The 121,896-nt window shown below is 45.7% G+C and overlaps 1 protein-coding gene across 1 annotated transcript; it reads left to right on the top strand.

The window, feature by feature from the left end:
• Positions 1-279: 279 nt before the first annotated feature.
• LOC137353176 (inositol-trisphosphate 3-kinase A-like) lies at positions 280-106,008 on the top strand. Its single transcript, XM_068019223.1, has 9 exons — positions 280-376; positions 647-753; positions 16,606-17,070; positions 67,398-67,497; positions 68,869-69,085; positions 73,115-73,319; positions 74,084-74,185; positions 74,378-74,449; positions 104,736-106,008. The coding sequence occupies exons 1-9, from the start codon at positions 280-282 to the stop codon at positions 104,949-104,951; spliced, it is 1,581 nt and encodes a 526-aa protein (XP_067875324.1). The 3' UTR covers positions 104,952-106,008.
• Positions 106,009-121,896: the final 15,888 nt, after the last annotated feature.

Below are 121,896 nucleotides of genomic sequence, written 5' to 3'. Positions count from 1 at the left end.
ACTGTTGCAATGTAGGAAAAGCGGCATCAAATTGTGCATAGCAAGCTCTCATAACCACAACTTGATAATGAGCGGAATATGATTTTTTAAAAAATGATTTTGGTTGAGGGATGAATATTGATCAGGGCACCAGGGAGAACTGCCCTGCCTTTCTTCAAAATAGTGCCATGTTCACCTGAGAGGACGGATGGGCCCTCTATTTAACTCCTCATCCGAAAAACAGCACCTCCAACAGTGCAGCACTCCTTTTGAAGAGGTGACGAACGTAGTGGAAGGGAAATGTCTATGGATGTTGTTTATATGGACTTCCAGAAGGCATTTGATAAAGTCCCTCATAAGAGACTGTCAGCTAAAGCTGAAGCTCATGGAATTGAAGGCAAATTATTGACCTGGTGAGGAAATTGTTTGAGTCGCAGGAGGGAGAGAGTAGGGAAAATGGGCAGGTACTCAAATAGGCAGGTTTCACAGGATCTGTGTTGGGGCCTCAGCTATTTATTGTATTAACGATTTAGACAGAGGGTCAGAAAGCCACATATCCAAATTTGACAATGACACTGAGATAGGCGGCATTGTAAGCAGTGTAAATGGAACACGACAAACAGATATTGATAAATGAAGTGAATGTGTGAAATTGATTTCAATGTAGACAAATGTGAAGTCATCAACTTTAGACCTAAAAAGGATAGAATGGGGGACCTTCTAAATGGTGAAAAGCTAGAAACAGTGGAGGTCCACAGAGACTCGGAGGACCAGGTAAATAGATCATTAAAATGTTACGAATGGAATGCTGGCCTTTATATCCAGAGGACTGAAATGCCAGGGAGTAGAGGTCAGCTATTCAAAGCCCTGATTAGATCACATCTGGACTTACTGTGAGCAGTTCTGGTCACCACACCTTGGCCTTGGAGGGAGTGCAGTGTCGATTTACTAGAATGATATCTGGACTCCAAGAGTTAAATTACAAGGGGAATGTCAGAGGGGATTGTGAATACACAACATGGTATGAGATTAAAAGAAGGGATGGGGTCAGAGGGAAGTGAAGGGGAAGGGAGATCTGGAAGGGGGTTGGTACCCATGAGCTGTTGGAGCTTGCGTTCCTCAACACCTAGAGGAAGGGAAAAAGTTTTTTGTTAATGCATCGGATAAGATAGAGGATGAAATGAAACTGCGGAGCAGGACAGCTTTGAGACACAGTGAGTAGGCGTTGCTGAGAGAGAGGGCGAGTGTGTACATGTGGCAATGCATAGCACTGAGTGTGGATCTCAGGATGCAGCGAGTTCAGCAGGCTGAGAAACGTTGTATATCTTGGAGATACCTGTAATCCTGGGTGGATTCGAAACACGAAGGATGGAAGGATGGGTTCTGATGAAAGGTGACAGACCTGAAACATTAAATTTGTTTCTTTCCAACACTTTCTGTTTTTATTCCCGATTTCCAGCAACCGCAGTGTTTTGCCTTGATTAAATTACGAGAGTTGTATTCCCTTGAATTTAGAAGGTTAAGTTTTCAAGGAATTAAGGGGAACAAATAGGGTAGTTAGAGGAAAAATTATTTCTGCTAGTTGGGAAGTCTGCGACTAGGGGGCCATAGTTGACAAATTAGAGTCAGATTTTTCAGGAGCAAAATTAGGAAACACTTTTACACACAGAAGGTGGTAGAGGTTTGGAACTACCTTTCGCAAATGGCAATTAATGCTAGATCAATTGTTAATTTTAACCCTGTGATTGATAGATTTTTGTTATTCTAAAGTATTAAGGGATGTGGGGAAAAGGCAGGCATGTGGAGGTCGGTCACAGATCAGCCATCATCTCAATGAATGGCAGAACAGGCTCAAGGGGCTGAATGGACTCTTCCTGTTCCTATGTTGCACAGAGAGTGTCTGAGGAACTAAAGCTGGGTGCGGAGAGAGGGAAACATGAAGGATTGACAACAAATGAGAAAACTGCAACAATATCCTGAAAGTCGCTTGAAAGAAGAGAAAAAAGAGCCAGGAAGCAGGCTGAAAACAAAGGCACAAATCACCCACTAATATTGTTCTGACTGGGGTGCGAGACGGAACTTGGGGGAGGGGGGGGGGTTAAGTGGAGAGGTGGGGGGGGGGGCCTTGCTGGGTCCTTCCCACCTTATACAGAGTGCATTCTTGCACATTATGAGGGGTTTTGAATAAATAAGGAGAGGCTGTTTACACAAGGCTGGAGGGTCAGTAACCGAAGGGCACAGATTTAAGTTCATTGGCAAAGTGAGTTGTTATGATCTGGAATGCACTGCCTGAAAGGCCAATGAAAGACAGATTCAATAGTGACATTCAAAAGGAAATTCAAAAGGGGAAAATTTGCAGGGCTGTTGGGAAAAAGCAGGCAAGTGGGACAAACTGGACAGCATTTCAAAGGGGTAGTACTGGCATGATGGGTGGAGGAGTCATTAGTTAGTTGGTAGAAGAGCAAGGAGCAGTGATGGTGAAGGGTAGAGTGGATGCGGAGGTGAGGGAGGGAACTACACATGGAGGAGAAGGGGATCAGACGGGAGCTGCTGAGTGTCACAGATTCCCGCAACTTCCACCCCAAAATGTAGTCTGCTAACGTTGGTGGCTCTTTCCTGTATTATAACCACACACCCCCATCTCTCCACCCGCCCCCATCCTACCCCCCCCCACCCCACCATTCCCCATTCCAAAACCCCATCTCCCACCCTCCCCTATACCACCCCCCATTTCTCCACCCTCCCCCATCCCACCCCCACCATCTCCCCACCCTCCCCCATCTCTGACCACTGCCTCCCAACACCCAACTTCCCACCTCTCCCCCATCTCCCCCATCTCCCACAAGCTTCCCCATCTCCCACCCTCCCCAATCTCACTACAGCCACCCATCTCCCCACCACTGTTTTTCCCGCCCCACTTCTCCCCAGCTTCCACTATCTCCCTCCATACCATACCTCTAACAAACGGGAAAGAAAAGACAGAAAGAAAGAGAAACACAACAACAACTTTACATTTATGTAGTGCCTCTAATGTAGCTTAATGTTATCAGACAAAATTTGTCACTGAGCCACATAAGGAGATATCAGGATAGTTGGCCAAATGGTTGGTCAAAGAGGTAGGTTTTAAGGAGCATCTTAAAGGAGGAGAGAGAGAGGTGGAGAGGTTTAGGGAGGGAATTCCAGAGCTTAGGGCCAAGGCAGCTGAAGGCACGGTCGCCAATATTGGGGCGATGAACATCGTTGATGCTCAAAAGGTCAGAATTGGAGGAGCGCAGAGATCACGGAGGGTTGTGGGGCTGGAGGAGATTACAGAGATAGGGAGGGGCAAGGCCTTGGAGGCATTTGAAAACAAGGATGGGAATTTTAAAATCGAGGCGTTGCCAGGTCAGAAGCCAATGTAGCTCAACGAGCATGGGGGTGATGGGTGAACGGGACTTGTGCGAGTTGGGGCATGGACAGCAGAGTTTCAGATGATCTCACGTTTAGGGAGTGTGGAAGGTGTAAGGCCGGCCAGGAAAATATTGGAATAGACAGAGAGAGATGAAGAGAGAGAGGCTGAGAGAGAAAAACAGAGAGAGAAAGAGAGAGAGAGACCATTGTTACGACCCGGTGAGGAAAGTGTCAAGGGGTCCTCTCAGCCTTCACCTGGTCTTACCGTAACAGGGTTTATTTTTAAACACAATGTTTAGTGAATCCTTGTTCACCGCTTTCCAATTATAAGGCAAAGAAACCAACACCAAACAGGTTTTCTTAGGTTTAAAGAAGAAAAGTTGAAATTTATTAAACTCGAACTGAAACTCTAATTCAGTTGATGCCTACAGATACACGATGGGCCCACGCTATCATGCGTACACGATACACACATGCAAATAGAGACAGAAAAGAGCAGAAGGAAAATAAGGTGGAAAAATTTGACTGAAGAGTTTTTGTTACGGTTCTTCGAGCTCACTGTAGAGTCCTTGATTGGAGGTAGATCTTGCTTTTCAGTGGGGCACGGTATTCTTCTTAAACCTTGTTCGCTGTAGGAGACTTTTCTCTCTTGGGGTTCATGTGTCTTCAATGGATTCAGAGGTTTGTGAGAAAGAGATGGGAGCAGACAGGAGAGATTTTCTCAGTCCAGGAGCAAATAGTCCTTCTGAATTCAAACTCTTTGTGGCCAGTTCAAAAGAAAACCCTGGAACAGCCAGTTATTCATGTGACCAGCTGGTTTAACCAATCCTGCCCCTTTTGGATTGTATCCTTCTTAGCAGGCCCTGGAATGCGCTTCCTCACCTTCGATGTCTGTTAGTATGTAAATGTTTTTTTCCAGCCACGGCTGATCTGGTTAACAAGTCATTTCCTCGCTCCAGTAATGGTTAAAAATCAATGTTCATGACAAAATTGATGTGCCTCATTCTTGGCAGGCCTAGCATGACACCATATTCTTCAATTTACTCCATGTCAGAGTGTGACAGTTTCACAAGATTGCAGGCAGATAATCCTGGGAATCTCTGGATCCTGAACGTACCCAGGATTAGTGAATGAATTATGAAGGGATATTGGCAGGAGATATAAGATTCCCAGTGTCCATCATTGTCTGTTCCTATGCATTGTCAAGATCCACTAATAGAGATCAGAATCGGGTAGACTCATGTAATCATGATAGAGTCAGAGTTATATAGTACAGATAGAGGCTCTTCGGCCCATCGTGTCCATGCCAGCCATCTAGCACCACCTATCTATTCTAATCTCATTTTCCAGCACTTGGCCCATAGCCTTGTATGCTATGGCGTTTCAAGTGCTCATCTAAATACTTCTTAAATGTTGTGAGTGTTCCTGCCTCTACCACTCCTTCTGTCAGTGCGTTTCAGATTCCAACCACCCTCTGGGTGAAAATTGTTTTCCTCAAATCCCCTCTAAACCTCCTGCCCTTACTTTAAATCTATGCCCCCTGGTTATTGACACCTCCGCTAAGGGAAAAGGTTTCTTCAGATCTATCCTATCAATGCCCCTCATAATTTTGTATACCTCAATCAGGTCCCCCCTCAACCTTCTCTGCTCCAAGGAAAACAACCCACGTGTATCCAGTCTCTCTTCATAGCTGAAATGCTCCAGCCCAGGCAACATCCTGGTGAATCTCCTCTGCACCCTCTCCAGTCCAATCACATCCTTTCTATAGCGCGATGACCAGAACTGTACACAGTACTCCAGCTGTGGCCTAACTAGCATTTTATACAGCTCCATCATAACATCCCTTCTCTTATATTCGATATCTCTCGAGATAAGGAGGCCCAAAAGATCATAACATCCCTTCTCTTATATTCTATGCCTCGGCTAATAAAGGCAAGCATCCCATATGCCTTCCTCACCACCTCATCTACCTGTGCTGCTGCCTTCAGTGATCTATTGTCAAGTACACCAAAGTCCCTCTGACCCTCTGTACTTCCTAGGGTCCTACCATTCATTGTATATTCCCTTGCCTTGTTAGTCCTCCCAAAGTGCATCACCTCACACTTCTCAGGATTAAATTCCATTTGCCACTGCTCTGCCCATCTATATCATCCTGTAATCTAAGGCTTTCCTCCTCACTATTTACGACACCACCAATTTTGCTGTCATCTGCGAACTTACTGATCATACCTCCTATATTCATGTCTAAATCATTAATGTACACTACAACAGCAAGGGTCCCAGTAACGAACCCTGCGGTACACCCCTGGTCACAGGCTTCCAATCGCAAAAAACACCTTCGACCATTGTCCTCTGCCTCCTGCCACTAAGCCAATTTTGGATCCAGTATGCCAAAATGCCCTGGATCCCATGGGCTCTTACCTTCTTGACCAATCTCCCATGCGGGACCTTATCAAAAGCCTTACTGAAGTCCATGTAGACTACATCAACTGCTTTACCCTCATCTACACATCTAGTCACCTCCTTGAAAAATGAAATCAAATTTGTTAGATATGAGGGGAGGCGGTGGCGTAGTGATATTGTCACTGGACTGGTAACCCAGAGACCCAGGGTATTGTTCTGGGGACATGGGTTCAAATCCCACCACAGCAGAAGGTGGAATTTGAATTCAATTAATAAATCTGGAATTAAAAAGCTAGTCTAATGATGGCCATGAAACCATTGTCGATTGTTGTAAAAACCCATCTGGTTCACAAATGTCCTTTAGGGAAGGAAATCTGCTGTCCTTACCTGGTCTGGCCTACATGTGACTCCAGACCCACAGCAATGTGGTTAACTCTTAAATGCCCTCTGAAATGGCCCAGCAAGCCACTCAGTTGTATCTAACCGCTATGAAGTCAATAAAAAGGAATGAAACCGGACGGACCACCCGGCATCGACCTAGGCACTGGAAAAACGACAACGGCAAAACCCAGCACTGTCGACCCTTCAAAGTCCTCCTTACTAACATCTGGGGCCTTATGCCAAAGTTGGGAGAGCCGTCCCACAAACTAGTCTAGCAACAGCCTGACATAGTCATACTCACGAATCATACCTTACAGACAATGTCCCACACACTGCCATTAACATCCCCGGGTATGTCCTGTCCCACCGGCAGGACAGACCCAGCAGAGGTGGTGGCACAGTGGTATACAGTAGGGAGGGAGTTGCCCTGGGAGTCCTCAACATCGACTCTGGACCCCATGAAGTCTCATGGCATCAAGTCAAATATGGACAAGGAATCCTCCTGCTGATTACCACCTACCATCCTCCCTCAGCTGATGAGTCAGTACTCATCCATGTTGAACAGCACTTGGAGGAAGCACTGTGCTAATTGGGATAGATTTCGAGCAGATCTAGCAATGCAAAACTGGGCATCCATGAGGCGCTGTGGGCCATCAGCAGCAGCAGAATTGTACTCGACCACAATCTGTAACCTCATGGCCCGGCATATCTCCCACTCTACCATTACCAACAAGCCAGGAGACCAACCCTGGTTCAATGAAGAGTGCAGGAGGGCATGCCAGGAGCAGCACCAGGCATACCTCAAAATGAGGTGTCAGCCTGGTGAAGCTACAACACAGGACTATCTGCGCGTACCAAACTGCGTAAGCAGCATGCGATAGACAGAGCTAAGCGATCCCATAACCAACGGATCAGACCTAAGCTCTGCAGTCCTGCCACATCCAGCCGTGAATGGTCGTGGACAATTAAACAACTAACTGGAGGAGGTGGCTCCACAAATATCCCCATCCTCAATGATGGGGGAGCCCAGCACATCAGTGCGAAAGATAAGGCTGAAGCATTTGCAACAATCTTCAGCCAGAAGTGCAGAGTTGATGATCCATCTCGGCCTCCTCCTGAAGTCCCCAGCATCACAAATGCCAGACTTCAGCCAATTCGATTCACTCCACGTGATATCAAGAAACGACTGAAGGCACTGGATACTGCAAAGGCTATGGGCCCTGACAATATTCCAGAAATAGTACTGAAGACCTGTGCTCCAGAACTTGCCGCGCCCCTAGTCAAGCTGTTCCAGTACAGCTACAACCCTGCATCCACCCTGCAATGTGGAAAATTGCCCAGGTATGTCCTGTACACAAAAAGCAGGACAAGTCCAACCTGGCCAATTACCACCCCATCAGCCTACTCTCAATCATCAGTAAAGTGATGGAAGGTGTCATCAACAGTTCCATCAAGCAGCACTTGCTTAGCAATAACCTGCACAGTGCCGCTCAGTTTGGGTTCCGCCAGGGCCACTCAGCTCCTGGCCTCATTACAGCCTTGGCTCAAACATGGACAAAAGAGCTGAACTCAAGAGGTGAGGTGAGAGTGACTGCCCTCGACATCAAGGCAGCATTTGACGGAGTATGGCTTCAAGGAGCCCAGCAAAACCGAGGTCATTGGGAATGAGGGGGAAAACCCTCCGCTGGCTGGAGTCATACCTAGCGCAAAGGAAGATGGTTGTGGTTGTTGGAGGTCAATCATCTGAGCTCCAGAACATCACTGCAGGAATTCCTCAGGGTAGTGTCCCAGGCCCAGCCATCTTCAGCTGCTTCATCAATGACCTTCCTTCAATCATCAGGTCAGAAGTGGGGATGTTCGCTGATGATTGCACAATGTTCAGCACCATTCATGACTCCTCAGATACTGAAGCAGTCCATGTAGAAATGCAGCAAGACCTGGACAATATCCAGGCTTGGGCTGATAAGTGGCAAGTAACATTCGCGTCACACAAGTGCCAGGCAATGACCATCTCCAACAAGAGAGAATCTAACCATCTCCCCATGACATTCAATGGCATTACCATCTCTGAATCCCCCACTATCAACATCCTAGAGGCTACCATTAACCAGAAACTGAAATGGAGTAGCCATATAAATACCTTGGCTACAAGAGCAGGTCAGAGGCTAGGAATCCTGCAGTCAGTAACTAACCTCCTGACTCCCCAAAGCCTGTCCATCATTGACAAAGCACAAGTCAGGAGTGAGATGGAATACTCTCCACTTGCCTGGATGGGTGCAGCTTCAACAACACTCAAGAAGCTCGACACCATCCAGGACAAAGCAGCCCGCTTGATTGGCACCTCATCTACAAACATTCGCTCCCTCCACGACCGACGCACAGTGGCAGCAGTGTGTACCATCTACATGATGCACTGCAGCAATGCACCAAGGCTTCTTAGGCAGCACCTTCCAAACCCGTGACCTCTACCAACTAGAAGGACAAGGGCAGCAAAGACATGGGAACACCACCACCTGCAAGTTCCCCTCCAAGTCACACACCATCCTGACTTGGAACTATATCGCCGTTCCTTCACTGTCGCTGGGACAAAATCCTGGAACTCCCGTCCTAACAGCACTGTGAGGGTACCTACCCCAAATGGACTGCAACGGTTCAAGAAGGCAGCTCACCACCACCTTCTGAAGGGATTAGGGATGGGCAATAAATGCTGGCCTAGCCAGCGATGCCCACATCCCATAAATGAATTTTAAAAAACGATCTCCCCCTGACAAAACCATGCTGACTATCCTTGATTAATCCCTGCCTCTCCAAATGGAGATTAATCCTGACCCTCAGATTTTTTTCCAATAGTTTCCCTACCACTGATGTTAGACTCACCGGCCTGCAATTACCTGGTTTGTCCCTGCTACCTTCTTGAATAATGGTACCACATTAGCTGTCCTCCAGTCCTCTGGCACCTCTCCTGTGGCCAGAGAGGATTTGAAAATTTGTGTCAGAGCCCCTGCAATCTCCTCGCTTGCCTCACATAGCAGCCTGGGATACATCTCATCTGGGCCTGGGGTTTTAAGCCCGCTAAAACCGTTAATAACTCCTCCCTTTCAATGCTAATTTGTTCAAGTACATCTCAATCTCCCTCCCTGATCTCTACACCTACATCGTCCTTCTCTATAATGAACACAGATGAAAAGTAATCATTTAAGATCTCACCTACTTCCGCTGGCTCCACACACACTTTGGTCCCTCATGGGCCCTACTCTTTCCCTGGTTATCCTCTTGCCCTTAATATACTTATAAAACGCCTTGGGATTTTCCTTTACCTTGCCCGCCTGTGTTTTCTCATGCCCCCTCTTCGCTCTCCTAATTACTTTTTTAAGTAACGCCCTACACATTCTATACTCCTCTAGGGCCTCCGCTGTTTTCAGCCCTCCGAATCTGCCATAAGGCTCCTTTTTTTCCTTATCCAATCCTCTCTATCCCATGACATCCCTGGACTTGTTGGTCCCACCCTTCACCTTTATGGGAAGATGTTGGCCCTGAACTCTCACTATTTCCTTTTTGAATGACTCCCACTGGTCTGATGTAGTCTTTGCTACAAGTAGCTGCTCTCAGTTCACTTTGGGCAGATCCTGTTTTATCATATTGAAATCGGCCTTTCCCCAATTCAGTACCTTTATTTCCGGTCCACCTTTGTCCTTTTCCATAACTACCTTAAATCTTACAGAGTTATGGTCACTATCCCCGAAATGCTCCCCCACTGACACTTCTACCACTTGTCTGGCTTCATTCCCTAGGATTAGGTCCAGTACTGCCCCTTCTCTTGTTGGACTTTCTACGTACTGGCTCAAAAAGCTCATCTGGATGCACTTTACGAATTCCACCCCCTTTAAGCCTTTTGCGCCAAGACTATCCCAGTTAATACTGGGGAAGTTGAAATCTCCTATTATTATTATCCTATTATTTTTACATTTCTCTGAGATTTGCCTACATATCTGCTCCTCTATCTCTCCCTGACTGTTTGGAAGCCTGTAGTACGCTCCCAGCCAAGTGATTGCCCTCTTTTTGTTTTTAAGTTCTACCCATATGGCCTCATTTGAGGAACCTTCTAAGATATCATCCCTCCTTACTGCAGTAATTGACTCCTTGATCAGTAGTGCAATGCCACCTCCTCTTTCACCCTCCCCCCCCAGTCATGCCTGAAGATTCAATACCCTGGAATATTGAACTGCCAGTCCTGCCCCTCCCTCAACCTTGTCTCTGTGATTGCAATAATATCATTCCCATGTGTTAATCAACGCCCTCAATTCATCTGACTTACTTGTAAGACTCCTTACGTCAAAATAGATGCAATCTAGCCTTGCATTGTTCGCTTGTGCCTTAACAGGTCTATATTTGCTCTGCTTTCCAGACTGACTTCATTTCGCTTCTTTATTTGGCTGTGCATCACCCCCTCCTGTATCCCATCCTCCTGCCAAGTTAGTTTAAACCCTCCCCAACAGAACTAGCAAACTTCCCTGCAAGGATGTTGGTCCTGTTCCGGTTCAGGTGCAACCCGTCCGACTTGTACAGGTCCCACCTGTGCCTGAAACAGACCCAGTGATCCAGGAAACTAAAGCCCTCCCTCCTGCACCATGTCTTCAGCCACGCATTCATCTGCTCTATCCTCCTGTTTCTATCCTCACTAGCACGTGGCACCGGGAGTAATCCAGAGATTACAACCTTTGAGGTCCTGCTTTTTAATCTGCTACCTAGCTTCCTAAATTCTTGTTACAGGACCTTGTCCCTTTTTCTACCTATGTCGTTGGTACCAATGTGTACCACGACCTCTGACTGTTTACCCTCCCTCTTCAGAATGTCTTGCAGCCGCTCTGTGACATCCTTGACCCGAGCACCAGGGATCACACTTCCTATCGTCTATTAATCTAATTACGCTTCCTGCTGTCGTCATTTCAAGTGTTGAATCATTCAAGAGGCATTTTTTAATTGTTTTACTCCTCTGTGTCTGACTTATTCACTGCAACTAATAATGGGCAAGGTCACCTCACACACGAGGTGACAAACTCCACTGTACTGACTAACGCTTCCATTTACGTCTTTGTCCCCTTTTCTTTAATATATTTTGCCCTTAACCCCTACCTCCCCAGGTCCCAGCCACCAACAACCAGTTCCTGACTCTCAGCCTCCAGCCCCCATTCCCTGACCCTCAGCACCCAGCTCTCCATCAAGGCTACTTAATCTGACTCACAGGCTATGGAATAACGGGCACACCTCACCCTCAGACAGGGAGCTGGAATAATGGTAGCCCCGTCCATCACTATCAGACAGGAAGCTGGGATAACAAGGGTTGGTTGGGTTGGGGGTAGCGGGGTGGTGTGTGTGGAGAGCCCTCACTCCCAGGAGTCTAATTCAAGGCAACTCTGACTGACAAGGAGAGGAGCTCACTTTCTATTTCTTATTCTTAACCTGTATTCCCATGTTGTAGTCGCTCCCACAAGAGGAAACATCTTCCTGCTGTAGAGTCATAGAGTCATAGAGTTATACAGCACAGAAACAGGCCCTTCGGCCCATCGTGTCCGTGCTGGCCATCAAGCACTTATCTATCCTAATCCCATTTTCCGGCACTTGGGCAGTAGCCTTGTATGCTATGGCGTTTCAAGTGCTCATCTAAATACTTCTTCAATGTTGTGAGAGTTCCTGCCTCTACCACCCCTTCAGGCAGTGGTATATTCCAAATTCCAACCACTCTCTGGGTGAAATTTTTTTTCCTCAAATCCCCTCTAAACCTCCTGTCCCTACCTTAAATCTATGCCCCCTGGTTACTGACCTCTCCGCTAAGGGAAAAAGTTTCTTCCTATCTAACCTATCAATGCCCCTCATAATTTTGTATACCTCAATCAGTTCCTCCCTCAGCCTGCTCTGCTCTAAGGAAAACAACCCTAGCCTATCCAGTCTCTCTCCATAGCTGAAATGCTCTAGCCCAGGCAACATCCTGGTGAATCTCCTCTGCACCCTCTCCAGTGCAATCACATCCTTCCTGTAGTGTGGTGACCAGAACTGTACAAAGTACTCCAGCTGTGGCCTAACAAGTGTTTTATACAGCTGCATCATAACCTCCCTGCTCCTATATTCTATGCCTCAGCTAATAAAGGCAAGTATCCCATATGCCTTCCTAACCACCTCATCTACCTGTGCTGCTGCCTTCAGTGATCTATGGACAAGGTCCCTCTGACCCTCTGTACTTCCTAGGGTCCTACCACCCACTGTATATTCCCTTGCCTTGTTAGTCCTCCCAAAATGCATCACCTCAGACTTCTCAGGATTAAATTCCATTTGCCACTGCTCTGCCCATCTTACCAGCCCATCTATATTTTCCTGTAATCTAAGGCTTTCCTCCTCACTATTTACGACACCACCAATTTTGGTGTCATCTGCGAACTTACTGATCATATCTCCTATATTCACATCTAAATCATTAACGTACACTACAAACAGCAAGGGCCCCAGCACCGATCCCTGTGGTACACCACTGGTCACAGGCTTCCAATCACAAAAACAACCCTCGACCATCACCCTCTGCCTCTTGCCACTAAGCCAATTTTGGATCCAATTTGCCAAATTACCCTGGATTCCATGGGCTTTTACCTTCTTAACCAATCTCCCATATGGGACCTTATCAAAAGCCTTACTGAAGTCCATGTAGACTACATCAACTGCTTTACCCTCATCTACACACCTAGTCACCTCCTCGAAAAATTCAATCAAATGTTTCGACATGATCTCCCCCTGACAAAGCTATGCTAACTATCCTTGGTTAATCCCTGCCTCTCCAAGTGGAGATTAATCCTGTCCCTCAGAATTTTTTCCAATAGTATATATAATAATATTAGACTCTATCAAGTCCCCTCTGGACCATGACCCCACCACCGAACATCAAGCCACCGTCCAAAGGACTGTCACTGACCTCATCTCCTCTGGAGATCTTCCCTCTACAGCTTCCAACCTCATAGTCCCGCAGCCCCGAACAGCCCGCTTCTACCTCCTTCCCAAAATCCACAAACGGGACTGTCCCGGCAGACCCATTGTGTCAGCCTGCTCCTGCCCCACTGAGCTTATTTCTTCCTATCTAGACTCTATCTTTTTTCTGCTGGTCCAGTCTCTTCCCACCTACATCCGTGACTCTTCTGACGCCCTACTTCATTTTGACAATTTCCAGTTTCCTGGTCCCAACCGCCTCCTCTTCACTCTGGACGTCCAATTGCTCCATCTCTTCACTCTGGACCTCCATCCCCCACCAGGATGGTTTGAGGGCTCTCCGCTTCTTCCTGGAACAGAGGCCCAACCAGTCCCCATCCACCACCACCCTCCTCCGCCTGGCTGAACTTGTTCTCACATTGAACAACTTCTCCTTCAACTCCACGCACTTCCTTCAAGTAAAAGGTGTCGCTATGGGTACCCGCATGGGTCCTAGTTATGCCTGTCTTTTTGTGGGATATGTCGAGCATTCTTTGTTCCAGTCCTACTCAGGCCCCCTCCCCCAACTCTTTTTTCGGTACATTGATGACTGTATCGGTGCCGTTTCCTGCGCCCGCCCCGAACTGGAAAACTTTATCAACTTTGCTTCCAATTTCCACCCTTCTCTCACCTTTAAATGGTCCATCTCTGACACTTCCCTTCCCTTCCTCGACTTCTCTGTCTCCATCTCTGGGGATAGGTTGTCTACTGATATCCATTATAAGCCCACCGACTCCCACAGCTACCTTGACTACACTTCTTCACACCCTACCTCCTGTAAGGACTCCATTCCATTCTCCCAGTTTCTCCGTCTCCGACGCATCTGCTCTGATGATGCTACCTTCCATGACGGTGCTTCTGATATGACCTCCTTTTTCCTCAACCGAGGATTTCCCCCCACTGTGGTTGACAGGGCCCTCAACCGTGTCCGGCCCATTCCCCGCACCTCTACCCTCACCCCTTCCCCTCCCTCCCAGAACTGTGACAGGGTTCCCCTTGTCCTCACTTTCCACCCCATCAGCCTCCATATCCAAAGGATCATCCTCCGCCACCTCCAGCGTGATGCCACGACCAGTCGCATCTTCCCCTCCCTTCCCCTGTCAGCATTCCGAAGGGATCGTTCCCTCCGCGACACCCTGGTCCACTCCTCCATTACCCCCACCACCTGGTCCTCGTCCCATGGCACCTTCCCCTGCAATCGCAGGAGGTGTAATACCTGCCCATTTACCTCCTCTCTCCTCACTATCCCAGGCCCCAAACACTCCTTTCAGGTGAAGTAGCGATTTACTTGTACTTCTTTCAATGTAGTATACTGTATTCGCTGCTCACAGTGTGGTCTCCTCTACATTGGGGAGACCAAGCGCAGACTGGGTGACCGCTTTGCGGAACATCTCCGCTCAGTCCGCAAGCAGGACCCTGAGCTTCCGGTTGCTTGCCATTTCAACACCCCCCTGCTCTCATGCTCACATCTCTGTCCTGGGATTGCTGCAGTGTTCCAATGAACATCAACGCAAGCTCGAGGAACAGCATCTCATCTACCGATTAGGCACACTATAGCCTGTCGAACTGAACATTGAGTTCAATAATCTCAGAGCATGACAGCCCCCCATTTTACTTTCATTTTTAGTTATTTTTTCTTCTTTTTTTTTAACATTTTTTTTTACAATCTTTTTTTTTGCATTTATTTCATTTCATCTTAGTTTGTTCAGTTGTCTTACCCACTGTTTTTTTTTCAGGTTTGCACTTGCTGCTGTTCAATATTCAGTGCATTAACACCTAATCTGTACTAATGCGTGGTCTTTCAACACACCATTAACATATTGTTTGCCTTTGCTCCGTGACCTTTTGGTCAGCCATGTGGCCTTGTCCAATCGACACCTTCTCCTTTGTTATCTCTTGCCCCACCCCCACCTCACTTGCTTATAACCTGTGACTTTTCTAATATTTGTCAGTTCCGAAGAAGGGTCACTGACCCAAAACGTTAACTCTGCTTCTCTTTCCACAGATGCTGCCAGACCTGCTGAGTGATTCCAGCATTTCTTGTTTTTATCCCCTCAGGATCTTATATGTTTCAATAAGATTATCTCTCATTCTAATGGACACCTGGCAGTAGCAAGCAATCAAAATCCTGATTGAAGAAGGAAAGAAAATGGAGCAGAGAAGGAAGCAGCAGATTGATTGACCAGAGGCTTGGGATTGCATAGCATTATGCTTGATATACAGGAAAAAGACAGAATCGCAAGGAGGCAGCCAACTGTGTAACAGCCCCGACAACCAATTTTATCTGCAACACCTGTGGAAGAGTCTGTAACTCTAGAATTGGCCTTTATAGCCACTCCAGGCACTGCTTCACAAACCACTGACCATCTCCAGGCACTTACCCATTGTCTCTCGAGACAAGCAAGCCAAAGAAGACAACAAGGAAACAAGCCATTCAGCCCTACCAGTCTTTGCCAGCATTTATGCTCCACTTGAGCCTCTTCCCAACTTTCCTCAAATAAATCTATCATCGTGACCCTCTATTTCCTTCTCCATCATATGCTTGTCTAGCTTCCCCTTATATGCATCTGCACTATTCCCTATAATTACAGCAGTTGGAGGGGGAGCTGACAGGCTGATTGCCAGGAGGAGGAGCTGACAGGCTGATTGACAGGAGGAGGAGCTGATTGACAGGAGGAGGAGCTGACAGGCTGATTGACAAAAGGGGTAGAGGGAGGAGCTGACAGACTGAGAGGAGGAGGAAGAGCTGATAGGCTGATTGACAAAAGGGGTAGGGGGAGGAGCTGACAGACTGACAAATGGAGTAGGGGGGAGCTGACTGACTGATTGCGAGGAGGAGGAGCTGACAGGCTGATTGACAGGAAGTGGAGTTGCCCGACTGATTAACAGAAGCAGTGGGAAGAAGAGCTGACAGGCAGAGTGACAGGAGGAGCTGATAGGCTGATTGCCAGGAGGAGGAGCTGTCATGCTGATTGACAGGAGGAGGAGCTGACAGGCTGATTGACAGGAGGAGGAGGAGCTGACAGGATGATTGACAGGAGGTGGAGGAGGAGGAGCTGACAAACTGATTGACAGGAGATGGAGGAGGAGGAGCTGTCATGCTGATTGACAGGAGGAGGAGCTGACAGGCTGATTGACAGGAGGAGGAGGAGCTGAGGCTGATTGACAGGAGGAGGAGGAGCTGACAGGATGATTGACAGGAGGTGGAGGAGGAGGAGCTGACAAACTGATTGACAGGAGATGGAGGAGGAAGAGCTGAGGCTGATTGACAGGAGGTGGAAGAGGAGGGGCTGACAGGCTGATTGACAGGAAGGGAGGAGGAGGAGCTGACAGGCTGATTGACAGGAGGCAGTGAGCTTCTGTGACCTAACGGAAAAGCGGTGAAGGGGCGGGGCCCCTTGTTGATTGACGGTTTTTTAAAAGAGGCTGGGCCGGTGACGTCAGGGCCCGTGTTGGTCCCGCCCCCTTCTGGAGGAATCTGGAAAGCGGCGGCAGCAGCGGGCGGCGGTAGACAGCCCGGGGTGTCCGCCTGAGGAGCGGCGCCGCTCGGGCCCTTGCGATGCGGGGAGTCGGAGTTTGATGAAAAGTCCCGAGAGCGCGATCGGCCCGGGCCAGGCCGAGGCGGCCGGTATCTGCAGGCCCATCCCGCAGCTGATTGTGACCCAACACGACTCACTGCTCGGCCGCGAGCGGGCAGCCGAGGAGCAGCCGGACGAGGAATCCCGATCCTCGGACAGCGGCTGCGGCGGCTCCCCGGCCCCCTCGCTGCTGCTCCGCAAGCTCTCGGGCTCTTCGCTCTCCTCCGCCGGCCTCTCCTCGTCTTTCGAGGAGTCCGAGGACGATTTCAGCCCCTGCAGCGACGCCGAGATCCAGCAGCCGCAGCACCTGAGCCTGGAGGACGGCCTCGGGGTAAGTGTAACTGGGGTCGGGGGTGGAGGAGTGAGAGTGAGGGGAGGAGGATTGGTCCGGGCATTCACCCCCCCCCCCACCCGGCAACCATCACCCCCCTCCCCACCCGGCAACCATCACCCCCCTCCCCACCCGGCAACCATCACCCCCCTCCCCACCCGGCAACCATCACCCCCCTCCCCACCCGGTAACCATCACCCCACTCTTCCCCCCCCCCCTCCCCACCCGGCAACCATCACCCCCCTCTTCCCCCCCTCCCACCCGGCAACCATCACCCCCTCCCACCCGGCAACCATCACCCCCTCCCACCCGGCAACCATCACCCCCTCCCACCCGGCAACCATCACCCCCTCCCACCCGGCAACCATCACCCCCTCCCACCCGGCAACCATCACCCCCTCCCACCCGGCAACCATCACCCCCTCCCACCCGGCAACCATCACCCCCTCCCACCCGGCAACCATCACCCCCTCCCACCCGGCAACCATCACCCCCTCCCACCCGGCAACCATCACCCCCTCCCACCCGGCAACCATCACCCCCTCCCACCCGGCAACCATCACCCCCTCCCACCCGGCAATCATCACCCCCTCCCACCCGGCAATCATCACCCCCTCCCACCCGGCAATCATCACCCCCTCCCACCCGGCAATCATCACCCCCTCCCCCCCCCCCCTCCCACCCGGCAATCATCACCCCCTCCCCCCCCCCCCTCCCACCCGGCAATCATCACCCCCTCCCCCCCCCCCCTCCCACCCGGCAATCATCACCCCCTCCCCCCCCCCCCACCCACCCGGCAATCATCACCCCCACCCGGCAATCATCACCCCCACCCGGCAATCACCCCCCCCACCCGGCAACCATCACCCCCCTCCTCTCCACCTCCACCTCCCACCCGGCAATCATCACCCACCCCCCCTTCCCCCTCCCACCCGGCAATCATCACCCACCCGGCAACCATCACCCCCCCTCCCGGCAACCATCACCCCCTCTCCCAGCCCCATCCCTCTGGCAATCGCACCCACCCCCCAGCCATCACTCCCTCCCATATTAGTTCTCCCACTGATAACCCACCTCGCCCCCCACCCCCCGATTCGCTGTCCCCGTAATGCCCTGGTTCTTCCCCACCCCCCCTGCCAATCCCCATCATTTGCTGTCTTCCCCTCCCCCCCCCCCCCCCCCCCACCATTTCCCCAAGCCCCCAGGAACCCTCCCATCCAGGCCTCCTGCCCCAGTCTGAGGTTAGGAGTAACCCCTCAGTTGAATGCTTTGTTTCTGAAGATTAGATGCCGGGGTCAGGCATGGAGGGGTGATGTAGCCATGCTTGGTGTGGGGGAGGTATGGGGGTGATGGGGTCATGGCAGGGGCCGAGGGGTTGACAGACCTGCAGGAGGAGGCAGAGGGGGTGATGGGGTCACGGCAGGGGCCGAGGGGTTGACAGACCTGCAGGAGGAGGCAGAGGGGGTGATGGGGTCACGGCAGGGGCCGAGGGGTTGTCAACTTGCAGGAAGAGGCAGAGAGGTGATGGGAAGAGGAGTTCAGGATACAGGTACGATGTACCTTCAGGAGCGCAGCTATCAGGCTGGTCTGGTTGGTTGGTTGTGTGCTGTGTAAGTTAATGTTGAAGGCATGGGCTCTTAGTCTGGACTGAAATGATTGCTTTTCTGTTTTCTTGGTTTTCGTTTCTGATTTCCAACAGTTTGCTGCTTTTTTAATTTGAACTGTACATTTTAATTTTCTGTGTTAGATTAATATGGTTATTAAATGTTATTTAAATCATAAATCTCTTGTACTATGCCATGTTCTATTGCTGATAAAGGGAATTGTTCTAGTTTTGAGCATTTGCTGCTGTTCAGCTCTGTGTACTTGTGACCTGCTGTTATTTATGCCAAACTATACTGATTGGAAATATTTTATTTATTTCATGCTGTGCATAGTCAGCAATATTGTTCTAATGTTTTTGTTCTGTGGCTATAGGTCTATTTTTGGCACAGACCAAATACTTAGAGGGAAGGGTTCAGTAGTCCCGTTCGCCTTTCAGTGTTTATCACAGAGTGCAGCACTGTTAACGGCCGTGGGTGGTGTTGCATTGAGACAAGCTGCTTGTATACATTTTACGTTATCTGGCTCTTGTTGGTATACTGATGCTAATTCCCTCCTGGACCTCCAAGGGATTGTTGCTCATGTGTGGCACCAGAATGTTTTACCATGGATGCATCAGAGCTAAACCCGATCAATTCCTCTCCTGACCCAGTAGGATTTAGTCATTAATGAGCAGGGCCTGGAGCACTGGCTGGTTATTTTAACCTTCCCTTCCCTAACTCAGGAATGCTGAAGGCAATTGCAGTAGTCCAGCTGAGGTCAACGAACCAAGAACAGACTGGGAATTAAAACTGGGTCAGTGTTGCACTGAATGTCTTCAAGCATTTCCCACTTAGCATCCTCTGTAAACATGAGCTCATTCAAATCTCTGCCCTTGTCTTAACGCACAGCAGGTCCCGTTCGCCATTCACTGTGTTCGCTGACCTACACTGGCTGCTAGTTTGGCAACACCTCAATTTTAAAATTCTCATCCTTTTTTCAGCTCCCTCCATGGCATCCCTATCTCTCAAATCTCCTCCAGCCCTACACAATCCTCAGATTTTTACTCTGCACCAATTCTGGCCTCTTGCGGATCTTTGATTTTAATTGCTCTACTATTGACAGCCGTGCTTTCAGCTGTCAAGGCCTTAAGCTCTGGAATTCCCTCCCTAAACCCCTCTACCTGGTTCCACTCCTTTAAGATGCTCCTTAAAACCTGCCTTTCTGACCAAGCTTTTGGTCATCTGTCTTAACATCTCCTTATGTGGCTTGGTGTCATATTATGTTTGATTACACTGCTGTGGAACTGCTTGAGATGCTTTATTACGTGCTGGATAGTTGCGTGTTGTTGTCAGCTTGACTCAGTTAGTAACACTCTCATCTGTCAGCCAGAAGGTTCAAGTCCCACTCCAGAAACTTGAGCACATAATCTAGGCTGACATTCCAGTGCAGTACTGAGGGAGTGAGATGCTGAACTGAAGATACCACAACACTGTTAAAGTAGGGCAGGGGAGTTCTCCCAAGTCAAGGCCAATATTTATCCTTCAACCAATATCACTTTAAGAAGAAACAATTGATCTGGTCATTATGACATTGCTGCTTGTGGGAGATTGCTAAGCGCAATTTGGCTGCTGCATATCCTGCATTAAAGCAGTGACTACACTCCGAAAGTACCTCATTGGCTGTGAAGCGCTCTGAAGTGTCTTAAGGATGTGAAAGGCACTACAAAAATGCAATGTCAACTGACTGTGGTGGAGGAAAGACGTGTGTGTTTATTCTGACTGGATTGTGGGATTATAAAGATTTGGGTGTGTGTGAATAATATCTTCCATGTAGCAACCAGGAGCATTATCTCTAAAATCATGCTTGGTGTAATTACTTGGACTTTATCTCTTGTTGTAACTCCTTGAAAAAAATCCATAGTGATTAAGCAAGAAAAGTGAACAAAATAGCTACGTTTGTACATTTTACACAGGGTAGCGATATTCCTGGAGATTGAGGACACTGTGTCACTGTCCTCCACACGTGTAAATGCTGGCAACACTCGGCAGATCAAGCAGCATGTATATAGAGAGAGAGGAAGAGTTAATGTATCATGTCGGTGATTGTTACTGTGACTAGCTCGGCACCTGCAGATGAATGTATTGTATTATGAAAGCCTCGTGTGTGCGTGTGCATATTATATATATCTGTGGCTAGGTCTGATGTTTGTGTTGTGACCAGGTTGCTGTGATTAAGCTCAGTGTGAGCAGTGTTGTAACCGACAACCCGCCGGCACTGCTATTAATAAATCGTGTGCTTGGGCTGAGACTCCCAAAGGAATTCCAGAAATCTGAGTAATTACTGTTTAACTGATGGTAGTTTCAGAAAAGAAACCTCCCTTTTGTCATGAGATGACTTGGAGGAATGGAACACTTTTTTTTTAACATTGAGTAATGCGGGAGACTAGACTAAGCTACAATGAAGCGATTTGATACTATTCCTGGTGGATAATCACTGCATTTGAGTATTCGTGAGGTAAAGGTGAAGAGAGTTGTATTTATATTGGGCTTCACCAATCCACACAGTCAGGCTTGTTTTGGTGCAGTTAATGATATTTAGGATAATGTTCTGAGCCAATAACACACGACTAACGGCAAGAGAAATCACCAGTGCTTTGTTGCTGAATTTGTAAAAAATTCTTTGATAGGATGTGGGTGTCGTTGGCAATGCCAGCATTTGTTGCCCATCCCTAATTGCCCTCACAGCTGAATGGCTTGCTAGCCCCATTTCAGAGGGCAGATAAGAGTCAGCCACATTGCTGTGGGTCTGGAGTCACATATCAGCTAGATTGGGTAATGGCAGCAGATTTCCTTCCCTAAAGGACATTAGTGAACGAGATGGGTTTTTATGACAATTGATAGTCTCAGTAATGGTTCCATGAAACTAGCTTTCAATTCCAGATTTTTTTTTGTTAATTAATTGAATTTAAATTCCACCAGCTGCCGTGGTGGGATTTGAACCCATGTTCCCAGGGCATGAGCCTGGGCCTCATTATTATTAGTTCAGTTACATTACTACTATGCCACTGCCTCTCCCTAATCAGAAACACTGAGGACACTATGGGAACAAAAACCCCTTCTCCTCCCACCCTCACCCCTCACCCCAGCCAACATCGCAGGTACTAAGAGTTACATAGAAATTATATCACAGAAATAGGCTGTTCAGCCCAACCAGTCTGTGCTAGTGTTTAACCCTCACACCAGCAGTGTCCTAATCCCACCTTCTTTCCTCCCTTCTAACCAGTTTTCTCTCCTCCCCCTAATTCCATGCTCCTAATCTTCTCCAATTGTCTCCAGGGTGACCCCTTGACTATGACTTGCTGAGAGTCCCTGTACTGTCACTGGAGTTCCCTGCCAGAATCGTGACAGGGTTCCCCTTGTCCTCACTTTTCATCCCACCATCCTCCATATCCAAAGGATCATCCTCCGCCATTTTCGCCACCTCCAGCATGATGCCACTACCAGTCGCATCTTCCCCTCCCTTCACCTGTCAGCATTCCGAAGGGATCGTTCCCTCCGCGACACCCTGGTCCACTCCTCCATTACCCCCACCACCTCGTCCCCGTCCCAGGGCACCTTCCCTTGCAATCGCAGGAGGTGTAATACCTGCCCATTTACCTCCTCTCTCCTCACTATCCCAGGCCCCAAACACTCCTTTCAGGTGAAGCAGCGATTTACTTGTACTTCTTTCAATGTAGTATACTGTATTCGCTGCTCACAGTGTGGTCTCCTCTACATTGGGGAGACCAAGCGCAGACTGGGTGACCGCTTTGCGGAGCATCTCCGCTCAGTCCGCAAGCAGGACCCTGAGCTTCCGGTTGCTTGCCATTTCAACACTCCCCCCTGCTCTCATGCTCACATCTCTGTTCCTGGGATTGCTGCAGTGTTCCAGTGAACATCAACGCAAGCTCGAGGAACAGCATCTCATCTACCGACTAGGCACACTACAGCCTGCCGGACTGAACATAGAGTTCAATAATTTCAGAGCATGACAGCCCCCCATTTTACTTTCATTTTTAGTCATTTTTAGTCTTTTTTTTTTACATTCCTTTTTACAATCTTTTTTTGCATTTATTTCATTTCATCTTAGTTTGTTCAGTTTGCTTACCCACTGTTTTTTTCAGGTTGTTTTTCTTCAGGTTTGCACTTGCTGCTGTTCAATATTCAGTATATTCACACCTAATCTGTACTAATGCTTTGTCTTTCAACACAGCATTAACATATTGTTTGCCTTTGCTCCGTGACCTTTTGGTCAGCGATGTGGCCTGGTCCAATCTGCACCTTCTCCTTTGTTATCTCTTGCCCAACCCCCACCTCACTTGTTTATAATCTGTGACTTTTCTAATATTTGTCAGTTCCGAAGAAGGCTCGCTGACCCGAAACGTTAACTCTGCTTCTCTTTCCACAGATGCTGCCAGACCTGCTGAGTGATTCCAGCATTTCTTGTTTTTGTCCCTGCCCACCATGTTCACCTCCTCACAAGACTTGATTGTGTTTGCCAAGCATGATCTTGCTTTCTGAAATTGATATTGGCTGCTTCTAATCTCTTCATTTATATATTTGATCAATCAATTTTTAATTCAAGATTTCAAAACATTCCATACAACAGACGTTAGACTAACTGGCCTGCAATTACCTGGATTACCCACCAGTGCTGTATCCCAGTGTTGTACAGTGACAGACCTGTACCCACCAGTGCTGTATCCCAGTGTTATACAGTGACAGACCTGTACCCACCAGTACTGTATCCCAGTGTTATACAGTGACAGACCTGTACCCACCAGTACTGTATCCCAGTGTTATACAGTGACAGACCTGTACCCACCAGTACTGTATCCCAATGTTATACAGTGACAGACCTGTACCCACCAGTACTGTATCCCAGTGTTTCCTTTGGCTGTAGATATTACAGTCCCTACCTCTTAAAACAGCCCCGATTAAAATGGGCAGTCGCATATATCGGCCAAAACGTGATGACCATTATCCATTTCAATGTTGCAGCTGATAGTGTCTTAAGTGCTTCATTTATTTTGGGCAGTAACAATTGTACATACTTACTTTTTAACACCTAGTCAAGGAGCGAACACCTTGTTAATATTCAATTTGCTTTTTCTGTACTTCAGCCCTTCTGAACCTTGTAAGATGGTGTGGTATTATGGTTTCTACCAGACGCTGACTCCAGTTTAATTGTTGCATTGTATGCAGTCTTGTTTAGTTTATTCAGTGATGATCTACAACATTCTTGTTCATTTCCTCTAATAGGGCTGCCCTGTTATGCCAGCCATTGGGTATAGCGGGCAAATGCATTTGTTGGCATGTGAGTGCTTATGCAGTGGGGACTATACACTGGCCTCTCTAATCCTCTGTCTCCCAGATGCATTCAAAAGGGCCCAGAAAAATGATTTCTTGGTCCTCTGCTATTTCTTCCCCCATTTTCCTTGGCATCCCTATTTGTATTGTCTCAGGACCCAGCATTTTGTAACTAACTTCTCTAATTCTATCTTTTATTTCTTAGAATATCTCTCGACTCACTTTTATCCAATTCAGGATTTACCACTTCCCAAACTCCTTTGTAAACACTGAAGTGAAGGACTTGTTAAATATCTCTGCCAAGTTCTGATTATCCACAATGAACTCACTCACCTCTACCAGTGGTCCCACCTCACTTCCAGCAAATCCACTTTTACTGATGTATTTGTTTACTGTTTGTATACTGCTTTTAATACCTTTGATTCTGCCCTCATACTTTCCCCTTGCTTTTCTTATACTTTCTTGAAATGCTTAATTGCTCATTCACCTATTTAATTATTTTTCATCTTGCCTACAGGCCCTTCTATGCCCTCTTTGTTGACCTGAAAGTAATATCAGTTTACCCAGGGAAAAGTGCCACCAAAGTCTCTACCCATCAGTACTGTATCCCAGTGTTGCACTGTGACAGACCTGTATTCACAGTGGAGCTACCCCAATGTTATACAGTGATAGACCTGTATCCCAGTGTTATACAGTGACGGACCTGTACCTACCACTATGGAAGGATAAAATCTGCACTGCAGTCCTGGATCTGTGTGAGCTGCAGCTCAGATGTGGTGAAAGGCACAACCCAGTCTTGGTTCCATTGCTTCCAGTTTACCTGCATTCTTAGCTGTTCTCGCACATTGGAATGTAAAGTTTGGCTGTTTTATGCAGCTAGCATGACATGTTGTAACTCAGAGATTCTTCCTTCATTTGGAAATAACTGACGCAACTCCCTCAGCCTTGCCCTGTGCTTTGTGGTTATGACAGATGATATTTCATAACCCATCATGGTCTACCTTTCTGCAGATAAATTATATCTCCTGTTATATTTGCAACATAGGGAAGCAGCGAGGACCAGAAAAGGCTCTGCAGCCCATTATACCTGTCCAAAAATTGAATCCTGCTCCCTCTGCCAATTGCATTCCCAGACAGGATATTGTGTCCGGTCTAGTCGCCCCTGTAATGTTAATTTCCTTCCCTCTGCAGATGCTGGCTATTTCAGCATTTTGATTTTTGCTTATGTTCCAAAGTCCCTTTTTTATTGTTTTTTTGGAAAATTGAAGCTGTTCAGCCTGGTTTTAGATTATGACCATCATGAAATGGATTGCTTCCCCCGTCTTAATCTGCTGCTGAAGTCTCTGGAGTGTGGACTTAAACCCACAACCTTCTGACTCTGAGATGAGACTGCTTCTCACCGAACTGCAACTGATTTTAATTTTTGAGCAAATTAAGGCACATGATATTAAAGGGAATATAACTGTGAATAGATTGTGGGGGGGAGGGGGGACAGAAAGCGATGATTAGCAGGAAAGAGATGTTTTGGATAGGTAGGGCAGTGGTGTGTCCCAGGTATTTGTCCTGAGACCTCTTGTTATTAATTTATGTAACTGATTTGGGCACATGAATGAGGTGGAATAATAAACAGAGGAGTGATGCCAAAAGATGTGGGTTAGCAGAGTGGGTAGATGCAGGGAAGGGAGCAGTTAATATTAAATATAAAATCAAGGAAATGATGTGGAGTTTGTGCAAAACATTGGTTAGGCCCCAGTTGGAATATTGCATACAATTCTGGGCATCTCCTTACAGGAAGAATATTGTTATGACCAGGTGAGAAAGAGGTCTAGGGTTCCATTTCACCCTTCACCTGGTCTTACTGTAACAGGGTTTAATTTTAAACACAGTGTTTTGAGCTTCCCCTTGGTGAATCCTTGTTCACTGCTTTCCAATTATAAGGCAAAGAAACTAGCACAAACAGGCTTTCTTAGGTTTAAAGAAGAAAAGTTGAAATTTATTGAGCTTAAACTCTAATTCAGTTAATACCTACGGATACACGACGCGCCCACGCTAACATGCATACGTGATACACACATGCGGATAGGGACAGAAAGAGCAGAAGGAAAAATAAAGTAGAAAAGTTTGAGGCAATATTTGAAGAGGGTTTTTTTGTTACTGTGCTTCGAGCTTGCTGTAAAGTCCTTGATTGTAGGTAGATCTTGTTCTTTGTTGGGGCCCAGTATTCTTCCTAAACCTTGTTCACTGTAGGAGACTTTTCTCTCTCGGGGTTCATGTGTCTTTAGTGGGTTTTGGAGTTCCGTGAGAAAGAGATTGGAACAGGCAGGAGAGGCTGTGGCGAGCAGCCAGGAGAGGTCTTTTCAAACCAGGAGCAAACAACTTTCTGCCCACACTGTTAGTACAAATTCAAAAAACTCCAGTTGCCCAGCAGGGTAGTCATGTGACTAGCTGGTTTGACCATGTCCGTTTGTGTATTCGGCCATCTTAGCAGTCAACCTGGAATGTGAGCTCCCCCACCTTCAATGTCTGGTGATCTAAAGTCCATTGTGGGTTGAATGTCAGGGAATGGCTGCTTTGGCCTTCCAAACACTGCCTGTTAATATGCTAATGTATTTTCCAGCCACGGCTGATCTGTTCAACAAGTCCTCCCCTCACTCCAGTAACAGTTTAAAATCAATGTTCATGACAAAATTAATGTGCCTCATTCTTGGCAGGTGGGGGGCCTAGCATGACACTATCAAGCCATTGAAAGGATGGCAGTGATGATTCACTCAGGTGATCCTAGGGACAAGAGGTTTTAGTTAGGAAGGAATGACTCAGAAAGTTAAGGGTTTCTTTTCTCACTGGAGCAGAGAACGGGATGGGAGATTGAGAGAAATTTCAGCAATTACGGAAATTTGAGAAGGAAATTGAGGTTAAACGAGTGGGCACATGGAATTGGGATTAACACCAACGTGGACTGGTTGTGCTGGAGGCCTATTTCTGTGTTGTAATTCTATGTATTCTATAGCAAAAGATTGTTTCTATTGGTTGGTAACAGAAACTTGCAATTATACAGTGTTTTTAATGTAGTAAAAACATCACAAGGTGCTTCACAGAAATGTTCTGAAACAAAATTTGATAGTGACAGTTTATTTTTCTTTCATGGGATGTCAGCGTCGCTGGCAAGGCCAGCATTTGTTGCCCATCTCCAGTAACAGGACAGGAGCTTAGTCAAAGAGATAGACATGAAGAAGTAACTTGAAGGAGGAGATAGAGGTTTATGGAGGGAATTGCAAAGCTTTGGGCCTAGGCAGCTGAAAGCACGGCCACATTGGTGGAGCAATTAAATTTGGGATGTGAAAGAGGCCAGAATTAGAGAAGCGCAGAGATTGTGGAGGATTGTGGGGCTGGAGGAGGTTACAGAGATCGGGAGGAGTGACCAAATGGAAGGATTTGAAAACAAGGATGTGCATTTTTAAATTGAGGCAATTCAGTATCGGGGGACATCAGCTGAGGGTTAACAGCAGTTGACTAAAGAAAGAACGTGGAAGAATTTATTTCTCCCTAGGTTATTTGGACATGGGTTAGAGATTCTTCTTGGTGATCTTTCGTTTTTGTGGCCAGCTGCACAACAGAGCAGTGCAATAGCATGACACGAGGTAGCATAGTTATGTTGCTGGACTGGTAACCTGGAGGCTTGGACTGGCAGTCTGGAGGCCTGAGTTCAAATCCCACCACAGCAGCTGGGTAATTAAAACTTATTTAATGAAATAAAGATCTAATAAAATAATATCAGTAATGGAGACCATGAAACTACCAGATTATCATTAAAACCCATTTGGTTCACACCGTCCTTACCTGGTTGGGTCTATGACTCCAGACCCACAGCAATGTTGACTCTTAACTGTGCTCTTAAATAGCCGAGCAGGCCACTCGTTTGTGATCAAGAAGGCGGCTCATCAGCGTCTTCTCGAGAGCAATTTCGGATGGGCAATAAATTTTGGCCTTACCAACAATGACCCCCATTCCATGAATGAATAAAAAGAAATTAGATCTGTCTCTGGATCAGGGGACATTCACGCATTATTTTGACTGAAACCAATTATGAAGAAATAGAAGCAAATCTTAGACTTGAAGGAGGGGGAGAAGATAGGAACTGAAATAGAAATGGTTAAATCTGAGCACTATTGAGAGTTAAATTGTGGAGTTAAATTCAGACTGCACTGTGAGCACTGCACCCAGTTCTGGGCAGACTGCACAGTGAGCACTGTTCTGGGCACAGTTCTGGTCAGCAAGAAACAAAAGAAATTCATGTACTGGAGGGCGACTAATAAGAGGCCCAAGGCTTGCTATGAGAAATAATTGGAGAAATTTTCAGGTCGAGGGACAGATTTTGTAGAGGAATGAAAAAGGTCTGATGCCCTTCACACTTTGAGTGCCCCCCTCCTCTCCATTCCCTCGCTCCCTCTCTGAGTGCCCCCTTCTCTCTTAGTGTGCTCTCTCTCTCTCTCTCTGTTCCCCTCTCTCTCTTTTCTCCCCCCCCCCCCCTGATTGCACCCCCTCTCTCTCTCACTGAGTGCCTCTCTCTGTCCCTCCCCTCCTCCATCTCTCCCTCTCTCTGCCCACTCCCCCCCTCCCTCTCTTTCTCTCCCTCTTTCTTCCCACTCCTCCTTCTCTCTGTCTGGCCCATCGCGTGTGCACACGTGCTGTCTCTCTCTCTGGCTCAAATCTCTGTGCCCCGCCCAGATCTGTACACAACACTATGGATTTTTGGGTGAGACATCCTTCTATTCTGGTCCTGCACTGATTCACACACTTGGATGATTAAATAAAATGAGCGTGGAAATATCCGCTGGAAATGCTGATTCAGGGATTGGGAGGAAGTACTTTATCTCGTGTTGGTCCAGTCATTTCCTGTCTGAACAAGGCAATGTGGATAGAATCGTGATCAGAGATACAGAGCAGGAATGTTCTCCTTTTAGCTGTATAATTTTTTTTGGAAAACATGCACCTTCAGAGCTGGCTGCTGCTTAACTGCTGGGTTAGTAATGGTACCATCATAGACTGCATCCTCAGGATGTTCCACGCTTAGGACACAGAGGCCCAATTTCAATTGAAGCTCATTCCTACATACCACACACGACTCTCCCCCCTCCCCCAGGAGATGTGAAAAAGAACAGACACATTGCTCATTCAGGAACATGTGAGAAAACTTCCTCTCGAACCCTCAAGGTTGAATAGGCAAACCCCAAGAGGCCCCAAAACCCTTTGATCATTACCCACAATCCGCTGGGATTTCATAGCTTCTGGAAAGGCCAGAAGGAATCAGTTTTCATCACAATTCGGGGAAGCTGATCCACTAGATCGTCACCCATTGGACAAAAATAAACCTTCCACATCCATATTCACATTTTCCACCCCCCCCCTACATGGATGGCTCCTTGTTCTACATGGCCCCACTACCTCAAAAAATGAAGACTTAAAAGAAAAACAGACTGGCATTTCTATAGCACCTTTTGTGATCTCAGGATGTCCCAAAGTGCTTTACAGCCAACGAAGCACTTTGAAGTGTAGTCACTGTTGTAATGTAGGAAACACAGCAGCCAATCTGCACACAGCAAGCTCCCACAAACAGCACTTGGATAATGACCAGATAATGTTCTTTTATTAGTGATGATGATTGAGGGATAAACATTGGATGCCTGCTCTTCGAATACTGTCATGGGATCTTTTACATCCACGTGAGAGGGCAGATGGGGCCTCAGTTTAACATCACATCTGAAAGTTGGCCCACTAACAGTGCAGCACTCCCTCAGTACTGGAAGTGTCGAGCTGGATTATGTGCTCAAGTCTCCAGAGTGGAATTGAACAAAGAATCTTCTGGTTCATTCGAAGTGCCACCCACTGAGCACCGCCTGATACAAATTGTCCACCTGAATATTATTGAAGTCCTCAATAAAAGACCTAAATCATCCCTCCGAAGTATAAACCTGTCCAGCAAATCAAGACACAACAGCTGTCTCCATGGCCAGGTGTCTGAACAGTGTACAATGCATTTGGTGCCACAGTATATTCCTGTGTGCTATCTTCTGGGTGGAGACAGGATTAGCCTCTGAAGGTTGAATAGGCAAACCCCATGAGGCCCCAAATCTAGTTGTGCTGCCTTCTATGGTCGAATATCCTGCTGACACTTGATCTTGGGTTGTCCATGAAGACGTGGGAGGGCTGCCTGTAGAACTGTACACAGCAGGAGCTAGAGTTATACCATCCAGAGAGGAGGAAGAAATCTGGAAAAATACATCCCCGGAGCGTCAGGTACTTCACAATAATACCCCCTATTCACCTAGGGAATTTCCACCCATCCTTAGTTTATTACTGGGCCGATCCTGGTCCTCTGACTCCTGTATCCATTTGGTGCTGTTTTCCCATTTACACTGACAGTCTGTCATCATATCGGCACCCTCAGTCCCACCAATATACTGATAGTATTGCTCGTGCTGATTTGCTTCTATATCCTGAATCCTGAACAGCTTCCTTTCACTTTCGATACCTCCTAGTGTATGACTATTCTGCTACTTAAAATCGTGGAATGAGACAGCACAGAAGGAGGCCATTCAGTCCATTGTGCCTGTACCAGCTTGTTGAAAGAGCTATCCAAATAATCCCAGTTCCCTCCAACCCACCACTCTTTCCCCCCCCCCCCCCCCCCCCCCCCCCCCTACTGTGGTGACCATTCTCCCTGTCACAGCGATGGGGCCTGGGCCAACCAATCGTTCTCCCACACACGGCAATGGGCCTGGGCCGATCATTCTCCCACAGAGTTAGTTGCAGTTTTGTCTTTGTGGGCTGTTGTAAACTGGCAGTCAGAGACTCCCCTGTTGGGAGAGCGAGCCTGCAGGTCCCATTGTAAATGGGCCCTCTGTCTGGAAGCAGGGTAACCCTGCTGTCTGATCTCAATCTCCCGACCCCTCTTGTTGGATAGGGGAAGGAAACCAAAAGGTGAATGAAACAGCAAAGCCACTAACAGCTGTCATTGCTGTTGCTGATAGTGTTTTTTAAAATTATGCCGTTAATATTCCAGGGTGTTTATCTGGCTCTCTCTTATTGTTAAAGTGAATTGTGCAGACTCTTGGCGTTTGTTTTTGACTGTGGTGCCTTCAGAATCTTTGTTCTGTGGTTTGTATACTCTTGCACATGTGTTTCCCTTTATTGTGTGATTTTCTGGAGTGTGTTGTGACTGTGCCATTGCTGCCCATGGCTTTGGGGAGCGTTTTGCTTGTGATAGTATTGTCGGTGCTGTGCGTTGTTGGACTGCTTTTTCGTCCAAATTTGGTTGTAACAATGCAAGACCAGGTCTTTATTGAGATACTATACTCACGATTCTCATGCTCATATGTAGTAATTCACTCACACTTAGACATTTTTACCTTAGATCACTGCATTCCATGTGTACCATCGTATTGAACCAATGATATACACAAGTAATAACAAATGACAAACACGCGTTCTATTCCAGAAAACCAAGCAATGAAAGGTAGAACTATAGCCAGTCGTTACACACTTTAATAAGCTCTTGCAGACGTACACTACCTAACCCAACAACCTCAGTTTAGGTCTGTTCCTATTTATAGGAACACAAGTAAATCCCCATTTGATACCTATCACCTGTATACAGTTAAATACAATTAATATACATTTAACATGGACTCAAAAGTGCACTTAGCCCTTCTCAATCTCTTCCAATCATTTAATTACAATGCTTGTGTTGCCCTCCTAAAATCTGCCCTATTTGCCATAAACACAACTGACCTAGCTGACATATCCCATATGGCTGCAGGACTTTCACACATTACATCACCCGCCTTATTTGTGATAGCCTTGCCTTAAACCCCCTTACACAGTACATAACTTACAATCTCATGCTCGCTACAGAACTTGTTTTAACTCCGGTGCTGGCCCCACAGCCTGCCCAGGTCATTGAGGTGCTTGGGTAGTGTGGACTGTCATTCCCATGTGCGTGTTTGAACTAGTCAGAACTAATGGTACCTGTGGCTACATCAGTCACACTTCAGAGAATGGCTGAAAGCGCAGCTGTGAAGTTGGGGGGTTGAACCAGGGCTCTGAGTGGACTGGAGGAGCTTCATGTTGGGACTTGTTCACTCACTGTTTTCTCTGCAGCTCATAATTAAGTCAGAAAACCTTTCTGAAATGTGTGTATGGTGTGTGTGAGGGTGAGTGTGTTTGTGCGTAAGTGTGTTTAGCACGCGATTGTGTTTATGTGCATGTTGCACATGAGAGTGTGATTGTACGTGCACACACGAGTGTGTGTGATTATGTGTGCAATTTTATCCTTTTTGTTAAAATCTAGTCTGGGTGGACCCCTGTCTTCCACCTTCGTTAGCCCAGTGCTTTATGGATCCTTTAAGCTGCAACTTGTGGCACTGAGGAGCAAGAAGAAACTTAATCAACTGTGTGAGAAAATTGGACTTGCACCTGCAGAAGTCAACAGAAACACTCTGACTTCCAAAGAAGCTGGATAATGTTTTATTGGTTATAGAGGGGCCTAGCTCTGAGCGGCAGGAACAATGCTGGGTTAAAATATCTTTGTTCTGTTGATGGCTGATTGTTTATGGGATGCTCATTATTGAGGACAGCCAGTGTCCGTTTGTCTGTGGTGTGGGTTCCTCCTCCCATCAACACCCCCCCCCCCCCCCCCCGCCTCATACTGTGGGGACAGCCAGTGTGAATGCAGAGCTGTCTCTGGTGATTGAGCCAATCTTGGATTTGGGCTAGATGAAAGGGAAGTTTGTCATTTTCTGACCCCACTCTCTGCTCAAGGACAAGACAGTCTGTCTGTATGTGGATCGGGGGAGTTTTATGGAGTGAGCAACAGGTTCTTGATTAAAAATGTCATCCCTGGGTTTATAAAAGGCTTCTGTTTATTTAATTTATATAAAGTCTGTGTTTTCACAAAGTGTACTTTAGGAGATTAGACGAAGGATTAAACTTCCGGATGTTGCTGCGCGTAAGCCAGGAGAAAAATCATAGCGGCATGATAAATAGTTTTTTCATTTTCTCTTGATTAGTTCTAAAAATATTGGAGAATGGAAAAAGCCTCCAGGAATATGTCCAAGCAGAGTTGGCAACCCTTCTCCTGCCGTGCTTGTGACGTTTCCCATGACTATGGCCATGCGGGATAGTGCGAGTTCACTGAGGCAGGATTAAATGCAGAATTGGGATAAGGGCTGAGTGCAGTGGGAAGCCCCATTGAACTGTGTGCAGCCAGCGTGCTGGGCACCTGATGCCCTTGCCGAGGCTTCCACTGCAGAGAGGCTGAGGTCCCTGTTGCTTTTGTTCCCCTCGTGGTTCAGTAATGTCAAAGGTCTCAGCTTTAATTCAGTTGATTGTTGAGTTTGCACGTCTTGGGTAGGACAGCTTTTGGTTTGCCATAATTTGCCTCAGCACCTCTAGCTGAGGGAGGGGAGAAATCGGCCAGGGTACTGCTCAGTGCTCCCTCCTGGATGGTGTCCTGTATGAAGTTTGCCTGTGCTGTCCACCGTTCCCCCCTGAACTGTTTGTCAAAACTCACTGCGCAGTGTGATGTACTGAAGGCTCCCTAAACCCCCAGCAATAGTTACAGTCTGCATGATAAGGTGGTGGTAAAAAGAAGAGATCTGATCTTAAACTCAGTGCGTAAATAGGGCTGGAATTTTATTGGTGCCTCTGTTTTGTGACTTTTGCAGCATGTGACGTGAATGCAGTGCTCTGTTGAAGTCATGCAATTGCATAGAATTTAAAGCATAGAAACAGGTCATTTGCTTGGTGTTGGTAAACTTCTGTGGAGTTCTGCAGCAATGCACCACATCACGATACGGGGCCAGTTTACCCTTCACCCTGGGACAGTACAGACCTGCCACACTATGCCCGTTGCCTTCAAGATAACAGACCCACAAACGGGGACATGGAGATCCTGTGCAAGGAAGCAAGTCAGAGCAAAGGATCAGTTATGATAGAGTTGAGCACCCTCCACATTGAATGTACCAGTACCCTGTTATCTGTATAAAAAGGGTGCGTTAGGATAGTGGCTCTGGGAGTAGGCTCTCAACTCCAAGGTTGAGAGTTCAGATTCCACCAAGGCAATTTGTGAAATTAAATTCTATGAATTAACCATCATCTTCTCAAGGGCAACTGTAGGGTGGGGGAGGGGAAAGAGGACAAGAAATATTGGCCATCCCAGTGACGCCCACATCCTGAGAATGAATTAAAAAAAACCTTTTCATATGGGGCCAGTTTCCATCAGTCTGCTGTTGGCACCCAGCTCCTCCTCCCCCACCACTGCCTGTGGCTCCATAAACCAACAAAGTCATGGGTGAGCCAGAACCTTCTCAATGAGACATTGGAAAAAGTGTAGCCGTCTCATTTGGCTGCCACCGAAAACTCTACCTTTGTCCCAATCCCATCCCTCTCCCCTGGCTGGATTCAGCTTGTGAAAATAGTCAGTCATAAATTCAATAAGTAATTCAGGAGAAACTTCTTTATTCAGAGCGTGGCTAGAATGTGGAACTCGCTACCACAAGAAGTAGTTAAGGCTAATAGTATAGATGCATTTAAGGGGAAGCTAGATAAAATACGTGAGGGAGAAAGGAATAGGAGGATATGTTGCTGGAGTGTATGAAGATGGGTGGGATCCTGATCTCAGTTTTAAACTCCATTTTACAAAGTATTTACGGTGCAGTAAAAGGCCAGTTGATCGAGCAGGACCATCCTAGTGTTTATGCTTCACATGAGCATCCTTCCGCCTGTCTTTATCTCACTCCAGCAACATATCTTCCTGTTCCTTTCTCCCTTGCGTGTTTCATCTAGCTTCCCCTTAAATGCATCTATACCATTCGCCTTAACCACTTCTTGTGGTAGTGAGTTCCACATTCTAGCCGCGTCCTGGATAAAGGAATTTCTCATGAATTACTCATTGAATTTATGAGTGACTATCTTTATATTTCTGACCCCTTGTTCTGATTTTGTCCACAAGTGGAAAAATCTCCTCTGTCTACCCAATCAAAAATTCTTTGAAAATATGAAGGACCTCTATCACATCATTCCTCAGCCTTCTCTTTTCTAGAGAAAAGCACCCCAGACTATTCAAACTTACCCCTCAGTTTCTGTATCATTTCAGTGAATCTTTTTTTTGTACCTTCTCCAGTGCTTTCTATAATTTAGAGACCAGAACTGCGAACTCCTTCATGTACTCCACCCTGACATGGTCTGTCCAGATGTCATCCCCTCTTCCATTTCCTATTGCTCTGCTCATCAACCTGTTGAACTTCTTTCCCCTCACTTTCTTTCCACATGTTGAAATCTCCCACTCGCCCATATTTCATCCTCCGATGCACCAAATTCAATATCCTCATTCTTGTCTACACACACCTCCATGTCTGTGCCTCATTTGACCTCAAGCCTTTATTCCCAGGCCAAGTTCCTCCTGTCTCCTCCAGTGCCCCCTCACCCCCCGCCAGCTTCTCATCACCATGGAGTCTTCAGCTGTCTTACTTCTGCTGGCTTGAACTTTCCATCCTTGCTGATCCCCAGGACCGAGTACTTCTTTCCCTACCTTCTAAAAGCTTGCTGAAAGCCCATTGTGTTGCCTCACCTGGCAGTCTTGTCTGACACTTGTTATAATGCCTGGTGTCTCTATTCCATAAGTGAAGTAGAAATGTAAGCTGTTGATTTGTACTGCTTCCTTGTGGTAAGTCGTATTTTACTGCTTTGCCCCGATCGCATTCTGCCTGTGTACAGAATAAGGAGTATATTACCTCTTTACTCCTGAGAACAGCGATGTACAAAAGCGATTAAAATCGTGATAGTGGGGAAGTTTAATTAGCCTAATATAAACCTAATAGTATAAAAAGCACAGAGGGAGAAGAGTTTCTGAAGAGTGTTCAGGACAGTTTTCTTGATCAGTATATTTCCGGCCCAATGAGGAAGGAGGCATTGCTGAATCTGGTTCTGGGGAATGAGGTGGATCGAGTGTCAGTATATGAAAATTCGGGCAACAGTAATCATAGTATCATAAGATTTAAATTAGCTATGGCATCCTATGTGACTGTGACAAAGTTAAACTTTCCCTCATTCATCTTGACCTCTCCGCGGCCTTTGACGTGGTTGACCACACCATCCTCCTCCGAAGCTTCCCCACTGTCGTACAGCTGGGTGGGACTGCTCTCACCTGGTTTCATTCTTATCTAACTAATCAGAAAGAGAGAATCTCTTACACTGGCTTCTCTTCCTGCTCCTGCACTGTTATCTCTGGTGTCCTTCTAGGATCTATCCTTGGCCCCCTCCTATTTTCATTTACATGTTGCCCCTTGATGACATCATCCGAAAGACAGAGTTAGTTTTCACTGTACACTGACAACACCCAGCTCTCTCAACTCCTCCACTGTTGCTAAACTATCAGACTGCTTATCTGACATCCAGTACTGGATGAGCAGAAATTTCCTCCAATTAAATATTAGGAAGACTGAAGCCATCGTTTTCCGCCCAGCTCCAAATGCCATTACTGAGCTACTGACTCCATCCGTCTCCCTGCAACACTGAGATTAAGCCAGTCTATTTGCAACCTTGGTGTAACATTTGACCCAAGGCGCAGCTTCTGACCTCGTATTGTTGCCATCACTAAGACCGCCTCTTTCCACCTCTGTAACATCACCCAACTTCACCCCTGTCTTGGCCCATCTACTGAAACTCTCATTCATGCCTTTGTTATCTCTAGACTTGACTATTCCAATGCATTCCTGGCTGGTCTCCCACATTCTAGCCTCCGTTAACTTCAGTTCATCCAGAACTCTGCTGCCCATGTCTTATCTTTCACCAAGTCTGGTTCCCCGTCACTCCTGTGATCGTCGACCTACATTGTCTCCCATTCAAGCAGCATCTTGATTTTAAATTTCCCATTCTTGTTTTCAAATTCCTCCATGGCCTGGCCTCTCTATTTCTGTAATCTCCTCCAGCTCCACAACCCTCAGATATCTACGCTCCTCTTATTCTGGCCTGTTGAGCATCCCTGATTTTTTTCGCTCCACCATTGGTGGCTGCACCTTCAGTTGCTTAGGCTCCAAGCTCTTGCATGCTCTCCCTATACCTTTCTGCCTCTCTACCTTGCTTTCCTCCTTTAAGGCACTGCTTAAAACCTACCTCTTTGACCAAACTTTTGGTTATCTGACCTCATATTGTCTTATGTGGCTCGGTGTCATATCATGTTTTATATAGCGCCTTGGGATGTTTTATTACATTAAAAACACTATATAAACATAAGTAGTTGTAGTTATGGAAACTGACCAGGCAGAATCCAGAGTAAAAATACTTAATTAGACGAGGGCCAGTTTGAGTGGGTCACAACAGATCTGGCCCAGGTAAATTGGAATCAAAGATTGGAAGGCAAAACTGTAATACAACAAGGGGCTGCCTTTAAGGAGGAGGTGATTCAAATGCAGTCGAGGTAGTTTTTCACGATAGGGAAAGGTCGGACAACCAAAGCCAGAGGTCCCTGGATGACCAGAGAGAGATATGAAGCAGGAAGCAGCAAAAGGTGCATATGACAGATGTCAGGTTGATAATACAAGTGAGAATGAGGCTGAATGTATAGTGGAGGGGAAGTGAAAAAGGAAATAGAAGCAAACAGAAAGTATCAGAAGAGACTGGCAGCTAATATAAAAGGAATCCAAATGTCATTAGGCATATAAATAATAAAAGGGTAGTAGGAGGAGGAGGGGTGGGACCAAAAATGGTTAAGTACATGGAGGCATGACTGTGGTACTAAATTAATACTTTGCATCTGTCTTTACCAAGGAAAATAATGTTGCTGAAGTCATGGTGAAAGAGGATGTAGTTGAGACACTGGATGGGCTAAAAATTGATAGAGGAGTTATTAGTTCCTCAGGGTAGTCCTAGGCCCAACCATCTTCAGCTGCTTTATCAGTGACCTTCCCTCCATCATTAGGTCAGAGATGGGGATGTGCGCTAATGATTGGACAATGTTCAGCACCATTCGTGACTCCTTAGATACAGAGGCAGTCTGCGCCCATATGCAGCAAGACCTGGACAACATCCAGGCTTGGACTGATAAGTGGCAAGTTATATTTGTGCGGCACAAATGCCAGGCAATGACTATCTCCAACAAGAGAGAATCCAACCATCTCCCCATGGTATTCAATGGCATTACCATCGCTGAATCCCTCACTATCAACATCCTGGGGGGTTACCATTGACCAGAAACTGAACTGGAGCTGTCATACAAGTTCTGTGGCTACAAGAGCCGGTCAGAGGCTGGGAATTCTGCAGCGAGTAATTCGCCTCCTCTCTCCCCAATGCCTGTTCATCTACAAAGCACAAGTCAGGAGTGTGATGAATACTCTCCACTTGCCTGACTGAGTGCAGCTCCAACAACACTCAAGAAGCTCAACACCATCCAGGATGAAGCAGCCTGCTTTATTCGCACCCCATACACCACCTTCAATCCCTTCACTACCAATGCACAGTGGCAGAGTGTGTACCGTCTACAAGATGCACTGCAACAGTTCACCAAAGTTCCTTTGACCGCACCTTCCAAACCTGCAACCTCTACCACCTAGAAGGACAAGGGCAGCAGATGCATGTGAACATTACCATCTGCAAGTTCCCCTCCAAGCCACACACCATCCTCAGTTGGAACTATATCACCATTCCTTGTCGCTGGGTCAAAATCCTGGAACTCCCTAACACCACTGTGGGTGTACCCGAACCTGATAGTCTGCAGTGGTCCAAGAAGTCGGCTCACCACCACCTTCTGATGGGCAATAAATGCTGGCCTTGCCAGTGATGCCCAGATCCCGTGAAAGAATTTTTTAAAAAATTAGAAAGGCTGTCTGTACTTTAAAGTTGATCAGTCACCAGGATCGGGTGGGATGTACCTGAGGATACTCGGAGCACTAAAGGTGGAAACTGAGGAAGTACTAGCTATAATTTTCCAATCCTCCTTGGATACAGGGGTGCTGCCAGAGGACTGGAGAATTGCAAATGTCACACACTTGTTCGTAAAAGGGTGTAAGGATAAACCCAGCAACTACTGAGCAGTCAGTTTAACCATGAGTGGATTAATTAAGGAAAACCAGCATGGAATTGTTAAAGGCAAGTAATGTTTAACTTGATTTAAATTTTTTGATTAGGTAATAGCGAGCATTGATGACAGTAAATGCTGTTGATGTGTATTTGGACTTCCAAAAGGTGTTTGATAAAGTGCCACATAGGCTTGTCAGAAAAACTGAAGCCCATGGAATAAAAGGGACAGTGGCAGCATGGATACAAGTTGGCTGAGTGATGGAAAACAATAGTGCTGAATGGTTGTTTTTCAGACTGATTATACAGTGGTGTTCCCCATGGATCGGTGCTAGGGCCCCTGCTTTTATTGATGTGTATTAATGACCTGGATTTTGGTGTACAGGGCACGATTGCAAAATTTGCAGATGGCATAAAACTTGAAAGTATTATGAACTATGAGGGGGATAGTGATGGACTTCAAGTGGCCATAGACAGGCTGGTGGAATGAATGGATGAAATTTAATGCAGAGAAGTGTGAAGTAATACATATTGGTCATAAGAACAAGGAGAGGCAGTATAAAACAAATGGTACAATTCTAAAGGCGGTGGAGGAACAGGGAGACCTGGGGGTATATGTGCATATGTCATTGAATGTGGCAGGGCAGTTGGAGAAAGTGGTTAAAAAGGTATACAGGATCACCAGAAAGGAAATAATGATGAATCTTTATAAAACATTGGTTTAGCCTCATCTGGAGTACTGTGTCCAATTCTGGGCACTAGACTTTTGGAAGGATGTGAAGGCTTTAGAGGGTGAAGAAAAAATTTACGAGTGGTTCGGACGTTGAGGGGCTTCAGTTAGGCAGATACGTTGGAGAAGCTGGGGCTGTTTGCCTTAGAAGAAAAGGTTGAGATGAGATTTGATGGAAGTTCAAAATCATGAGGGGTCTAGACAGAGAAACTGTTCCCATTGGCAGAAGGATCGAGAACCAGGGGACACCGATTTGAGGCCTTCAAAAGGGATAATCGTCTGAAGAAAAAAATTGCAGGATTGTGGAGAAAGGGTGGAGGAGTAGAATGAGCTGAGTTGCTCTTGCAGAGAGTTGACACAGATACAACAGGCCAAATAGTCTCCTCTTATGTTGTAGCCATTCTATGATTCGTATAACACTATATGCAAAATAATGACTTTATTATCCCTTTACTTCTGAGAGCACTGTCCCCTTGTACAGAATAGGGAGCACATTACCTCGTTGCTCCTGATAACACTGTCCCTGCATACAGATTAAGTATATTGCCTCTGAACAGGATTTGTTGTCTGCAAGAGGAGCTGCTTGAAGATAATGATTTAGTAATTCTGCCTCTCATGGTCCTTTGTACCTTTAGATCAACTTGTCACAGAAACCACAACATTGTTGGCGTGTAATGGAAACTTTTTTTTGTGCAGGTAGCTAGTTGCCAGGCAACCAGGTTACGTCACCTTGCCTTTGTGGAGTGCAGGACCACATGAGGGTGTTGCAGGAAACTGCCAGAGGAGGAGAGTAGGCTGTGAGCTGAGCTGCTCTGTTGAGGCTTTCTGTGTGGCTATCTTAGGGTTGAATGGGGCAGCAAGAATCTGCCTGGGTAAGAGGAATCTTTGTCAATGCTGCAAGCAGGTGACTGTCCATCACCTGGGTCTCCGTGTGCTTCAGAGGCCGTGAAGGTGAGTTGTGCTTTTCCCAGAACACAAAATCCATATTTTCCTGCCACCGTAATAGCTTCATGCTCAGTTTAGCCTGAAGCATTGCTTTTACTTACTAATTTATCCCCAGTTAATTTAGGCAGACTCGATGCTTCATTTGTATTTATATATTCATGGGTCTATTACAACCCTCTATACCTTTTTTCGGAGGGAAGATGAGTGGAAAGGCTGAGGTACAGCTGGCCATGAACAAAGTGCATCTATTCACTGGGCTGCTGTAGTTATGCACCGTGTCTCTGTGTCTAAGTCTTATTCTTTTCCAGAGGTGTGCAGCCTGTTAGACTACCATGATTTTACATTTGCAGGATTGCAGTCAGAAAACTCTGTTATGTGTAACTGGTAATCACACAACTTAATAAATGCCCTGGACAGGGACAATTGGAGCTGTTGCCCCAGGTACAGGAAGCATTGATTTTTGAATGCTGTGTCACAGTAATACCTCTTTGCATTAATGTCAAAATACAAGTGAAAGTATTAATTACTCCATTCACTAACTTGGCTGAATTTCTGTTATTGAGCCAGGGTAGCAATTACTCACAATATACGGAGTTCTTATTTATCCAGCTGGGTAAAGGTTACTCACTGTGTAACTGTACAGTCACTGTTTATTCAGCAGGTAAGGATTACTGTGTAACAGTACAGAGTTTCTGTTTATTCAGCAGGTTAAGATTACTGTGTAACTGCGCAGAGTTTGTTATTGAGCGGGGGAAGGGTTACTTACTGCGTAACTACAGAATTCTGTTCAGTGTAAAGTTGATCTACAAAGTTTCAATTTTTCCTTACCTGCATCCTGGAGATGAGCTCTTGGTTGTCTAATATTTGTCAGTTCCGAAGAAGGGTCACTGACCCGAAACGTTAACTCTGCTTCTCTTTCCACAGATGCTGCCAGACCTGCTGAGTGAATCCAGCATTTCTTGTTTTTGTTTCAGATTTCCAGCATCCGCAGTATTTTGCTTTTATTATCTTGGTTGTCCCTGTTTGTTTTGTTTGCCAGGTTATATTCACTCAAAGTCAGATTGCTTCAGGGCTGTTGAAAGGATTTTTGTCTAAGTTGCTGCTCAAACCAGTTCTTATCCTTTGCCTGGGCCCATACCTGATTGTCAGGTCGTGTAATTATTCCTGAAATGTATATGGATATTGTTCTTGTGATGGGGGATGGAATGGAGGGCCCAGCCTGGCATGGATTCCTGAGGTACTCCACCTCATCATCAATGTGTTTGAGGCATGACCTAGCATTATGACACTGGAATAGGACAGGTGTAGTGTCCCGCTCACTCTGTGTAGTAATTGACTTCATGTGTTTGAAATTACATTTTCAATCTCAGACCTCTTTGCAAGCATGTCACATGCAGGGAAATAAAAGCAAAATACTGCGATTGCTGGAAATCTGAAATAAAAACAAGAAATGCTGGAACAACTCAGCATGTCTGGCAGCATCTGTGAAAAGAGAAGCAGAGTTAACGTTTCGGGTCAGTGACCCTTCTTCGGAACAATCCTGCAGTACCTTCACTGATAGGAGAGTGCAATCACATTGTGACAAGTTTTCATAGGCAGTTTCCATTTTAACTGAGGGCATAGGAATTTATAATGGCAATATAAAAGAGGTAACATTTCAGCTCAGTGACCTTTTATCAGAACTGAAAGACTTAGAAGTTCAACAGTTAAGCAAATACAGGGAAGTGAGGCAGGGGAGGAAAGAACAAAAAGGAAGGTCTGAAAAGGTGGAAAGCAGGAGAGATTAAATGACAAAAGGAATGATGGTGTAAAGCAAAAGAGGGTGATAATGGGACAAGTAAAGAAACAAAAGATGTGTCTGAGGCATAAATGGGAATAGCAGAATCTTTCCTGACTTTTTAAAAAAAAAAGGCAGCATTGGTTACGATCTGAAATTGCTGATTAATGGTTGTAAAGTGCCGAGTGGAAAGATGAGGTGCTGTCCTCAGAGCTTGCATTGAGCTTCATTGGAATAGTGTAGGAGGTTGAGGTCAGAGAGGAATGGAGAATTAAAGTGACTCCCTGTGTACAATGGGAAAATTAAAATCCAACATTTTTTCACAATCTCAAACCCATGAAACGTTGAAATTCCGGAAGGCTGCATCTCGACAATGAAGTTCTTTATTTTCAACTTGCGCTCTACTGTTTCAATGGACAGAAAGGACAGTTGTTTGTAAGGAAATTGGCTTTCGTTGGAAGGTTTAATCACGTGGTTTGGTCACACAGGGAGGACACTTAGAAATGGCTGCTTCTCAACCTCCTGTTTTCTTATCGCTTTTTGAAAACTTGGAACACTTCTGAAAACAGAGCTCTTGGATTCTGTTGCCAACCTTAATTCTGTAAAGTTTCTCTGGGAGTTTGAAGTGTGCCTGGGCAGTGACTGTGTGCGTGTGTTATGCCTTCGTGTAGCCAATAACTGTGCAGATTGTTCACCACTGCCTGGGGGGCTGGGAGTTTCACCGATAGTAATCTTAGTTTCCAGCCGGATTCACATTTCAAAGCAGCCATTGGAACAATTGCAGGCTGGAAATAGAACCTTTTACTGCAATAATGGGAGGGATGGGTTTAACAACACAGGTCCTGACTATGCTTTTTTTTTAATTTTCAAAATATTCATATTTTATTCATTAAAAAAACTGTAAAAATACATTACAAAACAGTTCCAAAAAGCATAAAGTCAAACAATACAAAGAGTGCAAAGGAGATCAGTTTCCTTCAATACAGGCAGGTCCTGACGATGCTCTCAGAATGTCAATAAGGGAGGACTTAAAAGTGTGAGGTTCTGCCAGAGTGCGAGCTGGCACTGGTAGGGTAAGATTGCAGCAGGCCCACATTTGGGTATAAAGGTTTAGTTTTTCATATGGTATGCATAATTTATGGAACCTGAGTGCAGTGACTGGCCTATGCCGAAGGAGTGGGCAGGTACTGAGGGTCTCACACAAACACTATAATTGGTCTCGGTACCCTGCTTTAGGAAGGGAAGTTCAGCCAGTGTTCCCATTCTTGCTCAGTGACCCCTACTGGAAAGCAAGTGTGTGTATAAGTGTATAAATTGGGTGAGGACAGAATTAGGTTCAGCAATAAGGCTTTCTTCCACCCCCCATGGTTGAATAGCCTGTTGTTCCGTCTTGAGATGCTGTAAAATCTGTCAGTGCCCGTAGAACTGTAGCACAGTAGGACTCCACACCTTTCGTAGAGGACGGGAGGAGGTTGAAGCGATTCCAGAATGATTAAAATAGGTAAATTCTTGCTGCCTGTTTTTGTTTTTATTTGATTTATTTTGGTCAATCTGCCCTCACCCGCAAGTGATGTTCGAGTTGATGAACGGAGCACTTTCTATCAGGGACTGACACTGTAAGATCTGGCTTGGCACAAGTTAGATGCAAGAGAAATCTTCTTTTAAACTTTCAAACTGTTACCTGACCCCAGGTCTCCCAAGAGGATGAGACGTTAAACTGACTCTTTCTGCCCCTCAGCTGGATGCAGAAGATCCTGTGGCACTATTTTGAAGAGAGCAGGGGAGGTCTCCCCAGTCTCCTGGGCCAAAGTTTATCCCTCAACCAACATCATTAAATCAGATCATCTGGTCCTTATCAAAGTGCTATTTGCGGGATCTTGCTGCATGTAAATTGGCTGTTGCGTTTCCGACATTATGCAAGTGACTACGCTTCAAATGTACTTCACTGGCTGTAAAGTGTTTGGGTTGCCCTGGGGTTATAAAAGGCTCGATGGAAATGCAGGTCTTTCTAGCTGGGCTAGAGCCGTGCACCAGAGATGCAGGGAGAGTTCATGTTGTCTGTCTGACCAGTGTCTGCCACAATGCAGGAGATTTCATTGATGTCTTTTGCCTCTTTTAAATTACAGAGCAAGAGCACACAAAGGTGGGCGAGGGTGGTGCTAGTAACCTGGCGTGATTCCCTGCCACGGGCTATCAATTATCATTTGAAGAAGTTAACTTCTCTGAGTTTGTCCATTTTGCACATACATTTGCAGGGCTACAGGGAAAGAGCGGGGCGTGGGATGAAGTGGACAGCTGCACCGAAGAGCTGTCACAGGCCCATTGGGCAATATGATCTCCTGTGTTGGCTGATTCTGTGATCAGGGTCCGGGGAGTTTGAGGGTAAATGTTTCAAAATTCAACCTGTGACTTTGGAAAACAAATTTTTTTGACTTCTAGTTGGTGGGTTAACTAAAATGTCAATGACTCTTACTTTCAGGGCTGATCTGTAGGAGTGTTTGTGTGTGTGGCACGGGCATAGTGAGTCTCTGGTTGCACTATGTACATGGCAAGTTGTTCTTCACCCCCGCCCCAGTTCATGTCTTCAGAAGTGTGTGGAAACTTTCTCCAGGGTGTTTCAGCTCGCTGCTTAAGCTCTATTTCTTGGTAGATTTTGTGCGTGGCTGGGTAGGAAACTCAGTGAATCGAATGTTCCACAAGTGAAGGAAAGCTGCAGCCCTCCTCAGCACTGCAATAAATTCTACCAGTCCCTCCTGCACAAGTGGAATATAGGGTTTGTTTCAATGTACTGATTTGCATGCATTTTTCATGTGATTTTGGTTGTTTTTAAAATATAAATAAACCCAAATTCCAGATTGAGGTTTAGCCTGAGATCCTGCTGTTTTACTCCCTAGCATGGTTTGGTTGGTGTGAGGTTAAGCTTTAAAATAATCAGCAGCTTTCCCTGTGCCTGGACAGTGGTAGGTAAGTGGAACTGGTGCCATGATGCGCATTGATTTGGCAATTATAAGTGCCAGTTATTGGGAAAAGTATAGTATGGGAGTGTGATGGTGATTATGCACTAGTTGTTGGACAGAAAAGGTAGAGAGAACATTTTAATTGGATATTCAGGTTGTGGTATTAACTGGGATTCATTCACCTGTCTCATATATCGAGGAGCAGGCTGAAACTGAGGTGGTTGGATTGGTGCATGGTATATAATGTATGTCTCTGTACATAAAAGCTTGTAAGTGTATAAAGACTAGGCTGCAGTATGATCCTTCACCACCTGGCTATCTGAGTTGTAATAGAGCATGTGTGAAGTTATTATTAAAGTGTACTGATTGTGAGAGCTGGTTATCTGGAGTATGACGTACACAGCAATGAAGTTGGCATTTGTCATTAGGATATGGCAGGACAGGTTGTTCGAGTTCCTGGTGTGACAATTTTTGGTACAAATTTAAATGCGCAACGCTCCATTAAAATTAGAAAATGTTACAGGACAGGAACAGGTCGTTCGGATCATCGGTTCTGCTCTGCTGTCTTTCTGCACCTGAGCCTCTGAGCCTAATCGCGCTATCCTGCTGTTCCCATTCACTTGAAAGTAATTTTTCTGTTCTCCCTTCAAGTAGTTTATGTACTTAGTGTAAACAACAGTTTGTGCCAGAGAATTCCACATTGTAAGAGCCATCTATGTAATAAAGAAAACACAGCACTATTTCAAAGACTGCTAGTATTAGGCTTTCCTTCTGTCCCAGTAATGGCCCAGCAAGGTCTATGGTTCAATATCTGGTCTGTGTTGAGTTAGCCAGAATTGGCCCAAGTGTTCCTAAGCTCGGGGAAGGGGAAAGTGACGAGGGTACCTTGCCGCTTTGAAAGAGCTTTGGTTGAGAAATTAGCTTCTTGGACATCAAAGGGATAGTGTGGGTAGAGAAGTGGATGAGGTCAAAACTGCTAAGATTTGAGTTAAAAGGATATGTCTCAGATTGGCAGTGGATGACTAGTGAGTTACTCCAGGGGTCTATCTGAGGACCACATGTATAAATGATCTGCACCTCGACAAAAAGGGGTGGCTATCAGAGTTTGCTGATTGTGCCAAACACAGGAGCAGCAGCAAACTGCCAGGGAAAAGTCCAAAGATTACAGAAGGACACAAATCAGCTGGGAGAACGGACAGACAAATTGCAGATGCAGTTTAATATACACGAATGCGAGGCAATCCATTGTGGGGTTGGGATGGGTATGGTCAGGAATAAGCCAATGAAATACATCTTGAATTATAAAGTTCTCTGCATTCAAGAAAAGAAATCTATGTAGGCAGCTAAATCCTTAGTTTAAAAAAAATGCTTCTAACATGAGCAATAGGATTTTGAAATTTATATCTACCAAGATATTAGCTGATGGTACGAAGACTAGGGAACACAGATTTGAGGTTTTGGGCAAGAGATGCAGGGGGGAATGTAAGGAGGAAAAAGATTAATATGGAAGATAAGGGCTCATGGTGTTGGGGGTAATTGGTGTGGATAGAGGATTGGTTAACAGACAGGAAACAGTGGGCATAAATGGGGCATTTTAAAGTTGGCAGGCAGTGAATAGTGGGGCACCACAAGGATCAGTACTGGGACCTCAGCTATTTACACTTTGAGTTCACTGAAGAGACGGAGAGTAATATATCTAAGTTTGCTGATGGAGTATAATGTGGGAAAATGCAAAGTTGTCCATTTTGGCAGGAAGAATAAAAAAGAAGCATATTATCTAAATGGTGAGATATTGCGGAGCTCTGAGATGCAGAGGGATCTGGATGTCCTAGTGCATGAATTGCAAAACGTTAGTGCGCAGGTACAGCATGTAATTAAGAAAGCTAATAGAATGTTATTGTTTATTGCGAGGGGAATTGAATACAAAAGTAGGGAGATTATGCTTCAGCTATACAGGGCATTGGTGAGATCACATCTGGAGTACTGTGTACAGTACTGGTCTCTTTATTTAAGGAAGCATGTAAATGTGTTGGAAGCAGTTAAAAGGTTTACTAGACTGATACCTGGAGTAGGTAGACTATCTTGAGGAAAGATCGGACAGGCTAGACTTCTATCTGCTGGAATTTAGAAGAGTAAGAAGTGACTTGATTGAAACATATAAGTTCCTGAGGGGACAGAGTGGATGGAGAAAGGATGTTTCCCCTTGTGGGAGAATCTAGAACTAGGGGGTCACTGTTTAAAACTAAGGGGTCACCCATTTAAGACAGAGATGAGGAGAAATTTTTTTCTGAGTCGTGAGTCTTTGGAACTCTCTTTCTCAAAAGGTGGTGAATACAGAGTCTTAGAATATGTTTGAGGCAGAGGTAGATAGATTCTTGATAAGCAAGTGGGTGAAAGGTTGTCAGGGTTAGGTGGTAATGTGGAGAAATCAGTTCAGCCGTGAACTTATTGATGGCGGAGCAGGCTCGAGAGGCGGAGTGGCCTATTCCTCCTAATTCTTATGTACAAAGCTCGGTGGAAAGGTAAGTTGTGGGGAGGACATACAGAGGCTGCAAAAAGATATAGACAGGTTAAGTGAGTGGGCAACAAGATGGCAAATGGAGTATAATGTGGGGGGGGGGGGGGGAAAGAGTGTGAAGTCGTTCACTTTGGTCATAAAAATCGAAAAGCAGAATTTTTTTTTTTAAAAAGGTGTGAAACTGGTAAGTGTTGATGTTCAGAGAGACTTTGGGGTACTCGTACAAGGAACACACAAAGTTAACATGCAGGTGCAGCAAGCTGTTAGGAAGGCAAATGGCATATTGGCCTTTATTTCAAGGGGATTGGAGTACAAGAGTAAAGAAGTCATACTAAAATTGTACAGGGCTTTGGTGAGACTGCACCTGGAATACTGTGCAGTTTTGGTCTCCACATTTAAGAAAGGATATACTTGCACTGGAGGCAGTGCAGCGAAGATTTACTAAATTGGTCCCTGGGATGAGGGGGTTGTCCTATGATGAGAGGCTGAGTAAATTGGGCCTACATTCTCTGGAGTTTAGAAGAATGAGAGGCGATCTAATTGAGACATGCAGGTTTCTGAAAGGGCTTGATAAGGTAGAAGCTGAGAGATTGTTCCCACTGGTCAGGGAATGTAGAACATGGGGACACAGTTTCAGGATAAGGGGCCGATCATTCAGGATTGAGATGAGGAGAAATTACTTCACTCAAAGGGTCGTGAATCTCTGGAATTCTCTACCCCAGAGGGTTGTGGATGCTCCATCGTTGAATACATTTAAGGTTGGGGTAGATAGATTTTTGGCCTCGCAGGGACTTGAGGGGAGCAGGCAGAAAAGTGGAATTGAAGCCCAAGATCAGCCATGATCATATTGAATGGCAGAGCAGGATTGATGGGCCATATGGTCTACTTATGCTCCTATTTCTCGTGTTCTTGTACACAGCAAGTTGTAATGACCTGGAACTTGCTGCCTACGAGGGTGGTGGAAGTGGAAACGATGAATGATTTCAAAAGGAAATTGGATGGGCACTAGAGGGAAATAAATCTGCGGGGCTACGGGCGTACAGCGGGGGATTGGGAGCAATTAGATTGCTCTACAGAGAGCCGACATGGATTCAATGAGCCATATGACAACATCCTGTGCCAAAATGTCTCTGACTCTAAAACAATGTTTTGATGTTTTGATCAGGCTGTATCATGAACACTGCACGAGAGATGAACTATTCCTGGAGAAAGTAGAGTTACCAGGGATGAAAGGTCTTGGCTATAAAGAGACGAGCAGCTAGAATTGTACTTTCACAAACGCAAGATTGGGGCATTTAACAGAGGTGTTCACATTGGTAAAGGAATGGATGAAGAAACAGTATTTCCATTGGTCGGGAAATGGAAGGCAGGCCTGGAGATGACCAACTAGATATATGAAGGTGGAGGACAGGAGATACAGTTTCACCGTCATCAGAATGTAGAATGCTTTGCTGCAATTGCTGGACGGTTTAAAATAGAGTACAGTGGGGGGAAGGTACTGGGAATTACTGAAAAGGGAAATTGAGACTGAGAAATCAGCCCTTGAGATGAGGCTAAATGTGCTGCAGGTAAGAAGGGCTGAATGGCCCTTTCTTGGGTCCTGCCTGTTTCCCCAGTGATGTTCGTGACCACCCCCAACCCTGATGCAATGTGTATGTGAAAATGAAGTAAGAATAGGATCAGCCTCTGAGCTTCTGCAAACACCACCACCTTGCTTGAGATCCTGCTGACACTCCATGTAGTGTGTCACGATGGCCACCCGAGTGTTACCCGAGGTACCAGAGGTGCTGTAGGAAGGATCAACACCTTCAGGAGAGGCTTTTTTTGGGCATCCCTGCTGACACTTATTGGGGAGGAGTTATAGCCAGCAGTGCAAGGAGCAAATTTTGTTGTCTGCGCATGTGAGGTAAGTGCTCAGTATCTCGCAGGCAATGAGCATTGTACACTGTTAGTACTTGGATTACAGTGGCACATGGGAGTTCCCTATGCAAGTACCCAGCACTACAATATTCTGTACCTTCGGCACTGGTGGTGAGTCTTCAGTTTGCTGTTACAATGGACTGAAGTTGATAAGTAAAGGTCTGGCACCGGTGGTTGCCGTGGTTGGAGTACTTTGAGGTTGTGAACTGAGTATTGCACAAGTGTATGGCAAGCACTGAAGTAAATAGGCTTTCTGCTGCATGACGGTGGGATATGACGTATGAACTTTGAATGGAGCCAATGCTTGCTGTATCTTCTAGCAAATCAGCAATAGTTAATCTGTTAGCAAGTTAACAGTTAGAAGGCAGGTCAGGTGGATCCTTTTACCCAAAGGGTGATCAAGTTGTGGAGGAAGTTCCCAATACCTTGGTGATAGTTGTGGCTCTGTGGGTAGCACTTTTGCCTCTAAGTCAGAAGATTTTGAGTTCAAGTTGCAGTCTAGAGGCTTGAGCACCAACCACAATCTATGCAGACATTTCAGTGTTGTACTGAGTGAGTGCTGCACTGTTTGGAGGTGCCGTCTTTCAGCTGAGACATTAAACTGAGGCTCCGTCTGGCCTCTTGGGCAGCCGTAAAAGATCCCAGGCACTATATTGAAGAAGAGCGGGGGCATTCTCCCCTGTGTCCCTGCCAATGTTTATCCCTCAACCAACATCAAAGACAGATCATCTGGTTACTTGTGTCATTGCTATTTATGGAATCTTGCTGTGCGCAAATTCGCTGCCTCATTGTCTGCCTTACATTAATGACTGCACTTCAAAATGGACTTCATTACATAGTTAGTCCAGGGTCATATTGTCAATGACTTTTCCACACCTCAGTCTCCTCACCCAGTGCAGCAAAGGTAACTAAACTCCCTAAAGCCCAGCTGTTGGTTCCTCCCTGTTCACTCCCCAGGCCTCCCATCACCAGCCTAGCTGGGCATTCCTGCCTGCTGCTGTTTTCTAGTTCTCTTCTTCCTCTGCAGCCTCCCCTCGCTTCAAAACTCATCTTCTCTTGTGATCCAAGTTTTGCAGGGTCACATCTGTGGATCCAGATGTGTCTTGTGAGTATATGTTCGTTAACTCTCCAAATCTGTTTCCTAGCCTCACTTTATTCCCTCTTGGGCAACAAATGTTCATCAGATGCTGATGGCTTTTCAGCACCTTAACCATTTTCCCTGTGTGAGGCATCATTCTCAGTGAGTGCTGGCATGCTATTCAGCTACACTGGCATCACAGCTGAGCTCGATCCTTATTTCAGCTAGTGTCAACACACTACCCAGTGAGAGCCGCTGGTTAATGAACAGGAGCGGAGGTCAGTTGTAGATCCTTGATTGCTGCCTACCATCTCTCTAAATATTACACAGAATTTACAGCACAGAAATAGGCCATTCGGGCCAACAGGCCCATGCCGGTATATATGTTGCAAATGAGCTCCCTACTTCAACTATTTCTATCAGTGTATTCCTCTACTCCTTTCCTCCTCATGTGTTTATCTAGCTTCTTCTTAAATACATATGTGCTATTCACCTCAACTACTGCTTGTGGTAGCAAGTTCTACATTCTATCCACTCTCTGGTTAAAGAAGTTTCCCCTGAATTCCTTATTGGATTTATTAGTAACTATCTTGTATTTATGGCTCCTAGTTTTGGACTGTGCCGCAAGTGGAAATGTCTTCTGTCTGCCCTATCAAACTCCATTTTAAAGACCTTTCTCAGGTGACCTCCCAGCCTGCTCTTTGAGAGCGTATGGCCTCCATCTGTTCAGTCTTTACTGATAGGAATAACCTCTCGCTACTGCAAAATATTTATATGAAACTCTAATGAGCAAAAGATTGTGTAGAGAGAATAGAATTTCTCTCTCTCTCTCTTTTCCCCCCCGCCTCCGATCCTTTATCGAAAATATAGACTAATGTTTGTCCACAGAGTGGGTGTGAGATTCCAGGAGAACTGTAGGTTCTGACTTGAGGTTTTATAATTCCAGTTGAAGTATTGAAACTTGATCGGGTTGTATGACTGAAAATGCTGGAAATACGCAACAGTGTGAAACTGAACTCATCCAACTCGAGGGGAAATTGTGCTTTTCTTTTTATGTGTTGAGTATTGTGACTGGTATAGACTGCTTCAGAAAGGGACAGACGAGAAGAGAAATGCATGGATGATGCTTCTGTCACATTCATAGAAAGCCTGGTCGCCCTCTCCCCCATATTGTGTTGTACGCTCTAGTTTTTATGGTAGTGTCTCTCTCTCTATCGTATTGTATGCTGTGGGTTTTACAGCATTCTCCCTCTTTCCCCATTTTGTGCTGTCGACTTGAGGTAGCTATTGTGCAGGGAGTAATTGACAGCTGTTGATGCTGCAAGTGTTACAATTACTGTCTTTTAACTGGTTGGATTGCATGGGACATTGAAAGAAGGTGTTATTACCTTTTGAACTACAGCAGACTCGTGACTGAAACTGCAGCAAAGTCTCCCCATAAAAGCAGGATTATTTTTCCAGCAAAATGCAGAGTGGAGGCTAGTTACATAATGCACCTTATTTATGTAAAATTAATCCGTCATTTACAGTAGTGATTGGGAGATCTGGTAGGAGCTCGCACTATCTGCAGCCCCTCCCCTCTGTTATTCTATTGTGACCATTCATACATCCTTCAGACGTATCTTTTCCTTTTTAATAAAAACAGAAAATGCTGGAAATACTCCACAGGTCTGGCAGCGTCTGTGGAGAGAGAAACAGAGTTAACGTTTCAGGTAGATGACCCTTCAGAACATCATCTATCTCTCTCATTATCATCTCCTTTTGCCTCGCACTAGTATAACGTCTGTAATTTAATAACCTCTACCCAATTCTCTATGTCTAATTATTCTGTCCACTTTTCTCTAACTTGGTACCTGTTTATAAACTCTTCATCTGCAACATCTTCCAGTTGTGACAAAAGGTTATTGATCAGCAACATGAATACTGTTTATCTTTCCTCAGAATCTGCCTGAGCATCTGTAATATTTTATTTTTTACTCTGTCGCCATGTTGGCCCCAGAGATTTTCTCTCTGTGCTGGGATTTATTCGCTCCTTTTGTTTTTCCGGCTCATTCCGTCTCCTTAAACAAGCCCAATGGAACGGGCATTACAGATTTTCTGTCATTCATTTTGTTTATAACTTTTTCAGGAAGGGTGTAGGAATATGATGGCTGCAAATGGAAATTCCCAGAAATACAAATGCTGCCTTATTTGAGTCCTTTTAATTTTTTTCAGTTTACCTCTCCCATTCTCAGCCCCCTTCAAGCCCCCTTTCTTGCTCTGACTACTGTAACTTTCTAATTCTTGGACTCCTTTAAGTTTGTGATTACTCTCCTGAGCTGTTATAATGTAATAGCTGTAATTTAGCTGTAAGTATGCTTGCTAGACCAGGCTCTCTTCAGCCCACTGACAGGATGCCAAGGTTTTTCCTCTTGCGTAGTTTTCAGTAACCAGCAGTTGGGAGTGCTGTGTGTTGGAGTCATATTTTCTTCTTAAAACAAATAAGTTCAGGGCATAAACTTCAGCAAGTAGTCTTGATTGGATAGAGTAGTTTATGAGCTTGAAATTGAAGTGCCCAGGTAATACAACACTCTGATAGGCCAGTGTTAGAATTGCCTTCTGTGTTGCTGAGACCTGGAGGTTCTGAGTTCAGTTCCTGTTCCGATCTTAGTTCGATACTACGATTGACCTTAGTGGGTGGGTTTGAGGTGAGGGGGAGGGTGCGCAAGAGTATTGGCCAGAATCTTTGCTCGAGATTTGTGATCTAGTGATGCCAGCTGGAATGTGTGTATGGGTGGGCACTGAGTTTAGTGTCTGCAGTGCTCCTAAAGTGGAATAGGCTGCCAATACTTCACTTGCATCGGCTTGCACACAAAGATTGAGCACTTAGCTGAGGTGAAAAAGGTAACTGGCATCACTTGACTGGGCAGGTAGAGGTTATGGTCAACGTAAATCCGGGTCAACTTGATATTGGAAATTGTTTTGCATTTGTGGGAGAACAGGATGTGATCGATTAACTGTTGGGCCTGTCCTCATGTCTGTTGTGCAAATAACGTGATGCTCATTGCATAACAGGAAGTAGCACTCTGTACAGATAGGCTGATTGGGCCGAGCCACTTGCCTGGTCTGCAGTAACACACAGGCACTTCCACTAGCATTTTCTTAGTGTGACTGTGGACGGATTGAGAGACAGTGTGTGTGGTTCACAACTGTACCCTGGATGGGTGAAACCACCAATGGCTGTCCTACACATCCCATAATCCTCCAGACATGCACCAGTGTGAGGGACTGCTGCATTGTTGGAGGTGCCGCCCTTTTACAGGGACATTAAGTCGAATTTCTGTCTGCCTCTTCAGGTAGACAGTAAAGATCCCGTGGCGCTGTTTTGAAAAAGAGTAGGCGGGTTGTACCTCGTGTCCTGGTCAGTATTTATCCCTCAGCCACCATCATCAACACAGATTATCTGGTTATTATCATTATTATGTTTGTGGGAGCTTGATGTGCACAAATTGGCTGATGTGTTTTTTACAATACAGCAGTGACTGCACTACAAAAAGTACTTCATTGGCTGTAAATGCTTTGGGGCGCCCTGAGGTTGTGAAAGTTGCTGTATGAATGTTTGTCTGTTTTTCTGCCATTGTCTTTCAGTGGGGCGGCAGAGCCGAGGAAATTATTTCTGAGAAAGGACGAGCTTATTGTCATTATAGCTGACTAAATGACTGTAAATAGGATCTAGAATAACAACTTCTTCAGTCATAAAGCAATTATCAGTCCTGTGATTTGAATTGGGCACGTTTAAAAAAGAAATTGTACAAGTTCTAAGTCAAAAGGAGTTTTGTTTCGCTGTGTATGTAGCGTGCCAATGTGTGCAGTGCCAAGTACTGACTGCTGTCTTGTGTAATGGGCCGGTAACTTGGACCTAGGTGCAGTCCTTTTGTTTAATATTCAGTTGGAGGGTAGAATTATCGAATCTGTGCTATTGAACTTTTTCTGAGTAATCCTCTCAGTAGCGAAGCTCACCATGCTTTATAGAAACTAGAAACTTTGAATAATTTGCCTTGAAGAGATAAAGTAATTGTGTTTGTCAAGAACTTTCCCATTGAGCGGCAGAGGCATCTCAGGCAGCTGCCACCGCCATCTCTGGCAGTCTGGGTAAAGTTGAGAATGCAGCAGATGCTCTGGCCAGACAGGTCTGGTCCATGAGGCTTGATTGAAACTCAGTTCCCTTGTCCTGTCTGGGAAGTGAAGTGTGAGTAAAAACAAACAACCGAGTCAAGGTTACTTTCTGACATCGTCATCAGTCATGAGCTACTGTAGGCGTCAATGTGCTGTCTCACACGTATTGGGGGGAGTGTCTTAGTGACGTTCCCAGAGACATGGGATAAAGCCAGGATTCTGAGATTGCAGCATTAACTAAGGAGACACTCCTAGTAGCAGCAACTATCTTAGTAGCATTCTCTGTTTTTCATTTGTATTGATTGTGATCTGTGGTTGCTGATTTTATTCCCCTTCTATACATTATTGGTCTTGCCTCAGTACGTTCACTGCTCAAATACTCAGCTCTTGTGGACGAAGCTTCAGGGATTTGAGATCACTTGTAATTGTTGAAACCAGTTTCGCCTGTCAAATCACGGTGAGTAGTATGGAGCAGATTGCAGCTTTACTGCTGAATGGTTTTAATCAGACTGTTGGCCACACAGAGCAGGAATGCTCAGTGTTCTTGAGGGCGGCTGCAAACGGTACGGTCACTAGTCGAATTTTGGTCAGTGCAGCTGGTTAACACTTCGTCCTATTGAAAGTGTTGCAACTGAAAGCACCTGTCAAGTTGGGGGTTGTTGAATTATTTATTCTCGGGTCGTGGCCATTGTTAGTAAGGTATAATTTAATGCCCGTCTGCTGTGGCATTCGGAAGGTGATGGGCCTGCTTGAGCGGTGGTTCTACGACTGAATCATATGCTAGACTACTTCAGAGGGCAGTGAGAATCTTCCATGTCCTGTGGGACTGGAAGCACTACATAAGGGGGATAGGATCCCTTCCTTGAAGGACAGTTTGGGTTTGCACAAGTTTTCATGCTCATTTTTACTTTACTCCTGCTGCCACCCCACAAATGATCAGGTTTTGATTGCAATCTATTGCGTAGGATTTTGATAGTAAATAAGGAGAAACTGTTTCCGCTGGCAGGAGGATCAGTAAGTAGAGGACACAGAGTTAAGGTATTTGGCAAAGGAGCCAGAGGGAAGATGAGAACAATTTTTTTTTTTACACAGCGAGTTCTTGTGATCTGGAATGCTCTGCCTGAAAGGGTGGTGGAAGCAGAATCAATAGTAACTTTCAAACAGGAATTGGATAAGTATTTCAAAGGGAGAAATTTGCAGGGCTATGAGGAAAGAGCAAGGGAGTGGGATGAATGGGACAGCTCTTTCAAAGAGCCAGCCCAGGCATGATGGGCTGAATGGCCTCCTTCTGTGCTGTATTAATCTATGATTCTGTTGAATTTAATTTCACTGCTTGGTGGGATTTGAACTCATCACCTCAAATGTGAGGTAAGGCATTTTGGAAGGTCTAATACAGGTGGGAAGTAAATGGCAGAACCCTTAGGAGTATTGACAGGCAGAGAGATCTGGGCGTACAGGTCCACAGATCACTGAAAGTGGCAACGCAGGTGGATAAGTAGTCAAGAAGGCATACAGCATGCTTGCCTTCATCGGTCGGGGCATGGAGTATAAAAATTGGCAAGTCATGATGCAGCTGTACAGAACCTTGGTTAGGCCACACTTGGAATATTGTGGCGAAATTCTGGTCGCCACACTACCAGAAGGATGTGGAGGCTTTGGGTACAGAAGAGGTTTACCAGGATGTTGCCTGGTCTGGAGGGTATTAGCTATGAGGAGAGGTTGGATTAACTCGGATTGTTTTCACTGGAACAACGGAGGTGGAGGGGCGACATGATAGAGGTTTGCAAAGTTATGAGTGGCATGGACAGAGTGGATACAGAAGCTTTTTCCCAGGGTGGAAAAGTCAGTTACTAGGTGACATAGGTTTAAGGTGCGAGGGGCAAAGTTTAGAGGGGATGTGCGAGGCAAGTTTTTTGCACAGAGGGTGGTGAGTGCCTGGAACTTGCTGCCGGGGGAGGTGGTGGAAGCAGGTACGATAGTGACGTTTAAGAGGCATCCTGACAAACACTTGCATAGGACGGGAATAGAGGGATACGGACCCCGGAAGTGCAGAAGGTTTTAGTTTAGACCGGCCCCAAGATCGGCACAGGCTTGGAGGGCTGAATGGCCTGTTCCTGTACTGTACTGTTCTTTGTTCTTTATTCAGAGTTGCTGGTTCAGTACCATAACCTAAATGTACTCTTTTTACGTGGATAATGGGATACTGATGCAAAAGCAAAATACTGCGGATGATGGAAATTTGGTGCGTTCAGTGTGGAGATTGTGCAACTCTGTTGTAACTGATACCCATTATTTTGTAGTCCTTTTGTTCCGACGTGTGTCCTGTTGGTGAATCTGTTACCTTCAAGGCAGTGGGAACAGTGTGGACAGGTCTGTCCTGCCAACGGAGTTTGGGGGAAAGAGGGCAACTGTCCCCTGTAGCCTGTCCACTGTGTTGCTGCTGGATTTTATAGCAGATTCCCTACCAATGGCAGGAATGTCTCAATGTTATTCTCAAGTCGTCGTTCTGTTGAATTGTAGCCTTTCACTTGCATCAGCTTGTTTGCTATGGTGGGTGTAGGATTTTGCAGTGAATGTAAGGAGAGGGAGTCTGACTGCTCTGTTGGTCTGATGGGTGCTGGAGGCAGGGTTCCAAAGAACCCGCTTCCCCTACCCTGTTTGTTCTCGTCATTTCTACATTGAATATGATCTGGCCCATATGTTGCAACAAAGCAGAATCAGGAGGGTGAGGGGGTGGTGGTGGTGGTGGAAAGCAGCAAGGTCATCCTGAGATGTGCTCAACTCACTGAAAGCCTTGCTTTGTATTCTCATCCTGTGCGTTTATATTGCAGCATTGTGAATATTCTTTTAGGAGGGGCCTATTTACATGGATTTGAAAGCAAAAGCGTTTTCAGGTCTCCAGGCTGTCACTGACAAAGTAGATGACTCTGATGAATATCTCTGCCATTGCATTCTGCTCTTCTCTGTCGCTCTAGCTTTTGCCAAGTATCTCAGAGTTCCATAACCTTCTCCAGCCCTACAACCCTCAGATATCTGTGCTTCTCCAATTCTGGCCTCTTGCACATCCCAAATTTTAATTGCCCCACCATTGGCTGCCATGCCTTCAGCTCCCTGGGCCCTAAGGTATGGAATTCCCTCCCTAAACCTCTCCGCCCCTCTTTCCTGCTTTATGATGTTTCTTAAAAGCTAACTCCTTGATCAAGCTTTTGGCTGTCTTCCCTGATAGCTGCTTATGGGACTTGGTGTCAAATTTTGCTTGCTAATAGTCCCTGCGAAGTGACCTGGGATGTTTTACTATGTTAAAGGTGCTATGTAAATGCAGGTTTTTGTTGAGGACAACTCCCAGAACAAAGAAATTGCCAGCTGCTGAACTTGGAAGTTTATAAATCCTAGTTTAATGTTGTCAATCAGTGGCTCGTCCAACGTGACTCTGTGTCTCTGTATGCACTCGGCGACCTGGCAGCGAACGGGGTTTTATCAGCCCGACAGCACTGCTCCTGAAGGACTTTTTAAATCCATGTGCTCGGTCACAGCTGTGTAGATTGAAAGTAAAGTCTTCTCTGTATATGTGGTTTTTGCCAGATTTGCTGCAACTTTTGCTGTGTCTACTGTGTCACAAAAATGCTTGAGAGATCCGCAGAAACCACAATTGGGTGGTTACAATTGTAATGGAAAAGATGTGTCATCACTCTGGCTGCAGGCAAGCTGCAGCAGGGCTGAACCGGTGCACCGCCTGTGCATGCAGGATGATAACAGGGCGAGAGATGGGCTCAGCATCACACCAGATATGGCCTGAAGTGCCCGTGCACCCCCCCCCACCCCCCCGCCCCCAAACATGGAGCTTATGTAGTGCAACATCATCCTGTCCTCACTCAGTGCCCAGGATACAGGAGAGAAAGGTCATTTGACCTGTGTTACCTTATCCATCCAGTTAACCTAAGAGTCTTTCTCCCTCTAGCCCCAATTCCATCCCGATATATCCCACTGTTCCTTATCTGTCCACAGTTTCCTCTGCATTGCTCGACATGAAGTTCATTCCACTTGTTCATTCAGCACTGGTCATTATATAGTGATGAGCAGCACCCTAACCTCCTTCCTCGCCCCCCCCCCCCCCCCCCCCCCCTCTGCCCACCTCACCTCACCTCACCTCTCTTTCCCTCTTCCTCTGTTTCCTTCAGCACGCCCATTGCTCTCCCTCTTTTACTCCTTGCTCTCACTGGCCTACACTGGTTCCTGGTTAAGCAATGCCTCGATTTTAAAATTCTCCATTTTTGTTTTCAAATTTCCCCATGGCGTCACCCCTCCCTATCTCTGTAATCTCCTCCAGCCTCACAACTCTCTAACATTATCCACATTGCTCTAATTCTGGCCTCCTGAGCACCCCCAACTTTAATTGCTGCACCATTGGTGGCCTCGCTTTCAGCTGCCAAGGCCCTAAGCTCTGGAATTCCCCCGCTAAAACGCTCTGCCTCTCTTTCTGCCTTTAGGGTGCTCCCTAAAACATTCCTCTGACCAAGCTTTGGATCAGCTGCCCTAATATCTCCTTATGTGGCTTGCTGTCAAATTTCTGTTTGATCACGCTTTGGGATATCTTGCTATGCTAAAGGTGCTATATAAATAAAAGTTGTTGGGATGATCTTGTCTGTGTGGCCTAGCTACAAACGTCCCCTTAGTTGAGTTACCAGGGAGCAATAAGTGCCTGACTCATACAGCCTCCTTGGAACAAGGTTGTCCACAGTGAGAGTGGTGTATCAGAGGGAGAAAGCTGCTGCCTGAGATACAGATAAAGCAGCATAACGCCCAACAAAGGAATGCTGTACTGATCAACATGTTCCAGTTCACTGCTCATCTACTCAACACGAGAGCAGTCTCGAATCCTAAAGGCCCAATGTCGTCTGCATGAAATATTCCTTCTGTACTGCGCAATGTCACTGATGGAACTCCTGCAATCTGAAGTCTATTCACACGATGAAACATGCGATGTGTTGGGTTCCAGCGGACATCGCAAGGGCTAGTATCCAGCCATACGTGTAGAGGTGTCAGTGTTAAAATATACAGCATCCAAATCGATAAACATTTAGCTAAAGGACAGAAAACAGCAAGTCATGGTAAATGGTTGTTTTCAGATTGGAGGATGGCAGACAGTGGTGTTCTCCAAATGGTCAGTGTTGGGATCAGTGCTTTTTTTGCTATATATAAATGACTTGGATCTCTGAATACCGAGCAGAATTTCAAAATTTGTCATTGATAGCAAATTTGGAGAAGTGGCAAACAGTGAGGATGATATGAACCGCCTGCAACAGGACATATAGGCTAGCAAAAGGGGCAGATGGAATTTTAATATACACAAGTGTAAGATGATGCATTTTGGCTGAAGGGGTAGGGTGAGATTGTATTTAAATGTGTAGTTCTAAAGAGTGTGCAGGAACAAAGGGGGAACATGTGCATCGATCGTTGAATGTGGCAGGACATATTGAGAAAGTGATTAACAAAGCATATGGGATCCTGGACTTTGTGAATAGACGCAGATCGTACAAAAGCAGGGAAGGTATACTATATATACTTTATAAAGCTCTGTTTAGGCCCCGAGTTGAGTACAGTTTTGGTCACCGCACATGGAAAGATCTGAGAGCGCTCGAGAGGGTGCCGAGGAGATTACCAGAATGGTTCCAGGGATGGGGAATTTTAGCTACAAGGTTGGGTTGGAAAAGCTGGGTTTATTCAAAGGAGATTGAGGGAAGGTTTGATAGAGGTATACAAGATTACGACAGGCTTAGATAAGTTAGGAAAATCTGTTCCCGTCAACTGATGGTTCAAGAACCAGGGGACACAGAATGAAGGTTTTTGGGCAAGAGATGCAGGGGAATGTGAGGAACTTTTTTGCGCAGTGTGTGATAATGACCTGGAACTCGCTGCCCACGAGGGTGGTGGAAGTGGAGAAAATGATTTCAAAAGGAAATTGGATCAGTACTTGAAGGAAATTAACTTGCAGGACTGCGAGGATCGAACAGGGGAGTGTGACTGAGTGTATAGCTCAGTGGAGAGCTGGCATGGACTCCATGGGATGAATGGCCTCCTTCTATGCCATAAATGATTATGAATTTTAATATAGTAAAATGTCCCAAGGTGCTTCACAGAAATGTTATCAAACAAGATTTGACAGAGCCTTATAAAGCAATATTAGGTCAGGTGACCAAAGGCTTGGTCAAAGAGGTAGGTTTTAAGGAGTGTCATAAATGAGGGCGGAGAGGTTTAGGGAGGGACTTCCAGAGCTTGGAGTCCAGGCAACTGAAAGCATGGTCACTAGTGGTCAATCTTCATATAAGGCTTCAAAAGGTCATTTGTTCACTCAGCATCCCAGCAAAGCTCAATTTTTAATTCGATCAGCACCCATGCATGCATTTCCCAAGGTCACGGCATAACTGTCAAAAAAAAACACTATATGCCAAATGTGAAATATTAATTCATCGTTTGGAAACTTACATCAGACATTTAATGGAGAAAACCTACAGTTATTTATTTTTTTTAAACTGACAACCAAGATGGCCTGCAATATGCATCTGAAATACCTCACATTCCAGAACATTGAATTGGTGACACAAGTCTAACAAGATGCCCAGCCAGGAAAACGATTTGGCTAATTGAGTAGGTTATTCAGATCATGCTGGTTAGCAGGATATGCAAAGCCATCTTGAGGCATTCATGAGTGGAGATGCCCTTCCAGGGGATAAACACTGACAGTACCACCTGAGCGAGGTTTTAGGCTTCTGGACTTTGGACTTCATTAAAAACAAAGGGGATTGAAAGAACCATGTGACTGTCTTGCCAGGCTGTGTAAAACTGGAAGTTTTGTTAAACACAAAGACAAGCAGCAACAGCGAAGGCTCGTTCTCTGTCGCTTGCTCTCGAGAAAGCATTAAGTTGGCAAACCGTCGGCTACAGTGAACTGTCCAAGTTTACAGATTTTTTAAAAATTCATTCATGGGATGTTGGAGTTGCTGGCTATGCCAGCATTTATTGCCCATCACTAATTGCCCTTGAGAAGATGGTGGTGAGCCTCCTCCTTGAACCACTGCAGTTCTTTGGGTGTACCTACCCCCACAAGTGCTGTTAGGGAGGGAGTTCCAGGATTTTTAATCAGTGACAGTGAAGGAACGATGATATGGTTCCAAGTCAGGATGGTGTGTGGCTTGGAGGGGAACTTGCAGGTGGTGGTGTTCCCATGCACCTGCTGACCTTGTCCTTCTAGGTGGTAGAGGTCGCAGGTTTGGAAGGTGCTTTCTCAGGAGCCTTGGTGCGCTGATGCATTGCATCTTGTAGATGGTACACACTGCTGCTACTGTGCGTCAGTGGAAGAAGTGAAAGTTTGTAGATGGGGTGACATTCAAACGGGCTGCTTTGTCCTGAATGGTGTCGAGCTTCTTGAGTGTTGTTGGAGCTGCACCCATCCAGGCAAGTGGAGAGTATTCCATCACACTCCTGACTTGTGCCTTGTAGATGGTGGACAGGCTTTGGGGAGTCAGGAGGTGAGTTACTCGCTGCAAGATTCCTAGCCTCTGACCTACTCTTGTAGCCGTGGTATTTATATGGCTACTCCAGTTCAGTTTCTGGTCAGTGGTAACCCCCAGGATGTTGATAGTGGGGGATTCAGCGATGGTAATGCCATTGAACATCAAGGGGAGATGGTTAGATATTCTCTCGTTTGAGATAGTCATTGCCTGGCACTTGTGTGGCTCGAATGTTACTTGCCACTTATCAACCCAAGCCTGGATATTGTCCAGGCCTTGCTGCATTTCTACATGGACTGCTTCAGTATCAGAGGAGTCCAGCTCTTTTGTCCATGTTTGGACCAAGGCTGTAATGAGATTAGGAGCTGAGTGGTCCTGGAGGAACCCAAACTGACCGTCACTGAGCAGGTTATTGCTGAGCAAGTGCCACTTGATCGCGCTGTCTACGACACCTATCACTTTGCTGATGTTCGAGAGTATGGGGCGATAATTGGCTGGCTTGGATTAGTCCTGCTTTTTGTGTACAGGGCATACCTGGGCAATTTTCCACATTGTCGGGTAGCTGCACTGGAACAGCTTGGCTAGGGGTGCGGCAGGTTCTGGAACACAAGTCTTCAGTACTATTGCCAGAATGTTGTCAGGGCCCATAGCCTTTGCAGTATTCAGTGCCTTTAGTCGTTGCTTGTTATCATGTGGAGTGAATCAAATTGGCTAGAGACTGGCATCTGTGATGCTGGGGACTTCGGGAGGAGGGCGAGATGGATCATCCACTTGGCACTTGAAGGTTGTTGCAAATACTTCAGCCTTATCTTTTGCACTTATGTGCTGGGCTTCCCATCATTGAGGATGGGGATATTTGTGGCGCCATCTCTTCCAGTTAGTTAATATAAAAGCAAAATACAGCAGATGCTGGAAATCTGAAATAAAAACAGAAAAATACTGGAAATACTCAGCAGATCTGGCAGCATTTGTGGAGAGAGAAGCAGAGTTAACTTTTCAGGTCAGTGACCTTAAACATTAACTCTGCTTCTCTCTCAATAGATGCTGCCAGACCTGTTGAATAGTTCAGGCATTTTTTTGTTTTTATTCTTCCTGTTAGTTGTTTAATTGTCCACCACCATTCACGACTGGATGTGGTAGGACTGCAGAGCATAGATCTGATCCGTTCGTTGTGGGATCGCTTAGCTCTGTCTATCGCATGCTGCTTACGCTGTTTGGCACACAAGTAGTCCTGGGTTATAGCTTCACCAGGTTGACACCTCATTTTGAGGTATGCCTGGTGATGACCTCGCATGCCCTCCTGCACTCATCATTGAACCAGGGTTGGTCTCCTGGCTTGACGGTAATGGTAGAGTGGGGGATATGCCGGGCCATGAGGTTACAGATTGTGGTTGAGTATAATTCTGCTGCTGCTGATGGCCCACAGTGCCTGATTGATGCCCATTTTGAGTTGCTAGAACTGTTTGAAGTATATCCCATTTAGCCTGGCGGTAGTGTCACACAACATGATGGAGGGTATCCTCAATGTGAAGAAGGGACTTTGTCTCCACAAGGACTGTGTGGTGGTCACTCCTACCAATACTGTCCTGGACAGATGCATCTGCGACAGGCAGATTGGTGAGGACAAGGTCAAGTATGTTTTTCCCTCTTGGCTCCCTTACCACCTGATGCAGACCCGGTCTAGCAGATATGTCCTTTTGGGCTCGGTCAGTAATGGTACTACTGAGCCACTCGGTGATGGACATTGAAGTCCCCCGCCCAGAGTACATTTTGTGCCCTTGCCACCCTCAGTGCTTCCTCCAAGTGGTGTTCAACATGGAGGAGTACTAATTCATCACCTGAGGGAGGGCGGTAGGTGGTAATCAGCAGGATGTTTCCTTGCCCATGTTTGACCTGATGCCATGAGACTTCATGGGGTCTGGAGTCAATGTTGAGGACTCCCAGGGCAACTCCCTCTCGACTGTATACCACTGTGCTGCCACCTCTGCTGGGTCTGTCCTGCCGGTGGGATAGTGGGGATGTTGAAGGCGGCGTCTGGGGCATTGTCTGTAAGATATGAGGAATGAAACCAGCCAGACCACCAGCATCGACCTAGGCACTGGAAACACAACGGCAAACCTGGCCCTGCAAAGTCCTCCTTACTACATCTGGGGGCTTGTGCCAAAGTTGGGAGAGCTGTCCCGCAGAGTAGTCAAGCAGCAGCCTGATATAGTCATACTCACAGATTGCTACAGAGACCAGGGAAAGAGAGCCACCTACAAGACTGCCTGCAAGAAAACCTTGAGCCAAGCGGACCAGCCACAGAGTGCACTTTAACCAGCCAAAGACTTCAAGAATACAACTCCAGTTAGAAGACCACCAAATCATCCAACCTCAGACGGTGTATTTAACTTTTATTTATTCTGGACTTTAATCCAACCAAAAATCCTACTTTCCGCATTGGTGTGTGTCTGTGTGTGTGTGCCTCCTGTGAATGTTTAGCATATTTTCTAATTATTTTTAAATCGGGTTTAGATTGTTGAGTATAATAAACTTACTTCTTGTTTCAACTAAAGAACACCTGTCTGATTGGTTCTTTCACAATTGCATTAAAGGTAAAAGATAAAACACTCACTGAGGTGGTAAGTGCAACCAACCACTATTTAAAAAGGAACAAACCCTGTTGTGGTCAAATAATAGGAAGAGCAAGAGGGGCGACTGTGACCCCTCCTCACCTAGCCGTAACAATAACAAAGGGGAGGGGTGTGAGACCCCGAACTAGGATCAAACACGCAGTAAGACATTGGCTCATTCTGTTCCACCAATAGGAATGCTGTCAAAATTTAACAAAGCATCTTTGGAGAAATGATGGTGGGACTTAATAAAGGAAATTCAGTTAATGTTGTGTACCTGAATTTTTCAGTCATTGGCTGAAGTGCAGCATGGGGGTGGGGGGGAGGTGGTTTGCTGATGCACATGGTATTACAGAGAGTGGCAGGAATAGGAGCTAGTTAAAGGACATTTGGAGTCATGGTTAATGGATATCTTTTGGACTGGGGGGGGTGGGTGGTTACCTGAAATTTGCTGGTCAGTGTTTGAATTAGGATCAATGTTGACTCTTCCCAGTTTGTGTAAATGATCTGAGCTCAGATATTAGGTCAACAGTATCAACATGTGCAAGTGGTGCAAAAATAGTGAGAGATTTTAACTGGGAAGGTTGGCGGGGGGGGGGGGTCGCGCGTTGGTATGGTGGAGTCAGGTGGGGATTAGTAGGTTGCACAGATAGATGGAATTTACTACAGAGGTATGTGTGTGAGGCTGTCTGTACTGGTGTGAGAGGGGCTGGCCACATTGGGTGGGTGAATGAGACTTTATTATTCGGGACACTTGTGCATGAGGGAGACTGACCTGGCAGAAGACAGCGTCACATTGAAAAGCAGGCATAGTGTTGTTTCCAGAAGTGCCTGGGTGAGGCAATGCTGATGGAAGGTTTGTGGTGCTGGGATGACATGCATGGCAACTATTCAGGCGAAACGGGCAGCACAGATCAGTGATAGTCACCGGAACTTGAATGCATGCAGTTACATAACAAACACTTCCTGCTTGGCGTCTTGCACTGAGGAGACCGACTGTCTTGAGGAAAGCTGCCTGTATTTGGCTTTACAGTAATGAAGTTGCGGTTTGTGTGTTATTCTCTGGGGTTAGAAGTAGCCAGATAAATTAACGTTAGTTCAGAACACAAGGGAATGCTACGATTGTCAGATGTAGATCTTGGCCGTAAGTGTCCTCAAAAAAAAAAGCTGAGATATTCAGTCTATAAACACTCAGTTTGCCAACTTCTGCTGTCAAATGATGGTGAGGGCACTGTTCAAGGCTCCTGTCTTTCCTGCTATTTGTGTAGCCCTGGTTTGTAATTTGTTTCACTTTTTTCAACTGAAAGACAGACTTTGAACTACCATTCTCTGAATTACTCGCCGAGTAACATGACCACTGCATTATCACTAGATCGACTTAAGGTTCTGGTAAAGACTGAGTTCGATGCTCCAGTGCAGGAGGAGAGGATTGTATTTGGAGTTTAAGGAAGTTTCAGTGGCGCATTAAACTCAGCAGTGTCAATAAAAGACACAGAGGGAGGGGACTGTCTGTCACTGGTGATTATGGTAGATCGAATAGTTAATAGTCCAAGGTTTTTACAGGGACAAAGTCCCATTCTTGTTTTCAAATCCCTCCATGGCCTCACCCCTCCCTATCTCTGAAATCATTTCTAGCCTACAACCCTCCAAGGTCTCTGTGCTCATCTAATTCTGGCCTCTTGTGCATCCCCAATTTTAATTGCTGCACCATTGGTGGCTGTGCCTTCAGTTACCTAGTCTCTAAGCCCTCCTCCTTTCTACTTCGTTATTCTCTTTTAAGATACCCCTTAAAACCAACCTGTTTGACCAACCTTTTGGCCATTTGTTCCAGTATATCTTTATATAGCTTGGAGTCAAATTTTGTTTGATAATCGCATCTGTCAAGCATCGTGGGACGTTTTTACTAAAAGCACTATATAAGTACAATTTGTTGTTGTAAGTTCACACATTGTTTTCTGCTTTAGCTGTGGGTCGGTGGGGTGCAGTGGTCACTGGTTTGGGATGAGGTAAGGGACGTCATTGGTTTGGGATTGGAACAGAGGGGCTTCGATGGTTTGTTTGGTGGCGGGGGGGGTGTCATTCTGGTGATTGTGATGTTTTTTGTTAAATGGAACTTTCTTTTGCAGAACAAGTCGTGGAAGAAGCTGAAGACCATGGTGCACTGGTCCCCGTTTGTTGTCTCCTTCAAGAAGCGCTATCCATGGGTGCAGTTAGCGGGACACGCAGGTAACCCATCCTGGTCACTCTCTGTCACTGTGCAGCTCACTGGCCCAGGAAAATGGCTAGCAATGAGAGAAGGCAGCCCAGGCTCTTCTGATAGCTCGCTGGACAAATGTGCTCTCTGGAGTGGTGCTGAATCAGCAAACAGTCAAGATACTTCATGTCCAGTTTGTGTGATCACAGCCTGTGTGCCACTAGGAGGGATGGATTGGGAGGAATTTGAGCGGTGGGGGCCTTATCATTATCAACTGACTCCTGTTGGAGAGTCTGCATGTATGTGGCAGAATCAGACTGCTGTGATGCACTCTGTGGTTGAATTGCCTGGCATTGCTCCATTCAGCTTGCACATGAAGCATGCCCACTTGGGTGTAGAAGAGGACAGCAGGCACTGTGTAAATGTCCCCAGTAAGAGGGAGTGCTCTTGCTAGAGGAAGGGGAAAATAATGATGGATGGGACTGACTGCAGTAAGATTCAGTCCCATTTCTCTTAATAGTGTCCTGTGACTTGGACGCAGCCAGGCTCAGTCTCTTCATCTTTCCCATGTATTAGCCAGGGTGTCCTGTAGAGTAAGCTGACCAATGCATTTATCTATATGTTTATGTCCATCCTAGAGTAGTGAAGTGATACACAGGCACACATCCTGCACCTTGCAGTAATGTCTCCTCGAGGAGCTGCTGTGCAGTTAGGATTTCTCTTTAATGAAGGTCTTTTTCTCGTGCTAGTTGCCATAAAAGGAAAACTAGCAATTTGACATTGCTTTTCACCACCTCAGGACATCCCAAAGTGCTTTACAGCCAATGAATACAGCAGTTTTGACATGCAAGAAACAAGGCCGGCTGTTTGTGCACAGCAAGATCCCACAAGCAGCAGTGTGATCGTTACTAGATAATCTGTTTATCAGTGATGTTGTTTGAGGGATAAATATTGACCAGGGAGAACTCCCCTGTTTGTCTTCGAAAGATGGGGTGGGCAGACAGGGCGTCAGTTTAATGTCTGATCCAAAAGATGGCACCTCCGACAGCGCAGCACTCCCTCAGTACTGCACTGGAATGTCAACCTAGATCTTGTGCTCAAGTCTCTAGAGTGGAGTTTGAACCTATTGACTCTAAGATGAAAGTGCTACACACTGAGCCATGGCTGGCATGAGTCCAGTTGTATTTAACTGGTAGTTACCATCCCTTGAGGGTGGGCGAGAGGCACAGTAACAGACTCCTTCCCCCCCCTTCAAGTAATGTCACTCACTGCTGCTCAGACCCTGTCTGGTAGAGGAGGATGGTGGTGCAGTAGTGGGGGGAGGTCGGGTGTGCAATGGGTTGCAGCAGAAGTGTGAGCTAAGGGTGAACAGTGGTTCTCACTAAGCTACCTCTTTGTTTCAGGTAACTTTAAAGCTGGAGATTATGGGAAGATCCTAAAGAAGTACTGTGAGTGTGAGCATCAGTGCTTGGAGTCTCTGATGAAGGATCCTTTGCTGCGTCCTTATGTGCCAGGCTATTATGGAGTGGTGGACAAAGATGGAGACAGCTACAACCAGATGGATGACCTCTTGTCAGAGTTTGACTCCCCCTCAATCATGGACTGTAAGATGGGGGTGAGGTAAGTTGGCCTGTTAATGCTACGAATGGGCCTTGAAAAAGACAGTGCAAGCTGGCAGTGAATGGAGTGCTGTGTCCTATTGCTGTAACCTCCTCCAGCTCTGCAACCCCCTGTGATCTCTGTAACCTCCTCCAGCCCTGCAACCCTCTGCGATCTCTCTAACCTCCTCCAGCCCTGCAACCCTCTGCGATCTCTCTAACCTCCTCCAGCCCTGCAACCCTCTGCGATCTCTCTAACCTCCTCCAGCCCTGCAACCCTCTGCGATCTCTCTAACCTCCTCCAGCCCTGCAACCCTCTGCGATCTCTCTAACCTCCTCCAGCCCTGCAACCCTCTGCGATCTCTCTAACCTCCTCCAGCCCTGCAACCCTCTGCGATCTCTCTAACCTCCTCCAGACCTGCAACCCTCTGCGATCTCTCTAACCTCCTCCAGCCCTGCAACCCTCTGCGATCTCTCTAACCTCCTCCAGCCCTGCAACCCTCTGCGATCTCTCTAACCTCCTCCAGCCCTGCAACCCTCTGCGATCTCTCTAACCTCCTCCAGCCCTGCAACCCTCTGCGATCTCTCTAACCTCCTCCAGCCCTGCAACCCTCTGCGATCTCTCTAACCTCCTCCTCCAGCCCTGCAACCCTCTGCGATCTCTCTAACCTCCTCCAGCCCTGCAACCCTCTGCGATCTCTCTAACCTCCTCCAGCCCTGCAACCCTCTGCGATCTCTCTAACCTCCTCTATCCATGCAACCTTCTGCGATCTCTGTAACCTCCTCCAGCCCTGCAACCCTCTGCGATCTCTCTAACCTCCTGTATCCATGCAACCCTCTGCGATCTCTCTAACCTCCTCCAGCCCTGCAACCCTCTGCGATCTCTCTAACCTCCTCCAGCCCTGCAACCCTCTGCGATCTCTCTAACCTCCTCCAGCCCTGCAACCCTCTGCGATCTCTCTAACCTCCTCCAGCCCTGCAACCCTCTGCGATCTCTCTAACCTCCTCCAGCCCTGCAACCCTCTGCGATCTCTCTAACCTCCTGTATCCATGCAACCCTCTGCGATCTCTGTAACCTCCTCCAGCCCTGCAACCCTCTGCGATCTCTGTAACCTCCTCCATCCGTGCAACCCTCTGCGATCTCTGTAACCTCCTCCAGCCCTGCAACCCTCTGCGATCTCTGTAACCTCCTCCATCCGTGCAACCCTCTGCGATCTCTGTAACCTCCTCCAGCCCTGCAACCCTCTGCGATCTCTGTAACCTCCTCTATCCGTGCAGTCCTCTGCGATCTCTGTAACCTCCTCTATCTGTGCAGTCCTCTGCGATCTCTGTAACCTCCTCTATCCGTGCAGTCCTCTGCGATCTCTGTAACCTCCTCTATCCGTGCAGTCCTCTGCGATCTCTGTAACCTCCTCTAGCCCTGCAGTCCTCTGCGATCTCTGTAACCTCCTCTAGCCCTGCAGTCCTCTGCGATCTCTGTAACCTCCTCTAGCCCTGCAGTCCTCTGCGATCTCTGTAACCTCCTCTAGCCCTGCAGTCCTCTGCGATCTCTGTAACCTCCTCTAGCCCTGCAGTCCTCTGCGATCTCTGTAACCTCCTCTAGCCCTGCAGTCCTCTGCGATCTCTCTAACCTCCTCTAGCCCTGCAGTCCTCTGCGATCTCTCTAACCTCCTCTATCCCTGCAGTCCTCTGCAATCTCTGTTATCTCCTTCAGTTCTGGCCTCTTGAGCGTCCCCAGTTTTAATTACTCTACCATTGGCGGCTGTGTTTTCAGCAGCTGAGGCCCCAAGCTCCAGAGTTCTCTCCCTAAACCTCTCCACCTTTCTACCTCACTTTCCTCCTTTTAAGATGCTCTTTAAAACCTAGCTCTTTGACCATCTGCCCTAATATCTCGTTATGTGGCTCGGTGCTTTATAAAACTCCTGTGAAGCGCATTGGAATGTTTTATTACATTAAAAGTGCAATATAAATACAAGTTGTTGCTCTGTCTCAGAATGTAACATCCTGATCTGTTGATGCATCATAGCAGGGCCTTGATTGTTGAGCTTGCATGGATGTCAGTTAAGATGGTAATTGGAAGTAGTTACTGTTTATGACCCATCCAGAGCACACACAATCCAGGTTTGATCTCCTGTCTACACAGTTACTGATCTCAAGCCAAGCAGTTGCGATTTGTCTGAGTGCCCTTGGGTTAGAGTGGCAAGTCGGTCACTATCCCGCATGTCCTGCTGAAAAATGCGTGCTTTGATGTAGGGTGAGGACTAGTTGTGATTTCCCCTGTGGGCAAATAACCTATCAGCTCTAGCTGTCAAAGTGCACATGTGAAGAATGCCCACTTGGGGGAAGTGTGGGCGGGTAATTGCTGCACAAGGGATACATATGTCAGTGAGACTGCTTTCAGGAAAGGAAGAGAACTGTCCTCTCTGATACCAACTCTCTACAAAGTTTTCAAATTCCTGTTTCCTTCCTCTTCTGCCTCCCCCTCTGTATTCCTTTATTCCAGCCTTGGTAATTGCAGACAAATTGTGCTGGATACCAAGTGTGCAAGAGCCTGTGACAGCATCAAGCCACGTTTTCTTTAACTGCAGAGCAGAGGGCTGCAGCCTGCTGGCTGTGAATACCAGACCAGAATGCAGATAGGTGGTTTGCAAAACACCCTCAAACTTTCCACTTAGCTTGCATTTCCGGGCACTGTGTGTTCTCTCAAACCGTCACTTAATCCTTAATTAGTAAACTGCCCAATTCCCTGTCTTTGCCAGATCCTGTTTCCCAAATCCTCAGTGTGTGAGGTGCATTGTGTGATGCTATGGTTAGCTGCAGCTGCACATCCTGTGTTACCTACCTAGGTGTGATTTCCACCCCTCCCCACATCCTTCCTGACCTCTTACAGTGTGTTGTGTTTACCCAGTTATAGCACGATGTACCATAACAAGCCCATCACAATCAATCCTTTGTTGTAGTAGTCAGAAATATTCCAGTTATGAACTTTAACTAACTCCAGCTCGCCTTGTGTGCCAGCCCCTCACTCGTGGCCTTTTACTCTTAACGTTTCCCCTGATTGATTCTTGCTGGATCTTGTTTGCATGGTCGCTGACTAACCTCAGGCCCCTATTGTACGTGGCCACCCTTAGTGCAAGATCACTTGTGGACTATTTAGTTGAGGGTCAAAATATTCCCGTGGCCTGACCCTGTTCTCCCAGTTGATGTCTCCTACCCTGTCTTCTCACTAGCGTCCCAAGCTCACCCTACACACTTTGTACCTCATCCAGCATTGCCTGCACCACATTGAGGCCATTATCTCCTGTCCTCCCCATCTTGCATCCTCCTCTATTATCTGATCTTTTGGCCCTCCCTATTATGACCTCTCTCATTCATTGATGGCAGAATAGTCAGCTGCTGCAGCCTGCTCCCTCTTCAATGCTTTTTGTTTTACTGCTTCTCTCCTGACTTGATATGAAAACTACCTGAAGGCACCCATCTGCTGGACCTTGCTCTTGATCATCTCACCCAATTCTGGTTGCTGCTGCAGGCCTGTCTCCTCTTCGTACCTGAGGAGGTTTAGCATGTTAGAGATGTTGCCTGGATGCATGTCGTGCAGCTGTCAGATCTGCAACAATAATGCACATTATATAACACCTTTAACAAAGTAAAACTACCCAAGGTGTTTCACAGAGCGTAATGTGTCAAAATTTGACACTGAGCTACATACGATATTAGGACAGATAACTAAAAACTTCACAAAGTGGTAGGTTTTAAGCAGTGTCATAAAGGCGGTAAAGAGATTTAGGATGGCAATTCCGGAGCTTTGTGCCTTTTCAAACTGAAAGCATCTCTGCCAATGGTGGAGTGTTGGAAATTAGGGAAGGGGAAGAGTCTGGAATTGGAACAGTTCAGAGACTTTATCGGAGCTGGAAGTTAGAGATTGGGAGGGGCGAGGGATTTGAACAGGAGAGCGGGTACAATAACCGTCTCTGCGAATCACTGTTGGTTTTTAATGCATGCTTAGTCCTTTGTATTTCTCTAACACTGGATTCCAAATTTCCTTTTGAAGGACGTACCTTGAGGAGGAGCTGACTAAAGCTCGTGAGAAGCCCAAACTGCGAAAAGACATGTATGAGAAGATGATCGCGGTGGATCCAAACGCACCCACGCAGGAGGAGCATGAGCAGAAGGCCGTTTTAAAGCCACGTTACATGCAGTGGCGGGAGACACTCAGCTCGACTGCAACACTGGGGTTCAGGATAGAGGGCATCAGGGTGAGTGGCGAGCTCTATGTGCCAGTCAACCAACTAGAAAGAAACTATCAAAGGAACGTAGGAACTGGAGTAGGCCATTTATCCTCTCGAGCCTGTTCAACCATGGTTGATCTGCAACCTAACTCCATATACCCACCTTTGCCTCATATCCCATTATACCTTTTGTTAACAAAAACCTGTCTATCATTTTTTTAAATTAACAATTGATCTGGCATCGACTGCCATTTGCAGAAGAGAGCGCCAAACTTGTGTATGGAAGTGTTTCCTAATTTTCCTCCGGAAAGTTTTGGCTCTAATTTGTAGACTATGCCCTTTAGTCCTAGACACCTCAACCAGCATAAATAGTTTCTATCAACCCTATCTGTTCCCCTTAATATCTTGAAAACTTTGATCAAATTACCCCTTGACCTTCTAATTCCTGGGAATATAATCCCAATTTGTGTAATCCCTCCTGGTTATTTAACCCTTGGAGTCCAGGTATGATTCTGGTGAATCTATGCTGCATTCCCTCCAAGGCCAATATATCCTTCCTAAGGTGGGGTGCTCAAAACTGAGCATAGAACTGTTAACAGTCCAGCCAGTCACAGAATGGTGTGGGGGAGGTGAACTGGGCCGAAGGAGGTAGCAGGGTGAGCAGCAGGATGTGGGAGGACATGGTCATCAGTCCCAGTCACAGGGCACTGCTGTTTGTCGTTGATTTTGCTCAGATCTGCATAATCTCCTCACTCCAATTAAAGGCTTCCGTTTCTCTTGCATTCCTCCAGAAGGCTGATGGCTCTTGCAACACGAGCTTTAAGAAAACGAGACTCAAGGAGCAAGTTATTGAGGCACTGGAAGATTTTGTGGACAGCAATAGAAACATCCTGGTAACTATTTATCCTCTGTTATTACATTCCTTCAGGCAACAGCTTCTCAGAATCATGTCAGAGATCATAGTTTCCCCCAAATTCTCTCTCTTTTGGATGGTTCAGCTTGGTAGCATGTGGGCTGGCCCTCCTGCTACCCTTGTTCCTCCCTGGTCCATGTGCAGCTCATGCTCCTGTGTTACTCTGTTGCAGAGAAACTATTTGACGCGATTGAAAGAATTGAGGACAGCGCTGGAGGGCTCCGAGTTCTTCAACACACACGAGGTAAAGGATGTTCCCTGTCCACCCACAGCTTAATGTACAGAACCCAGTGAGCTAAGATGACAATGTTTTTGTAAAACAACCGCACACAAAAAAAATTACAGCTGCAAATCCACAGCAATCCCAGCAGCAGCTGGAAAGGGAAAAGAAAGCTTCACAGTTTGTGACACTGTCAGAATCCAAAATGTCTGTCCAGTTGCTGACGGACCTGCTGTCTGATTTAGCCTGAGACTCCTTGTCCCTGGCCTGGGATTAGGGCAAGCTGCTGCTTTGTGTGTCTGTGCTTCATGTCATAGAGAGCTGCAGCACTGAAACAGGCCCTTCAGCCCAACGAGTCCGCTTACACTAATTTACCCATTTACTAATACCCATTTATACTAATCCTATAGTAATCCCATTTTCCCTCTTACATACCCAGCTTCCCTCAATTCTCCTACCACCTACCTACACTAGGGGAAATTTTTACAATGGGCAATTGACCTATCAACCCGCAAGTCTTTAGCATGTGGGAGGAAACCGGAGCACCCGGAGGAAACCCACGCGGTCACAGGGAGATTGTTCGGTTGGCAACTATTAGTGCTGATGTTTGGAGGATGATTATCGTCCCAGACTCCCCAGGGCTGATGCACTTCCATGGGGGGGAAGGGGGGTGGGCGTCCCCAACCCTTGCTTCAGATAGTATGTGCAGACTCCACATATGCAGCTGTAGATTTCTCAGCAATTTGATTTGGAGAGTCATATATGGCACAGAAGGAGGCCATTCGGCCCTTTGAGTCCATGCCGGCTCTCCATGGAGCTGTACAATCTTCAACCTGACTATGGCTTTCATACAGTTCAGATTCTCTGCTGCTTTAAAAGGAATAGCGTTAGTGGGCTGTTTAACTATGGAGTCCATCACAGTCACCTGTCCACAGCCCCCCCCCCAGGGTCCACCTGAGTAGGAGCTCGACCGATTGCTCCCTTTGTTTCTTTCACCGCCCCCCCACCCCCCACTCCCTAATAGCACTGTGGGAGTACCTTCAGCTTGCGGACTTCAGCGGTTTAAGAAGGCGGCTCACCGCGACTATCTCAAGGAAAATTTGGAATGTGCAGTCAATCTTAACCAATAAATACCCATGTCCAAAGAGTGAATTAAAAAAAAAATATCAGTTATCTCTACGGCCATTTATGATTGAGATGAGAAATTTCTTCATTCGTCGGTTTATGAATCTTTGGAATTCACTACCCCAAATGGTTGTGTGCTCAGTCAATAAGTATGTTCAAGGCTGCGATCAGTAGATTTCTGGATACTATGGGAATCAAGGGATATGGGGACAATGTGAGAAAGTGGGGTTGCGATAGATGATCAGCCATGATCTTCTAGAAAAGCAGTGCAGCTCGATGGGCTGAATGGCCTACTGCTGCTTGTATTTCTTATGTTTAGGACAGCCACTACTGGGATTAGCTGATTCAGTGGGCAAGTTAAGACTGTCCGCTCTGCGTGGGTCACTGGTGCACTGCATAACACATTGAGCCACTAGGTTGTTAAGCTGTAAATGAAGATCTTCACTCCATCGAGTTGTAGTGTCTTCTGACTCCCAACCATGCAATTGTGCTTTCATTGTACCCTCATTTCCAGGTGGTGGGAAGTTCTCTTCTCTTTGTCCATGACAAGACGGAGCTGGCAAAGGTTTGGATGATTGACTTTGGGAAGACGGTGCTATTACCCAACCGAGAGACACTGAACCACAGGGTGGCCTGGGTGGAGGGTAATCGGGAAGACGGCTACCTGTGGGGGATGGACAACCTCATCAACATAATCAACCAAATGGTGGAGGGGTGACTTGTTCCGGCAGCCCTCGGGCGTTCCATTCTCAGCCGGCCAAGTCTGCCGATTTCGGGATGACACACTGCCCTCGCGCGGGAGTAATGTGGTTGGACTCTTCTCTGGAAACGTACTTTTCCCCCTGACCTTGGACAGGACCTGAAGCTCGGTGCAGTAACTGAGGAGAGAGCCAGTGCAGCACACGTTTGGGAGAGTGGTCTGGGGGTGGGAGGGGGTTGTGGGGGGGGGAGTGGTTGGTGGCATGGGTTTAAAAACAGGTGAAGAAATCCAAACCGAGAACACGCTTTTGATTTTTGGGGTTCGTTGTGCTGCCACCAAGCTGTGAAGTTGTCATCATGAGTACTGCACCTTCCCTCTGACCTCAGCAAGGGCAAGCGGAAAAGGGGAGTTTGAACTATGAACCATGGAGACTGCTCCCTGTGGGCCAGTGCAGAGCAGACACCGTAACTGGTTGAGCCAGTGAACACTTTTCTTTTATTATGCAGCACAAGCCGAAACACTGGAGTGAGGCAGCGATATCTCTGATTAATTTCCATGTCTTTTCAACAACTTTTTTTAAACCTGCAGAACAACAGCAGTAAAACTCGCCATTGTAGCCAACTTTCCAATGACACCTTTTGTACAGATTAGAAATACTTTGTTGTTCTTTCTCAGTTTGTCATATTTGGGACCCGTGTGAAATATTGTGACCCAACTGAATTTCCGTGTTCCCTCTTGGCCCCCACCCCAGCCCACGTGGGCTCCCACTGCAGCATGCACTGATGGTAAACTCGAGAGACATTCTGGGCATTGCCAGAATCTGGACATTCTGGGGGAGAGCAAAGTTGAAATTGAGGTGACAGTCAAACCATATATTGATTATGTAATATGTCATGGGTTTAACCTTTTTTAATTTTTTTTTTTATAAAAGTCTATTATCTCTAAACGTGTAGTGAACATGAACTGTGCACTGGGAGGTGTTAGGAGTCAGCTGAGTGGAAAGTGACTTCCAGTGTGAAATAGAGGCTCCACACACACATTTGCATCTCAACCTGATTCTGCGGTCAGCGATCTGCACTGATTTCTGTCTTGTCTACAGTATCACTCTGTGTTGATCTGCAGTAGTGGAGTCCAGGAGCGTGCAGCCCTTGCACTCTGCTGGTTGCTTAGTTTTGCTAATGAGGCCAGTTGTGTCCCGGTACAACACTGACCTTGCAGTATGTACGCCAGTCGTGGACCAGAAGAGGCTCTTTACACTGAGGGCACCTGACAGCACCCTATCTCCCAACCTCCTCCTCCCCTCAAAGTCCTGTCTCAGGACCAGATGGGGAAATGAGAGCATGTATCAGCAAAGCAAATTGGTCTGGGTGAGATGAGGGAGCTTCATACACTGCCTGAAGCAGAGAGAAAGTCGGAGAACAAAGATGCCCCAGAGTACAAGCAGCAATAAGTGCTCTGTGTAGTCTCATCCCTCAAGCTCACTGTTGGAGTTCTCGAGTGTCCTGGGAATACCATTAGACTGTGTGGATATTGTCCCTCCCAGCGCCGGCAGCACTAGACCAGGTGCAAATCATATAGCACAGAAGGAGGCTAGTTAGCCCATTTGAGTCTGCGCTGACTCTTTCAAAGTATTTATCCAACTCCCTGTAGAAGGCTACGATTGAATCTGCATCCACCAACCTATCAGGAAGTACATTCCAAATCCTAAGCACTTGTTGCCTCGAAAAGGTTCTTCTCATGTTGCCTCTTTTTTATTTTTGCCAGTTACCTTAATAGATGAAGCCTAGCCCCCCCCCCCACCCACTTCTGTTCAAGGTCCCAGTGGGTGCAGGTCTGTAGTGGGATAGACAGACTCTGCACTGTTTACCCATTGGTCATGGTGGGGCAGCTGACAACGACCAAGGGCAGACATGTGCCGAAGCTGAAAACCAAGATCATTTTTGCTGTGCTGTAGGGCTTGGGTTACACCAGTGTTACTGCACTCGAGTGTGTAAACCCGAGTAGAGTCAGCGGGGACCTTGTTGCAGTCGGGGGCACTGACACGGGACATGAAAGGTGAGAGTGGATTTATGCTGCACAGCCTCTTGTGTGGGTCCATTTTAGATGAAGAGAGTGGAGCAGATTTGATTTGACGAGTTATCCTGTTTCTGATCAGATTTGTTCCCTCTCCTGCCCTATATTGCTTTTTTAACAGGGCATAAAGGCTCTAACATGCTGCGGCATATTCCCTACACTCGAGCTGGGTAAGTTGCTGTCTTGTAGGTTCTGAGTGCTCAGTCTTTAGCTCTGAGAAGTGTAGTAGGGTATGCTGGGCTTGACTCCTAAGGGCCTGTCCTGCCTACAGCGGAGAGAGGGGCAGTGATTCTAGGCCTGGGAATGGCATGATTCTAAACTGAAGGGGGCTCTCATACAGTGCTGCTGTAACTGATCCAGGGAGGAGGGCGCCACCTAGTGCTGGTCTTAGAAGCTACACTTTAAAACAAATTATTCTTACCTGACTCAAGCTCTTTCTAAACCTTGGAACTTGAGAGTTTGGAGAGCGCAGGGAGGCCCTGGGTGGGGGAGAATGAAGCTGAACAGAAACTGGGTGGAATGATCCAGTGCCAGTCCCTCTGAAATTGAGGTGACAGTCAAACTGTTTATTGATTATGTAAATAAGTCTTGGGTTTAACCTTTTTAACTTTTTAAAAAAAAAGCCTATTAACTCTAAACCTGTAGTGAACATGAACTGTGGAGGGGGAGGTGTGGTTACAAAAAGCTTGCAAAACATTAACGCAAACCTCAGAATCGAGCTGAACTAAACATGTGAGTGGGGGATCGGGGATGAGTTTGAGCAGGTCTCTGTCTGGAATGCAAACCTGGATGTTCCTAGTTCATGACTGGCTGTAGTATTCCACAGCATTTTACCGTCTGTTTCTGACTGTGCCAAGTCTGACCTGAGCTGAATCTCTCTCTGGTTTTGGAAATCCCCACGGTTCAGTACACAGTGCAGCAGGAAAAGCAGTTTAATCAGTGGAATCTTGACCCTGAATGCCGCGTTTAAATTTTCCCCAGCCCCAGGTTTCTGCTGCTGGGAATGGTTCTTTGCAGTGCTTGGGCAGTTTTAGATCTGGATTAATCCCTTTGCAGCAAGGTATTTTTATTGAATTCTGTCAAACATTTCAAGGAAATCAGAATTATCCCCATGAAAAGTCAGCTTTCCATGGTCAGATGCAATCTCCCTGGTGTTTATTCTGCTGGGACTTGTCTTTACGCATTGCTTTAATTTTGTAGTTGGATTATAATCACATTCGGGGTCATGTTCTGCTGAAACCTCGACAATTCATTCATCCTGGGAGTAAACTGGAAATGTCTTTTTTTTAAGTACACACAGACCATTTGTGACTATCTATTTAAGCCTGTATTTTGCACCCCTATCCAACAGGACAGTGCTAAACTGAGACCAGTTCCTGGGTCTCCCTATATGGCATAGCTGTGAAAGGAATAATTATAACCAGGTGCCTTCCTGTAGATGCTGCAAAGAGGGAGGGCCTTCCTCAGTAGCAGGCAAGCAGGATCTGCGCTACCAGCAGGGTTACTCCCTGTCCTTGCAGAGCCTCTTCAAACTTCATCTTGCAACTAAACCCATTCATAGTACAGTAGCAGCAGAGAGCAGAAACTCAGCATGTTCACCACATGTTACACTTAAAGCAGCACTCTGGGCTGCAGCAAGTTGCATTTTTATTTCGTCCCTAATGTATTAAAACCGCCCATTAGTGGAAGGGGGAAGATGACACAGATATTGTGGGGGAGTGGATGTGGGCCGGGAAGAGGGGGTGACCAAATTTCAAGTGCGACTCTCCGTTCATCCACAATTGTCCCATTACTGAGTTGGACCAGCTCTCTACCCCATGTGAAACAGGTTCGAGGGATCCCTCAGCCCAAGAGATTCCTCCTCACACAGCCCAGGTTTGGATGAGCAGGATTTAGAATTGTACTGCTGGAAATTTCTCTCCGCCTGCTTCTCTCTCCACTAAAAACTGGTGATAGCACTGAAATATCAGAACAAAGTAATCCTGCTGATGATTGATGGTAGAATCAAGTTCAATTGTTGTAAATATTTCTGGTTTTTCACCTTGTTCAGTGGGGCCCCTGCCTTGTATATAAACATCTGTTGTACTATATGGGACGCTGTAAATTGAATGCTAACTGCAGTGTGTCTTAACTGAATAATTTTTGCTGTTGTATAATTTGTTTTTAGCAGAGGGTTTTATCTCATTTGTCTCTGGTCTGGTGCTGAGGGAATGGCTTCAGAACAGGACATTAACCAGCAGAACTGCTGTGTTGTGCTGGAACTGTTTTTATTTTAAAGTCCAGAATCTTCTGGAGTTCTTGTAGGACTGACACATACTTTATTTAAAAAGAAATTATAAGCAACGTTCCTCTGGGGCTGGGCTGTAACTGGGTCGTGTTGGACACTCCAGGGTGGGGGGTGGTGTTGCCTGAATCCATCTCAAGTGTTTCCTCTCAGATCATGACACAAGGTGATCAGAGTTAGTGGGGGCTCTTCCTCCTCTTTCCATCTTTCGTCAGACAGCAGTAAGGGATTTGTATTTGACATTGATCATTAATAAATCACAAGTCTGTTATGGTCACGATTTGCAACCTTGTGTTCAGGGAGAAGTAAGCATAAAAGCTACCTGGCTCTTAAAGGGTTAATTTAGTCTGGTACACTTTTGAAATTGTTTCTTTCTTTTTCCAAGTCCCCATCATTTTGTTCAAGGAATCTTTAGATCGAAAGGTTTGAGAGTGCCAGATTCTGCCTATGCCTTGTCAGCTCGTAAGTTGCAGTTTGGCATCTGGATTTAGTCGGGCTCCTGTGTGTGGAGAGTGCCTGAAAGTGATGTGCAGCTAGAACTGATGGCGGTTCCTCTCCGTTACTGCAGGTTTGACTGTGCTCACTGGCACTGGAGAAAGAGCAGAGCCCAGTGGCCTGAGCTCTCCAGACGCTCGCTGTCTGCCAGCTGAGTGTAAGGTCCGAGTGAGTCCTGCCCTCGGTGAAATTTTCACCAGCCAGTGAGTGGATTTTGACCGTCCCAGACCCAAGCAGTATCCTGCCAGTAAAACACTGATTGGGACACTGGCTCACTAACCAAGCTGATAGTGTGAGCTGATCTAAACACCCGGCACAGCTGCCTGTCCGTGACTGTCCTGCTGTCTTCCAGCTGATTTGCTTTAATTCCCTGCTAATATTGAGCCGCATCCCCTCATTTGTAACTTTGAGATCTCATCTTCCGGCTCTCAATACACTCAAATGCACATTGTTTACAAAGCTATCTTCTGAAGAAGTGTTAACCCCCTCTTTATATATGATAATGAACAATTTCTGGACAAGTACTGGAATTTGCATGTTTTTTAATTTATATTGCATTAAAATGGTATTGCTGGATTCATTTGCATACAATGTTAACTAGCAGATTCTTTGTGATAATAAATCTGCCTCTCAGTGGGGATTTCTACATATTGACACAGATGTGCCGTCTGTTTCATTTTCCTTAATGCTTTTGCTCGTCATCAGCTCCTTGCTCACTCACTCACACACACTTGCACGCTCTTTCACCGACTCTCGCACAAACCCCTCTCCAGATCGTCGCAGTGACTGAAGACCAGAGCTCTGGGTCTGAATTTTGTGTAGACATCCAGCGAGCTATTCAGCTATGGGAGCTATCCCATTCTTAGCTAAACGTTTGTGGAAAGCTAATATAACCATCCCACAGTACAGAAATATCCTATTGGCAGGCCTTAAACATTTAAAATATTTGGCAAAAGGTGTACAAGAGGGATGAGACATTTTGTTTCACTCAGAGGGTTAGATACAGAGTAAAGCTCTGCCTACACTGCCAATCAAGCACTTCCAGGCCAGATACAGCACAGATATGATGAGGAAAGATTCTTCTACATTGTCCCATTGCACAATTCCTGGGAATTTACAGCATGGGTTAGATGCAGAGTTAAAGCTTCCTGTATGCTGTCCCATCAAATATTCCCAGGGCCAGTACAGCATAGGTTAGGTAGAGTAAAACTACAACTCTAATGCCATGTCAAAAATGTCCAAACTGGTACAGCACAGACACTGCGATAACACTGCCTCCATAAACAGTCCGAGGTCAAGTACCACACCGCTTAGATACAGATTAAAGTTCCTTCCGCACTCCATTTTAAATGTGGAAAGCGACAGATGGTAAAGAAGATAAATAGAGAAGGTCACTGTCAGTTCGTCGATCGCACTCTGTCTATCTGTCCCTCTCTGTCTTTCCCTCTGCCTCTCTCTTTCTTGCTGTCACTCTCTGTCTGTTACGTGTGCTCCCTGTCTGGTCTTCTGAACTTCTGTAAAACTCCACACTCAGAACCTCAGTAAAAATTTGCACTTGTATCATCAGCCATTCACTCTTTTAATGTTAGATCTTTGCCCATTGGTCACATTTAGACACCAAGACACACAGTACCAGACACAAATGAAGCATCCCCTTTTACCAGCTGTGTACATGCTCTGCTTCTTCACAGCCTGATAGAGGACTGTAAATGGCAGATTAACGTGTCTGATCAAACACTCCCATTGCCGAATCAGCACAAGCTAAACACAGAGTAAACTGCTGCTACATTGTTCCATTTGTAAGGTAGCTTCTGGAATTGGTAACTGTGCTGTAACCCACTTAGACACTGCTCAGTGTACTTGAGGATTTCACAAAGTTAAATAGTTCATAAGAACTAGGAGCAGGAATAGGCCGTCCGGCCCCTTGAGCCTGCTCCGCCATTCAATAAGATCATGGCTGATCTTTTCGTGGACTCAGATCCACTTACCCGCGTTCTCACCATATCCCTTAATTCCTTTATTATTCAAAAAGATATCTACCTTAGCTTTAAAAACGTTTACTGAAGAAGCGTCAACTACTTCACTGGGCAAGGAATTCCATAGATTAACAACCCTCTGGGTGAAGAAGTTCCTTCTTAATTCAGTCCTAAATCTGCTCCTTCTAATCTTGAGGCTATGCCCTCTTGTCCTAGCTTCACCTGCCAGTGGAAACATCCTCTCCACTTGTATCTTATCTATTCCCTTCATGATTTTATATGTTTCTATAAGATCCCCCCTCATTCTTCTGAATTCCAATGAATATAATCCCAATCTACTCAGTCTCTCCTCATAAGCCAACCCCCTCAACTCCGGAATCAACCTAGTACATCCTTTCTCAAGTGAGGAGACCAAAACTGTACACAGTACTCCAGGTGCGGCCTCACCAGTACCTTATACAGCTGCAACATAACCTCTCTGCTTTTAAACTCAATCCCTTTAGCAATGAAGGACAAAATTCCATTTGCCTTCCTAATTACTTGCTGTACCTGCAGACCAACCTTCTGCGATTCATGCACAAGGACACCCAGGTCCCTCTGCATAGCAGCATGCTGCAACTTTTTACCATTCAAGTAATCCTTTTTACTGTTACTCCTACCGAAATGAATGACTTCACATTTATTAACATTGTATTCCATCTGCCAGTCCTTTGCCCACTCACTCAATGTATCTATGTTCCTCTGCAAAGTTTCGCAGTCATCTGCACACTTTGCTCTGCCACTCATCTTAGTGTCATCTGCAAACTTTGACACCCTACAAGTGGTCCCCAACTCCAAATCATCTATATAAATTGTAAATAATTGTGGACCCAACACCGATCCCTGAGGCACACCACTAGTGACTGATTACCAACCAGAATAGCACTCATTTATCCCCACTCCCTACTTCCTGTCAGTCAACCAATCCTCTATCCATGCTAATACTTTACCCCTAACGCCATGCATCCTTATTTTATACAGCAGCCTCTTGTGCGGCACCTGGTCGAAGGCTTTTTGGAAATCTAGGTACACCACATCCACTGGGTCCCCATTGTCCACCTTGCTCGTAATGTCATCATAGAATTCCAAAAGATTTGTCAAGCATGACCTGCCCTTCATGAACCCATGCTGCGTCTGCCCAACGGGACAATTTCTATCGAGATGCCCTGCTATTTCTTCCTTGATAATAGACTCAAGCATCTTCCCCACTACAGAGGTTAAGCTAACCAGTCTATAATTCCCCATCCTTTGTCTACCTCCCTTTTTAAACAGTGGCATCACATCTGCTGTTTTCCAATCTGCTGGGACTACCCCAGAGTCCAGTGAATTATGGAAAATTATCGCCAGTGCACCTGCTATTTCTCCCGCCATCTCTTTTAGTACCCTAGGATGCATTCCGTCAGGGCCAGGAGACTTATCAATCCTAAGCTCCATTAGCTTGCCCAACGCTACCTCTTCCGTAATAATGATTGTTTCCAGGTCCTCACCTACGTTCGTCTCTTTGTCAATTACTGGCATGTTATTAATGTCCTCCACTGTGAAGACCGATACAAAGTACCTGTTCAATGCCTCGGCCATTTCATCATATCCCATAACTAAATTCCCCTTCTCATCCTCTAGAGGACCAATGTTTACTTTAGCCACTCTTTTTCGTTTTATATATTTATAGAAACTTTTGCTATCTGTTCTAACACACAAAGTGTCTTCCACAACCAGGTTGATGATGAAATAATAAAAGTTAAAAGCATTCTCATCTTGTGCTTTAGGCAGATAATATCACATTGTCCTCGGGATCTCATTCTGCCCAGAATAGAAATAGAAATTCTACACAATGGCCTGAGGAATTTCAACATGAATATTTTTGGATGCAGATTTGAGGCGCGGAACTTGACAATGAAGTTAAGTTTGACAAAGACCGTGACACTGTTGGCCAAAGCTATCCAACCCAGTGAAAAGCAACCCACCTGCACTTTCACCAGAAAGGCAGAATTACTGAGCTGCATGCAGGAGCTGGTCACGGCTGAGCTAACAGCGACAATGGCCACTTTGGTTCAAAGGCTGCCATGGATGTCTGTGCAGCCCTCATAAATCTGGATCCTTCACTGGCCGAGAACAGTGAGCTAATTAATGTATGCGTGAAAAGTGTCTTCAGCTTTTCGGATTTGGAGACCAGCAGTGCTAATGAAAGTACAAAGGTTGACATGCCAGTGAAACAGAAACCTTACAGTGACACAGTGGCTTCTCTGCACGGTCTTCTGAAGCAATGCACACTTTTGGATTTGTCTCCTGATCGGCTTCAGTCTGTGATTAAGGACATGGAAACCAGGATCCAATCCACAAAGGGCCATGAGTGAGAAAAGGCAATGGAGACCACTTTACACGCTGGTGACCTGATACCTGGAGAAACTTGACATAAGCAATAAGGTTCCATCCCATAAGTTGGTGACTGTTATTGGATATTGGACTTCCATGTGTAGATCCATTGTGAGTTTTAAGGGAGGCAGCCATTCAAAACTTGTATATATTAGTGTTACGGCCAGATGAGAAAGGTGTCTAGGGGTCTTTTACTGTCTTCGCCTGGTCTTATTGTAACAGGGTTTAATTTTTAAACGCAGTGTTTTGAGCTCCCCCTTTGGTGAATCCTTGTTCACCACTTTCCAATTATAAGGCAAAGAAATGAGCACAAACAGGCTTTCTTAAATTTCACTTTTCTTCTTTAAACCTATTAAACCTTGAACTTAAACTGTAATATGGTTAATGCCTACGGATATACGATGTGTCCACGCTAGCACGCACACGTGCTACACGCATGCAAATAGGGACAGAAAAGAGCAGAAAAAAATAAAATGGAGGTTTGAGGCAATATCAGAAGAGTTTCTTATTTACTGTGCTTCGATCTCACTGTAGTCCTTTTGTAAGTAGTCTTGCTTTTCGTTGGGGCCCAGTATTCTTCTTAAACCTTGTTCACTGTCGGAGACTTTTCTCTCTTGGGGTTCATGTGCCTTCAATAGTTTTCGAAGCTGGTGAGAGTGAGATGAGAGCAGACAGGAGAGAGGTGAGCAGACAGGAGAGAGGTGCTCTCAGTCCAGGAGAAAACAGCTTTCTAATTTTAAATTCCCTGTTGGAATTTTTTGAATTTGAACTTCCAACAGTCATGTGACCAAACTGGTCTGGTCACTACTTCTGTGTATTGGGGAAGCAAGGACTGGGTCCTTTGTTCCAACACTGTTTGTTACTATGAAAATGTCTTTCTAGTCAGGGGCTCCAATTGAATTTTAAAGCAAGTTCTTTCTTCAACATTAGTTTAAAATGAATGTTCATGTGGCAAAATTAATTTTCATTATTCTTGGCAGGTAGTGGGGGGGGGGGGGGGGTGGGGGGGGTTTGCCTGACACCTCCACACCCAGGGGAATAAAATGTGATTTGAAAAAAAAGGCACATATCATTACAGGGGTTGAGAGAAATATAAGATACAGAAAAAAAAAACATACATTTCTCTCATTCATTTCTATTCATTCATCAACTTTAAAGCCTATTAAAATGGTCTTTTCCAGGGTGCCAGGGCTGCTTTAATTTCCCCTTTTTTTCCTCAGGACAGTTAGTATTGGGCAGGTCTATCCTGAACTCTGAGTCATGCAAAGACTTTTGACTTCAGGAGAGGGTGGTTCCCTTTTCCTCTGACTGTGGGTGAAGACTCTTTGTAAATCTCCCCTTTGTTCTCTGGGACACTCCTACCTGCAGGTATTTTTGCAGACTTTACTGCACTCTCCTGTGACACTTTGACTAGGTGAGACATCACCCTCATGGTTTCTGTGCTCCCCAGAGGTCTCTCTTTATCTCTGCAAGTTCCTGTAAATGCTGTTAGCAACTCTGGTGGGGTGCTTCCAGAGTCTACGTTTACATAGGAGGATGTGGGGTCTAACTCTTCAAATTTTTCGGGGTTGGTTGACCAGACAGTAGGGATTTTCATCCAGAATTCCTCCCGGACTTCAATTAACCTGCCCTTTTGGTCACTTTTTCCCCTACTCTTTCTAAATCTTTGCCAGCTGTGTGCTTGCCTATCCCCTTTTGTTCTCGGCAGGGATCCCTTATAGATCACCAGCTCTCTGCTGGAGGGTCCTCCTAACACTGGTGCAGGACTTAGGGGTGCAGGTTTAATTGTAGGTTAGGGTATCCCCTCAACCTGGCACATGTGGCAACTCCTGCAGTACTCCACCTCATCTATGTGGAGTTTTGGCCAGTCAAACTGCTGTCTTATGCGGGCTTTGGTCTTTCATATACCGGCATGTACAGCCACTGTAGTCTCGTGGGCCCTTCTTAATATTCATCCCCAGTACCTTTGCAGTACCACTGACTAGTGAACCACTGTCCACTCCTTGCCCTCAGGTCTGTGAGGGGAACTTTATTTCCTCATCAGTACCTCATTCTTTAAATAGTAGCAATCAGGGACTCACTCTGCCTCGCTTTCAGACTGGGCAGCCTGTGCTAACACTCGCCGTACTGGGTCAACTCGCTGAATCTCAGCTAGGGAAAATTTATTTAATTCATTCCCTGGGTCTCCTAACTTTCCAAAGAAAGTCTTGGACAGGCAGACCTCATGGTCATCTAACTGCAGTACCAACGCAGTCTTCTGTGGGGGAGCTGGTTTGATCATGGCATGATCCACTACACATTCAGGGACACTGCAGGGGACCATCTTCTGCCGCTGCCCTGTCTGTCTGACCTCCTGCGGTCTGTCTTTCACTACTGGGGGGGCTGCCACCTTCACACCCGCCAGATCATTACCTAGGAGCAGGTCAACCCCATCCACAGGTAAACTAGGGACAATCCCTACGGTCACTGGTCCCGAAACTAGGTCGCACTCCAGGTGCACCCAGTGTACAGGTACAGGCATACACTGCCCTCCAATACCATTCACCACCATTTTGGTGTTCATTGCAGTTTCTGGGGGAAAAGTCAGGCCTTTTCCCAGTAAAAGGGATCTAGTCACCCTTGTGTCCCTAAGAATCACTATGGGCTTGCTTGCCTCACTCGAGGGGTATGGGGTTACTTTCCCTTCAGACACAAAACCCTGATAACCTTCAGAATCCTATTAACTTTTCCTGCAATGGCCGTATTAAGCTTCCTTGGTTTCACTCTTACTGCAGTTAAAGCCACAGCTTGCTCTGTGTTTTCCGTCAGGGTCCCATCTTCACTGAATGAGTGTACGTGATTAACCCTATCGGTTTTCCCTTTAGTTTCCAGCTTTGAAATGCCCTGCCTTCTTACAATGGAAGCACACAGGTCTCCGGGTCTCACTCTTCCTCACAGCACCTTCCTTTTTGGCTGGAGGAGGGGCCCCTGTGTCTCTTGCTTTCCTTTCTCTTCCAGGACTGCCTGGGCTTCGATCACCTTCCCACCCATTGTCCTTTTCAGATTTGCGGTGGTGATTAGGAAAGGTTTTCCCCTGGGATGCCAACTTATAAATTAAAGCAACCTCGGACAGGACGGCCGCTTGCCGGGCTCCCTGAACCCGCTGCTCCTCTACATGGGTCTTTATTGAGAATGGGAAAGAGTTTTTAAATTCCTCTAACAGGATTACTTCTCTGACAGTCTCATAGCTGACCTGTATTTTTAAAGCCCTCAGACACTGGTCACAAGGCAAGGGAATATACAATGGATGGTAGGACCCTAGGAAGTACAGAGAGTCAGAGGGACCTTGGTGTACTTGTCCATAGATCACTGAAGGCATATGGGATACTTGCCTTTATTAGCCGAGGCATAGAATATAAGAGCAGGGAGGTTATGATGGAGCTGTATAAAACGCTAGTTAGGCCACAGCTGGAGTACTGTGTACAGTTCTGGTCGCCGCACTATAGGAAGGATGTGATTGCACTGGAGAGGGTGCAGAAGAGATTCACCAGGATGTTGCCTGGGCTGGAGCATTTCAGCAATGGAGAGAGACTGGATAAGCTAGGGTTGTTTTCCTTAGAGCAGAGAAGGCTGAGGGGGGACCTGAAGTAATTTGTAATTTGATGAACTCTCTTCTGGCCACAAGGAATAACCTCATGAGCTTTTCCGGTTAGCTTGCTTTGTAGTAAAAGAGGCCAGGTGTCAGCTGGCGATTTTAGCTATCTTGCCAATTTCTTAAAAGACACAAAAAAACACTCCACATCTTCCTCATTGAATTTTGGAATTAGATGAGCTCATTTTAACAATCCTGTACCCAACCCTGAATTACGTTCCTCCATATTGGCCATGTTTTCACTGGCGTTACTCTATTGTCCCCTAGTTAACTCAAGCTGCTTCAGCTCTCTTTCTTCAGATTCTTTCTGGAATATTCTTTCTCTCTCTCTGTCCTCTCCCTCTTGTTCCTTCTGCTGTCTTTCTCTCTCTCACTCCTGCCTTTCATTTTCTTCACGTTTCTTCTGGAAGTCTCTTTCTTTCTCCCTCTCCTGTCTTTCTCTCTTTCCCCATCTTCTAATTCAAGTTTCCTTTGTTCCAATTGTATCTTTGCTAGCAGTACCCTGTCTGGGTCTACTTCGAACACTGCTTCTGTTTCTTCAGATTTAAGGGAAAAATGGTTGGCCACTAGACTTCCTAGCCTTGCCACGTACAGTGATCCCACACTGCTCAGCCATTTTTTCTCAGGTCCTCCATAGACAGTGCCTTTAACTTATCCCAAGTTACTTCACCCTGGCTTGGAGATCTACTAGCTTCAGTTGCAGATATGTTAGTATTCAATCACACACAACCACAAGAAAACCTGTATTGAAATCTTGCTTTATTTTTTGATTGGGAACAATTTGGCTTCACACTTCCAATTGCTCCCATTTGTCTGTGGGTAAAATTCCAGATGCTAGCACCCAAATTTCTGTTACGACCAGGTGAGAAGGGTGCCTAGGTGACCATTTCAGCCTTCACCTGGTCTCAATGTAACAGGGTTTAATTTTAAACACTCCATTTTTGAGCTCCCCCTTTGTGAATCCTTGTTTGCCACTTTCCAATTATAAGGCAAAGAAATGAGCACAAACAGGCTTTCTTAGGTTTAAAGAAGAAAAGTGAAATTTATTAAATCTTAAACTCTAATTCGGTTAATGCCTACAGATACATGCCACGCTCTACGCTAGTATGCATATGCGATACACGCATGCAAATAGAGACAGCAAAGGGCAGAAAAAAAAAGTAGGGAGGTTTGAGGCAATCTCTGAAGAGGGGCTTTTGTTACTGTGCTTCGTGCTCGCTGTCGTCCTTGCTTGTAGGTAGATCTTGATTTTCGTTGGGGCCCAGTATTCTTCTTAAACTTTGTTCACTGTAGGAGTCTTTTCTCTCTCAGGGTTCATATGTCTTCAATGGATTCCAAAGCTGGGGAGAGAGATGAGAGCAGATGGGAAAGGCTGTGACAAGCCAGCGATGAGAGGTCTTGTCAGTCCAGGAGCAAACTGCTTTCGGAGTTCAAATTCTCTGTGACAAGTTCAAAAAAAACCTACAACAGTCAGTTAGTCATGTGACTAAACTGGCCTGACCATGTCTTTTTGTGTATTCGACTATCTTAGCAGTCAACTTGGAATGCTAGCTCCTCCACCTTCAACGTCTGGTAATCAAAAGTCCATTGTGGATTGAATGTAGCAGGGAATGGTCTCTTGTCCCTTTTAAGCACTGTCTGTAAATATGCAAATGTCTTTCCAGTCAAGGGTCTGGTGTTGCTTTCTTTTAAAAAGCAAGTTCTTTCTTTACTCCAGTAACAGTGTAAAAACATCAATGTTCATGTGGCAAAATTAATGTGCCTCATTTTTGGCAGGTGGGGCCCTGCATGACAAAGATAAGGAAGTGGAATACCTGAAAACCATCAAAATCAGGGTAAATCAACTTACCAATCAGGCCCTGTTTCAAATGTGCATTGATGTTTTATCCAAGTGCGTAGCTAATAATCAGTTCGACACTCTTCACAATCTTTAACTAACAGACAAGCAATGGCATGTTTCCTGTGCAGCTTCCTCATTGGAAAATGTGGAGCCAGCCTTGCAGACATTCCTGGAACAGGTGACGTTTTGTACAATCATTTGCGCTCAATTACTGAGCTGAGGGTGACGTGCGCAGTGATTGATTCCATCTCCATTTTGGCGTCACACAATCTGCCAGCAGTTTTGTCTACTCTCACTCACCCTGTTCCATTTGACAGGCACATCAGCGACGTATGGAAATCACTACTGATAGATAATGCACTAGCTACAGCCACAATCAAATATTCACTGGACAATTTAAGGTCATTGTATGACGGCAGCAGCGATTCCAATGTCAAAGATATAGCTCAGCAGCTGTTCTCTGTGCTCTTCATGAAGTGGTGCGTGACTCTAACTCAGGGAAGTGATAAACATTCTATACTCCCAGTTAGTACCCTTCTGATTCATCTCTGCCTCAGCGTCTGGTCCTGTTTCCTGTCAACGTTCTGAGAATTCCAAAGCATAGCAAAATCTTCAGTCTGTCTCTGAAACCTAATGGTGCTGAAGCTTGCCATTACTCAGTTGTGATACTTCAAGCTGTCCTGTCACAGGGAAACGGAGATGATGCAAACATGAGAGAAATAGGAGGGCAGGACCTCATCATGAGTTCAAGGAAGCGCCATGCAGACACCCTGTTCCCTGGTCTGGGGCAGTGCCATTCTGCAGTGGCACACGCTGTTTCACCCTCCCATTTTACTCCCTGTGGGGAAAGGTCTATCGCCTGTATGATCCCCTCCCTCTCCTGACAGCCCAGTGGAGACTGAGGACTTGCTGTGGGCACAAACCCACCGCCCACCACTCCTTGGTACAGTTTGTTCAACCACCAACATGTTCATTCACCTGTCTCAGTGAATTATTCCTTATCCTCAATTTTGTGAAGCAAAAAGTAGTGTTCAAGGAAATTAAGAAAGTAAAGAGAGGGCATGAAAAAATATTGACAAGTAAAATCAAGAAAAAGCCAAAGGTGTTTTATAAATATATAAAGAGCAAGAGGATAACCTTTTGTAGCTGTTAATAGTACTGGATTGGGAAACCTATTTAGGTGGGAACACAGCGCCATTTTGGAGATTTTCCTGGAGAATAGTAGCGGCAACGTTTGACATTTTGTGCCTTCAGAGTTTTGGTCAGTTGGAGTTCCGTCTCCTTGCCTGTTCTTTGCGAATATTGCACTTAGCCTACATGTGAGCTCATATAATTGCATCGGAACATTCACCACAGACCTCTAGCAAGCGTCCTTCAAAAAAAGCAAGGTCCAACTTTGTTGTATCATTTGTATAATGTATAACTCATATTGACTCTGATTTGACTGTTAAAATAAAGTGGAGTCTTGTTTATTGATTTATTTGTTGTAAGTATTTGGTGAATGCTGTTCTTTTGTTTGGTTGATCCCAACATGGATCGTAACAAAATTGGGGCCTTGTCTAGGATCCGAATTAAGCTTTGACATGAGTTCATTGTAACTTTCCAGAATTCAAACAAGCAAGATTTTACATTTGCTCTTGCTGTATTCATGAATACTATTGACATTCAAGCATTTGTTAAAAGAGAAGATTTGTCTCTCAGTACATTGCAACAGTTGAGAAAAGTTGATTTGATTGCTGTAGCAGAGCTGTGGGTGTCAGTGTAAGCCCAGGAACTCAGAAAGCAGAGATCATCCAAGAATTGGCTAGTCACGTGAAGCTCAAGAAAGAAATGGACGTTTCTAGTTCGTGTTCAATTAGAATTAGCGAGAATTCAATTGGGAAAACTCGAAATAGAGCACCAGTTTTTAAAAATAAAAACAAGAAATGCTGGAACCACTCAGCAGGTCTGGCAGCATCTGTGGATAGAGAAGCAGAGTTAACGTTTCGGGTCAGTGACCCTTCATCGGAAGGTTCTTAAAAAGTTTTTTTAAATTTGTTTTATGGGATGTGGGTGTCGCTGGCAAGGCCAGCATTTATTATCCATTCCTAATTGCCCTTGAGAAGATGGTGGTGAGCTGCCTTTATCGAACCCCTGCAGTCTATCTGGTGTGGACAATCCACAGTGCTGTTAGGGAGGGAGTTCCAGTTCAAATTACGCAAACTTGAATTGAAGATGAGAAGTGATGTTGACACAGAAAACTCCTCTTGGTTTTTATTTCATGAAGAATATTCGTTTGGTAACTAGATTTAGTGAGGAGGGAGTAGAAACATACTTTGTGTCATTTGAGAAAATTGCCAAGTGTTTGATTAACCCTGAAAAATGTTAGTCTCAGCTCCTACAGAGTGTTTATGTGGGGAAAACTTTGGATGTGTACACATCTCTCTCAGAATAGCAATCGCGTGACCATGCCAGTAAAGGCTGTTGTTCTCAATGCCTATGAGTTGATATCAGAGGCCTACAGACAGAAATTCAGAACTTTGAAAAGGAAAAGGGCCAAACCTATGTAGAGTTTGCTAGAGAGAAGGATATGATGTTCGACAGGTGATATAGTTCGATGAATTCTAGAGCATTAGGGAAGTGATTTTGATGGAACTGTTCAAAAATAGTTGCCTTTTGGGAATGAAGTCCTACCTGGAAGCACACAGAGGTTGTGAGCTAATGAAAACTGCAGCAGTGGCAGATGATTATGAATTAACTCACAAGAATATTAATAATGGGGCTCAATTTGGAAACTTCCAGAGAAACTGGAAACATAGGAAAAGAAACCTGGCTCTGTTGATGAAAGATGAAAAAGAAACAGGCTTTCCTCAGGTTAATAAAGGTGAAAATTCAGAGGGCAAGTTTGGTTTGAGGGGACCAACATGCCATTATTGTCATTAGAAAGGGCATGTGAAAGCTGAGTATTAGAAGTTGTAAAACAAACCTGTCGCATTTTTACGGTCAAATGATGTCCCTCCATCAAATACTGTCCTAGCAGGTAAAGTTCATGGCAAGCAGGAAGTATCTCCCACGTTCACAGAGTAAATCAGGTTGCAGAAAGCTACAGAAGTTTTCTGTTTAATGATGAAGTGACCCTATGCTTGTCTGGTGAGGCAGGCAAGTCAATTGTTATCCTTCGGGATACAAGGGGTGACACAATCACTTATGTTGGAAGATGACATGAATTTCTGTCCAGATAGTTTGATGAATACAAAAGCATTAATTCAGGGTATTAATGGAAGTTATTTACCAATTCCTTTGTATAGGGTTGATTTGAAATGTGACTTAGTCACTGGTCCTGTTACCATTGGTGTCATTCCTAGTTTGCCGATTGAAGGTGTGGATTTTGTGCTAGGAAATGACTTTGCTGGGGATAAGGTATTGGTGTCTCCAGTAGTTTCAGAGAAGCCAGCTGAGTGAGTTTGCTGAAACTGAGGTTTTGCAGGGAGAATTTCCCAGAATGTTCCCGGATTGTGTTATGTCTAGGTCCCAGGCTCATAGGGCAAAGCAAGACGAGACAGATTCTGTTGTTGTGGAGGACAATTTGGTTGTGTGGTTGGCTGAAACCTTTTTCAAGGGTTTGGATGGGGGTGTTGGTGTTAAAGTCTCCAAGGTGGGCAATGGTGAAAAGCTCAGCAGATTTTCCTTGGTTGAGTCACAACAGGCAGACCCTGATTTGAGAAGCTTGTCTCAGACAGCATGTTCTGAGCAGTGATAGGCACTAACATGTTGCACCATGTTGACAAAATTATTGACTCAGTCACGGACATGGGGGCAATTAAACTGTATATAAAGTGTACAGACAACCTAATGCCATCAAGCACAGTCCTATTTAAAACACATTTCTTCCTATTTAATGTGAAAACCTGGCATTGTTTTTGCTTGCACAAGCAGTCAATATCTGCCCGCACACTAGCGATACGGAGAATTCAGATAAATGTCCATCTGTCAGGAGTGATCTTGATCTCTCTCTCTCTCTCCCCTCCCACTCTCTCTCCCTCCCCCTGTATCCATCATTCTCCCCTCTCTGTGTCCATTTTTCTTATCTCACTCTCTCTCGTCCCCCCATGTCCCTCTCTTCCCAATCCCGTGTCCCTCTCCCCTCACCCCTGTATCCCTCTCCCCTCCCCCCCCCCGTGTCCCTCTCCCACCGCCGTGTCCCTCTTCCTTCCACCCACACCCCCCCCCCCCCCCCGGTGTCCCTCTCCCCTCCGTGTCTCTCTCCCCAACTCCCCCACTCCCCCGGTGTCCATCTACCCCATCCCCCCATCATGACCCTCTCCCCTCCGTGTCTCTCCCCCCAGACCCCCGCCCCCGGTGTCCATCTACACTGTCCCCCCACCGTGTCCCTCTCGCCCCCCCCCCCCCCAGCGTCCCTCTCTCCCCCCCACCATGTCCCTCTCTCCCCCCGTGTCCCCCTCTCCCCCCATGTCCCCCTCTCTACCCCGTGTCTCTCTCTCATTCCCGTCCCTCTCTCACTCGCATGTCCCTCTCCTCTCTCCCCCTGTGTCCCCCTCACCCCCTGTGACCCCCTCTCTCCCCCATGGCCCCCTCCCCCCCACCGTGTCCCTCTCTCCCCCCGTGTCCCCCTCTCCCCCCCCCCGTGTCCCCCTCTCTCCCCCCCATGACCCCCTCCCTGTGTTCTCTTCCCCCCCAAGACCCCCTCCTCCTGTGTCCCTCTCACCCCTTCTCTCTCCCCTCTTTCACCCCCTCCCCCTTTCCCCCTCCTCCCCTCCCCCTCTCTCTCTCCCTCCCCCCCCCCCTCTTTCTCTCTCACTCTGCTCCCTGGGCCGGTGCTTGTTTAAAGGGCTGTCAGTATTATGCTGTGCCTCTGGCTGTATGCTGGCCCACTTCCTGCTCTCCCCTCCGCCTCTCTCTACCTCTCCCTGCAGCAGCCATTCCTGCTCAATCCCTGAACCGTGCAAATACAGCAGGGGAGGCTAATCTCAGCACGCCTGCGCCACGAACCACCAATCAGGGCTCACCCCGCCCCGGCAGCCCACTGTTAGTCGCAGACACTGAGCAATCACAGACAGGCGGCCGCTGTCCATCAGTCACATGCCCCCCCTTCCCCCCCCCCCCACCCCCCGACATCCACTTTAATAGGAAAGCCGTCAATCAAATCCGAGCCATGGCATCCCGCTGTCAGTCACAGAGGATTGGTGAGCCGGATGGAAACCTTCAGCGGGCTGGATTCTAGCCGCGAGGTTATTTTAAAACACAAGCTTCTAGGCTTGGAGCAAGACATTTAATATTACCACGAACCTCAAAACTTTTACCACGGACACTGGTGTCCGTGTATGGCCATGTTGCCGCCCCTGGTTCTGAGTCAGAGGTTTGAAAGGTCCCTGAGTATTATTATGTCAGAAATGGCATTTTGATGAGGAAGTGGACACCTCCCCAGAGGCCTACTAATGAGGGTTGAGCAGTAGTCCATAAAATTATTGTCCCTCATTGTTACCACAGTGATTTTGATCATTGCCCATGAGATTCCACTCACAGATTATTTGGGTATTCGGAAGCCTCAGGCTAAGATAATGGCACATTTTTTTGGCCAAAGTTTCACAAGAATGAGGTTGCCTTTTGTAAAACTTGTCACACATGTCAAATAGTTGGGAAATTACAGCCTTCGATCAAGCCTGCTCCATTCATACCAATACCTGTATTTGATGAACCGTTTAGTAGGGTTCTTGTGGATTGGGTTGGACCCTTGACTAAGATTAAATCAGGTCATAAATATCTCCTGGCAATCATGGATTTATCCACTTGACTTCCAGAGGCAATACCATTGGAAAAGATCACGGGGAAAGTTGCAATTGAGAAGTTGGTCTGTTTTTTTCGCTAGATATGGGTTGCCAAAAGAAATTCCGTCAACCAGGGGTCAAATTTCATGTCAGCTATGTTTCAGGAAGTCACGTTTGAGTTAGGAAAGAAGAAGCTCAAGTTGTCTGCTCATCAACCGCAGTTGCAAGATATCACCAGACCATAAAGACTATGACTGGGGCTTATGGTCATGAGTATCCCAAGCATTGGGGTAAAGGGATATCTTTCTTGTTGTTTGCGACAAGGGATATGCCAAATGAGTCCACTGGTTTCAGTCCATGAGGTTAGGGGTTCCCTTAAGCTCATTAAGGAAAGTTTTATGGCACAAGGTAATGAAACTAACCTCCTGGATTATGTGTCAAAATGTCGGGAAAGGTTTGTGCAGTGGCTAGAAAACATCTCAAGGTTTCTCAGCAAGTGATGAAAGCAAAGCCGACAAAACAGCTGAGGCACATAATTTTAAACTGGAGATAAGGTGCTAGTTTTGCTGCCTCTGCTTGGCGAGCCATTGAAATCTAGGTTTAGTGGACCCTACTGCATCAAAAAGAAACTCAGTGATGTAAACTACGTGGTTAGTACTCCAGACAGAAGGACGAGTCAAAGAGTATATCATGTTAACATGCTGAAACATGCTATGGATGTGAACATAGTCAGTGGCATAGCACAGGTGGTAGCGAATGTAGATAGTAATAATGAGGTGTACGTTGAGCCAGATAATGAGTCTAAGACTGAAATTTTTCAGATTGAGCTTCTGCTGTGAGACTGTCAAACACAGAAGTGGTAGAAAATCTGGATACATTGCAACACCATCTACCAGAGCATCAGAAAAAAGATGTAACTGGCCTGTTGAAATAGTATAAGTGTGTATGTGTAGATAAACCAGGTCGTACATCTCTGGCTATTCATGATGTTGATGTAGGGGAAGCTAAGCCAATCAAACTAAGCTCCTACAGACTCCATCCAAGGAAATTGACAAGGTCAGAGAGGAAGGTCAGTTCATGTGGTGTATATGGATTTCAGTAAGGCGTTTGATAAGGTTCCCCACGGTAGGCTATTGCAGAAAATACGGAAGTATGGGATTGGAGGTGATTTAGTGCTTTGGATCAGAAATTGGCTAGCTGAAAGAAGACAGAGGGTGGTGGTTGATGGCAAATGTTCATCCTGGAGTTTAGTTACTAGTGGTGTACCGCAAGGATCTGTTTTGGGGCCACTGCTGTTTGTCATTTTTATAAATGACCTGGATGAGGGTGTAGAAGGGTGGGTTAGTAAATTTGCGGATGACACGAAGGTCGGTGGAGTTGTGGATAGTGCCGAAGGATGTTGTAGGTTACAGAGGGACATAGATAGGCTGCAGTGCTGGGCTGAGAGATGGCAAATGGAGTTTAATGCGGAAAAGTGTGAGGTGATTCACTTTGGAAGGAGCAACAGGAATGCAGAGTACTGGGCTAATGGGAAGATTCTTGGTAGTGTAGATGAGCAGAGAGATCTTGGTGTCCAGGTACATAAATCCCTGAAAGTTGCCACCCAGGTTAATAGGGCTGTTAAGAAGGCATATGGTGTGTTAGCTTTTATTAGTAGGGGGATCGAGTTTCGGAGCCACGAGATCATGCTGCAGCTGTACAAAACTCTGGTGCGGCCGCACCTGGAGTATTGCGTGCAGTTCTGGTCACCGCATTATAGGAAGGATGTGGAAGCTTTGGAAAGGGTGCAGAGGAGATTTACTAGGATGTTGCCTGGTATGGAGGGAAGGTCTTATGAGGAAAGGCTGAGGGACTTGAGGTTGTTTTCGTTAGAGAGAAGGAGGAGGAGAGGTGACTTAATAGAGACATATAAGATAATCAGAGGGTTAGATAGGGTGGATAGTGAGAGTCTTTTTCCTCAGATGGTGATGGCAAACACGAGGGGACATAGCTTTAAGTTGAGGGGTGATAGATATAGGACAGATGTCAGAGGTAGTTTCTTTACTCAGAGAGTAGTAGGGGCGTGGAACGCCCTGCCTGCAACAGTAGTAGACTCGCCAACTTTAAGGGCATTTAAGTGGTCATTGGATAGACATATGGATGAAAATGGAATAGTGTAGGTCAGATGGTTTCACAGGTCGGCGCAACATCGAGGGCCGAAGGGCCTGTACTGCGCTGTAATGTTCTATGTTCTATGTCGGATAATGACATAATTGAACCCAGTCAGAGTAGTTGGAGTTCCCCGATTGTAATGGTGCCAAAACCAAATGGTACCCAAAAATTCCGTATGGATTACCGAAAGATTAATGCAGTAACTAAGACGTCTTTCCGATTCCAAGACTCAAGGATTTTATTGATAGGGTAGGGAACTTAGCCTTTGTTAGTAAGATCGATGTGCTCAAAGGATATAGGCAAGTACTTTTGACTGACCAAGCCAAAGAAGTTTCTACTTTTGCAACATCAGATGGTCTGTTTCAATGTATAGTCTTGCAATTCGGTATGAAAAATGCACCAGCAACATTTCAGAAGCTGAGAAATCAAGTGATTTTAAGCAAGTAAAGCGGGATGGGGGGGGGGGAGGCATTGTGGGGAAGAGAACAAAAGGGAAGGTTTATGATAGAGCAGAGGGCAGGAGAGATTAAATAACGAAGCTGTCATGGGACAAAGGCAAAGCGTGCGTTAATGCTTGTGGTGAAAGACAAAGCATTAGTCCATAGAGTGTTAATGGCAGAATTATGAGCAGCTCCGTCCACATGAAAAACAGGCACATGGTTAAAAAATAAAATTAAATATTTTATTGGGGAGATCAAACGCAGATTGGGTGACTGCTTTGCAGAACACCTCTGCTCAGTCTGAAAGCATGACCCTGGGCTTCTGATTGCTTGCCACTTCAACATCCACCCTTGATCTCATGCCCATATTTCTGTCCTTGGCCTGCTGCAGTGTTCCAGTGAACAGCAACGCAAGCTCGAGGAGCAGCACCTAATCTTTCGATTAGGCACTCTACAGCCTTGTAGACTCAACATTGAATTCAATAATTTCAGAGCATAACTGGCCTTTTTTACATTTTTTCTTTTTTTATTATTTTATTTTATTTTTTATGTGGACAGAGCTGCTCACTGCTCATTATTCTGCCATTAACACTCTGTCTGGACTAATGCTTTGTCTTTCACCGCAAGCATGAAAACTCTCTTTGCCTTTGTCCCAGTTCAGCTTTGTTATTTAATCTCTTCTTGCCTCTGCCCTGTCACACACCTTCCCTTTGGTTCTCTTCCCCACCAACCACCCCCACCCCCTCCTTATTTGCTTAAAACCTAATTCTTTTCTAACCTCTGCCAGTTCTGGTGAACAGTCACAGACCTGAAACGTTAACTCTGCCTCTTTCTCCACAGAGAGAGCTGTTTGGCAGCACAGTGGCGCAGTGGTTAGCACCGCAGCCTCACAGCTCCAGCGACCCGGGTTCAATTCTGGGTACTGCCTGTGTGGAGTTTGCAAGTTCTCCCTGTGTTTGCGTGGGTTTCCTCCGGGTGCTCCGGTTTCCTCCCACATGCCAAAGACTTGCAGGTTGATAGGTAAATTGGCCATTAGCAATTGCCCCTAGTGTAGGTAGGTGGTAGGGAAATATAGGGACAGGTGGGGATGTGGTAGGAATATGGGATTCGTGTAGCATTAGTATAAATGGGTGGTTGATGGTCGGCACAGACTCGGTGGGCCGAAGGGCCTGTTTCAGTGCTATATCTCTAAACTAAACTAAACTAAACTAAACAGATGCTGCCGGACCTGCTAAGTATTTCCAGCACTTTCTGTTTTTATTTCAGATTTCCAGCACCTGCAGTATTTTGCTTTTATATTAATGAAATCAAGTGATTGCCAAACTGCATAATTGTGTGAAGTGATGACATTTTGGTGTATGGTGATACTTGGAGTGACCGTCTGAAGCATCTGAATGCTCTGTTTGAGAGGCTGACCAAAGCTAACCTTGCCATAAACCTGACAAAGAGCGAGTTTGCCAAGGCCAAGGTCACTTATCTAGGACATGTAATCGGTCAAGTGTTGCCACAAGAAGCCAAGGTTCAAGCAATAATAGACTTTCCTGTACCTGGGACAAGGAGATAAATACTATGATTTCTTGGTGTGTGTGGGTACTACAGGAAATTTGTTCCTATTTTCAGCACAGTGGTAACCCCATTGACAAACCTGCTGAAGAAAAATATGAAGTTTGTGTGGTCAGAATCATGTCAAATGGCATTTGAGAAGTTGAAGGCCGTTTTGATAAACGAGCCAGTTCTTGCAGCCTCAAATTTTAGTAAGCCACTTAAAAGTGACTTGTGATGTTGGATAGGGAGCAGTGCTTCTCCAAGGTGGTGATGATAATGCTGGCCTGGAACTGCCAGTTAGTTACTTCTCTGAAAAGCTTAATAAGCATCGAAGAAAGTACTCGACCATTGAGAAAGAGGCTTTCAGTCTCGTACTGCCTCTTCAACAATTTGAGGTGTATTTTACAAACAGCGATGGGGAAGTATTAATCTATACAGACCGCAAGCCACTTTTGTTCTTGCAAAAGTTTAAAACGAAGAACCAAAGACTGTTTCGTTGGAGTTTGATGCTGCAACTGCGCGTTGCACGCAAAAACAATGTGATTGCTGATGCTCTGACAAGAGTTTAAATAATGAATGTAGAAGGAAAGCTTTGACGTGACGATTTTATAATGTTTAAATCATGCTGATCTTGATTGTCACATTTGTTATGTTATTGCAATCTGGTAAATAACCAGAGTTTGACAGATTCCAGGAAGATATGTATGGTTGCTGAATATGATAAAAAGAAAATTCCCAGAGTGAGTAAAGTGTGATGAAAGCCCATATTGTTAGTATGCTACAAGCTATGTAGTCAATACAGTGAATTTGGGTTCAATAGCTATAACAGGGACTAGAAGAGACATGTTCTGGTTGTAACTAGAGCTCCTTCTACCTCACTCCTGATGCCTTGTATCACCCAGACGAAAATGGTTACATCTGCAACATCTGGTATATTAATGTTGCAATAAAGGTTACATTTTTTTTAAAAAAGGTAGTTTGATCGTAACCCTGATAGTAATCGGAGGTTATGGTGGAGTTTTTCCTGTTTGAAGGAAAGCTGTCGTCATCAGAATCTTTGTCGGTTAGTGAAGCTGTCAGTTTGTTTTGGGATATCTGCCTTTGGTGTGGACATCAACATTCGTTTGTAGCTGTTAATAGTACTGGGTCGGGAAACCTATTTAGGTGGGAGTCAAGCGCCATCTTGGAGATGTGGCTGCAGAATAGTCGTGGTGGCATTCGACATTTTGTGCCTTTGGAGTTTTGTTCAGTTGGAGTTGCGTCTCCTTGCCTGTTCTTTGGGCATATTGGATTTAGCTTATATGCGAGCTCACAGTCATCATAATTGCAATAGAACATTCACCATGGACCTCTAGCAGGTGGCCTTTAAAGAAAGCAAGGTCTAACTCTGTTGTATCCACTGTATAATGTACAATTCATATTGACTTTGATTTGATCATTAAAATACAAAAGTAAGGTGAAATCTTGTATATTGATTTTTTTGTTGCGATTGTTAGGTGAACACCATTCTTTTGCTTGGTAGATTCCAACGTGGAACATAACAATAATGAGAGAGGAAATATTAAGGGGTTTAACGTCTTTCAGGTGTATCCCAGGATGTTCCAGACTGGCAAAGCAAGGAAAGAAATAGCGGAGGCTTTGACCATCATTTTCTAATCCTCTCTGGCGACAGGCTTGGTGCCGGAGGCATGGAGGGCAGCCAATAATCTACTGTTGCTTAGCGAGGTAGGAAGGGATAAACTGAGTAAATACAGGCCAGTCAGCCTAACCTCAGTGTTGGGCAAATTATTGGAAAACATTTTGAGCAATAGTATAAATTGAAATTTAAAAAGACACATATTAATCAAGGACGGTCAGTATTGATTTATTAAGGGAAAGTTGGTCTGATTAACTTGATTGAATTTTTTGAGGAGGTCACAAGGAGGGTCGATGATGGGTAGTGCGCTTGATGTAAACAACGTAGATTTTAGCAAGACTTTTGATAAGTTCTCACATTGGCAGACAGATCTGAAAAGCAAAAGCCCATGAGATCCAAGAGCAAGTGACGAGTTAGCTCAGAAGCGGGAATGAAAGGATAATGGTTAATGGATGTTTTTTGTGATTGGAAGACTGTTACCAGTGGGGTTCCAAAAGGCTCAGTACTAGGACCCTTGCTGTTTGTGGTATATATCAATGATTTAGACTTAACTGTAGGGGGCATGATTAAGAAGTTTGCAGATGATACAAAAATTGGTCGTGTGGTTGATAATGACGAAGAAAGTTGTAGACTGCAGGAAGATGTCAATGGACTGTTCAGTTGAGCAGGAAAGTGACAAATGGAATTCAATCTGGAGAGGAGGGCAAAGGAATACACAATAAATGGTAGGGTACAGAGAAGTGTAGAGGAAGAGAGAGACCTTGGGGTACATGTCCACAGATTCCTGAAGGTAATAAGGACAAATAGATAAGGTGGTTAAGAAGGCATATGGGATGCTCTCCTTTATTAGCCAAGGCCCTGGGTGTAAGAGCAGGGAGGTTATGCTAGAACTGTATAAAATGCTAGTTAGGTTATAGCTAGAGTATTTGCATACAGTTCTAGTTATCACATTTATAGGAAGGATGTCATCGCACTGGAGAGGGGACAGAGGAGATTTACACGGCTGTTGCCAAGAATGGAGAATTTTAGCTATGCGGAAAGATTGGATAGGCTGGGGTATGTTTTCTTTGGAACACAGGAAGCTGAAGGGAGATGTAATTGAGGTGTATAAAATTGAGGGGCCGAGATGGAGTGGAGAGGAAGGACCTGTTTCCATTCGCAGAGAGGTCAGCCTAGATTTAAAGTAATTGGTAGATGGATTAGAGGGTGGTGAGGGTCTGAAACTCACTGCTTGAAAGGGTGGTAGAGGCAGAAACCCTCACTGCATTTAAAAATACTTGGAATACCAGGAACATATGCCAAAAGGCCCCGGGTTGCAGTGGAGCCAGCGGGCAGGTCCTGGTATTAAAGGTGGCGACAGCAGTGGTGGGGGAAAGGGGTGGTGGTGAGATGGCATCCATATTGCTAATGAACCCAGGCTTCACAGGCAGGCTGGCATACTAGAACAAGAGGCACTGCTTAAAACTGGCAGAAGGAGGACTCCGGACTGAGGTGACACATGGAGCACTGAGCTCTGGCTGGCGGAGATGGGTGACTTGCTCTGCACTCAGCAGGCCAATGAGGGTGAGGGCAAATACAGGTTCTGGTCTGGATAAATGGCCTCACCCATCTCACAGATGTTAAAACTCATTGAATCAGTGGCTGGAATCTGTTTGTGAATGAAGGATCCTGTATCTCTGAGATGCACAGTAAATTGCTCTGAAGTGGGATGATGGTACCTGGCCCCATGGACAGAGGTCAGAAGAATGACGTTATTATTCTGTCTTGGGTGAGCAATGTCAGTCTGGACACTGCAAGTAATCCTCTCAGAGATTTCACTTCTACCTAAACAGGCAGGTGAGGCCTCTTCTGAGGAAGGAAGCCTCCAACAGTGCAGTGCAATCTCAGTCACTACAACAGTCACCCTCTGGCACTCCCTCAGGACAGAGCCTCTGACAGCACAGCACTGACCCTCTTAGAGTGCGCTGAACTTGCTGCAGTGGGACTTGAACCAGGAACCTTCCACCTCAGAGGCGAGACTGCTGTCACTGAGCTAAGGCTGAGTCCTGGTCAGGGAGGTGAAGAATCAGTCAAATTTCCTACTCCACTTTCCAGTGACTCCTGCTGCACATTGGATGTGTGGACAGGGACTGGACTCAGCAGTAATGCCCTCCATGGTCGAATAGCCTGAGGTATTGGTGTGTGTGCATGTTTGATCTCTCTCCCTTCTGATGACAACTGTACCCCTTCCTTTGCAGAGACTGGCGTTTGAATGCCTGTCCCAGAGCATCGACAGCGCGAAGCACTCACCCAACCTGGTCCCCACGGCAACCAAGCCGGACACCGTGCAGACAGAGAGCCTGTCGTACACTCAGTACCTCAGTATGATCAAGTCACAGATCTCCTGTGCCAAGGACATTCATAATGCCCTCCTGGAATGTTCGAAGAGGATTGCTAGCAAGGGACAGATCTGAGACTTTCCGGGTGTCTACAATCCGATTCAGGCATTTCTCCCAGAATGTGCAATTTCAGGACTATATTATGTGAAGAAAAGTTTAGTATACTTTATATGGCAAGTTTCTCAATGTTAAATACCGGAAGGAGAAAATTATGCTGGGCTATTGGGAAACTGCAGGGGAATTGAAGGAAATTGGATAGCTCTTTCAGAGAGTCGGCACTGACATAATGGGCTGAATAGCCTCCTTCTGTGCTGTATCATTCCAACATTCTAATACAAGAGTCTGTCAATCTCAGCCTCGAATGTTCCAATTGATCCCCAACATCCACTGCCTTTTGGGGGATTGAGTTCTAGATTTCCAGTACCCTTTGTCTGAAAGTGCTTCCTGAATTCGCCCCTGAACAGCCTGGCTCTGATTCGAAGATTCTGCCCCTCTTTTGTGATCCCCCCCCACCTGAGGAAATAGTTTCTCTCTGTCTACCTGACCAAATTATTTTATATTAGAAACTTTGATTCAATCACCCCCCCCCACCCAACTTTTTCAACTCAAGGGAACACAAGCTTAGTTTATGGAACTGGCCCTCGTGATTTAACCCTTTAAGCCCCTGTATCATTCTGACGGTACTGACTCTTGCTGGGGTCCAGCTTTCCGGTGCCTTGCCTGGGGTACGGAGACTGATCTGTGTGGCCCAGCTTGTCACTGGTCTGTCACACAAATCCAGTCCCACTCTGCAAATGTTTTCCTGGCTTCCCAATATTTAGCTCATAATGTGCAACAACTGTAAATATCACCCACTGCTGCCAAATTGTGTAGCAAACATGAGGAATCCTGCAGCAGGCGCGATGGGGGACTCCAGAGTTAATCCCCAATCTGCTGTTGACGTTCACTGACACCTCCACTGTCCGCTGTCAGATTCACTCCCAGGTCCTGTGCAGGAGGGACCGACTCTGCTGAAAGTAAGAGCCAGTTTAACTCAGTCTCGGTGCAGCCAGCAGGTGGCGCAGGAGAGGCTCAGGGCTCATTGTCCAGTTCTTCAAATAAAATGTACAGATAATGTGAGCATTTCTACAAAGTAGTTTGTCTACGTCTGCTTCTTCTTCAGCCCTGGTGGCAGCTTGTGCAGTTTACTCATTACAAAGGATAATTAAAAGGAAGTCTGTAGCTCAAGATAATGGCTACTGAGTGGAGGGGTTTATATATTTTTTTCGATTTACAGCACTGAAACAGGCCCTTCGGCCCACCGAGTCTGTGCCAACCATTAATCACCCATTTATACTAATCCTACATTAATCCCATATTCCTACCACATCCTCACCTGTCCCTATATTCCCCTACCACCTACCTATACTAGGGGCAATTTATAATGGCCAATTTACCTATCAACCTGCAAGTCTTTTGGCTGTGGGAGGAAACCAGAGCACCCGGAGGAAACCCACACAGACACAGGGAGAACTTGCACACAGGCAGTACCCAGAATTGAACCCGGGTTACTGGAGCTGTGAGGCTGCGGTGCTAACCACTGCGCCACATATTGTTCAGTATGATTCTCTCTTTGCCTTCTCTCTTTCTCCCTCTCCGTCTTTTCTCTTTTCCAACCACGCAATTTCTCTTCCAGGCCCCAAACCCGCCGATATTGTAAATGGTTCCTTCACCATGGGTACCTGCAAATCTCCTGTCATTACCCTCTTCAGAAAAACTAACCCGTCATCCTTCGGTCCTTGCAAACTATTGCCCCCATCTCCAACCTCTTTCCTGTCCAAAATCCTTGAACATGTCGCCTCCCAAATCCGTGCCTATCTTTCCCGCAACTTCATGTTTGAACTCCGATGAACTGCTGAAGGAAAGGCGATATATTTCCAAGTATATTTTTCACACGCTATCCTGACTTGCAACTTTATCGCCGTTCCTTCACTGTCGCTCAGTCAAAATCCAGAAACTCCATCCCTAGTACAGGGTGGCACAGTGGCGCAGTGGTTAGCACTGCAGCCTCACAGTTCCAGCGACCCGGGTTCAATTCTGGGTACTGCCTGTATGGAGTTTGCAAGTTCTCCCTGTGTCTGCGTGGGTTTCCTCCGGGTGCTCCGGTTTCCTCCCACAGCCAAAAGACTTGCAGGTTGATAGGTAAATTGGCCATTATAAATTGCCCCTAGTATAGGTAGGGAAATGTGGGGATGTGGTAGGGATATGGGATTAGTGTAGGATTAGTATAAGTCGGCACAGACTCGGTGGGCCGAAGGGCCTGTTTCAGTGCTGTATCTCTCAACTAAACTAGCAGCACTGTGGGTGTACATACACTACATGCACTGCAGCGGTTCAAGAAGGTGGCTCACTGCCATCTTCTCAAGGGCAGTTAAGGATGAGCAATAAATCTGGCCGTGCCAGCAATGCCTACGTCACAAGAACAAATTTTTAAAAAAGTCAGGGTGGTGTGTGGCTTGGAGGGGAACTTGGAGGTGGTGGTGTTCCCATGCACCTGCTGCCCTTGTCCTTCTAGGTGGTAGAGGTTGCTGGCTTGGAAGGTGCTGTCGAAGGAGTTTTGATGGGTTTATGCAGTGTATCTTGAAGATGGTACACACTGCTGCCAGTGGTGGAAGGAATGATTGTTTAAGATGGGTTGCCAATCAAAGCAGGCTGCTTTGTCCTAGATGGTGCCAAGCTTGTTGCATGTTATTGGAGCTGCACTCAATCAGACAAGTGGCAAGTATACCATCACACTCCGCTCTTGTGCCTGTGGACAGGCTTTGAGGAGTCAAGAGGTGAGTTACTCGCTTCAGAATTTCCGGCCTCTGACCTGCTCTTGTAGCCACAGTATTGATATGGTTGGTCCAGTTAGGTTTCTGGTCAATGGTCACCCCCAGGATGTTGATGGTGGGGGATTCAGTGATGGTAATGCCATTGAATTATTTGACTCACTCTTGCCACAGCTCAGTTGTTGTTTGGGTCTTCTGCGTGCAGGCATGGATTCCTTCATTGTCTGAGGAATTGTGAATGGAACTGAACACTGTGCAATCATCAATGAACATGCCAGCTTCTGAACTTATGATGGAAGGAAGATTGATGAAGCAGCTGAAGATGGTTGGGCCTAGGATACTGCCCCCAGGAACTCCTGCAGTGATGTCCTAGAGCTGAGATAATTGGCCTCCAACAGCCACAACCATCTTCCTTTATGCTAGATATGACTCCAACCAGTGGAGAGTTTTCCCTTTGATTCCCATTGACTTCAATTTTGCTAGGGACACTGATGCTACATTCGGTCAAATGCTACCTTGATATCAAGGACAGTCACTCTCACCGCACCTCTGCAATTCAGCTCTTCTGTCCATTTTTGGACCAAGGCTGTAATGAGGTCTGGAGCTGAGTGGTTCTGATGGAACTCAAACTGAGCATTGGTGAGCAGGTTGTTGCTGAGTAAGTGCTGCTTGATAGCACTGTCTACGACACCTCCCATTACTTTGCTTTTAATTGAGAGTAGACTGATGAGGTGGTAATTGGCTGGATTGAACTTGTCCTGCTTTTTGTGGACAGGACATACCTGGGCAATTTTCCACATTGTTGGGTAGATGCCAGTGTTGTAGCTGTACTGGAACAGCTTGGCTAGGGGCGCGGCAAGTTCTGGAGCAAAAGACTTCAGTACTACAAACAGAATGTTGTCAGGACCCATAGCCTTTGCTGTATCCAGAGCCTTCAGCCATTTCTTGATATCACATGGAGTAAATCGAATTGGCTGAAGACTGGCATCTGTGATACTGGGGACCTCAGGAGGAGGCCGAGATGCATCATCCAGTCGGCATTCTGGCTGAAGATGGTTGCAAAGGATTCAGTCTTGTCTTTTGCACTGATGTTATAGAGTCATAGAGTTATACAGCACAGAAACAGGCCCATTGTGTCCGTGCCGGCCATCAAGCACCTATCTATTCTAATCCCATTTTCCAGCACTTGGCCCATAGCCTTGTATGCTATGGCGTTTCAAGTGCTCATCTAAATATCTATTAAATGTTGTGAGGGTTCCTACCTTTACCACCCCTTCAGGCAGTGTGTTCCAGATCCCAACCACCCTCTGGGTGAAAAGATTTTTCCTGAAATCCCCTCTAAACCTCCTGCCCCTTACCTTAAATCTATGCCCCCTGGTTATTGACACCTCCGCTGTGGAAAAAGCTTCTTCCTATCAATCCTATCTATGTCCCTTATAATTTTGTATACCTCAATCAGGTCCCCCCTCAGCCTTCTCTGTTCTAAGGAAAACAACACTGGCTGCTCCAGTCTCTCTTCATAGCTGAAATGCTCCAGCCCAGGCAACATCCTGGTGAATCTCCTCTGCACCCTCTCCAGTGCAATCACATCCTTCCTACAGTGTGGTGCCCCGAACTGTACACAGTATTCCAGCTGTGGCCTAACTAGCATTTTATACAGCTCCATCATAACCACCCTGCTCTTCTATTCTATGCTTTGGCTAATAAAGGCAAGTATCCCATATGCCTTCCTAACCACCTTATCTACCTGTACTGCTGCCTTCAGTGATCTCTGGACAAGTACAGCAAGGTCCCTCTGTACTTCCTCGGGTTCTACCATCCATTGTATATTCCCTTGCCTTGTTATTACTCCCAAAATGCATCACCTCACACTTCTCGGGATTAAATTCCATTTGCCACTGCTCTGCCCATCTTACCAGCCCATCTATATCGTCCTGTCACCTAAGGCTTTCTTCCTCACTATTTACGACACCACCAATTTTCATGTCATCTGCGAACTTACTGATCATACCTCCTATATTCACATCTAAATCATGAAAGTACACTACAAACAGCAAGGGTCCCTGCGGTACAGCACTGGCCACAGGCTTCCAATCGCAAAAACCACCCTCGACCATCACCCTCTGTCTCCTGCCACTAAACCAATTTTGGATCCAATTTGTCAAATTGCCCTGGATCCCATGGGCTCTTACCTTCTTGAACAATCTCCCATGCGGGATCTTATTAAAAGCCTTACTGAAGTCCATGTAGACTACATCCTCATCTTTATCCTCATCTACACACCTGTCACCTCCTCGAAAAATTCAATCAAATTTGTTAGACACGATCTCCCCCTGACAAAGCTCTACTACCCTTCTTGAATAATGGTACCACATTCGCTGTCATCCAGTCCTCTGGCACCTCTCCTGTGGCCAGAGAGGATTTGAAAATTTGTGTCAGAGCCCCTGCTATCTCCTCCCTTGCCTCACATAGCAGCCTGGGATACATCTCATCTGGGCCTGGGGATTTATCCACTTTTAAGCCCGCTAAAACAGCTAATACCTCCTCCCTTTCAATGCTAATATGTTCAAGTATATCACAATCACCCTCCCTGATCTCTACACCTGCATCGTCCTTCTCCATAGTGAACACAGATGAAAAGTAATCATTCAAAGCCTCACCTACGTCCTCCAGCTCCACACACACATTATCACTTTGGTCCCTAATGGACCCTACTCTTTCCCTGGTTATCCTCTTGCCCTTAATATTCTTATAAAACGCCTTGGGATTTTCCTTTATCTTGCCCACCGGTGTTTTTTCATGCCCCCTCTTCGCTCTCCTAATTACTTTTTAAAGTATCCCCCTACACTTTCTATACTCCTCTAGGACCTTCGCTGCTTTCAGCTCTCTGCCGTAAGCCTTATCCAATCCTCTATATCCCTTGACATTCCCTGGACTTGTTGATCCTACCCTTCACCTGTGCTGGGCTCCCCCTTCACTCCTCCCGATAGTTGTTTAAACGTCCCCCACCATTCACGACTGGAAGTGGGAGGACTGCAGAGCTTTTGAGCTGATCCGTTGATTGTGGGATCACTTTGCTCTGTCTACAGCACACTGCTTCCACTGTTTAGCAAGTATGTAGTCTTGAGTTGTGGCTTCACCGCATTTTTATGTGCGCCTGGGATGTATATGTCTGTGTGTGTGTTTGTGTGAGTGACTGCGTATGCACGCTGTGAGTTATGCTCCATGAACATTGTCTCTGAGTGCAGCCAGGGTCTTTCAGGCCCATTGTGATGGAGCAACACTCAACTAACTGACTCCACTGTGAATGTTACTGGGTTTGAGGCATTGCACAATTCAATGAGTCAGCTTCCAACAGTATGCGGACTGCACAGTACAGTCTGTTCCTCATCTCTGGGACAGCTGGAACAGATCCAGCCTGGGGCCAAACGTAAAAAAGGTGCAATAACAACACCCAGCACTGATAGCATGCAGAACCAGCCCTTCCAGGAATGTCCTTGTTACTCAGTCGTTATCAGTCCCAATATTCCGTTGCACAATTTCTTACTTTATGTCTTGAAGGAAGATTTCTCAAACTATTAAGGGGCTCAATGTGGAAAATAACTGAACTCTGCCATGGTTTCATTGTTTGCTCATTTTCTCTCTCTGAGCTATAGGCCGTGTTAGTGTCAGGCACTGACTCACTGGGCTATCAACATAGAAGCATAGAAAATCGGAGTAGGAGTAGGCCATTCGGCCCTTCGGGCCTGCTCCACCATTCAAAAAAGATCATGGCTGATCATCTAATTCAGTACCCTGTTCCTGCTTTCTCCCCATATCCCTTGATATCTTTGACATTAAGAAATATATCTATCTCCTTCTTGAATATATTTACTGCCTTCTGCGGTAGAAAATTCCACAGGTTCACCAACCTCTGAGTGAAGAAATTTCTCCTCATCTTGGTTCTAAATGGCATACCCTGTATCCTGAGACTGTGACCCCTGGTTCTGGACTCCCCAGCCACTGGGAACATCTTCCCTGCATCTAGCCTGTCTAGTCCTGTTAGAATTTTATAGGTTTCTATGAGAACCCCTCTCATTCTTCGAAACTCTAGTGAATATCGGCCTATTCGTCCCAATCTCTCCTCATACGTCAATCCTACCATCCCAGGAATCAGCCTAGTAAATCTTCTTTGCACTCCCTCCGTGGCAAGAACATCCTTCCTCAGATAAGGAGACCAAAACTGCACACAATATTCCAGATGTGGTCTCACCAAGGCCCTGTATAACTGCAGTAAGACATGCTTGCTCCTGTACTCAAATCCTCTTGCAATGAAGGCCAACATACCATTCGCCTTCCTAACTGCTTGCTGCACCTGAATGCTTGCTTTCAGCAACTCTCTGGGCTTATAGGCTCTGTTAGTATCAGGCACTGACTCTCACAGACCTGAAACATTAATGTTAAGAGAGTCAGTGCCTGACACTAACAGAACCTATAGCCCAGTGAGAGATGTGCTGATGAAAAGTCACAGATCTGAAACATTAATTTTGCTTCTCTCTCCACAGATGCTGTCAAACCTGCTGAGTATTTCCAGCATTTTTTGTTTTGATAATGAACAGAGCCTTTTTTTTAACAATTGATTTTGGTTCAGAGATAAATATTGACCAGGACACCAGGGAGAACAGTCTCACTCCTGTTCACATAGTAGCATGCGATCTTTTGCACCCACCTGAGAAGGCCTTTGATTAATGTCTCATGCACCACATGGCACCTTTTGACAGTGTGGCACTCACTGCACTGGGAGTGTTAGCCTGGATTTTATGCTACAGTCTCCGGAGTGGAACTTGAATCCACAACCTTTGCCCTAGAGGTGAGCGTGTTATCACGCTGAGCTACAGCTGATCCTTGAGCAAGTCAGCAACACACCAACACAATAGGGATAGTTATTTCTCCCTGGGAAGTTGTATTTCATTCGAAATTTTGACCAGTTGTTCACAACAGGACTTGATCCTTAATCCCATCCATTAGTTTGACTGTTTATCTATGGAGCACATGTGCTGTAATTCAGTTCCTGTGAATAGTGACCCTGCACTCCTGGGAACAGTGACTTAGACAGGCAATGAGGCATTTGACGAGACAGTGGATGGGACAGTGATTGGGTGGGACGCTGATTGGGTGCGACGGTGGTTGGGCGGGATGTTAGGTGGGTGAATGTCAGTGAAAGTTCTGCTGCAGGTGATACCCAGCAGTGCTTGAATACTGAGAGATTGACCGTGGGGCCTGAAGTGGGTTTAGCTGCCAGCACCAGCTAAGAATGAATCTAAATCTGCAGCAGCCTGCGGGTGGCAGTCCTGTACAATAAGTGAAAACCTCAGTTCACCAAGAAGTCTCCCACCATCAAACTAAAGTGAGAGTCCGAGGTTTGAACTGCAAACAGTAACTGGGACAAAAAAAAAACTATTTTATTTTGAGAAAATTACTTTATAGTATTTAAATGGCATGCAAGAAAATTAAACAATCAGGGAGTTCTGATACTCAGACTCGAGACACAGAGACGGGTTTCATCTATAGGGACAACACTCACAGGGAACTGGGCTCCTCTGGGTCCTAGTTCATGCCTAACACAATTCCATGTGTGCAGGCTTGAGCTGGATTTACATCTATGGGTCCTTGATCAAGTAGGGTACAGCTCCATGGGTGTGAATGCCTGTTGAATATGGCCCCCCTGTGCTCTGGCTCATGCTGTGTACATTCTATGCATGCTACCTTATATTAGGCACAGTTCCATGCTCACTGACTTATGGTGGATGCAGTTGAGGTAGGCGGTGGCGTAGTGGTATTATCACTGGACTAGTAACCCAGAGACCCAGGGTATTCCTCTGGGGACATAGGTTCGAATCCCACCACAGCAGAAGGTGGAATTTGAACTTAATAAAAAAATCTGGAATTAAAACTGGTCTAATGATGGCTATTGTCGATTGTTGTAAAAACCCAGCTGGTTCACTAATGTCCTTTAGGGAAGGAAATCTGCTGTCCTTACCTGGTCTGGCCTACATGTGACTCCAGACCCACGGCAATGTGGTTAACTCTTACATGCCCTCTGAAATGGCCTAGCAAGCCACTCAGTTGTAACTAACCGCTACAAAGTCTATAAAAAACATCACTGTGGGTGTAGCTACCCCACATGGACTGCAGCGGTTCAAGAAGGCAGCTCACCACCACCTTCTCAAGGGCAATTAGGGATGGGCAATAAATGCTGGCCTGGCCAGCGACGCCCACATCCCGTGAATGAATTTTAAGAAAAGTTCCGTGGGTATGTGAACTCCAGGAGGTCTAGATTGCACAATTAGACAGTCTAAGATAGTAATTAGCGTTATATGGCTGCAGATTTCACATGACATGGTGAGTGTAGTATGTCATTGTTATGGAGTGTATTTAATATTGAGAAAGGAAATGCAGACATTTTATTTCCTGTTTTAGTGGGGGGCTCCTTTTCACCCTTCGCAGCAGCCCGAAGGTTCTGTGTTTATGTTTAGCCAATGTGAAGGGAAGTTAAGTTAGTTTGAAACTAACTGGGTAAGAAGTGTTTTAAAGTCTGGAGAGAAAATGAATGGTGTCTTTATTGTTTTGTCTAACAAGGAGGGAGGGGATGATTAATTAATAAAGAACGCATTTTAATTTTAATTTTATTAAAATCACCGCGTCTGTTAGTTTAGTGACAGTCTCAGTCTGAGTCTATATCTTGTCCACCGCCCACTAAGTGAAGAGATTTGCATTGGCATCACCCGATATGTTCCAGTGGCCATTGTACAGAGTAAGGGTTCTCTGCTGTAGTCTTGCTATTGTAGGCGGGCTGCAAATTGTAATGCATACAGGGCCCACAGGAGTGACTGCTGGCACTAAACTCAACACTTGCTGTAAGAGGCAGAACAGGCCTGTCACACCCCTCTGGAGAGCCATTGCCTCCTTATACACCGCTGTTCAGTCAACAGGAGGAAGGTGACTGGACGTTTAAGCCCCAGGAGCAGGGTAAGGGCACCAGAAAACAGCCCTCCTCTGGGGACTTCTAACAGCCCTAACTCTAGCACCATCCTGCTGTTGCTGCTTCTCTTCCACCAGCCAGGAAGAGTTGCTAAGGTAGCGTCCATGTTATGCAGCACTTGCTACCTCCCTGAGCTCCGTAATGGTTCTGCAGACACTTCTGGCAAAAAATGCAGTCATGTCCAGTGCAGAATCATAGAAAGGTTACAGCACAGAAGGAGGCAATTCTGCCCAACGTGTCTGCAAGAGCAACTCACTGAGTCCCACTCCCTAGCCGTTTGCCCATAACGCTGCAAATTATTTCTCTTCAGATAATTATGCAATTCTCTTTTGAAGGCCTTGATTGAATCTGTCTCCACCACACACTCAGGCAGTGCATTCCAGACCCTAGTCACTGCATAAAATGTTTTTCCTTATGTTGCCTCTGGTTCTTTTGCCAATTACCTTAATTCGGTGTCCTTTGGTTCTGGATCCTTCAGCCAATGGGAACAGTTTCTCTCTATCTACTCTGTCCAGACCCCTCGTGATTTTGAACACCTCTACCAAATCTCCTGTTAACCTCTTCTCCAGGAGAACAGCCCCAGCTTCTCCAATCTATCCACATAACTGGAGTTCCTCATCCTTGGAACCATTCTCGGGAATCTTTTCTGCACCCTCTCTAATGCCTTAACATCCTTCCTAAATTGTGCTGCCCCAAACTGGAAACAATACTCCAGTTGAGATCGAACCAGTGTTTTATACAGGTTTATCATACCTTCCTTGTTCTTGTACTCTATGCCCCTATTTATAAATCCCAGGATCCTGTATGCTTTATTAACCGCTTTCTCAACCTGCACTGCAACTTTCAATGATTTGTGCACATATCTCCTCAGGTCCCTCTGCTCCTGAACCCCCTTTAGAATTATACCCTTTAATTTATACTGCCTCTCCTTGTTCTTCCTACCGAAATGAATCACTTCACACTTCCCTGCATTAAGTTTTATTTGCCACTTGCCCACCAATTCCACCAGCCTGACTATGTCCTCTTGCTCTTGAAGTTTATCACTATTGTTACAACCGAGGCAGGAGGAGTGCACTGTTAACTCAGTCCCACTTCTCCACAGGTCACAGCATATTAATAAATTTTCCCATTTGCTGAAACAACCAATTAGATACTCTATTTGTCCCCAGAATAAGGCACACCAACCAGGTTTCTTTAATAAACAACAAAATTATCTGTTTATTATAAACCAAGTCTTAACCAACGATGAAGTAAATATATACGCAAATTGAAATATTAAAGTCCCCTATTTTTTATCCTAGCCTCATGCACACGCAATGCATCCAACAACCAGTTAACGGGGGGAAAGAAGGGATTTTTGTTTACAGCTGTTACAAGGAAATAGAAGGAATAAAAAAAAACTTAGACTGAGAAGTGGATATTGAAGTCCTTTGTTTTGGCGAGGTGTCCCAAAGTGAAATAGGTGGCTGCCACTAGGAATCTTTCCTGGTGAGGTTGATGAACAGTCTGCTTTGGTAGGCGTTCAAAGAAATTCAACTGCAGCAGGTGTGCAGCAACAGAGGTTTCAGTTCTCACGCATTTGATGCAAAGACCTTTTAAAGATACAAGGTTTCTGCAAACATTCAGGATGTCTTCAAACTACAGGAGGCAACAATACAACTTCATACAGATGTTTGCTTTTTTAAGAGCAAAGATTATTCAAAGAGAGGTAACAGTGGTCTGGAGTTTCTTCTGATCGCCAACTACCTCTTTTAGTCCAAAAACCAACAGTTCAAAGTGAAACCAAAACAATTCAGCAGCAATCCTGTGCCAGCCATATATCGTGGTCTGTCATTTCCTTGTAAACATCTGTCCCTTCAGGTTAGAACACCTCCTGTGTTTACTTGAAATCACAAGTTTTCCAGTAAAAACTTGTTTACTGGTTAACCTTTTGTAGTACTTCTTTTAAAAAAAACACCCAAAGTTCAGCCGCTTCAGTTTTAAAATATAGATTCAAAGTTTTAACAAACAATATGGAAACTCTCGTAACACTATCCTCCTCACAGCTCACGATACTTCCAAGATTTGTGTCATTCGCAAATTTTGAAATTGTACCCTGTAAACCCAAGAGTGTGTCATTCATATATTTCAAGAAAAGCAGGGGTCCAGCATTGACCCCCGGGGAACCCCATTACATACCTTCCTCCAGTCTGAAAAACAACTGTTCACCATTATTCTGTTTCCTGTCACTCAGCCAATTTTGAATCCATGCTGTTACTGTCTCCTTTATCTCATGGGCTCTAACTTCACTGACAAGCCTGTTACATGGCACTTTATCAAATCAATCAAGCAAAAGCTTTTTCTCAGCAAATCCCAATGATCTCCGTACCTGCAGATGAGCTCTCCTTTAAAAAGCACTGGAAATAGCCAGTATTCCCTGGGCAGGCTCAGCACTCATTGCCAATTCAGCTTCTTTGTCCAACAATGGCATTGAGATCCGACTGAGGTCAGAACACCCAGATTTGAACACTATGTAGAGAATCCTGTTTGTTTATGGTGGCCACACTTCTAACGGATGTATACGGGTGGATCAGGAGAGCAAATGTGGTAGCAATTGTTGAAGCATAAGTCGCATTAGGTTAATTACTGGGTATTGGTACAGTCTGAGCAGGAAAGTAGCTTCATTTAAGGACATAAAGACACGAGAACTTAAGAAATACGAGCAGGAGTAGACCATCTGGCTCTTTGAACTTGCTTCACCATTCAATAAAATCATGGCTGATCTTTGACCTCAATTTCACTTTCCCACCTGATCCCAATATCCCTTGATTCCCTTAGAGTCCAAACATCTATCGTTCTCTCTTGACCATACTCAACGACTGAGTATTCACAGTCCTCTGGAGTAAAGAATTCCAGAGATTCACAACCCTCTGAGTGAAGAAATTTCTCCAATCTCAGTCAAAATGGCCAACCCATTATCCCGAGACTATGCCCCTATTTCTAGACTCTCCAGCCAGAGGAAATAGCCTGTCCGCATCTACCCTGTCAAGCCCTCTCATAATTTTATAAGTTTATAAGTTTCAGTGAGATCACCTGTCATTCTCCTAAACTCCAGAGAGCATAAGCCCATTCTACGCAATTGCTCCTCATAGGAAAACCCTCTGGATCCCAGGAATCAATCTAGTGAATCTTTGCTACACTGTCTCCAAGGTGAGTATATCATTCCTTAAATAAGGCGGCTAAAATTATACACATACTCCAGGTGTGGTCTCACCAAAGCTCTGAACAATTGCAGCAAGACTTCCTTCATTTTGTACTCCAATCCCCTGACAATAATTGCTTGTTGTAGCTGGATGTTAACTTTCCTGTTTTGTGTACAAGGACAGCGAAATCCCTCTGAACACCAACATTTAATAATTTCTCACCATTTAAAAACATTCTGACTTTTGATTCTTCCTAGCAAAGTGAATAACTTCACATTTCCCCACATTATTCTCTTCTGCCAGATTCTTGCCTAATCACTGAACCTATCTATGTCCATTTACAGCCTCTTTTTATCCTCACAGCTCATGTCCCACCTAGTTTTATGTCGTCAGCAAACTTGGATATATTACACATGGTCCCCTCATCTAAGTCATTAATATCGAATGTAAATATACATATGAACTAGGAGTCGGCTATTTGGCTCCTTGAGCCTGCTCCACCATTCTATAGGATCATGGCTGATCTGTTTGTGGACTCAACTCCACTTTCCTACCTACTCCGATACCCTTTGATTCCCCTGTTTGTCAAGAATCTGTCTACCTCTGCCTTAAAAACATTCAATGACTCTGCCTCCACCACTCTCTGGGGAAGAGAGGTCCACAGATTCACGACCCTTTGAGAGAAAAAAATTCTCCTCATTTCTGTCTTAAATGGAAGACGCCTTATTTTTAAACTGTGTCCCCTAGTTCTAGCCTCTCCCACAAGGGGAAACATCCTCTCAACATCCACCTTGTCAAGTCCCCTCAGGATCTTCTATGTTTCAATCAGATCACCTCTCATCCTTTTAAACTCCAATGAATACAGACCCAACCAGTCCAACCTTTCCTCATAAGATAACCCTCTGATCCCAGGAATCAGTCGAGTGAACCTTCTCTGAACTGCTTCCAATGCAATTATTGTGAAGAGTGAGGCCCCAGCACTGATCCTTGCTTGTCTCAGCCTGCCAACGTGAAAATTCCCTATTTACCCCTACTTTCTGCTTTCTGTCCTTTAACCAGTCCTCTATCCATGCTAATATATTACCCCCTACTCTATGAACCCTTATCTTTTGTATCAGAATTTTATGTGGCACCTTATCAAACACCTTTGGGGAAAATCCAAATATACTACCACCGGTTCCTCTTGTTACATCCTTAAAAAAACTAATACATTTGTTAAATGCGATTTCCCTTTTGTAAAACCATATTGACTCTGCTTAATCACGTTATGATTTTCTAAGTGCCCTGTTAGCACTTTGTTAATAATGGATTTCAACATTTTTACGACAACCGGCCTGTAGCTTCTGGTTTTCTCTCTCACTGCTTTCTTGAATAACAGTGTTACATTTACAACCTTCCATTTCACCAGGACTGTTCCAGAATCTAGGGAATTAAAAAAAAACCCTACGATGTAGGCCATCAGGCCCTGGAGGGTTGTTAGCTTTTGGTCTCATTAGTTTCTCTAGTACTTCTTCTCGATTGATATTAATTACTTTGAATTCCTCACTCTCATTAGCCCCTTGGTTCCCCACTCGTTTTGGTATGATTTTTGTCTCTTCTACTGTGAAGACAGATACAAAATATTTGTTTAATGTCTCTGCTTTTTCCTTATTCCCCCTTATAATTTCTCCAGTCTCAGCCTCTAAGTTTACTACTTCTATTCCCTTCCTTTTGACATTCTTGTTGAAGTTCTGACCATCTGTTTTATATTTCTTGCTAATTTACTCTTGTATTCTGTTTTTTTTTCCCTTTCTCTGTCACCCTTTGCTGGTTTAACTGTCCCAATTCTCAGGTTTACTGCAATTCTTTGCTATATTATAAGCCTCTTCTTTTATCCTAATGCTGTTCTCCAATTGTTTAGTAAGCCACTTTTTTCATGGAATTTTCTGTTTCTCAAAGGAACATTTCTTTGTTGAAAACTTGGAATTATTTCTTTAAATGTTTGTCATTGCTTGCCTACTTCCATACCTTTCTATTTTCCCAATCAACCTGAGTCAACTCAGCCCTCATGCCTATGTGTCAGCTGTGACTCAGTTGATAGCTCCCTTGCCTCTGCATTGCAAGGTTCCTGGATCAAGTCACACTGCAGAGCCTGAGACAAAAATCAAGGCTGAATTTCCCGTACAGTGCTGAGAGAATGCTGCTCATTCAGAGGTGCTGTCTTTCAGATGAGACATTAAACCGAGGGCCCCATTAGCCTGCTTGGGTGGATATAAAAGATACTGTAGTGCTATTTGGAATAATGACAGGGACGTTATCCCTGGTGTCCTGGCTAATATTTATCCCTCACTATTTATACATCATTAAAGAGCAGATTATCTAGTCATTATCACATTGCTGTTTGTAAAAGCTTGCTGTGCGTAAAGATCTGCCATACTTACTGCATTACAACAGTGACTCTACTTAAAAAGTGGTTCATTGGCTTTGAATGTCTCTGGTTGTTGTGAAAATCACAATAGAAATACAAGTCTTTCTTTTTTTCTTTCTCATATCGATGTAATTGGCTTTATCTAATTTTAATACTGTTGTTTCAGACTAAAGAATGCCACTGTCAAACTTAATGTGAAATTCTATAATTTTCTGATCAGTCTTCCCCAGAGGATCCTTTACTATGAGATGGTGAATTAATCCTGTCTCATTACACAATACAAGATCTAAAATAGTCTTATCCCTGGTTGGTTCCATGATGTATTGTTTTAGGAACTGTCATGGATGTTACTTGCCACTTATCAACCCAAACCTGAATGTTTTCTAGCTCCTGCTGCACGTGGGCACAGACTGCTTCATTATCCGAGGAGTTGCGAATGGTACTGAACATCGTACAATCCATCAGCAAACATCCCCACTTCTGACCTTATGATGGCGGAAAGGTCATTGATGAAGCAGTTAAGATGGTTGGGCCTCGGACACTACCCTGAGGAGCTCCTGCAGTGATCTCCTGGGACTGAGAGGTATAATTCTGTAAGTATGTCTATGTCAGGCTGTTGACTTGTTCAGTATAATGGACAGCTCTGCCAGTTTTGGCACAAGTCTCCAGGTGTTAATGGGGAGGACTTTGCAAGGTCAAATGGGCTGGTTGTGCCTTTGTTGTGTTTGGTGCCAGTTACCCTAATTTCGCAGCTTCTGATTACCAACACTCCTGACAGTGAAAAGAGCTACTTATTTATACTAGCAAAACTCTGTATGATCTTGAGCCTCTATTAACTCTCCCCTTAAACTTCCCTGCTCTAAGGAGAACAACAGCAGCTTCTTCAGTCGCTCCACATAACTGAAGTCCCTCATCCCTGGCACCATTCGAGTAAATCTCTTCTGCGCCCTGTCCAAGGACTTGACATCCTTTCGAAAGTGTGGTGCCCAGAATTGTACACAACACTTCAATTGGGGCCGAACCAGTCCATTATATGTAATTTCCTTGCTTATGTACTCTATGCCTCTACTCTTAAAACAAGCAATCCTGTATTTTTGATCAACAACTTTCTCAACTTGTCCTGCCACTTGCTATGAGTCATTTAGCAAACAAAAAGGAACAATGCGGAAGTAAGAAGGAATTGTCCCTGCAGCTCGGGCGTGTTTGGATGTGGGGCTGCAGCCTCGGTCTGTACCTTGCTGACTAACCCGTTCTCCCAGCTCGATAAGAGCCCAGTTTCATTCACCAGGAAACCTTCAGAAAACTGATTTCAACATGCCTCAGATTAGTTGCACCAAGGCTCCTTAGACAGCACCTTCCAAACCCGCAACCTCTACCAACTAGAAGGACAAGGGCAGCAAATACATGGGAACACCACCACCTGCAAGTTCCCCTCCAAGTCACACACCATCCTGACTTGGAACTATATCACCGTTCCTTCACTATCACTGGGTCAAAAACCTGGAACTCCCTTCCCAACAGCACTGTGGGTATACCTACCCCAAATGGACTGTAGTGATTCAAGAAGGCAGCTCACCACCACCTTCTCAAGGGCAATTAG

This window comes from Heterodontus francisci, chromosome 40 (assembly GCF_036365525.1).
Source record: "Heterodontus francisci isolate sHetFra1 chromosome 40, sHetFra1.hap1, whole genome shotgun sequence".
NCBI lineage: Eukaryota > Metazoa > Chordata > Chondrichthyes > Heterodontiformes > Heterodontidae > Heterodontus > Heterodontus francisci.
Note: the sequence above shows the minus strand (reverse complement) of the source record. Positions and strands in the feature narration are given on the sequence as shown.

Excerpts from the sequence above, each read along its gene's own strand:
- LOC137353176 (XM_068019223.1), top strand. The coding sequence starts at position 280 with ATGTCTATGGATGTTGTTTATATGGACTTCCAGAAGGCATTTGATAAA. Across the intron at positions 754-16,605 it reads ACAGAGACTCGGAGGACCAG|GGCCCGTGTTGGTCCCGCCC; the intron begins GTAAATAGATCA and ends CGGTGACGTCAG. Across the intron at positions 17,071-67,397 it reads GCCTGGAGGACGGCCTCGGG|AACAAGTCGTGGAAGAAGCT; the intron begins GTAAGTGTAACT and ends TTTCTTTTGCAG.